General features: G+C 49.7%; 3 protein-coding genes and 1 non-coding gene across 6 annotated transcripts in view; 3 read left to right on the top strand and 1 right to left on the bottom strand.

The window, feature by feature from the left end:
- Positions 1-13,379: 13,379 nt before the first annotated feature.
- On the top strand, positions 13,380-53,064 carry IGDCC4 (immunoglobulin superfamily DCC subclass member 4). 2 transcript variants are annotated; one of them, XM_037502734.2, is made up of 20 exons: positions 13,380-13,667; positions 24,637-24,987; positions 25,712-25,853; positions 32,269-32,405; positions 33,723-33,863; positions 37,241-37,396; positions 37,978-38,391; positions 38,920-39,084; positions 39,633-39,770; positions 40,587-40,757; positions 41,708-41,944; positions 42,101-42,202; positions 44,005-44,188; positions 45,180-45,307; positions 46,500-46,670; positions 46,922-47,059; positions 47,820-47,925; positions 48,409-48,637; positions 49,373-49,534; positions 50,092-53,064. In XM_037502734.2, exons 1-20 carry the CDS (start codon positions 13,607-13,609, stop codon positions 50,500-50,502), a joined length of 3,744 nt encoding a protein of 1,247 aa, XP_037358631.1. In that variant the 5' UTR covers positions 13,380-13,606; the 3' UTR covers positions 50,503-53,064. The 2 variants fall into 2 exon arrangements, with proteins under 2 accessions (XP_037358631.1, XP_037358630.1); XM_037502733.1 differs by lacking the exon at positions 13,380-13,667 and adding an exon at positions 14,074-14,143.
- A 2,819-nt stretch (positions 53,065-55,883) lies between these two features.
- IGDCC3 (immunoglobulin superfamily DCC subclass member 3) lies at positions 55,884-102,004 on the top strand. The gene is made up of 14 exons (XM_037502732.2): positions 55,884-56,221; positions 58,460-58,765; positions 93,253-93,397; positions 93,732-93,862; positions 94,290-94,427; positions 95,686-95,844; positions 96,991-97,156; positions 97,481-97,728; positions 97,929-98,093; positions 98,362-98,553; positions 98,699-98,803; positions 99,301-99,439; positions 99,595-99,805; positions 100,074-102,004. The coding sequence occupies exons 1-14, from the start codon at positions 56,134-56,136 to the stop codon at positions 100,284-100,286; spliced, it is 2,406 nt and encodes an 801-aa protein (XP_037358629.1). The 5' UTR covers positions 55,884-56,133; the 3' UTR covers positions 100,287-102,004.
- Positions 102,005-122,413: 20,409 nt separating this feature from the next.
- Positions 122,414-122,529, bottom strand: LOC119239701 (U5 spliceosomal RNA). The gene has a single exon (XR_005123967.1). It is a non-coding gene; the product is annotated as a U5 spliceosomal RNA (small nuclear RNA).
- A 7,660-nt stretch (positions 122,530-130,189) lies between these two features.
- Positions 130,190-131,499, top strand: part of PARP16 (poly(ADP-ribose) polymerase family member 16) — a 21,335-nt gene continuing 20,025 nt past the window's right edge. For both annotated transcript variants that reach the window (XM_037502731.2, XM_037502730.2), the window contains exon 1: positions 130,190-130,363. In XM_037502731.2, the coding sequence (XP_037358628.1) occupies positions 130,190-130,363 (174 nt within the window). The remainder of the gene's footprint in view (positions 130,364-131,499) is intronic.

The raw sequence follows: 131,499 nt of genomic DNA, 5'->3' as shown, positions 1-131,499 counted from the left end.
AGGGTGACCTGGTGGTCCTGTCCTTGGGAAAGGGATTGAGTTTTAATCTTTGTGTATTTATACTGCATAATAGGCATTACACTTTTATTGTCTGTATATGTATTGATTTTCTTGTTTATGATATTTTCCCATTCCAAGATTTGTTTATTTTTTTTTTTTTGCAATGTTAAATTAAATTGATTTGGGTAACTTTTCTTCCCCAAGAAAGTATTTTCCCCATGACTTATGTATATCTCTGACTATTGAAGTGGGTTTTGTTTGTGGACTAGTTGGCCTCCAAGGATCTATCCTTATGTGCAAAGTAGAAATGGTATACAGTGGCTTTTAGACAGCTACTCATTTGAAATGTCTTGCCCATTAAGGTGTTCTTTAAAATAGCATCTCTTATTTTACCCAAACAAACCTTAAAGAACCTCCTGTACTCTTGAATTCACAGGTATTTTTCCTTTTGCATCTTGCCGCCTTTCTTATTTCATGGAATGCTTTTGTTCTTTTTCCCAGTTACCTAAATGCCGGTCTTCTTGGGGGTGGAAAGGGGGCTAAAGAGGGGGGACTGCTACAGTTGGGTACCTGAATGAATTCATTTGCAGAAAAATAGCTTGTCTAATTTTTTTTTATGTCAAGATGGAAAACATCATAGTCCTTTTAAGTAATCAATAGACCCTGTCTATGGGTAACAACTTAAAAAAAAAAAAGACAGAAGTATATAAAAGTAGTAACAGTTATGGTGAGAACCAGACAGCAGTAGATTAAACATCAAATGGGAATTTTGCAGGCTTGATAAATGGTGCACTTGAGCAAACATCAATAAGCAGAGTTGCTTGTGCATTGCTGATCAGTGGGTCTCAAAATCTAAGATTCATCTGGGATGCTTTAAAAGAAATGCAGAATCTGATCTTCACTCTTAGAAATTTGAATTCAGTTGATAGGAAAGGGAGACCAGTAATCTGCAATTCTAATAGATTTTGTAGGTGATTCTAAAGCAAGTCCTTGTGGGCTACTTTAAGAAACTATTTTATAGAGAATGAAGTTGGATTAAGAAAATAATAGGTGATTTTTACATTGGGCTGATTATTAAGAACCTAAAACAATTGTCAAGAAAGCTGCTCATTTATAACTATTGGCAACTTCTCACTCTGAAAGAAGAAGGTATTATTAACTGTATCTTCCCTTTGTCTGAAGATTCATTTTCCAATGAAGGTTTTTCCTTCTGTGCCATTCCTGGCTTGCTTCCAAAGCCTCATACATGTGGATGAAGTCACAGTGCATATGTTACCTTTTGAAAGAATGAGAGAGATATAGGTATTGATGCTTTCTTTACTATTTCTTTTATTCCTTACAGAAGGTGTATCCCACCTCTCTGTAATAGTATTCCCTCTTTAGGTAGAATTATTCCTATAAGACTTCTCATAATTATAGAATCATAAAAATTTTCAGCTATTATATCTTTGATATAATCTAATGTTCTCATTTATTAAGGGAAGAACCTACATATAGAAAGAGGAAGAAATATAGCCACATAGCCAGTTAGTGTTCACATGGTACTGGACTCCATCCAGATGTCCTGACTCATGGTAGTTAAATGATATGTAGAAAAGGCAAATTTTTAAAAAGTATTTATTAATATATTCCTATGAAACATTTTAAAAATAACATAAAATGGTTAATTTTTCCATTCTAAAGTAAATGCTAAGCATGCTTATTAATGAAGCAGTACTTCTAATTAGTATATGACATTCTGAAGTTAATTACACTAGAAACCCTAAGTTATTACACTAAATGTGTCTTCCTTGTTTGGTTGAGGTTTTGGGGATTGGGGTAAAATACTTGTTTAGGCCTAGGGGCCCAACTTACAGCTATTTGGAATAAAAAAGAGATACAACTGTCTAAGATACGTAAAGTGAAGGTCCATTCCCAGCAGACATAAAGGAATTAAGAAGACCTCCCTGACTCCCATCTTCCCAACCCCACCCAGCCTCTCCTCTCCATCTTGCAGCCTAAATATGGAGACATGTTTATGCAAAGTGCTGACTCTTGTTCTTATTTTGTCAAGAGACAGCTCTAGGTAATCAGTTCAGAAGTGTCCCCCACAGAGAAAGAAAAGTAGTGTTTGTATGTTTGTTTTTAAATAACCCAAATACAAATTTATGTTGTATTCCGCACAATTGGAGTTCGGGTCTTTAATTTTAGAACATAAAAGTGCCTGCTGTTTTAAGCATTGACTTGTATAAATGGATTTGCATGTCTCACTCCAGTAAGTTTATGGGTTTTCTCATTTTCAGCTACCTGGCTTTTAATCATGTAAAGTGGAACATTATTAGTTTTGTTGCATTTTATTACCATTTCTTTGTTGCAATAAAGATGCTGCTAAAATTAGTTGATGTAAATGTTCCTTTTTTTCCCCATTTCCTATTTGTACAGTCTTGCCTTGATTATTGGCAACTGTGGGGTGATTAATAGCCATGAACAAGGTCATGCTCTTACAGTGAAGAATAGAAACTGCATCGTTTCTAATGTGGCATTTCTAGTATAAACATGAACTAAAAATGCATCCAGACCCAAAGGGAGGTGAGCAGAGAACTGCAGGTGGGCATTCCTGCTGGTATAACCGGCAGTTGGTGCTACAAAGCAGGTGGTACTTGGAGCCAGTGATTAGCACATCCTCCCTGGGCAGCTGGTACTCCTTGGAAATGCCACTTGGATCTGTGAGAGTGGTTTCTGCACACTCCCCAGGCAATTTCAAGGAAGTTAAGTGTAATACTTCTTTTCAGAGGTGTCTTTGACAATTCTCTGGTCTTTTAAAACTTTATTAGGAAAGAGTAGGGGAGAAGCAGATGAACCCCTCTAAAATGATTAAATTTGGGTTCATAGCTGATAATGCTAGAATAGACAATCTGTATTCTGTAACCCTCTGAAGTGTGCAAAACAGGGAAAAGCACTTTGGCTTTATCAGATTCTCAAAGGGATAATGAATAATAACTCAACAGAAGAACCACTGCTATATCAGGTCTTAAGCCTTTAGTTTGTGTACAAAAATTATTAAAAATAATCTGTAAACAGGGTAATACTGTAGGCCGCTATTTCTTAGTCTTTTTCATAGAAGACATTTGTGTAACACTCTGGGATAAACTGAAGCACCCTGGGTCAGCCTGTTAAGGCTACTTGCCATCAGAAGAGACTGGCCAGGCCCACCCAAGTGCTAAAGAGATTAGTACCCCAGCATGCCTATCATATATTTATGGCACTCTAGTTGGGTTTGACTTTTATAGACTAACTTGGTCTCTTTGATTCAGTCTGGATGTAACACTAACCATCAGCTTTCAACCTGGCCATAAGTATTGTGCAAAGACTGCAGACTTCTCCCTGGCTCTAGGGTTCCAGTCCTCTCCAGAACCAGATCAGAGCAAGTACTATGGCTGTTAGTCCTTTGGACTTACCTTTAGCCTAACCTTATCCACTGAGTGGTTATCATTGATCCTTCAGTGCTTTGGGGAAGAGCAGAATTGAAAATAGCTGTCATGCAAGAATCTCATAACCATAATTTTACTTCGGGTTTGGAATTAGCAGCATTTACATGTTTATCTATCTGTAGATCTGGTGCCACCCTAGAAGAGGCTGAACTCCTATTGAGATGGATTTTAGATGGGCTTTAGCTCTGACATAGGCAATGAGATTGCTGAGTCTGCTCTGTACTCTTCTCTGAAAGACCTCTTATATTGACTCCCAGACTTGAGTTCTTGAAATAGAAGTTTGAGGAAACAATTACTCAGGATGGTTGTCTTTAGCCAGTTCCAGGAGGCCCCTTCTCCTTCATCTCCACTGGAACATTCTGCAGAAGTGGTTTGGTTCTGCTCACAGGTGACAGTTCTTTGCAGTAAGGTCCACTCTCGAGGAGGTTCTGGAAACCACACTACTGTTCTGAAAACTGAACTCTCCATGTTGTTTGGTTTCTGGAAGTATAAATGGTTATAGTGGCATCCCTAAGGGTGCATGTGAACACTACAGCGTAGCTCAATTTGGCACTTCAAAATGTCTTGCCTCACCAGTTAATTGTTTTGAATTGTCTCAACTGTCCATTTCTCCTCATTCCTTCTGCAGCTTATGCCTCAGTCTAAGCCCCGTAATGTCACGTTGGGTAACTGCAGCAGCTCTCTAGCCTGAGTTGGAAGTGAAGAATCTCAAGTGACTTCAGAGAAGCAGTTCTCCATTTTCATTCAGCAAATATTTAGTAACAGTCACGTGCCAGGCCTGTGTTAGACCGTGAGGACGCAAAGATGAAGAGCCCTCAACAGATTCTCAGAACCAACTTCACTTCCCACCTCACTAGCACAGCCAGCTGGACACTGCTACTTTCTTCAGTCCGGTTTACATTTAGGGTTGTTATTGATAGATGAACCCCTACCACCGCCTTTTTCTATTTTCCGGTAAAGCGCAATAAATTTTCACTCTCCTGCTCTGGTTTCTAACCTCACTTTTCTCACCCAGACTCTTCACGTACACACAAGCATCCTGAGGATTTTCTTTTTCAATTAGTAGAACATGTGCTTTGAGATTACACCCAGGCTCTTTTTGGAACCTTGGAACAGAGCTTATGTGGGAATCTCCCCACCTAAGACAGGTGATAAGACAATATGGCACCAGCTTTGGCATTGAAGCCTGGCTTCCTCTCTGCTGTTTCCTAGCTTTCTGGGCTTGGTCATTCATTCTTACCCTGGGCCTTACACATCCTCAGCTTCCATATCCTTGGGTGTGAAATAGGAATCAAAACAGAACCTTCCTCAGTGGGTTGTTACAAGGATTAAATTTGTTTCTTGGGACTCCCTGGTGGTGCAAGGGGTTAAGATGCAACCTATGAAGCTGTCAGCAGCCACTGCAGCACGAGTTTGATCCCCAGCCAGGGAGCAACCCACATGGCGCAGCAGACCTCTCCTGACTCCCTGCTGCTCCCCTCAGCAGTGTACTTCAGTCAGTCTGCCTGTTCTGTTCCCCACTCTGTCTCTGGTGAATCCTCTCACCCCCACACATCTGGCCTGTAACCCAGTTCTTGTATACATAAATAAATAAATCTTTTAAAAAATATATTTGTTTCTTAAGCCATTTGGTGCCTGGCATGCAATAAAATGTTCAGTAAAGGTTATCTGAGATTTGACAGTTTTATTCATACTGTTTGCCAATGGTCTTGTTTCTCCTGCTAGATTACAGACTGTAAGAGTAGGCACTATATTACACTTGGTTAATTCTCCCCATCATACCTATAATAGAGTCAGATATGTAAGAATTGTGTGTTAGACACATGAGTACCAAAAACTTTTCAAAGGAAAAAAATACATTGACCTCCCTCACTTAGGGTTGTCTCATTGGTAGAAGTTCCTAAGCCCCATCCACCAACTCACTTGCAAGATTACAACAATAATAATAATAATTCTCCCTATTTTTAAGCTTTTAGGATGCCTTTATCTTTGCAGTTCTTATTCATTTGTCCACCACTGAGCCTTTGGGTCTGGAGGAGTGGTATGTCTCAGCACTGGTTGCTGTCATAATCACCTGGGGAGCTTAAAAAAAAAATGCTGGTGTCTTGAGTCCCTCCTAGGATAACTTCTGTCAACATGGGGTTGGGGAGGAGCTCTGCCATCTCTTAATTTAAAAAAAAAAAAAACTGCTCCCTAGGTGATCCTATTGTGCAATTACAGTCAAGAATTTCTGAGGTAGACCAGTGGAAGAATGTATTCACAGGAATGTTAGAATAGCGTCTTAGAAATCATCTAATTTAGGGCCTCCCCTGGTGGTGCAGCGGTTGAGCGTTGGGCTGCAAAGCTGCCCGCTGACTCTGCAGCGCTGGCTCAATCCCCGGCCACCGGCGAGGGTCCCACATGGGGAGGGTCCCACATGGCGAGCAGACCTCTCCTGCTGCCCGCTGCTCCCCTCAGCAGTGTATTTCGTCAGTCTGCCTGTTCTATTCCCCGCTCTGGCTCTGGTGAACTTTCTCACTCTCCCACGCTTCTGACTGTACCCAGTGCTTGTATAAATAAATCTTTAAAAAAAAAAAAAAAAGAAGATATCATCTCATTTACTGCTTTACTTTACAGATGAGAAGCTGAGGTCCAGAGCCAGGAAGCTATCATATGGTAGCTATCCAGCAGCTCCAAGAAAGTTGACACTTGAACTCAGGTCTTCTAGCTCTGTATTCTACCTCCCAGACCAAAGGTCTCCCAAACCAAGCTCTGCAGAGGAATTTGCTGAAGAGGAAACCAAAGATGGTCCTGGCAGAGGTGGAGACAGTGGAGGAAACCCCTGGGTTCCAGCCCCCCCAAACTTCCTCCAGAGCAGATTAGTTTTCTACAGATGAGGAAATTTGAGACCCGGAGTATGGCTGGCAGGTGGCAGAGCTGGTACCAAGTCAGGTCAACTAACTCCCTGAGGTATAGAGGGTCAATTCCCCAAAAGCACAAAACTAGTTGGTAGCTGAGCAAGGACATTAGACTGCAATTTCTAGGACTCCTCCTAAATTTCCTAAAATCTAAGATAAGACTGTTTACAAGATCTTGAGATAAGAAATATAAAAATGTGAAGAAGAATGTTCCTTAGAATCAATGAAATACGGTATCTGCCTGCTTTCTTGAGTTTTTTCGGGGACTGAGCTCATGCTGAGCTCAGAAAGCATGTACTGGGTGGGTCTTGGATATGACTCTCCTTGAACTTGCCCAGAGAAAGAAGTGGGGGCATGGGAAAGAATAGAGAACTTGGAATCTGATAGACTTGGGTTCAAGTCCAGCAGTCATGCTCTTGAGCAAATCCTTTGTTTCTCTAAACTTGGACTCGAGTGAAGTTCTTTTTTTTTTTTTTAAAGATGTATTTATTTATGCATACAAGAGCTGGGGTACAGGCCAGAGGCACGGGGGTGAGAAGATTCACCAGAGACAGAGTAGGGAACAGAACAGGCAGATTGACTGCTGAGGGGAGCAGTGGGCGAAACAGGAGAGGTCTGCTGCGCCATGTGGGTCACCTCCCTGGCAGGGATCAAAATCATGCTGCAGTGGCTGCAGAGGCCTCAGAGTACCAATGCTTAACCCCTTGCGCCACCAGGGAGGCCCTCGAGTGCCGTTCTAACACTGCCTTTGCAGATTCAGATAAGACCCAAGTGCTGAGTCCAGGCTGGCATGGTATGGGGACTTGGAAGTGAGCTGGGAAGTTGAAGTTGGCCCTCCTGCCATCCCCTTTCTTCCAAGGAATGCAAGGCTACCAGTGGGAACAGTCTGCTTTCCAGAACCTGAGCTGTCAGGCCCAGGCCCTTCTCCCAGGGCAGAAGATAGATGTTGGGTGGGGAGCATTACTCAACTCCAGGGATCTTGGGAGAACAGCAGATTCTGAGTAAGGAGGGTAGGTACAGAAGCTTCCCATGGCAGTGACGGCACTCAGAGACTTCCCACCTGCCTGACCCAAGGGCTTATCTCCCACATCACATATTGGTTTGGATAAAGAATCATTGACTGTAAAGAGCTTGTTAGGGGTGATATGTTTTATCTGTGAGTAGATGATACATATCCCTTTGAATACCATTTACATCGTGAGCATGCCAGCACTTACAAACTTTCCTTAGGACAGCAACGTGTTCAATTTGATCTTCACAATAAGCTAGAAGATGTGAAAGAGTATTATAATTCCTCCCCGCACCATCTGAGAAAAATTAGAACTCAGAGAGGTTGGGTGCCTTGCCTAAGATCACAGTGCAGAGAGGAATGCTCATCCTGGTTTCACTCAACCATTAGTAAGCAACAGGAATTGAGCAGCTGCCATGGGCCTATTCCAAGGGATCCAGGGATCTGGGGGGAGAGAGGAGCCAGACACATTTTTTCAAAGGGTTCTCAATCCAGAAGTGGAAACGCACATGCAAACAGAAGAGGATCAGCACAAAGAGATATGTTAGGTTCTATGGGAGCCCCTAGAAGGCAAAGCCATTAGAAATGTGGGGCTTTGTCCCGGAGAACCTGTTGTCCAGTCACCTTCTGAATCACTGAATCACTTCCTACTGTGTGACTTTAGGCAAGGAACCTGCCCTCCTCCCTCCTCTATAACTTAAAGCTAATAATGGTAGCACTGCACGGAGTTGCTGTGAGCTTTGATATGAGAACATGTATGCCCACAGCACTCAACAAACATGAGCTGTTAGTTTCTCTGGGCAATAAAAAAGGATGGACAGGGAAGCCTGCACAAAGGAGGTGGCACTTGGATTAGGTATTAAGGAGTAAGTTTCCCCAACTGGGAGGAAGTCATTCCAGGCAAAGAAAACACTCATTACACCTGTGTGTTTGGGGAGGGGGAGAATGATAGGAAAAGGAGGGAGTGCTAGGGAAGGAAATGTGAGGGACCTTGAATCATGGGGCAGGGTGACCTTGAGCAAAGGTGGGTGTGAAGGAGCAATGGTTCCAGCGGAGACTGGCTGTCAAGTACAGCAAAGTGGTGAGGGGAACGAGGCAAACGGAACAATGTTGAGGGAATGTTTCAGAGGAAGGGACAGTTCCGGGCAGGAGGGTGCCCACTTGAACAAGACAGAGACCTGCATCACCCTTTCTTTTCAGGTTGTAAAACAAATCTCTGAATAACATGTTTGCAATGTTACTGGTTTTTTTTTTTTTTTTTTTTTTTTAAGATTTATTTACTGATGTATACAAGAACTGGGATACAGGCCAGAGGCAGAGTGGGGAACAGAACAGGCAAATTGAGTGAAATACACTGCTGAGGGGACCAGTGGGTGAGTCAGGAGAGGTCTGCTGCGCCATGTGTGTAGCTCCGTGGCTGGGGATCGAACTTGTGCTGCAGTGGCTGAGGATAGCTTCACAGTGCTATGTCTTAACCCTTTGTGCCACCAGGGAGGCCCCCAATTAGTGTATTTACGTATTATCTAGTGACAGCCCACTACTAAAGATCAGAACTTAGCTGCTTTCCCTCCATTTCCACCACACAAACTTTCTATTCCCCTCATCTTTTCAATATAGTTCTGCTGTAGTGTTACTGAGACCAATATTCAGTGTTAACATCATCCTGACTCTGTAAATGTATTCAGAGATGAGTCATGTAATAAACTTTGAATCATTTTCATTCATGCAGAACTTTCTGTTTTAACAAGCAAATAATTATCTTTTTTAATCCCAAACTTGTCTATCTTTCCACTGATTTTTCTGTTTTGCCTAATTGTGAGTATTTCCAATGTTTTTCTGCAATATATTTCCATTGCCAAAATACAACATTTCAGATATTTAATGAGTTAAATAGACTTTGATTGACTAGTCTGAGAACATAGCTATCATTTGTAGGGTTAGTTATTTAGGGAAATATGTCCTAATTTCCACGCAAATAGTTTATAAATGTAATAAGCATGACTACCTGTATGATGCTATTTTTGCCCTCAAGGAGCTTCCAGTGTCATCTGAGACACAAGACTAAGATATATTAATTATGTAAGTAAAGAAACCGCTGTACAAGGCAGATAGAATCCAGTACCTACTGAGTGGTATAGACAGATTCGGGAGGACTAGATGGTCAAGGACTGGATGGTCACCTTTATTTTTTATTTTTATTTTTAAAGATGTATTTATTTATTTATACAAGCACTGGGTACAGTCAGAAGCACGGGAGGGTGAGAGAATTCACCAGAGCCAGAGCGGGGAGCAGAGCAGGCAGAGGGACCAAAGTACACTGCTGAGGGGAGCAGCGGGCGGCAGGAGAGGTCTGCGCGCCATGTGGGACCCTCCTCCTATGGCCGGGGAGCAGCCGGGGATCGAACTGGCGCTGCAGAGGCTGCGGGCAGCTTCGCAACCCAGCGCTCAACCGCTGCGCCACTGGGGAGGCCCCCCCTACAAGATTTATTTATTTATGCATACAAGAACTTGGAATATAGGCCAGAGGTGTGGGGGGTGAGAGGATTCACCAAAAACAGCCCGGGGAGCAGGTGAGACAGGAGAGGTCTGCTGCATCATGTGGATCATCACCCTGGCCGGGGATAGAACTTGTGCTGCAGTGGCTGGTGATAGCTTGATAGCACTGAGACTAAACCTGTGCACACCAGGGAGGCCCTGGGGACTAACATTAGGTTGAAATTTAAGGATATTATAGCATCAAAAATTGCTTTTGGGGGCCTCCCTGGTGGCACAAGGGGTTAAGATGCAACCTACAAACCTATCTGCAGCCACTGCAGCACGACTTTGATCCCCAGCCAGGGAGCTACCCACATGGCACAGCAGACCTCTCCTGACCCACCCACTGCTCCCCTCAGCAGTGTATTTCAGTCAATCTGCCTGTTCTGTTCCCCACTCTGTCTCTGGTGAATCCTCTCACCCCCCCCACACTCCTCTGGCCTGTACCCCAGTTCTTGTATGAATAAATAAATAAATCTTTAAAAAAATGCTTTCATGATATGATTGCATTTTGTGCAATATATTTTTAAATTTAAAAATTTTTAGCTTTCCTCTAAAGCGTGAAGTAAAAGATTTTAGGATCTATTGGGAAATACTTCCCCACAAATAACATGTTGTGAATGGTCTAATTTTTTCTTTTTTAAATTTTTTTGGTCTGCCTTTCTAATAAACAAACAGATAGAATATCATCAGATCTTATTTTTTTAAACATTGGCTTTGACTTGTTAGTGATTAATGACTTTGGATCAGAAGATTATAACATTCTGTTCTGATGAGGGTTCACTTGAGGCAAATTTGCAAAATTATCATTTTCTCCTCAGCATCAGATTTTTGTAGTTTTGCCATCAATGTTCCTCATACTTCCTGTCGTATATTTCTTGTGGGCCAACATGGCTATCAATTAAGTAATACAGAAATACCTGAGACTGACAATTATTTAAGCTTCTAATGGTAAACACCATGACAATAGAGGCCAACAATGCTCACTGGATCATCTTCATGGGCCCTCCATGCCTGCCACTCACAAACACCCCAGACACACTTGGAGGTAGTCCATAGTACCACTTGGAAGGGGAAATACAATATGTTATTGATTGATTTAAAAAAGAAAGAAACGTGCCATCTTCACTTTTTATGGTGCGATCTCTTTGGACCTCTTTGGAGAAATATGCTTCATACTTCAACCCTCTTATTTTTCTTTTTTCTTTTTAAAGATTTATTTATTTATGCATACAGAGCTGGGGTGCAGGCCAGAGGTGTGTGTGGGGGGGTGATAGGATTCACCAGAGACAGAGGGGGGAATAGAACAGGCAAATTGACCGAAGTAAACTGCTGAGGGGAGCAGCGGGCAAATCAGGAGAGGTCTGCTGTGACATGTGGGCAGCTTCCTGGCTGGGGATCGAACTCATGCTGCAGTGGCTGTGGACAGCTTCATAAGTTGCATCTTTAACCCTTGTGCCACCAGGGAGGCCCTGACGTTCATATTTTGGATGAGGGGACAATTATAAATAAAACAAGTAAAATATAGAACATGTCAGAAAGAAGGTGGTTAGGGAAAGTGGGCGAAGTTGTAAGGTTGGGGGCTGGGGGGACAAATTTCCAGACTTGCACTGGCTAGGTAAAGGCCTTGAGACTGAAGGGAAGCGGGCTGGCCAAGATCAAGTTACAGCAAGGAGGCTAGTGTGCAGGTGGTGGTAAACAAAAGGGAGGAGATAGGAGGTGAAATCAGAGAGGTGAAGTAGACATCCAGACCAGACAGGTGTTCTCATCGTAATAAGGCACTGGTGGGAAGAGTGGCGATTTCATTCACATTTTAACAAGATACTGTTTTTTTTTTTTTTTTTGGTGGGACCCTCGCCGGTGGCCGGGAATCGAACTGGCGCTGTAGAGGCTGCAGGCAGCCTCACAAACCAGTGCTGAACCACTGCGCCACCAGGGGAGGCCCCCAACAAGATGTTGCATTAAGAGGTGACAGTGCTTGGACCAAGGAGGCAGTGGGAAATGGAGCATGAAGGATGTGAAAGTGAAGAGTCAAAGAGGACTCCAATATTTTTTACCTGAGCAGCAGGATGAACTGAGATGGGGAAGACTGTGGGGGGAGCTGAATTAATAGGAAAGATCAGAGCTTAATTTTAATTTTGGACATGTTAAATTTGAAACGCCTATTAGACAACAAATGGAAATGCTGATGAGGAAGTTGGATACCCAAGTCTGGGGTTCAGGGTAGATGGTCCAAATCAGAGGTATAAACTTGGGCACCTTGAGTATAAAGATATTATTTAAAGCCTTGGTAATCAGATGCCATCACCAAAAGAAGCAAATGGGAGTTATGGGCTAAGTCAAATGTTCCTGATGGGCCTGACAATGAATGAACAAATGCTAGATCCTGTTAGATCTGCCGTAGTACAGGTGAGTCATAGGGTAAGTTAGGATAATCAGGTAGTTTTAGGGACATTGTAGGTGGGAACTTCAGGAGAGTTAAGGAAGGCTCCAGAGATAAGCACAACAAGAGGAATAAAGGAAAGGGCAACTGATTTTGATGGGAGATAGTCAAACACCCCAGGACTAAGGTCAACAGGACATTCCCAAGACTTAGTTCTGGGCACAGAGACATTTAGGCAGTGAGTGAGACCACTGAGAACTAACCAATCACAAAGAGACTGGTGGGGCTTTATAATCAGGGAATAATCAGGGAAAGAAGGTATATATTCCCAGAGACATGACTCCACTTTGGCTTCCTTGCCCCTCTTTAGCCTGGTTCCACCGGCCTGGGAGTCCCACTTTATTTCTGTTCCTTTTCTCCTCAATAAACTTTTTCTTTCTCTAAGCAAATCTGCATCTTCTCGCTGCTTGCCTGAGTGTCAGCAAAGTTCCTGCTGCAGCTTCGAGAGACACCAACCCATGGTGGTCTAGTGGCTGGGACTCAGCACTGCATCTGCAGCCTGGGATCCCTTCCTGGCTGGGAGACTAGGCCTGAAAACCTGTGATTTCGGTATCCCAGGTATTACTAACCAGCAACAGATATGTTAGGGGTCTGCTGGATACAGAGATAAATGGCTCTAAGTCCTAGAAACCACAGAGATACAGAGAACAACGGACCATGGCATCTTGTTCATGGAAGGAACCTGGAGAGGGTCATTTATTCTGTCCTCTTTTCATCCCACCTAATGATTCAATACCTGGCTTTGAAAAATATTTGTGGGATATTGAGGCAACCAGTCTGGCTAGGGCAGTTAGAGAAAGCTTAGGTGAAGAAGGAGTGGGAAGAGACCTTCTGGAGTCAGAAAACCAGGTCTGCATCTGTTGTTCCCTAGCCTCATGTCCTCAGGCAAGTGACTTCACCTCCTCAAGCCTCCGTTTCCCCGAGTGCAAATCAGCAGCAATCAAACTTTCCTTGTCCCTCCCAGGGTTGCAGAGTGACCCGGATGGGGCGTGGGGCTTGGGGTAGAGTAAATGCCCTGTTGGGGTTGATTACTGCAAGCGCAAGGGAAGGAGGCCAAAGGAAGCTCCAGGCTTGGAAAGGCAATGGACATGGGAGTGAGGAAAGAACTGCCGTGGATGGCCTCAGTGGGTCAGCTGGCGTACCTGGGTTGATGCGAAACCTAGATTGGAATGGACCGGGTTCAGGTGGTAAGATGGAGTCATCAGCAGAAGACCCAGACCTTGACTAAGCCTCCACTGAGGCTGGAACCGAGATGAAGGAGGCCCTGAGGCAACGCCAGGGAAAGGAACCGGAGACACCGAGGCAGCAACAGGGTGACTAAGGACAAACAAACCCAGAAACAAGCGAGCCAACAGGGGCCCCGGGAAGCCCAAGCAAAGGCGAGACACCGGGGAGCGGACCCCAGCGGAGCCGCGGACCCCAGCGGAGCCGAGTCCCCGCGCGGCAGCGCAGGGTCACGGCGCGGGCCCTGGGTCCCCGGCGGGGCCGGGTGGCCGCACCGGTCGGGCGCCCCCGCCCGGGCTGCTCGCCCAAGATGGCGATGGAGGGGCGGGCGAGGCGGCAGCAGCCCCGGCCCCGCGCCGGCCCCCGCTCGGGCCCGGGCCCCGAGGCCGCGCCCCCGCCCGCGGCGCCGCGCCTCCCCGGGCCACTGACGCCCGGCGCGCCCTCCCCCGGCGGCGGCTGCCGAGGCGCGGGGCGGCGGCGGCCCTGCCCGGCCCCATGGCGCGGGGGGACGCGGGCCGCGGCGGCGGGCTCCTCGCGCTGACCTTCTGCCTGCTGGCCGCGCGCGGTAAGGGCGAGCGCCGCGGCGGGGCGCGGGCGGCGGCGGGTGTGGGCGCGCCCGAGCCGGGCTGCGGGGCTGCGGGGCTGCGGGGCTGCGGGGCTGCGGGGCTGCGGGGCTGCGGGGCTGCGGGGCTGCGGGGCTGGGGCGGGCGTGCGCCCCGGGTCCCGGCGAGGGCGGGGGCCGCGGGGCGCGGGCTGCGCGCCCTCGTGCCGCGATGCCCGCGTTTGGGGGTCTGCGAGCTCCGGCCCGGGGGCGTTTGCGGCGCTACTTGTCCGCAGGGGGTGTGTGTCCTTGGTGTGCGGAGTCTGGAGTGAGTGAGCGAGTGTGTGTGTGTGTGTGAGTGTGTGAGTGAGTGTGCGCGCGCGGAGGCTGGGAGGAGGGCTTTTGCGGGCATACGTGTCCGCAGTGCGTGCCACGGTCGTGGCTGGCATCGCGGGGCCGTGGCTGCGGGGCTGGCGGCTTGCGGGGGGCGGGTTCTGCCATGCCCGCGCGTGTCTGCGGGTGGAGGATATGTGTGGAAGAGGAGGGGTGTGAGGGTGTGTATCTGCCCCTCCATTTGTGTCAGGAGCGTGTGTAATTGTGTTTACTGGGCTGAGCTAATATTTGGCCTTGGCTTTGGGGAGTGTCTTGCCCCTGGTGGGGGCGCAGAGCAGGGGATTCCAGATGAACTGGGGGTGGGGGTGGGGGTGGGGGTGATCAAAGACTCAACTTTGCTTAGTGGGTGTGGTCCCTGGAACTGGCTGGGGCTTTGGGGCGCTAGTGTTGCTCCCCCAAGCCCGAGGCCCGGAGTGGACTGGAGGACAGGGAGGAAACCAGTTGCTTTCGTAGACGTGTCCAACGTTCGCTCTTGGGATGGGACGCGTGTCACGCCTGCCCCAGCCCCCAGGAGATCAGGGGATCGCAGAGGAGGCCTCGGGGCCACCTCTGTGCGGGGTGGAGGTGGCGGTAAGTCAGAGTTGTCCACGCTGGAGAAAAGGTTGGGGATGGGGTTACGCAGTCCCAAGTCTGTAAACTTAGGGCTCCTTCTTCTACCCCCGACCCTCTCGCTTTCTGTCTGGTGTGCATTGGGGGGGGGGCAGCCCTTGGGGAAGGTAAGTTGTAGGGCTGGGAGGGGGATGGGCTGCCCGCTTTGTTCGCCTAGTTCTAGCCTTCCCTGCCGAGGGGGGAGCTGAGGATGTGTCCGGGGCGAATCGGGGAGGGACTTGGAAGTGGGGGTGGGGAGGGGGATTTCTCTCCAGCTGCTGCGGCTTTCCAGAGAGACTCAGCCAGGCCACGTGGGAGGGAGGCTGGGACGCAAGAAGGGGAAGGAGCCTCCGCCTGGCCGGCCCCAGCCCGTCTCCAGGAAACCCCAACAGCGGGTGGGAAAGTGCGAGAACTGCTCGGACCCTTCTCCTGAATGCGGACCTGGCTGGGGTCTGCCTGGAGCCTGGGTCCCAGTGGCGGCGCTAGGGGAATGAGCTCCCACCCCCCTGTCAGGTGAAGGGGGCGTGGACGTGCCACGAAGCCTCTGCCCGGTAGTTGGGCCGCCCTCTTCTGCTCTCTCAGGAGCTCCGGGAAGGAGCTCAGGTCAACCTATTCTGGTTGGGACTACACTAAGGCTTTATTGAATATGGGTGGGCCCCAGCGGTAAAGGGCTCAGTTTGCCTCAGAGACCTGGCCTCTCCCTACTCCAGAGTGCATAGGCAGGGCCCTAACTGGAGTTCCTCTGGTAGCAGTGTGCATGGCTGGAGCAAATCTTTTGAGTATGCAAAGCTCCACAGGCCAGCACCTAGGTCATTCATTCATGCACCAAATATTTACTGACCACCTCTGATAGGCTAGCATGTACCTGGAATATAGTAAATAAGGAGCCAGACCTGGTGTCTGGTGCAAAACTTCCAGTTTAGGGGTGGGGTAGAAGTGGGAGTGAGGACTTCAGATAGGCTAGAACCTGCCTTGGAATGGGAGGAGGGGCTCCTAAGCCAGTCTCGGAAGGACAGGAAAGGATTGGAACTCAATGTAGAGGTTGAGTTAGCCCTGTGAAGGAGACTGAAGATGGGGAAGGTTTTCTAGAAAGAACAGCCTATGCAAACTGTCAGAGGTGGCTTGGTTTAGAACATTACACAAAGGTAAATCTGGCTGGACTTTGGAGCACAAGGGCTGAGAATGGGGCAGCTTGGGGAAGGGTAGGCCAGTATCAAGATAAAAGGCTGAAGAGGGGCGCTGGATCTAGCTTCAGAAGAATCTGATAAACTCCACCAAGTTTTCTGGCCTGAGAGCCCTCATGAGCCTTTGGCAGGTTTTAAGATCAACTTTGCATCAGCCTGCTCCAGCTAGTGTGGAGAATTGATTGGGCGAGACTGGAAGCAGGAAGTTCCAGCTTCTTTGCAGGCTGTTGGAGTAATCCAGAAAAGATAGTGGCAACTAGTGTAGTGGCAGCTGGGATGGCAAGAGTAGCCAGGTTCTAGAAATATTTAGGAATTGGACTCAGTAAGACTAGAGGATGGATTGAGTTTGCAGGGGGTGAGGGAAGTCAAGTATAATAGACACCTCAGTAACCTCAGTGTGGCAGAATAAAGGACTGGTGTTGGGGTCAGGATAGTGACTGGTTAACCTTTTCTAGACTCTTAGGTGGTGAAATGCTGCTGTTCTCACCATATGTAAGAATGGGGCTCTTCCTTTCAACCAGTTATAATTTGGGGGGTGACAAAACCAAAGATCAGTAATAAGAAGGCTTTAAGAACATGATACTTGCTTTCTTTTCCTCTGGGAGGTCTCCCCTCCGTCACTTTCTCACCTCAGAGGCCCAAAGGCCCACCTCAGTCAGTTGGGGTGTTGGGATGGCTCTGTCTGAGAGTTAGGAGCCAGGTCAAACATAGTCTCTCTTAAACATGAATCTTAATCAGAGGTTAAAGAATCATCATTGATCCTGTTTGTGCTTTCAGGGCCCTATTAATGGCCCTATTCACACATTATGTGTAAATTAGCACTACCTTCCTCTTTCAGGTTAAACAGTCTCACAATTAGCATATCATGCAATGTCAGCACTGAAGGGAAATAATTTTAGCATGAGCCCATTTGACAGATGGGAAAACTATGTAACTTCCTAAAGTTACATGGATAGGGAGTGAGCTGGGGTTGGAACCAGTCTCCTGGCTCTTGAAGCAGCCACTTTCTCAGAATTTGGTACACACATACCCAAGATTAACCTCTGTGCGTTCCCGCCCCCTCACATAAGAAATGATCAACTTTGGGCTTGGCCCCTTAGTTGGTCTGTCTGAAATCTGGAATCCACCCTTCTCCACCCAGCCCCACCCTCCCTCTCCTGTTTGGCCTCCATGGTTTCAGAGGTACAGCAACCAGACTTGACACAGAATTCCAGATGCAGAACAGATGTCATTGCCAGGCAGGCCTGGGGGCTCCCAGCTTCCCAGGGTGGGGAGGAGGAGTAAGAACAGTTCTGATGTGGGAGGACCCCAGCCCTAGCCTGGTCAGAGGAGGATGATGAGAGCTGGGAGTGGGGGCTGCAGGGAGGAAAACCAGAGAGATGCCCTCTTTTGGCTGACATGCAGAAAAGTGGAATCCTTTTCTTCTGGACAGGTTGGGTGGCCAGCTACTTCTGCCAAACTGCTGAGACTGAGGCATCCTCTGGATTTGAGGGCTATGGGATCATTGTGGTCAGGAAAGCAGAGGTTCCATAAACTCTCACTTGGGTGCAGACCTGAGCTTGCAAACTGGTACAGATCTAAGCCTTCTGGAGGGTTTCATAAAGGCCTGTTGCATTGTCACATAGATTGGAGAACAGGGCTCCTGCAAGTGAGCAGAGCATGTGCACAGGGAGATAAAGGTGGAGACAGGAGAAAGACAATTTTCACCATAGGAACCACAGAACAGGAGAACAGATGAGGCAGCGCCCTCCCAAGCTGGGGCTGTTTAAATATAGAGCTTCTTTCAGTGTAGTTTGCTGTTCTGTCTGTGCCTTTTATTGGGCATCTCCTAGGAGTAAACACACTCTGCATAGATTATTTCCATCATCTCTGGCCCTGAAGGGAGTTACTACAACTTTCATAGATAAGGAAACAGGCTTGGAAAAGCATGTGGGGGCTCCGTGTCTTATCTTTTTGATTGTGTTTCCTCATGTCCATACAGCCAGTCATGGAGTATTTATTGAGTATCTACTATATGCCAGGCACTGTTTTAGGTAGTGGGGATTTAGAAAACGGACTAAGACATAACCTCAAGCTTGTTGCCTGGTTGGGGAGAAAGGCAGGTCAAAAATTGAGAGTGACAATTTTAGTGACCGAGGTCCCAGCATCCCATGAGGGCAGACGCAGGGAGCAGGAGCAGATGGAATAATGCATGGAAGCATTGTGCTCTCAGAGAACCAGAAGTGGTGTGGTCTGGTGGGGACAGAGGGGTCAGGGAACAGGAGGTAGGCAGGCAGTTGCACAGTGTGGCTTTGCTGTCAGTTTGGCTGAGGCTGAACCTCTCTCCTCAGGGGGTGCGGAGGAAGGGAGCGCTGGGCCTTCTCTGTGTCCCAGGCAACTGTCCCAAGCTCTCATTCCAGCTGTTGGTGGGAGGGGCTTAGTGTGTGGTAAGGGAGGTGGCCTGGGAGGGGGGAGGGCGGTTTCTGGAAGAAACTAATTTATACCCCCTGGGAAAGAACTGTGATGATGGTGTCATGGAGAATTGCCCCTAGAGAAGTTGTAAGCGTGAAATTTAGAAGTGACAGAACGCTGATGTTGTGGCAAGTTTTTGGCTTAATGAGGGAGCCATTTCAACTTTATTCCCCTCCCCCAATCACCCACTCCTTTCCTGAGAGTTCACTGAAAGATGGTGCCCAGGCCCTGGGGCTCAGCAGTGAATCTCCTTTCTGTCTGGCTTCTAATTGGCCTCACAAAATCTAATTTATCCTGTAAGTGGGTAAAATAATCTGTCAGAAAAAGGAGATTGAGAGATGGCCCCTGGGGTTCCCAAGCCTAGAAACTGTCTCCAGCAAGGTCTCACCCAGGAGCTGGAGGAAAAGAGATTGTGGGAGGAGGAAGCCCACCTCGAGGCAAAAGGCTGGTGGGTAGCAGTGTCCACTGAATACCTGTGCTATGACCGCAACAGTCCTGGCAGTAAGGGCCTGGAGAGGCAGACAGGGCAGTTAGATTGGGGGTGGCAGGAAGAGATGGTTCTGAGCCACTGGACAAACCAGGCTCACTCCACAGAGCATCACTTTTAGGAAAAGATTTTGTGGTGCAGAAACCACATTTATATTAAAACAAACATTGCTATGTAATGGAGCAGAATGCAGAATGTGCCAGAGGTTGAAAAATAAAAACATTTCGGGCAGTGAGCCTCCTGAGTGTGCTCTTCTCTGCTGCAGGGAGAATCTTGGTGAGAATGTTTGAGCAACGTAGAGACTCTTCATCTTCAAATTAGAAAAACTGAGGTTGAGAGGAGAAAAGTAGAGGACCCCCACCACACCCCCATTCCATCTGGGCAAGAGGAAGGGTGGGCAAGGGCCTACCAATGGCTATGTGATGTGAGACTTAGGACGAACTTCACTTGGGGAGGCGGGGCAGCTTCACAGAGGTGGGGGGCTGGCACCTGATCTGAACCCCTAAACATGCATGTCCTGGGAACAGAAGTTGTATTGGACACTGAGGCAAGTAGGACCTTCTTATTCGGGAGCAACTGAGTCTTCAATGCTGGGTGTATCACCAGAAGGTCAGAGAAGGACAGTTTCCCCAGAGTGTCTCCTGAGATAGGAGGCCCAGAGGGCCTCAGTTTCCCTATCTACCGAATGAGGCACCTCGGGCTTCACACACACTTCCACTAATGTGGGCCAGCTTGGGGGAGCCCTGTTGTTCTCTGAGGAGCACCCCAGTTCTCTCCACAATCTACATCCCTGTTTATTTCCCCTATTCTGCCTAGTTGGGTGCTGGGCTCCTTAGAGGGTGGGGAAGCCAGACATCTGCTGAGCCATGAATATTCAGGAAGGGAATTGGAGCCTCCTCTGGGTTCCCCAGCCAGTCGCCCTGCCCCTCTGGCCACAATCCTGCCCGCCAGAGCCCAGGCTGCTGACATACCCAGCAGCTGCTCAGCCCCAACTGTTCACATTGTTTGTTCAGCGCGGCAGGGGATTTTCCAATCCCCGGACATGCTTTGGGGGGCAGGGAGGCTGCCGGAGGGCTCAGGGATTCGTGTCATGTGGGCTTTTCTCCCCTGAAATTCAAACCGACTGCTCAGTGGCTGGAATAGGGCAATTGGAAGCCACTGGGCTGAGAGCCCGGCCTTGCCTTCCCCTACCCAGTGTTTGAATCATGGAATCTAGGGCCTCAGAGATAGAGGGGACTGCATGCTAAGAACAGTGATTAGCATTTGTACGACGGCCCTTTGCAATTTACAAAGTACCATTAAAGAAAGTCCTGTTCCACTGGGCTCTGGACTGGGGTTCCCATGTACATCATCTTGTTTAATCGGCACAGGCTTGTTAGCATCATTTTCATTTTATAGATGTAAAATGTGAAAACTGAATACCACAGAGTTTCAGAGGTTTGTCACACAGCTTTTAGGTGGAACAGCATGACTGAAACCTTGATCTTTGTCCAAGGTCAAATGCTCTTTCCACCACAGCACACGACCTGCAATGGTAGATGCCAGTGCAATTTCCTCAATTGGAATGGAAATTGGAGAAACATCTGAATTTGGAAAAGCACCCCAGAAATTATGCCACAGATTTGGAAGGGGGGCGGCGGCAAATCTGTTAGTAATATGTTGCATTGCAAGGTTCTTTTTTGCTAAAGAGATTAACTACTTAAAATATAATTTCATAGATGTAACTCAAAAAATAGACTGGAAACCCGGTGAGGGTAGGACCACCTTCTCCCTCACCCACTAGTAATGAGTTCACCAGTGCCGCTGGAGATGCCCAGGGCAGCCTTTCTGAGGGAGTAAGAAAGGCAGAGGCCTGGTTCAGGTCCATTCTGCCTGTCCCTTACATGGTGATGTCAGCACCCTGACTTCTGCCCTGCCCTCCTCATCTCAGCCAGTCCAGACTTTTCTTCCTCACTCAATCTTGTTCCTCTTTAGGGATGGTGACAGGGGTCCGGGGGACTCCCAGTTGTCATACATGTGTCCAGGTGTTGACGAATGTGGCAGGGACTGGGATGCATGTGTTCAGGTGTGGAAAGGTATCTACAGTTTTGTGTGTGATGATCTGTTTCTTTAGGAGTAGGTATGTCCAGTTCATTGAATAATTTTAAGATCATAGACCCATAGACATCTTTGATACAGCCAAGTAAACTAAGGCCCAGAAGGGGAAATGACTGGCCCTAGCTGTTACAGGGCAACCAGTGTGAAATGGGTTGGCCTGACTATGGGTCCTCAACGGTGCGCTTCAGAGGGACTTATAATGAGACTCAACTGCAGGTACACACAAAAGGGGTCATATAGGGTTTGTTTATAAAAAGAAAGAAAGAAAGAAAGAAAGAAAGAAAGAAAGAAGGAAGGAAGGAAGGAAGGAAGGAAGGAAGGAAGGAAGGAAGGAAGGAAGGAAGGAAGGAAGGAAGGAAGGAAGGAAAGAAAGAAAGAAAGAAAGAAAGAAAGAAAGAAAGAAAGAAAGAAAGAAAGAAAGAAAGAAAGAAAGAAAGAAAGAAAGAAATGCATAGCTTAAGGAGAAAGAGAGATAAATTGGTGAATGCGTCCTGTCAGTTCCGCTGAGCTGGGACCCCAATAGGATGCTGATTGCCGGGGAAAAAACCAAGGGTCCCCAAGACCCACATATCTGGTTATATACCAACCTTGGCTGCCTACCTCCACCCTCAGTTCCCAACAATACTCCCTTTGGCGGTGATGACACTATGGGATTTGTAGTCTTTGGTGTCTCGGATCTCTTTTGTCCTGGGTGGGGGTGGAGGGCCCATAAAACCTATTTGTGGAGTTTGTTCAAGACATCCTAGACTGTAACAGAGCTGGGTCTAGAACTGAGGGTCTCCTGATTCCATAACTATTGTGCTTTTTCTACATGTCCCAGACGGCTGTCAGTCCACACTGACCTTATCATGAGTATAGGCCATTGCCCTTACCTCTGTCCCAGGTTCGCTATCAAACAAACCACTCTACCTTGAAGCAAGAGTCAGGCCAGAGGATAAGAAGGGACCTTGGGCTACTGAGTTTTTGTGGAACAGGGAGACAGCAGTACAACCTTCTGGGAGAACCATTTATCTGTCAATAATGGTTACTGGACCTTGATGAAATGTTTGTTAAAATAATAGACATTGATCTTTGTGTGATTTTGCCCTTACCGTGGGATGCTGTTCCCTTCCTCCATTGTCCCTCTACTCTTCCCTTTGTGGCCAGGCGAGTGTTGGAACTGCTGGCTCTTCTGGGGCCCCTAAAGAGAAAAAAGCCCTGGTCTGGCTCACAGACTGGGTTCCGGCTCTGGTTCGGGAAATTAGCTGTAGGAAGAAGTCTTTGCTCTCTCTATATCACAAGTGGCAGCTAGCCAGTAGGGCTCTGGTCCCCCCAGTGCCTGAAATGAGCCAGGGGAGCCTCCTCTTAGACTTGTTTCGGCTCGAGCTTAGGCTGGCCCCGACCTGGGTGGTCACAGAGCACTCAGTTTTGCCCAGCAGGATCTGCTCACTGTATCCACTGTGGGACAGGAGAGGAAGTCTGACTTCTTTTTTATTTTTATTTTTTTTAAGATTTATTTATTTATTTATATAAGCACTGGGTACAGTCAGAAGTCCATTAGGGTAAGAGAATTCACCAGAGCCAGAGCGGGGAACAGAATAGACAGACAAATGAAATACACTGCTGAGGGGAGCAGTGGGCGGCAGGAGAGGTCTGTGCACCATGTGGGACCCTCACCGGTGGCTGGGGATCGAACCAGCGCTGCAGAGGCTGCGGGCAGCTTCACAACTCAGCACTCAACCACTGCACCGGGGAGGCCCCAGTCTGACTTCTTTTATCCCGGTGTTCACAAACCAGCTAGATCTTATTTTTTGTTTTGTTTATTCAAGATATTTATGTATTCAGGGCCTCCTTGGTGGCGCAAGGGGTTAAATATCAGCACTCTCTGGGCCTCCCTAGTGGTGCAGAGGTTGAGCGCTGAGTTGCGAAGCTGCCCGGCAGCCTGTGCGGTTCGATCCCTGGCTGCTCCCCGGCCACAGGAGGAGGGTCCCGCATGGGGAGCAGACCTCTCCTGTCTTGCCTGCTGCTCCCCTCAGCAGTGTACTTCGGTCCTTCTGCCTGCTCTGCTCCCCGCTCTGGCTCTGGTGAATTCTCTCACCCTCCCGTGCCTCTGACTGTACCCAGTGCTTGTATGAATAAATAAATAAATCTTTAAAAAAAAAAAATATCAGCACTCTGAAGCTCTCCACAGTCACTGCAGCATGAGTTTGAAACCCAGCCAGGGAGGTGACCCCCATGGCGCAGTAGACCTCTCCTGTCTTGCCTGCTGCTCCCCTTAGCAGTGTGTTTCAGTGAATCTGCCTGTTCTGTTTCCCACTCTGTCTCTGGTGAATCCTCTCACTGCCTCCTACACCCCAGCTCTTGTGTGCATGAATAAATAAATCTTTAAGAAAAAACAAGATATTTATGTATCCACAAACACATAGCACATTCTCACACAGCATGTTCTCACACTCACAATACATTTCCTGGATACAATATTTTTCAACCCTAGTGTATATTCTTCATTGGGTATCAGTGGTCAAGACAATTCCTAAGGTTCCAGGGGAGGGGATGACATTGCTGAACCCCTATTCTATCCCAGGCCAGGCTTGTGCTGTGCTCTTTTCTCACACACGTGTCCTCTCATTGACTGTCCACAATAGCCCTATGAGAAAGGAATCACAGTCTTTTTTTTATTGAGATATGATTCACATACCATAAAACTCACCGTTTAAAGTGTTGAAATAAGTGGTTTTCATATATTTCACAGGATGTGGAACCATCATCGCTATCTAATTCTAGAACATTTTTCTCTCCCAAAAAAGAAATCTCACGCTTCTTAACGATCACTCCTCCTTTTCCCCTCTTTCCGGTCCTTGGCAACCACGAATTTCCTTTTTGTCTCCATGGATTTGCCTACTCTGGTTGTATTATAGAAACATGTGGCATTTTGTATCTGGCTTCTTTCACTTAGCATAAAGTTTTCAGTGTTCACCCATGTCGGAAGGTACATCAGTACTTCATTCCTTTTGATGGCTAAGTAATATATCTATCCATTCATCAGGTGATGGGTATTTGGGTTGATTCTACTTTTTGCCTTTTATGAATAGTGTTACTATGAACTGTGTTTTCATGGATGAGGAAATTGAGCAGCGGGGGAGGGTGGGCAAGGAGAAGCACAGCGGTTTGGCCAAGGTCACAGTGAAGGGGAGTGCCAGGACCCAGAGGCAGGTCTCTCCATGAGACAACTTGTCCTACCCCATCATGTGCCCCTGCCCCGGCGGGGGGGCCTCAAGAGCTGGAGACTACCAGAGGTGGGAAGACACCCACTGATGGCCCATGCCACCTCTATGCAGGGGAGCTGCCTTTGCCCCAGGAGACGACGGTGGAGCTGAGCTGTGGAGCAGGGCCTCTGCGAGTGATCCTGGGCCCAGGGCAGGCGGCGGTGCTGGACTGTAGTCTGGGGGCTGCCACAGCCGGACCTCCCACCAGTGTGACATGGAGCAAGGATGGAGGCGCCCTGCCGGAGCACGACCACCTACGCCTGCTCCCCAATGGCTCCCTGTGGCTGTCCCAGCCACTAGCACCCAACGGCAGTGACAAGGCTGCCCCTGGAGCCCCGGAGGTCATTGAGGGCAACTATTCCTGCCTGGCCCACGGCCCCCTCGGAGTGGTGGCCAGCCAGGCCGCTGTGCTCAAGCTTGCCTGTAAGTGCCTACACTTGGGGGCTAATCTGAGACCTGGGAGACCTTGGGTGTGCGAAGTGGGATTTGAAGTTAGTTGCTTGCCTTAAGGCTTCTCTCTGGAGTCCACTCCTACTTTTCCTGTCTCCAGTACTGTTAGGTAGATCCCTTGCTGGTATTGTCTGCCTCATTGTTCTGTAGTCCCCCTGCTCCTCACGCCTTGTCTTTCTCTCTGAGTTTCTCTTGTCTTTCTCTTGGTGTCTTGAGTGGAGCTCTCCTCCAAGAAGCCTGCCAGAGAGGCTTGTGAGAGTCAGAAACACACAGGTGCCTGCCTCCCCAGGGACCTCCCCACCCCACAGCAGGTGGAGTACGGGGAGTCAAGCACCATTGTTCAGCTCACCCCTCGGAAGGCTCTCAGGAGGCACAGTCACAGGTCACCATGAGATAATTTTCATGCGTGTTACTCTAGTCTGACCACGATGTGCTCTTAGGCAGAGGGACTTGAATTCATTCTGCTGCTGCATCTGATCTGTAATTACCCCTTCACTTCCCTGTCTGCCTCTCTCCAACGGTCTCCTTTGGTCTGTATTTGCTCTGCTCGTGTTTCTATTCCTGTGTTTCTGTGTCTGTGTATCCACGCGTGCATGGCCTGCGTGTGTGTGTGTGAGGTGGTTCACTGTCCACGCTCACTGTCCATGTCTCTTTCCCACACCCTGTCCTTGCTTTGTCTCGCTGTCCTCATCCCCAGCACTGGCAGGCTTCTCTCTGCACCCGGAGTCTCAGACGGTGGAGGAGAATGGGACAGCTCGGTTTGAGTGCCACATTGAAGGGCTGCCAGCCCCTGTCATTACTTGGGAGAAGGACCAGGTGGCGGTGCCTGAGGAGCCTCGGTGAGTGCCCTGTAGGGTCTGGGGAGTGGGTCCCAGTGGGCAGGCCAGAGAGGGCTCTGGGGGATGCTCAAGAACTAGGATTCTTAGAGTTGGGGTGACTCCATTTGTTCAGACTGACTTGGGAGCCAACCACTGCCTGACTCTCCTCTCGCTTCTGGTTCAAAAGAGAAGTTAAACATGCTTCTCAAAAGAGAAGTTTTTGCTCTCTAGGAGGAAAGACTCCCACCATGCTGTGGAACTTGGAGAATAGTGGTGATAGGGTCCTTCCGAGCTAGTCCAACCACTTGCTGTTTGAGAAGGAGACTGAGGGCCAGAGAGGAGCTGTAGTTTAAGCAAGGCCACACGGTGAGTCATTGGGAAGAATATTTGTTGTTCATTCAGGGCCTGGAGGCTGCTGGGAGGGTTTTCTCTTTGTAGGGTTCCTCTCCAGTTTGCACCCTGGATGCATAACTGCCTCTCTCAGTTGCATCCAGTGGGGTACAGCATCTGATAAATGGGTTGTGGATGTTCTTGCTCTTTCACCTTCCTGTCTCCCTATAAAGGCAATGGGTAAGTGGAGAAATGCCAGGGAGGAGTTTCTAGGGTGGAAGAGAAGCAGAGGCTAGACCCCAGAGTTGATCCCTATTTTGGCCTCCTGGGTAGGTCCAGATGTCCACGCAGGACGAACAGGAGGCATGAGGCTCACGTATATCTGGGCCTATGTCTTGACCTTAAAGAGTCATTTCATGACTGCCACCCCCATGGATTCTTGCATCTTTGGAATGTGCCCCCAGTGGCCTTTCCCAGCCACTCTACAGTCCTCTCCCTATGTTTCTCTCGTGTAGTTGAGTTGACAGCTCACTCATTTTCTCCTGGGGGAGGTGGAGTTCCTTAGAACTCAGAAATACTGGTCTCCAGATCTCCCGGGCTTGAGACTAACCTGTCTGGAATGTGTTGAGTCGCCCCAGCTCCTCTGACTTTGGCCCATGTCTAGGTAGGGGTGAAGGTGTAGGAGAAAAACCACAGGACACATCCAGGCAACACTTGTGAGGGAGAAAGGCGAGAGGTCAAAATATAAGTGATCCTGTTGACTTTGGTGATCGGTGAGCCCTATTTGTCCTCAGCAAGTCACCTCTCACTCAGCTTCATCATTCCCATGTATAGATTAAAGGGGAAAAAAATGAAAGGGTTGGATTAAATCATAGTTTCCCAAAGTGTTCTCTTTATAACACATTACTTCCTAAAGATGCTTCTTGAAAAAAAGTGTTCCATGGTCAGATAAGGTGAGGAAACTGCCTGTAAATCTCCCTGGAATTGGCCAGGCCTCAGAAGCCCTGTGCAGGGGGCCGTGGAGCTGGGCACTGCCTAGACTCAGTTGCCTGGTGCCCCTCTGGGGGCAGCCCTGTTAACATCCCATGGGTGAGTGTTCTAGGGAGTGGACCACGGGGATGCTGGCCCAGCTGTACCTGTCCTGGCCCTTTAAATTCTATGCCTTTCTGAATGTGGGGCGTCTCACCATTATCTGGTAGGTACTTCCTGGAAGTTACATGAACACAGAAAAGATAAGCTGAATGAGAATCAGTGAAACCCCACTCCTGGGAGCCCCCAAATGAGGGGCGAGCAGAAGAATTGTCTGGGTTCAAAGTTACTACAAGGACTTCTTAGGGCAAGCTCACTCTGGGCCCAACATTGTGCTAAATAAGCCTTTTGCAAAATATATTTTCTCACTTACTCCTTCCCATCACCTTCAAGGTATTTCTTATTTTTCTCCTAGTTTGTGTTCCTAGTTGATGCATTTTTCAAATTCATGAAAACAAAAAAAAGAGGAAACAAGAATTATTCATTATCTATTCACCCAAGGAAAGCCCCTGTTAGTTTTGCTGTCTGTCCTTCTGGACTTTCCCCTCTATATATTTATAAATATTACTTTTAAAATTTTGGGTAATATATTGTACATGCTGAAGTTCTCTTTCAATAACCTTTTTATTCAAAGTAAAAGTAGGATTGTACTTTAGCTCTCACTTATTTTCACTTACACATAATGCACATCCTTACCTATGTCTGTACACATGGCTATGTCAGATGATATTACCTGGACTGTTAAGTAACAGAACTGAAGATCAGAGACAGAAGTAACTTGCCCCAAGTCACACTGTTAGTTCCCAGAATGCCAGGACCCAGGGCCCTAGCAAGGATGACACACACACTTCTCTGTGATTTAATGTTTGGGCACAGGGTCTGAAGAAGTTCCTGCTGCAGGTGGTCCGTGGCTCTGAGCCGAGAAGTTACTTCCCAATGTTCTCAGTGGTGAGGTGCTCTGGCCTCCCAGTATCTAGTTCAGGCATCATCCCGTGAAGCCACAGGCCTCTCCCAGAAGGCAGGAGCTGCCAGTTCCTGGACTCTGGAAGTGTTTGCCCCCAAGTCCTCTGAAAAGTGATCCTCTTCTATAAATAAGTCAGGCTCACATGTCCAGCACATTGTGTGGGGGGAATAAAGAAATGTCTAAAACAGCAACTTGATTATGTCCAAGGTATGTATTTTTACCCATGCTCAGATATAGCACATGTACAAATATGCTATTCATAAACGCAGCCCAGTGGTTTGAAAAAGACCATATGCCTTGGTGTGGGGTGTGCACATGTGCAGTTAATAAACACACTCTGTCAGGGTATATGTGCATATTTTTGGAACTGATGGTGAAGAGTAGATCCTGAGGCAGTTCCCTGTTCTCTATACTAATTTCTAATGATAGGAGATAATCTTCCTTCCATGGGAACCCGTGATCAATGAAAGCAATCTCAGGATTTCACAAAATCCCTTCATAATTTTGGCCATCCCAAAGCCATTCACTTGGTACATTTTCTTGAAGTTAGCTCTCTCTTTTGTTACTTTGACCCAACTAGAAAGGAACACTCAGTCAAATGGCCAACCGGCAACACTTACCATAAATAGAAGGTAACCATAAAAATAAATATGCAACCACTGAAATAAAAATGTGTATCTGGATCCACTTGAAGTCATTTCGTTATCACCATTCTCTCACACTTTTAAAATATGGCACTAATGGACTTAAATGCCATGGGGTCCCTCGTCTAGTCGTCTGCCCTGGGCATCCCCACTGTCCTTCATGCCTGTCAATCTCATGTGACCCTTTTCCCTGGGCAGATCTCTGAAGGGCTGGAGTGGGTGCTCCTGGCCTTCAGGAAATTCAGAGCAGCTGCGTCATTTTTTCCTGCATTCTTGAATGCCTGGGTCCAAGTGACCTTTTCAGGGTGGAGACAGCCGGCTTAAGCTCAGGCATGGAAAATCTTTTGCACAGAGGTGACTTTTCATTCTATGAGCAGCTATTTTGTTTTATTTGAAATTTGAATTAAATTTTAAATGATGAAATATACCAGAAAGGTACAGAAAGGGGGAAAATTGCCATCTACCAACTGAATATGGCTGTTGCCATTTTGAGTGTTCCCTCCTGGTCATTTTAAATGTAAGTATGTTTGTGCCTCTGTGTTTGGCTGTTGTGATTCATAGATCGTGTTTATGTCCATGAGCTCATGTGAACTTACAACACACTAAAAAATGCCAGGTGCCTTTGTGAAGTAGGCAGGACAAGAATTATGGAACCATTTTTCAGGTGAGACACCTGAGGCTCAGACATTTGAGGTGATGTGCTAAAACCACCAGTGGTGCAACCAGTTCTCTCCACACCACTGCTGCTTCTGTGTGGGGGCCCGGAGTTACACAGCAGTGTCCAAAGCTTTTCAATTTTTAAAAGTTTTAAATTTTCGAATGTGTAAATATTCACTGTAAAAGATGTTTTAGAGTTTCTGGGCTGGTGGACATGGAGAGATTTGGGGAGCAAATCTGCCCACTCTTTTCCCATACCTTGCCCTGCTTCTTTATCTTGCTGTTGGTTCATGTTGGGTTTTTTAGTATTCTTTGCAATACATCAGTGATCTAGTGAGTGAAAAACACTCTTTTAAAACACAGCAAATATGGGTGCCAAGTAACCCCACTCCCAGAGAAACCCCACAAATAATATATGTGAGCCTTACCCCTCTTAACATTTTTCTATGCCTGTCCTAACCTATCATTTATCTATTTTCCAAAAATAGAATTGCTTCATAAACACTGTTTTGTGACTCCCCCACACCAAACTAACCAATATAACTTGGACATCTTTCCAAGGACAGAGCTCCTTAAAACACATTTTAAAAGAAAAGAATTTTTATGAACACTGACAGCAGCCCCTCTTGTTTCTGTTGGCTGCAGCAACAGCACCACATCCAAGGAAACATATCACTCCTTCCTTCGTGCACTAATTAAACATACATGATTAAGGAAGTGGTACTTGTCAAAGGAGCTATCAGCTCTTGGGCACCCAGGGCACAATCTCCCTGGCAAGAGTGAGAACTTTGGGGTTAAGAAATGTGGGCAGCTCTGGCAGGCCCCCTGCACGCATGGTCAGCAGGCTAGACCCAGGGAGCAACCAGTTTTTGGATCTAGAACATATTAGCTGGAGGAAACCTAAATGGGTCTGGGGCCTTGTTTCCCAGGCAGGCCCTGCTGGTCTCCCCACACTTGTCCTTTCCCTTCAGTTTTCCATGGCAGAAGACTGGGACCTGGCCCAGGATTTTACTCCCAAGCACCCTTTGCCTCCTTGTCCCTTTGCCCACTCTGATGTGGGCAGCTGTGGGGTGAGGGTGAGACCCTGGGGCAGAGGAGGGTTTGCCTGTTGTACAAGGGAGGGAGGGAGGGATGTAGGTTTCTGGTTTTTCTCTAAGTATTTGGACCAGATTTCCAGGCCTCTGGCCAGAAGTCTCTCCCAACGCTAGTGAGCTAGCTCTTTTCCTGTGGTTAGATTTTCTAATGCCCCATTTTCCCACAAGCCAAGCGATCTTCACCAAATGCACAGCTGCCCCCTTCCCTCTCTGACCTTAGCCAAGCCTACAGCTAGGAGTTAGCACCATTTGCTCTATTGAGAAACTAGGACTCTCTACCTTGAGCTGTCCCTGCAAGGATAACGGCTGGAGGATTCAGCTCATTCACCCTCTGCTTGGGCCAGAGCGTGCTCTGCTGTCTAGCTCCATGGTCCTATGGGGAATTCTCCACCCTAGACTGCATTGTCTCTGGACCTTTCTAGCACAAGCAGCTTTCCTACCTTCTAATCAAGAGGGCAGAGAAGACACCCTCATCCATCGTGTCCCTCTTAAGGAATACATGTGTTAACTGAGGCTTGCTGGGGACTGCATTCCTTCCAGGGCATTCTCGGTCATCTAATGGCTGTTGAGACAAGGAGGGGGCAGGAACATGGAATTTGGCAACAGAAGGCCTGGGTTCAAGTTTTAACTGCACCAGTAGTGAGACCCTGGGAATATATCCTACTCCCTCAGAGTCTTGGTTTCGTCACCAACAAAATGGAAGTTGTGATCACCTCTAGCTCTTGGATTTCTTTTGTGAGATATCGAATGAAATAGTGTGAATAAAGGAATATTGGCAGTGGAGGGAGAGGTAATACAGATAAATGGTTTTAAAAATATATATAAATCTATAAATAAATATGTGTATATGTATATATGTATACAAATACGAAGGTATTTAATAATAAAGACTCTCACTGTGAGGATGTCCTCCCCAGAGACAAGCATCAGGGACATTCAATACAGACATGTAAGTGTCTCTATCTCTCTCTCTCTCACTGCCCCCCGCCCCCACAAACACACACACACACACTGTTCTGTACCAAACATATTTTGAAGATCATCCTACATCAGCACACATGGGCTACCTCCTTTTTAACAACTGCCTAACATTCCATTGTATGAACATACCCAAGCCAATTTAGCCAGTTATCACCCTCCAATGGATACTTGGGTTGTTTCCAGTCCTTTATTGTTACAAATAGTGCTGGAGTGACTGTCATTAAGAGTACATTGTGGGGCCTCCCCTGGTGGCGCAGTAGTTGAGCACTGGGTTGTGAAGCTGCCCGCAGCCTTTGCAGCGCCGGTTCGATCCCCGGCCGCCGGCGAGGGTCCCACAAAAAAAAAAAAAAAAAAAAAGAGTACATTGTGTACATTTATGAGAATATCTGTGGGACAGGGTCCTTGAAATGGCATTGCTATGTCAAAAGGCATATGCAGATCTAATGTGAAGATATCACCAGCTTGCCCTTGAAAGGGTGTATTGATTGGTATGGAGTGCCCTTCCTTCATCCACATAGGGGGGTTTTATTAAACTTTTTGACCTTTGCCAATCTGAGAGGTAAAAATGGTATCTTGCAGCTTTGACTTGCATATCTTTATTATGAGTGAGGTTTGACAGTGAACTGCTGTAGGTATTTCAGGCTGGAATGGGAGGTGGACCCAGGAAGGTTTAGGCAAGCCACTCTCCCTGTGGTGCTCCTGCCCACCTCACAGGTAACCCCTTCCCCATTCCCAAGATTCATCACTCTTCCCAACGGGGTCCTCCAGATCTTGGATGTTCAGGAGGGTGATGCAGGCTCCTACCGCTGCGTGGCCACCAACTCAGCCCACCAGCGCTTCAGCCAGGAGGCCGCACTCAGCGTGACTCACAGAGGTGAGGGGGCTGGTTGGGTGGGAGAAAACGGGGGGTTTCTGCCATCAACCCTCTCAGCAGTTAAAGGGGACTCAACAGGTCCAAATGGGTGTGGAGGGTATTAGTCCCATGGGACAGGTGAGGCTATGAAACCCCGAGAAAGCGAGACCATCCAGCAAGTCAAACAAAACTGGACTGGGAAGCCAAGGCTGGACCCCCAGTCTGGGGGCCCCCTCCTTCCCGCGTAGTCTCTGTTCCCCTGGGTTGGGTGGAGCGTCAAGGGCCATGGAAAGGAGTGGGGTGGTAAGGCACCTGAAGAGGGGTATGAGTGCCCTGAAGTCCTGGTCCTGCCCCTCTGTGTACCCCAAGGGGCTCCTGGCACAGGGGGATATTCCCCTTGCTATAGTGCACTGCAGGTCTGGCTCCCTGCCAGCTAGTGTGCTTGTCTTTTTCTCTGATTCTCGGAAAAGATCCTATCCCAGTGTGACAAAGTAGGAAGGGTAGAGCTTTGGGGTCAGAAAGACCTGGTTGGAATTCTGGCCTCTCCACTCACCATCTGTGTGACCCTGGGCTTGTTATCGAATGTCAGGTTCAGGGAGGTGGTGAGAATAGCTGATACGAATGGAAAGTGCCTGGCACATAGCCGGTGTGCAACAGATCTGACTTCAGGCCTCCCCCAGCTGGCCTCCCTTTGCCATGAAATCTCCCCTCACCTGGCTGCTCCCTTGTACCTCCCTCTTATCTCCTGCCCTGGGCAACCCCTTCACACACACCCACACTTAAGGGCTTACTTAGCTGATCAGCTGCTCAGCTTGGTGGGCTCTTTTTCCTGCACCCTGGGTCTCTGCCTCCACCTGCTGGACAAACCAGGTATTCGCCATACCCACCCACAGGGCCAGGGTGACACTGAGAACTTGGCAGCGTGCAGGGAGATGCCAAGGTGGCAGAAACTTGAACCCACCACTGCTACTTTCATGTGGGAGCCTGAGACCCTTTGGAGAAGGGACTTGCCTGTGGTCACACAGCATGTTGTTGGCAGTGATGGAACTAAACAATGATTATTGTCTCCCAATCCATACCCTGCTAGGCCTCTGCCTGGAGGGTTAAAGGAGGAAAGACTGGGGGTAGGTGTGTCATAGGCCAGGTTATTTTTCTCCTGGCTCCAAGAGAAAGAGCCCTGAGTTCGGATTCCAGCTCTGCTGAACTATGTCGCCACTGTCTGCCAGATGACATCCTGACTGCTCCTTGTCCCACCTGCCAGGTGACTGCTATCAGGTGAGGTACTGCAGGTGAAGACACCTAATGGTAAGGTTGCCTGCTGGCCTGCTCTTTCTCCAGGGTCCCTGGTGTCCACTCAGGGGCAGGATGTGGTCATCGTGGCAGCCCCAGAGAACACCACGGTGGTGTCTGGCCAGAGTGTGGTGATGGAGTGTGTGGCCTCGGCTGACCCCACCCCTTTTGTGTCCTGGGTCCGACAGGGTAAGTGGAGGGCATAAGAAATAAGAGGTGGCGAATCTCACCAAGTCAGGGAACTGTAAGTGTGATGACTCAATGGCCACTGACCCTTAGAGCGGTGGAACTCCTCTCCCAGGGCTGACTGTGGATGGGAAACCTGGACAAACTTAATCACCTGTTGGATAGCATGTTTCCTTTACCAAGCAAGCACTTTGCCTTCCCCTTAAAAACTTGTTATTGAAACCCTACTTGGGGTGGTCACTGGGCTGGTTCCCCATCTTCTTTCCCTCCTTCACAAGAGTTGCAAGCGAGTGTGTGCAAGCTGGGAAGGTGGCACACAGCAAGTCAGGTGGATCCAGGATCCCACAGCTGGTCTAACTACAGAGTTGCTTCTTGGTCTACCTCTCAGTCCTAGTATGCTGCTGCCTTTGTGTGCCTGGCTGCAGGCTGGGTACAATGAATAAAATCCCCAGATGAGACAGACAGGGACCCTGCCCTCTGAACTTGTGGTGTGGGTGAGGGAGATAAAAACAGCCATGATGAAGACTTCTATCAGATGGAGCTTTAGATAAGAAGGTCAATATTAAAGTCCTAATGCTATGAGGACTAAAGCATATCTGAATATTGACTATACTGACCACTGGATAAGGACTTTAATATTAAAGTTTACAATGTGCTTTTACATACATAATTTATTTGAACCTAACTCTGTGAAGGAAGAAAACACTTCATTCTGGATCCTATAATGTCTCATGGTCTAACTTTCACATATGAGGACACCAAAACAAACAAACAAAAAACAAACAGCCATGATGAGTGGTTTGACAGTATCAGGCAGCAAGTGATAAGTGGTCAAATGGGACTGCATCACAGGAGATGCTATCCGGGCAACGAGCGCACTAGGCCAGACCACCTTGCAGCCTACTTAGCACTCATACCCGTTCTCCTGCACTTCTTGGAGGGTTGTGGCCAGGACTATTATTCTCAGTGGGCAGATGAGGACACTGAGACTCAGAAGCAGGTGAAGAGGCAGCATCAAAACTTTAGAGCCTGTTCTCTTTCTGGTATTCCAGTCCATACAGGTCCTGTATGGAAAAAAAGCAAGGACTATTTTTGTTTCCATTCATCAATAAGAAGTGACTTGTTTCACCCAAGTTAATGGTGAAATAAGTCTTACTCCAGTTCTCTTTAGCCTTCTTTCCTGGATCAGGCTACTACCCTACCCTGCCTCTGTTTTATAAATTTGTATCTCGCATTCAAAAGTATGTAGTTTAAAGAAAAATAATAAATGGAATGGCTATATCTGCCACCGAGATGATGAGAACGAACAATGCTGATATCTTTGTGCTTCCTGATCTCCAAGGCCTCATTGCACCTGCAGCACTTACCTTGTTAGGGTGATGTTGGGGCCAGCAGAACCCTCATAATATTGGGACAAGGCTGTGGTGTCACCCAGAATATTATCAGTGATTATCTATTATCAGTGTTTCTAATCCTGACCATGCATCAGGGACTTTAAAACTGTAGTCTCCTTCCCTCATGCCTGGAGAACTGTGAGCTAGCATGACTCCCTGGTGGCCTAGGGATTAAGTCTCAACACTATCACTAAGGTCTGAGTTCAATCCTTGGCCAGGGAGCTAACCCACATGGTGCAATAGACCTCCTCTAACTCGCCCGCTGCTCCCCTCAGCAGTATATTTCAGTAAATCCACCTGTTCTGCTCCCCTCTCCCCTCTTTTTCTCTGGTGAATCCTCTCACCTCCCCACACCTCTGGCCTACAACAACAAAAAAAAAAGAATTGTGAGCTAGAAATCAAGTGTCCTCTGTCTTTGCTACTGAACGGTGGCCTTTGGAGCTACCACCTGGGCCCAGTTAAAAATGTAGAATCTGGGCCTACCTTGGGCTTCCACATCTGAAGGAGGTACCCTGCAATTCTATGATTAATATGCACAACAAGGATTTGAGAATTGCTATCCTACAGGATCCTGACATCTGTGGTTTGGAGAACTCACCTGGAGAAACTCTGCTCCTAGCACTTCTATTCAGACTGGAAAGAAAAAGATTGGAAAAGGACTTCATTCCTGACCCTAAGCATTGTTCCTTTTCCAGGAACTTACTCCACTAAGTCAGGGAAGGGGCAGGGCTTATTTTGTTTGATTTTATTTTGATTGCAAAAGTTGTACATGTTCATTGTAGAAAACTAGGGAAAAGCAGAAACAAAACATCCTACCACTCACAAAAATTGTTAACATATGACTGTGTTTTCTTCCAGATTTTTAAATGCACATGTACATTTTCCCCTGAAAAGGAGAGCATGCTGTATTTATAGTTCCAATTCTGTTTTCATTCAGCAGTATATCATATACATTTCCCCCATCTTCAAGAGTTTTTTTCAAAACCTGGTTTTTGAAAAATCTGCCCTTTCTAGTTGTCCATAGTTACAGTTAACACTAATACTGCAGTGATCAGCCCTGTTTCCATATCCCCAGGATGGGTGCCCACAAGTGGAATTCCTGGCTTCAAGGTCAAGGTGTGGTCCCTGAGGAGCCCCTTGAGAATTTACTCTTTCTCTAGTTTTGCAACTGGTTTTTTTTTTAAACTTTCCCAATTAACAGAAAATTAACATCTTTTGATGATTTGAGTTTCTTTGATGATGTGAAGTTGAGAACACTTTTTGTGTTCCTTGGCCATTTGCATTTTTTCTCTGGATTTTCCATTCATATCCACAAGGCAGGGCTTTTGAAATGGTTTTCACATGGAGATAAAAGTCTCTGCACACATTCAAATCTTCGTTTCTGGCCAGACCTTTCTAGTCATAAATTCTTTTTTAAAAAAATAAAAGATTTATTTATTTATGCATACAAGAGACAGAGTGGGGAACAGAACAGGCAGACTGACCAAAACACACCGCTGAGGGGAACAGCAGGCGCGACAGGTGAGGTCTGCTGCGCCACGTGGGTGTCTCCCTGGCCAGAGGCTGCAGATTGCTTCATAGTGCGGTGCTTAACCCCTTGCGCCACCAGGCAGGTCCCTCTAGTTATAAATTCTTCATTGTCTTATTGGCTGAGACTATAAGCAAGGTTGTGTCCTTTTTGAGAGAAATGAGTTTAATAATGTGCAGGAATAACTGACTAATGTACTCAGCACCTATTATGTGCCTACATTGTGCCAGGGGTTCTCAAAAACCTTATCTGTCCTACCCTCACGGCAGACCTTCCAGCTAGGGACTCTCCATTTCACAGATGGAGACACTGAGGCCCAGAGAGGGTCAGGGACTAGCAGGTGGCGGGATTGTTGTGTTCTCTTAACCAGCTCGTATAGTCCCTTTCCCTCCAGGGTGGGAGAGTGGATGGAGGGGCAGTCCTCAGGGCCCGCTCCAGCGCTGTGTCTCCTCCTCCAGATGGGAAGCCTATCGCCACGGATGTCATCGTCTTGGGCCGCACCAACTTGCTAATCTCCAGGGCACAGCCCCGGCATTCGGGTGTCTATGTCTGCAGGGCCAATAAGCCCCTTACACGCGACTTTGCCACCGCTGCGGCTGAGCTCCGAGTGCTGGGTGAGCAGGGTGACGGCTGAGGGTGTAGGTGTGAGGGAGACAGGATTGGGGCGGATTAACTGGGGCCAAGGGAAGACTAGGGAGAGAGAAGTGGGCAGGAGGGTATGTTAGACTGAGAGGTGATCCTGGAGTGTGAAAAGGGGATGGGGCTGCGTGGGTAGGGGATGTCAAGCTCACCAGGAGAATCCCTTTGTTAGGGAGCATCGAAGGTGACAGACTTGATAACTGGAAGAAAGGAGGTGGTGGAAAGAGATTGGAAGATGTACTAGGGGGAGTTGGGTCAGGGAGCAACTCTAGAAGGTAGAAGAGAAGGTAAATGAGGTGATGGGGTGAGGTACGGGAGGAGCTATTTGAGATATTTAGGGGAAGTCTGGGAACAATTCCGGGAGAGGAAGAGCATGGTCAGTGTGGGGCTGGGTTAAACCGGGGAGAGGGGTGTTGCGCTGCCCTGAGTATTAGGGGGGAGGCGGAGAAAGGTTAGAGCGCCTGGACGGGTGCGGTCGTCAGTGGGGATATTTGGGGTACGGGACAGAGCTCCTAGTGATCGGAGTACTAGCTCAGCGCCCCCTCTCCGCCCCCAGCGGCCCCTGCCATCTCGCAGGCGCCCGAGGCGCTGTCGCGGACGCGGGCGAGCACCGCGCGCTTCGTGTGCCGCGCGTCGGGGGAGCCGCGGCCCGCGCTGCGCTGGCTGCACGATGGGGCGCCGCTGAGGCCCAACGGGCGCGTCAAGGTGCAGGGCGGAGGTGGTAGTCTGGTCATCACGCAGATCGGCCTGCAGGACGCCGGCTACTACCAGTGTGTGGCCGAGAACCACGCGGGCACAGCGTGCGCCGCCGCCCCGCTGGCCGTCGTGGTGCGCGAGGGGCTGCCCAGCGCCCCCACGCGCGTCACGGCCACGCCGCTGAGCAGCTCCGCGGTCCTGGTGGCCTGGGAACGACCCGAACTTCACAGCGAGCAGATCATCGGCTTCTCTCTCCACTACCAGAAGGCACGGGGTAGGTCTGCTGGGGCCGGAGGCGCTGCAGCTAAGGCCCACCAGGGGGCGTCTCGGGAGGCACAGGTTGGAGGCTGAAGCGGGTCCTTTGGAGGTAGAGTGGGATGGGTAGGAGCCCCCGGAGAGAATTGAAGGGAGATGAGCTCATCTACCTTCAGACTTAGACAACAGTCTTCTGCCTGCAAAGTGTGTGGCACGTTTTCCTTTCAGCCAGTTTAAGAGAGGAGGAGGAAGATGCTTGTCCCAGGGAAAATGCCTTGGCATCCCTGGAGCCACATTTTAAACTGCTGCAGGAATAAATTCAGCTAGACGCCAGAAAGAACTTCCTAGGCAGTGGAAGAACTAATACAGTAGGACTAGAAGCCAGGGTAATTAATACTCTCCAGCTTAGCTTACCTGGTATATGATTCAGCTATAAATTATTTCAGAGCCTGGGACAATATGAAGGATCCCTAGACAGCCTTCAACTGACTAGGCCCTGGTGGTAGCCCTGTGACAATAGTCCTTTTGTCCCCTGTCACTGCAACAGGAATGGACAATGTGGAGTACCAGTTTGCAGTGAACAATGACACCACAGAGCTACAGGTTCGGGACCTGGAACCCAACACTGATTATGAGTTCTACGTGGTGGCCTACTCCCAGCTGGGGGCCAGCCGCACCTCCACCCCAGCGCTGGTCCACACACTGGATGATGGTAGGGCCTCTGAACCTGCAAGGGGCACCTTGGGGCCCAGAGAATTCCCTGGGGGTAGTGGCATTGCTTCTCTTTACTAGTGGGAGCTAAGGCACTTTTACCTGCCTTGTGTCATCTTTTGTTCCCTGTAAGGGGGTGGACAAGGGTTCTCCCCAGTTTATAGTCCGGGAAACTGAGGCCCAGAAAATGAGAGTGACTTGCCCAAGGTCAGTAGTACAATGGGACCCACACCCAAATCTTGAGATTCCCTGTATCCAATGACCCTTCTCTGGGACACACATGCACCCTCCAGTCAGGTAGGGGCCAGTGACATTAACCCATTGGTTGTGGGAGATTGTGCTCCAGACTTATTTCTGGCTTCAGGGTGGGAAGGATGTTCCCTCATCTCCAGCTTGGGGCTCTCCTGAGAGGCTCCCTTTCCTCCCTCAGATCCTGGTCCTGGGCCTACTTCTGACTTGCTGTGTGACCTGGGCAAGTCTCTGACCGCTCCTGGGCCTCACCTTCCACGTCGGTGGAGCAGAGCTCATGCTGATGTTCTTCTGTCTCAGTCCCCAGCGCAGCACCTCAGCTCTCCCTGTCCAGCCCCAACCCCTCGGACATCAGGGTGGCGTGGCTGCCCCTGCCTCCCAGCCTGAGCAATGGGCAGGTGGTGAAGTACAAGATAGAGTACGGTTTGGGAAAGGAAGGTAAGTGGGGGCAGGTGGAGGCTCCACCTGCTTGGGAATTAAACATGTGAAGGGTTGGTCATAGCAGAATAGGGGGACTCTGAGGAAATTAGGCAGGGTGGTGCTATAGGGAAAATGAGCCTGGAAAAGAGGTGTGGGCTAAGGGTAGGGATGGCAGGAGTGAAAAAGAAAGACAAAGAGGCTAACTCAAGACTGGGGGAGGCCAGAGTCTATCCCCACCTGCTCTGTAGGTGCAGTGCATAATCCTGTAGGCTCCCTAAGTTTCTTATCTGTGAAATGAGGCAGGTAGCTAGGTAACCTCTGGGTCCCTTCCAGCTCAAAAAATGTTAATAAATGAGTGATAGACAGGTAGAGGGTATGTTTGTGGTACTGGGGGAGATGGGGTATTGGGGAGGGTGTGTTAAGGTAGATGTTGGTAACCTGGGGTGTGGGTATGCTAGGGATAAAGAATTAGGAGAAGGCAAGTGGCTGGGAGAGGGGTAGGGTGAGGGTGAGAAGGGAGGAAAGGTGAGACTTGGGATGGTCATTGGGGCTCTGGAAGGTGGGCAGTGCCTGTTGACCTTCACGACCAACCCTCTGTGCCTGCACACTGCAGGGGCAGGGAGGAGGGGCGGCCATTGGCAGCTTGTGGAGAAGTGGGGAAAGCATGCCATAATCCTCTTCACTCTGAGCCAAGGCTGATGGCCTGTGTCAGCCGGGGTTGGAGGCCTCAAGCTCCCCTGGGCACTGAGAAACCAGGATCTGAGATGAAAGAGTTTGGTGTAGGGGAGTTGTTGAGGGTGGCCACCCAGCAGCTAGTCCTTTCTGTCCCAGCAGATCAGATTTTCTTCACCGAGGTGCCAGGAAACGAGACACAGCTTACGTTAAACTCGCTCCAGCCCAGCAAGGTATATCGAGTGCGAATCTCAGCTGGCACAGGGGCTGGCTACGGGGCCGCCTCACAATGGGTGCAGCACAGGACGCCCAGTGTGCACAACCAGAGCCACGGTATGGGGTCAGGGATGACAGGGTAGGGCAGTGTGTGGGTACATGTGTGCCTTTGGAACCCAGACCAAACCACCTCCTCTCAGAGACCGCCCATGGCTCCTCCCACAGGATGAGTACTAGAGGACAGGTGTAGAGGCTGGTCTTTTCACACATACTTAGGCTCAAATGTCCCTTCTATTTGCCATGTGACCTCAGACAAACCGTTCACAACTCTAAGGCTTCAGTTACTGCCAAGCATGAAGATTGATAATGCATTGCAAATGAAGTCTCCAGTACATAATAAGAAGTTGCTAAATAGCAGCTGCTTCCATTATTATGGTTGTATTTGGTTTTGTTGAGAGGCCCAATAGTAGAGTGGTTAAAGGCAGACAAAACCTGGTGCACATACTATCTCTGTGACCTTTGGCAAGTCACTTAACTTCTCTGAGCCTCCTTTTTCTTATCTGTAAAATCGGGATAATAGTGTTTTTATTATTTTATAAAGTTGTGAGAATGAAGTTAAAATACATGTATAAAATGCTTAGCATAGTGTCTGACACCTAGTAAGCCCCCCATGCTTTGACTCTAAGTAGAGTTCCCCACTCTAATGGCTCTATCCCTCCATCCCAGCCTCTACAAACACTGTGATCCCCGACTGCTGCCTTCCATAGAGTCCTTCAGGGGACCTAGAGAGCCCCACACTCTGCCCTTTGTTAACCTCTTTGCAAATGCCCTGAAGACATCCCTGCATTTGCAGAACTCTGGACCTGTACAATAATGACCCCAGGCCTGGCACTTAGGGTGGTGGGTGAGCGGTGATGCTTTGAGAGAAGGCTGACAAGAACATCACTCAGTGCTTCTTCCTGCTTTTTGTCTCTTCTTGCCTCTTCTTCCTCTTCATCCCTGGCCTTCTCCTCCTCTGATGCCCTATTCTTGTCTTTCTCCTTTGCATCCTGTTCCTCTGTCCCCAGTCCCTTTTGCCCCTGCAGAGTTGAAGGTACGGGCGAGGATGGAGTCCCTGGTCGTTTCCTGGCAGCCACCCCCTCATCCCGCCCAGATCTCTGGCTACAAACTGTACTGGCGGGAGGTGGGGGCTGAGGAGGAGGCTGATGGTGAAAGCCCCCCAGGGGGCCGTGGAGACCAGGCTTGGGATGTGGGGCCTGTCCGGCTCAAGAAGAAAGTGAAGCAGTATGAGCTGACCCAGCTAGGTGAGGAGGGCTGGGGGAAGGAGCAAGATGGACATAGCTTCAGCGGGGGGCTGGACAAGTTGGGTGCAGGAGTCGGAGATGGAGTCTTCTCTGGGGATGAGAGAGTGACCCCAGAGGCCCCACTAGCCAGTGAGTGACCCCTGTGACCTTCTGCAGTCCCCGGCCGGCTGTATGAGGTGAAGCTCGTGGCATTCAACAAGCATGAGGACGGCTATGCAGCAGTGTGGAAGGGCAAAACGGAGAAGGCCCCCATACCAGGTGAGGAACTGCGGAGGCGGGAGGAGGGCTCCATGGAGGCTTCTGTGTGCGGCTCCCTTTCCTTTTCTCTGGGCTGGTCCTGGTGATCAGGCCATCGGGTAGCCTCAGCCACCCCATTTTTCTAGGCCCAGGGTCCTCGTCCAGCTCCAAACAGCCTCTGTCATAGACAGAAAACTTGTGCCCTGCCTTTTAGTCTTGTCTTTTCATGATCTGTGAACTAATTTGTAAGGTTTGGACAGAGAGCAACCCTATGGTGGAAAGTGACTCCTGACCCTAAGTTTGACCTTTACATTTTGAAAACACACCCACCAAGGCCACACTCTCATCTTATCCCTGCACTCCAAGCAGGGAGAATCTGTTATGTGACTCTCAGGAAACTGAGGCTCAGGGAGGTGAAAAGACTTGTCCAAGTCACACAGAACCCAGGCTTGAGCCAGGACTCCCAGCTCCCAGGCAGGATCTTCCCACTCAGGGCCCTGTCCTGGTGTCATGGTGGCGCACCCCAATACTCCCTTACCCCTACTTCCCAGGCTCATTTCCACCATGGAAAGCATGTTAGTGGAAAGAAAACTCAACCTGGAGCCAAGAAACCTGGGCTCTAATTCCAGTTTGTTTGTTCAGCAAATTGTTTACTGAGTGTCTGCTATGAGCCAGCTTTGTTCTAGGAATTTAGTGTGAAGAACTGCACAAATAAGGCCCCTGCTCTCCTAGAGTTGGCATTTTATGTAATAAACATTACATTATGTAATAAACATTTATCATCCTATAGTACTTACCATATATATACACAGGTACATATATGCTGCATATATATTTCAGGCTGCTGTAACAAGAATATCATAGACTGGGGACTTAGGTAACTAACATTTGCTACCCACAGTTCTGGAGGTTGGGAAGTCAAGATCAAGGTGTCGGCAGAGTCAGTGTCTGCTGAGAGCCCACTTGCTCATTCATAAACCATAGATCATCTTTCTGTGTCCTTGTGGCAGAGAGAGGGCTGGAGAGGTCTCTTCTGCAAGGGTGCTGTTTATGAACTGAAAGTTTGTGTGCTCCCCCAATTCATATGTTGAAACCCTACCCTCTGATGTGATGCATGAGGAGGCAATTAGGATTAGTGCCCTTAGAAGAGTCACAAGCAAGCCTGCAACCCAGAAGAGGACCCTCACCAGGACTTGAATATGCTGGCACTTCACTCTCCAGACTGTGAGAAATGAATGTGTTGTCTATAAGCTACCCAGTCTGTGGTTCTTTGTTCTGGCAGCCTGAATGAACAAACACAGGCACTAATCCCATTCACGAGGGATCCACCGTATGTATATGAATTTTGGGGGGGACCCAAACATTCAGTGCATAACAATATGCCAGACACATTTCCATGTACTTTACAAATATCAAGTAATTTAATCATCATCTCGTAGCTACTCCCTGAGGCAGATATTTCTATTGGTTTCACTTACAGAATAGGAAATAAATGCATAGAAAGGTTAAGTAACTTCTTTGTGGTCACACAGCGAATCAGTGGCAGAGGTGGGATTTGAAGTGGGGCCGCCTGGCTCCGGAGTCTGTGCTCCTAATTGCCATGATTTGCTACTTCTCTCCAGTACATTCTTACATATTAGTGTTCCACAGTCCTCTCTATGTATGACCTTGGCAAAAATCACTTAAATTCTTTCCTCATCTGTGAGCAGGAGCAAAAGAAGGGAAAAGGAAGTGACTATAAACTGGGAACTTGAAACCACTTTACATGTTTAGGGAGGAGTGTCTTCCTCTCTTCTCCAATACTTTTCTTTTTCACCTTCCAGATCTACCCATCCAAAGGGGACCACCTTTGCCCCCTGCCCATGTCCACGCAGAATCCAACAGCTCCACATCCATTTGGCTTCGATGGAAAAAACCAGATTTCACCACAGTCAAGATTGTCAACTACACTGTGCGCTTCAGCCCCTGGGGTCTCAGAAATGCCTCCCTGGTCACCTATTACACCAGGTAGGGACTGGGCTGGTGCTGTAAAGGGGGAGGAAGGGTGGACAGGGTGGTGAGGGAGGCAGTGGGTGGTGGTGAGGAGAGACACCCTGGGATTCAGGAACAGTCCATGGTTCGCATGTCATATTGGGGGACACAGATGGAGAAGGGGAGGTCATTCAATCCCATCTCCTCAAAACACAACTTTGCACTTACCCCATTGGGAACATGATGCAGGACTGTCCTATTACTTCAACCTCAGAGGGCTCACAAGAAGAGACAGCCCGGCTGCTGTCCTGTGAGGGGCCCCAGTCAGATGGGGAGACAGAACCCCTGCCATGAGGAGTTGCTGCTTTATCAGAGAAAATATTACATAGATATAAATGGTTGCAGCAGATGAAAAATTAAATCAAGGAAAAGATGCATTAAAAATGGTTCTCTGGAGGCCTCCCTGGTGGCGCAAGGGGTTAAGTTTCAGCACTCTGAAACTTTCTGCAGCCACTGCAGCATGAGCTCGAGCCCCAGCCAGGGAGTTAAACTACATGGTGAGACAGACCTCTCCTGTCTCTCATACTGCTCCCCTCAGCAGTGCATTTCAGTAGATCTGCCTGTTCTGCTCCCTACTCTGTCTCTGGTGAATCCTCTCACCTCCTCCCCTCCCACCTCTGACCTACACCCCAGCATTTGTATGTGTAAATAAATGAAATAAATCTTTTTTTTTTTTTTGAAAGAAAATGTTCCCTGGGTAGAGAATGACTCAGATTAATCCAGAAAGGTTTCCTGGAGGATGGGGCATGGCTTAGAGACTGGACAGGGTGCACAGTTGACAAGACACCTTGGGAGCAATATATATTCAGACCTCTCTGTAGGTCTTCTGGGTGGTTTAGTGGCCTCCATGCCCAGGGGCAGATTCTCTTCCCCAGGTGGGATCTGGGGCTGGGGCAGGGGCTAGGGCAATAGATTAGAAGAGTGTGCCTGAGTACTAGTCATGGTTCTTCGGTTCTTCCCTCGGCAGCTCTGGAGAAGACATCCTCATTGGCGGACTGAAGCCATTCACCAAATATGAGTTTGCGATACAGTCACACGGTGTGGACATGGATGGGCCTTTCGGCTCAGTGGTGGAGCGCTCCACCCTGCCTGACCGTGAGTGTCCCTCTTATCACCAATCTGTCCTGCCCCAGCAACCCTGTTTTCTAAAACATCCCTCAGAGCCCCATTGTGACTGTCATTTGCTTTGCATTTCTTAACTACTTACGCATGCATAATAATGTAAGATTTAGAGGAATGACTTCTTTTAAGGGGCTATAGCAAGACCACCGTGATGGGGGAAGAGAGGCTAGGCAAGGGCAGGAGTCCTAGATTTTGTATTAGGGTCTCTGTCCTCTCCTTGACATTGCCAGGCCCTTCCCACCCTCATATGTCCTCATTCCTCAGAAGGGAGGAGAGGCCCATTTGCTCTGGAACCCTCTGGAAATGGCATTTCAAGACAAATGGACTTCTCTTTTCACAGCAGAGGCTCTTTGGTTCTGCAGCACCATGACCATTTCCCTTCTCACTAACAGAAGACCTTTGTCCCATGATCTGAAATAGAGATATATGTGAGGGTGAGAATAGAGGGTCCTCTGCTCTAATGAATTTCTTTTTTTTTTTTAGCTTTTTTTTTTTTAAGATTTATTTATTTATACAAGCACTGGGATACAGGCCAGAGGCACGGGAGGGTGAGAGAATTCACCAGAGACAGAGCAGGGAACAGAACAGGCAGAAAGACCGAAAGCACTGCTGAGGGGAGCAGTGGGCAAGACAGGAGAGGTCTGCTACGCCATGTGGGGATCGAACTTGTGCTGCAGTGGCTGGTGATAGCTTGATAGTGCCGTCTTTAACCCCTGCTCCACCAGGGATACTCTTTCAATAAGTATTTTTAAACACTGTTTACATTGAACTTTATTGTGGAATAGATGGCAACCTTAGTATGAGAATTTAAAATAAATGTAAATCTTCCCAAAAAATTTCAGTTCTGCTCCCAAGCCTCAGAATACCAGACAATTTCCTCAACTTTTGGAAGCATTGAGATGTGGAAATTTGAGGTGCTCTGCTCCCCTAATTGGGTGGAGCTGAGTAGGGAAGAGTTTCAGGGGGTGGATAGTGGTAAAGTTTTCTCCCTAACTGTTTTCTAGAAAGTCTCCAATTAGAGACCAGACCTCATTTTTTTTTTGTTTTGTTTTATCCAGTGAAAGAGGAAGAAGGGAGCCCATATCCTCACCCCTGTCTCCCAGTTGCCCTCAGATCTAGGGCTCCTGGTGACCCTGCCTCTCCCTGTGTCCTCCCCTGCACTCAGGACCCTCAACACCCCCATCTGACTTGCGCCTGAGCTCCCTGACACCGTCCACTGTTCGGCTGCACTGGTGCCCTCCCACAGAGCCCAATGGCGAGATCGTGGAGTATCTGATCCTGTACAGCAACAACCATACCCAACCCGAGCACCAGTGGACCCTGCTCACCACTGAGGGTGAGGGCTCCCACCCTGGGCATCCAAACAGGAACTTCCTCGGCCTCTCCAGTGGCTGGGTTTGTAGAGTGCTGCTGGTTGGTCCTAGGGGAGTCTAGGAGGAGTAGACAGAAGCCACTGCCCTAGTGGGAGGAGGAAGACTTTCTCAGTCCTATTTCCCAGCCCGTCCCCTTATCCCATTCCCCTCCACACACACACCGCGCCCCCCACCCAATCCACCACCCCTGCTCTGTCTGCTTCCCCCACCCCAGGAAACATCTTCAGTGTTGAGGTGCATGGCCTGGAGAGCGATACCAGGTACTTCTTCAAGATGGGGGCACGCACCGAGGTGGGGCCTGGACCCTTCTCTAGCCTACGAGATGTGATCACTCTGCAGGAAAAGCTCTCAGGTAGGAGGGCCAGAGGGAGGCAGATGTGGGGGCCATCCTGGGGTGACCTAGGGTCTCCAGAAACCCCTGGAGTTGACTTCTTACCTTGAAATCATCTCTTCCAAGACCTTGTCTCCAAGTCCAACTACTCTGTTATGGTTCTGGACAGTGGTCCCCCTGGTTCGGAGTAGAGGGGAATTTGAAGGGGGAAAGAGTATGGATCAGTGGCGATTCAGTGCAGAAGTCAGATTTATGGGAGACCAGTTTGGTTTGGAGACTAGTTTCTTCTCTGGGAGATTGCTATAATTGGAGGATTGGCTTGGTGACATGATGACCCTTGTGGGGTGGAAGTGGACAGCCAGACTATGTCATTTGTATGACTCAGTATAAATGAAATGTGGGGTCCCTTATTTAAAAATGAGGGTCAATTTTAACATGGTGACAGAAGAGCATTAAACTCTTAAATTAAAGTGTGGGCCCCTCTGAGTTAGGCCCCCTTCAATCTCACTTGCCACACACCCAAGAAACCCTGGTGGACAGGCAAGAGTGTCACTGAAAGGGTCAAGTTGATGGATCAGTATCACAACTTCCAGATGTCCAAGGGGGAGGACGGTCAGAGGAAGAAGCAGGGTGGAGCCTCCCTGCCTGGCATCTGAAGATTTCAGGTATCCAATGGGTGAGAGTCAGGCTAGTGGTCTTCTGAGGAAGCCACAAGAAGTCCTATCTATGAATCTCGGGCTTTTCCTGTCCTTGACCACTCTGTCCCCTCTCTCTCCCACAGACTCCTTGGATGTGCACTCAGTCACGGGCATCATAGTGGGTGTCTGCCTGGGCCTCCTCTGCCTCCTGGCCTGCATGTGTGCTGGCCTGCGCCGCAGCCCCCACAGGTGGGCGAGGGAACCCGTCTTGACCACAGAAAAGAGAGATTTCCAGAAGGGCTGCAGAGCTGAGAGAGAAAGGAGCCATGATTTGCCCCCACAGAGCTCCACTAAAATTAGGACTCTGGGATGAAGGGACTGGGGTGATGTTCTCATGAGTGTGGGGCAGGGTTTAGGGGAATCCCCAGCTTACCCCCCTCAGTGAGGGCAGGCATAAGTAAAGCTACTTTTCTCCCACTTCCTCTATAGCTGCCAGCACCTTAGAAGTGGGACCCCAATGTCCAGATGCCTGGAGCCAAGGGAGGAAGGCCCCCCTATGTAGGGTCATGGCTGTTTTAAAATGTTTCTCACTCATTGCACAGTCCAGAAGATCAAGTCCCAGAGATGGACAGAATCTACCCAGGAATATAGACTTGGCTAGACCCTTGCCCCCCTCCTCCACCTGACCCCTCACTCTGACCAACACTGCCTGTTGCCCATCTTCATTTCCAGGGAAACCCTCCCAGGACTGTCCTCCACGGCCACCGCTAGAAACCCTGCACTGTACTCCCGAGCCCGACTGGCTCCCCCTAACCCCCCAACTGCCCATGAACTGGAGTCCCTTGTGCACCCCCGTCCCCAAGAATGGTCCCCACCACCATCAGACATCGAGGACCGGGCTGAAGTGCACAGCCTCATGGGTGGTGGTGTTTCAGACTGCCGGGGTCACTCCAAGAGAAAGGTGAGTTTGGAGCTTGGGTAGATGAGCCCCACACTGCAGCTCATTCCCAAATAGGACAGCAGGGGGCACAAGAGCACAGCATGTGACCCTGTGAGAGAACCTCCCCTCCCCTCGCCTTCCCTGGCTAACTGCAGGAGAAAAGGGGCACTCTCTCCTTCCATGAAAGGGTTGGCAGGGCAGGGAAGCAGATGGGCCTCCGCCCCCTGGCAGAATGGGTCAGTCTAGTTGTTATGCCCCTGATGGGCAGCTGACTCAGGGGGATCAGAACACCCAAATCCTTCCGCCTGGGAGTTGGGGTGACCTCCAAGACCCAGTCCTCCCCATATAGGGAAAAGAGCCTGGTCAATTTGGCTGTAGTCAAATAAATTGGGACCCAGAGAAGGCAGAAGGCATGTTCCCCTCCCTATACCAGCAGGGTGGCTCATCTCACTCTGCCCCCGAGCAGTCCCCTCAAATCTGAGTCTTTCCTCAGCTTCTCGCTGCTTCTGTGGTGAAGGAGATCCTTTCTAACTTGGAAATCTCTGGGTCTTACCAGAACATCTGATATTAGGCTTTTCTGCAGGAGTCTTCACCATCCTCAAGTTCACCCCACACTCTTAGTCCATTTTGTGCTCCTCCCATAACCTTGCGGTGGGAGAGACCCAGGGGTCCTAGAGTCTAGCTCTACTACGTCCCTCTCTTCTGCTTCTTTCTCCCGCCAAGCCCTCAGTGCTCCCACTTCCTTTCCCTGTGCAGGTCTCCTGGACTCAGCCCGGTGGACCCACCTGGGCAGGTTCCTGGGCAGGCTGTGAGCTGCCCCAAGCAGGCCCCGTGCCCTCTCTGACCCGGGCCCTGCTGCCCCCTGCTGGAACTGGGCAGACACTGTTGCTTCAGGCTCTCGTGTATGACGCCATAAAGGTCAGTGTGCCGGGAGAAAGGGAGAGGAAAGGAGAGAAGGGTCCCCAAGCTTGTGAAAAGCAAGTAGTGAGTTCTCTGAGACCCCCGAAGGTCACTTCTCTGGGGATAGGTGTCTAACCAGCAGACCCTGGAACCTCTACAGGTGAGTGGGCGAAAAACAAGCCAGTTTTCTAGAGTCTGTTTCACCTGGTTTGGGAACAGTCCCCTCTCTACCCACACCTAAGTGGGCCACAACAGAATTACCGTGTACCCGCCGGTGGGCCTGGCCTGAGTGCATCCAGCCTTCTCTCCTGTTCACTGAGGCCCTGACTGTGTCCGCTGTGTCTGGAACTCGTGGGTGTGGGCAGATGGGCAGTGTTCCATTTCTTCCTGCCTTCTCAGGAGGCTGACCATCATCTCTCATAGGAGAGTCACTGCTTCCCGCCCCATCTCCCATGTGATTGACACTCTGGGGCCCCCAAGGGAGGGTTGGTCTCTCTGCACCCCAACTATGTTGGCCATTCTGATGGTCCATCTTAATGATGCTCACTTGTCTTTGTGTTATCTGCTCTGACTAGGGCAATGGGAGGAAGAAGCCGCCCCCAGCCTGCAGGAACCAGGTGGAGGCTGAAGTCATTGTCCACTCTGACTTTAGTGCCTCCAAAGGGAACCCTGACCTCCACGTCCAAGACCTGGAACCTGAGGAGACCCTGTGTTTGGATGCGCCTGAACTCACCTTGGGGGTTGTAGATCCAGGGCAAGGAGCAGACTGGCTGGACACAGAGCTGGGAGGGTGTGAGCAGGCAACTAATGGGCCAGATAGACTTACGTGCCTGCCAGAGGCAGCCAATGCTTCCTGCCCCTACCCGGACCTCCAGTCCAGTGAGGCTTTGGAGGAGGTCCCTGGAAATAGCTGCCAGCCAAAGGCCCCAAGCCCTCTAGGAGCCAGTCCAGGCCTGCCCAGAGCCCCAGTCTCCTCCTCTGCTTAGCTCTGTAGCGGGTGCAGTTGGGGCAGGCTGGTGTGGATCACAGGACATGACATGTGTGGCCACAAGTGCACACACATGTACCTGCAGATACTGAGCACCACCAAGCCATCCGGAGCCTTCTCGGGTGCTTTGGCTGGGGGAACAGGGAGAAATGGATTGATTCACTCCTCCCATACTCGACGCATGTGATATGTGAAAGACACATGAGGCACCGCTAAATGTGATATACGCACGTGTGAAGCACGAATATGTGCTGGTTGACGAACTGGGGACCTTGGTCCAGGCAATGGTCACCACGGCCTAACTGATCCTCCAGGTCAGGACAGTGTCCCAAAGTGGTCCGTCACCAGCCCTGAGGGCCCCGCACCTCCGCTGCCCAGCCTTTTATTACACTCTGAGAGTGTCTCCAATGCCCTGTCTGACAAAGACAGCCCCAGCCCATTTTCCTGTCTGGCTGGGCTGAGCGCGAGTAGGCTCTGAATGCCTGACATTTTAGCTGCATTGCCTCCGTCTCCCATGTCCCCACGGCCCAAGTCGAGAGGGTGACCCTGGCTCCCCTCGAAGCAACTCTGCATTTAATTTTGTAATTTGGGAAGTGCCTGGTCTTGAAATCTCTTTCTTTCCCTCCCCTTCACTGTTCTGTTGGTCTGTCTCCCAGCCTCCTTCCCTCCCAGTTCGATTCTAGTGTCCCATTCTGCTCCTCCTTGCTGATACTCTCCTTTCCTCTGTGCTTTGTGTCCTCCGTGAGTCTCTGCTGGCTCTCTCGCCTCTCCCAGACTGTGTCATGTGGCTGTCCTGCCTGGGCTGCAGCTCTGCATCCTCCCCTAACAACATGACTACCTCATGTCTGCTTCGAGGCCATAGCTGACTCCTGTGTCTGCCGTTCACTCACTCGCTGGTCATCCTCCTGTCCCCTCTTCTCTCTGTGCCTCCTCACGCCTCTCCCCAGGCAGACTGCCCAGGCCCAGTGCAGATGTGGGGAAGGCCTTCCAACTGCCCTGGTATCTTTCTCCCTGGGATCGAGATAGGTGAGTTCTCCTTGGAGTTGATGAATCCAAGTCACACAAGGGGATTTTTGAGACAGGGAGAGTGTGACCCAGAGGCTCAGGATAAAATTACTCCCTTTTCTGCAGGGAGGTGGGTTTGCTTGATGGTGGGGGTTAAGGTCCACCTTTCTTTCCAGTTGAAGCTAAAGGAGGGGCAAGGGTGGGAGTTAGTGTACCCCCAACCCAGCCCCAACAGCCCAGCCATTCCCCTCTATGTACCTTGAAGAAGTGGTAGAGTTGGTAGTGAGGGGGAATCTTATCCTCTGGGGTGCTGGAAGGGAGGTCTTTGCACAGGACAAAAGTGATTGGCTCCTTTCCTTTCGTTTTGTTTTTGCTTATTGAATCCTGAAGTCATTTTCTGCTGACCCACCACCCAGAGACAAGCTTGACTTCTATTTCCCGTGTGGAGGAAACAATGTCATTTGTTTGATTTTTGCACCTCAGCTTCTTAGAGAAGCCTAGAACAAGAGGTTTTTCCTCCCTAAGTGCATCTCTTGAACAGATTGGCACATCAAGGGTTAACTCTGGCTTCTGGGCCAAATTAGAAATAACCAGTCTATCTTTCCTAGGTTTTTTTTTTTTTTTTTTTCCTCTCTTTTAATGGTGAAATGCCTCTCAGTGGAGTTGCAGCTTCCTCAGACCCTTTCAGCATCTGTTTATTACACTCGGGTGTCACTCACGTTTGACATCCCGCACCTACATTTCCTCCCCCTCCCCCTCCTTCAGCCAGCTTATGATAACACTAAAGATTATTAATGTTGGTTTTGTATCTTGTTAAGGACAGAATTGTCACTTGTACTGTTTCTGTAGCATTCAGCCTTGCTGTGGCTAACACCACTGTCTATGTTTCATCATTGCTCTGAAGGTCAAAAGCCTCATTTTATTTTGCTGGTCTGATTTTTTTTTTTTCCAGGGGAAAAAAAGTGCCCTGAATAAAATGGCTGTTTTAACAGTAGGCTCTTAGCATTACACCACATAGTCATTTTTCATGTTCTTGTTTAACAGGCACTGAGGTTCTGGTTTAAATTAAATAGCTGCAAATGAGACAATTTATAACCCATTAGGTTGGGTGGAAAATTGTTTCTCAAAAGCAAATAAGTAATAAATCTGGTATCTGCCTATAACTCACAGTTGATAAGAAAGTGGCCATTACTCACTAGCATTATATATGATTTGGGCTCTGGGTAATTTGGAAGTGTTAGGTTTGTGTCTTTGTAGCAGTATTTTTATTAGAAAAGAGTCTATTGGCCTTTTACAGGGTATTAATTGCTTTTGTCACCCACCATTGATGCCTTATGTTTTTTGAGTCTCACTTAAAAACCTTCCTTTTCTTGATGCATGACAAGTGTAATCAATATGTGCTCATTTATTTGTCTGTATTTAGTTTATGCTATATTATTTAATTACTTTTCCAGCAGTTTTCTTTTTCTTACAAATATGATATTCTTTAGTGTTAAGCCAAGGCATTGATCATGTATCTGTCCCTATAATGAGTTAATAAACTATTTTCCAAAAATGTGAAATTCTCTTTTGGAACCAATGATTAGTCTTTCTGCCCTGGGGACTGTATTTCCTATCAGGACAGGAAGTGTTGATTTTTGAGGGCAGAGAGCAGGCAGTCATGGGGAAGAACTAAACCACCTTCCTCTCTCAATAGACACTAAGGAAAAGGATTTAAATCTAGTAAGGATGCCTTCTTGATAACACTCTTCTGGGCTCTCTGAGGATCTTTTTTCATCTGGGCACACAAGGGTACCCACGCACAGTGGAGTGCAAGGGAGGCATGAAGGAACAATTCTAGAGATTTGGGTTCTTCAATCTTCTGTGTAACTCTGGACATCAAAACTGCTCATGGCTGCATAGTCACACTTGTGGACACTGTGCCCACAAGCTTAGAATCACACATGTACAGGCACTTTCACCAAGATCCTGCGTCCCTTAACTCAAATATGGGTAGTGTCTCACACCCCACACCCATGGCAGGATCCCAGTTGGCAGCAGCTCTGATGAGATTTTTACAGAGCCTGGAACACACATACTTTTCTACTGGAAGGAACCAAGAGCCAGAGGCTGTCTTGCCCAGGACCACCCCCAAAGTGACTGGTGGGCCAGACCTGAGAGTTAATTGACAGATCACACAGAGAGATACTGCACATTTTGCATGCAGCAGAATAGCCATTATTTGCATATCACTCTCAGACCAAGGGTTGTGATAAAGAAGAATTAAACACTTGTCAAAATGAATTTAAAATGACAGCAACTCAGGATACCAATTTGACCTCTCTGGAGCCCAGGACAAGCCGTGAAAGCCCTATGGAAGGGAGTTCCAGGACTTTCCCTCCTTTTCCTATGGCCGGTAAGAGGCCCATCATCCCTGCCTTTCCTCACAATTAAATTTTTTTGGGGCCCTGGCATGCTTGTGTCCCTGATTCTGAATTTCTCCATTGCCTCCCACTTCTTATTTACCTCAAGTCCTGCCTCTCAGGCTCATCTTCCAATTGCTATTAAGGTGTAGGGAGTCCCTGGGATGCACAAACCCCACCAATTGTAAACTTTCCTGATTTTCAGAGAACTGAAATTCTTTAACTCTTCTGGTTAGTTTCATATATGGTTAAGACTCCTGATCTGGGGCCTCCCTAGTGACACAAGGGGTTAAGTCTCAGCACTATGAAGCTATCAGCAGCCACTGCAGCACTATTTCTTTTCTTTCTTTTTTTTTTTTTAAAGATTTATGTATTTATGCATATAAGAACTGGGGTACAGGCCAGAGGTGTGGATGGTGAGAGGATTCACCAGAGACAGAGTGGGGAACAGAACAGACAGACTGACTAAAATACACTGCTGAGGGGAGCTACAGGTCAGTCAGGAGAGATTTGCTGTGCCATGTGGGTTGCTCCCTGGCCAGGGATCCAACTTGTGCTGCAGTGGCTGCAGTCAGCTTCATAGGTTGCGTCTTAACCCATTGCACCACCAGGGAGGCCCTGCAGTACTATTTCTATCCCAGGCCAGGGAGCTGACCCACATGGCCCAGTGGGCCTCTCCTGTGTTCCCACCCCAACAGTGTATTTCAGTAGCTCCACCTGTTCTGTTCCCCACTCTGTCTCTGGTAAATCCCCTCACACACACACACACCCTCCGTACCTCTACCCTACACCCCAGTTCTTGTATACATAAATAAATAAATCAATCTTTAAGAAACAGACTCCTGATCTGAAGACCCTAGAATTAGTATGAAAACAGAGACTTAATTGACTTAATTTCTCTGCTATCCCAGTCTAACACCAGAGGAGCAAAGAGTGAGTGAGGCAGAAACTACCCCCTTTAAATCTCTTGCTCCTAGAATTTAGCAGATGTTAACCATCAACTACACGACTGGCTAGTCCATCGTGCTGGACCCAACCAATCATCGAATAGTGAGTGGCCAAGGTTCAAGATCTCCCAGAGCTGGCATAGGTATCTGTCTCCTCAAATACATGTGTCATCTTTTCTTCTTTAACATTCCTAGGTGGGACCCCCCGGTCTCCTTATATGAATTCTGACATGAAGCATTGAGTCTTCTTTGTGGCATAGAAACGTTACTGGGATTTTAACTTTCAGTGAGCTTCTCCAGTTAACCGGTCAGGGCCTGTGTCAGGACCAGCGGTGAGTAGAAGAGATATGATTATTTTATCTTTCAGATGAGCTCAGGGACTGCCTCGCTGTTTGGGCAGAACTGGGGTGTTCGAACCCGGGTTCCCTTAGCTTTCTCATTGTGCTCTTGAGTCTGTTCTCTCTGAACCCTGGAGGATGCTGCTGCCCTCCCACCCCTGCTACCTCCTATTCACCCAAGCGCCACAACTGTCCTGTCCAGAAAGGCCATTCTTGCATCTAAGCAGCCTATGGTTTGGGTGGAACGACTAGGAACCCAAAGAAAACAGAATCTTTGATAACTTTCTGCAGTTTTTAGGGAATTATCTCGAAAATATAGACTTGGACACGGTGGAGGAGGGCGCAGCAGAGTGGGTCAGAGCAAACCCCTCAGCTTTGCGTATTTCTCCACAGCTCGGACCCACTCCAGAGTCCGCTGGGCTGCGCTCCTCCAGGCCCCCAAGTCTGTGACTGGCCCGCAGGGAGGGGGCACGGGGCTGCAGCCCGGGACAGCGCCGGTCGCTCCAGTCACAGTTCAAAGCGCAGGGGGCGCGTCCGCCGCCCAGCCGGGAATGTCCGGCCGCTTAAAGCGCTCGCCGGCTCTTTTGTTCCCTACACCGGGCCTCCGGGGAGAGGGGGCTGGGGGAGGGGACCCGGAGGGGAGGAAGGGGGGCGACGCGCGGAGGGAGGAGGGCGGGGCGGGCGCGGGCGGTGCGAGTGAGGAGCGCGCACCCTGGGCGAGGCTGACAGATCGCCGGGGTGGGTGCAAGATGGCGCAAGCGGCGCTCCCCCTGCGCCCCCGGCGCTCCTGAGCCGGCATGTGGCCCAGCCCCCCGCCGCCCGGGCTCGGCCCCGGCCAGAGCCCCGGCCCCGGCCCCGGCGCCGGCCCCGCGGGACGCTGTGAGCCGCGAGAGGCCCCGGAGCCGCGCGTTGCCGAGCGGAGCGGACCGAGAGCCCCATGGCTGCTCCGCGCACCGCGCCCCCGCGCCGGCCACGGCTCCTGCTGCCGCTGCTGCTGCCGCTGCTGCTGCCGGCGCCGAGCGACGGTGAGCCGGGGCCCTCGCGACCCGGGAGGCTGCGCCCCGAGCCCCCCTGGAGCCAGGCGGGAGTAAGCGGGCGCGAGGGGCGGACCTGGGGAGCCCCGCGCGGACCTGCGAGCGGACCCCGAGCGGCGGGGACTTGCGGGAGAAAGGGGGCCGGGCGGGCTGGGGCGGAGCCCGGGAAGAGGGCACGGAGGCCGGGCTGCCGGGCGACCGGGGAGTATCACGACCCGCCACCCCCTGGGAAAGCCGGGCTCAGCCCGCGGAGGCTCCGACTCAGGGCAGGATCCGGTCCCTGGTCCGAGGGGCGAGGAGCGCGGCAAAGCTGCGGCCGGGCTGCTGGGCTAGAGTTGGGCGAGGAGGAAACGCGCCGGGGGAGCCCGCTGGGCTGAGTCCCTCCTAAGGTGGGTGAACTGGGGTGCGCGGAGCCGGGCAGCGCGCACCGAGGAGCCCAAGGCGGCCGAGGCAGGAGGCAGCAGACCCGGGGCGGAGGCCGGGACCCCGAGGCTGCGCGGGGCGGAGAGGGCGCGCCCTGGATTCGGAGCTGGGACTGGACTGGAGAGCGCAGGAGAGACGGGAGGGGGAGAAAGGTTTGCGAGGGCTGCGGCTGGTGAGGAGAACACCGGGAGAAGCCCGCGAGCTGAAGCCGGGAAAGGGAAGCCGGCGCGGGACGCAGGAACCGCGGGGATGCGCACGTGCCCGCCCTGCGCAGCGCGCAGCGGGGCGTCCCTGCCCGGCTCCGCCCGGGCTGCGGGCTCTCTGTCCCGAGCTCCGTCGCCGCTACCCGGTTCCCCCAGTGTAGTAAGGGATGCATCTAGCGGGCAAAGGCTGCAATCTAGTCCTTTACCCTCGCACCCCAAGTTCTCAGCAGACCCTCACCGGGGCGGTGTTTTCTCCTCAACCCGGTAGAAGCAAGGTAGCGCGTCCGCATCTAGGAGAAACTTCATGTACCCGCGGCGAGACTGGGTTGGGTTGGAAGCTGAGGCAACTGAAGCGCTGGGCGTGGGAAGTAGAGGTAGGAGTTTGAAGGGGTGAAAGTCTCAAATGTCTGAAAATATCGCCAGCGCTCTCCTTGCTCCCGCACTCACCGCCGCGCCTCCCCCAGCCTGTGAGGGCGCTGGTCTTTGGGGCGGGGCCAGCTCCGGGAATGCTAGGTCCCTGGAAATGTTGGGGGTACCTTGGGGTGAGGAGGGGTGGGGGTGTCGGGGGAGAGGCTTGTGGCCTCCCTTTCAAACTTGATGGGTTTATTTCTCCTGGAGTAAAGTTCTAGCTGGCCTGGTAAATTACTCATTGGAGAAGTTGGCGACTTGGCATCACGCCTGGGATTAGAGTCCTCGTGCTTCCTGTCAGGCTTCCCGGTTCCCTGATCACCCTCGTTTCCCTTTCCTTCCCTCTCTTCCAGCTCATTTTTGTTCTGCAAGAGCTTTAGGATTACTGCAGAGGTTCTAGGAACCTCCCTCTTCCTGAATTTTGGAAAATCTGCTTTGGCATTTGGTACCCCTCATCTCATCTCATGACAAAAGCAAAACCACCAAAGCCAGAGCATCCTAGGGGAGGGGCGGTGGGGCTGGGCCACAGCCTAGCCTGTGCTTGGATATTGGGCCTCCAAACCCTGCTCCCTGTCAGGCATCAGACCGGGCCTCTGCTGGTTTAGCCAGCAAAAGGAAGTAATCATTTATTACTCTCACATTATATTTGTTTAGAACTTTTAACTTTTCATAGTACCTTTGAGCCTGTTAATCATGTTCTGCAACCTGTATTGTTCCTGATTTAAACAGATGAGGACTGGAAAGTCAGGACAGGTGAACACGTTACCTAAATCCTCACCTTGAAAGTCTGTGGGGCTTCAGTGCTTAATCAGAGTGACCAGAAACTACAGAAGTGTGACCAGAAGTGGCAGAAACTGCAGTGAAATCAGTTTTGCTTTTGTAACCTGGCTTTGCAACTATTAACTCGGAGACGCTGGACACATTGCTTGACATCTCTCTGCTTCAGTTTCCTTATCTATAAAATAGCCAATGATACAAATAATATCTATCTCTCTGAGATGTTCTACTAAGAACTACTGATTCAGTAAAATACTACATGAGACAGCACTTTGTAATGCATGAACTTCTATATATACTAGGGACTCCTTTTAACATTACAGAAAGATGCACAGATCCAGGGCACCTGAACCCCTGTGTGTGTTCTTCCTGGCCACTCATTCCACACTAACCTCACCATCTCTCCTGCTCAATGCAGGTCTTGGCCACTCCCCTGAATTGGCATTTGCTGTGGAGCCAAGCGATGATGTTGTAGTCCCTGGGCAGCCTGTACTGCTAGGCTGCAGGGTGGAAGGGACCCCTCCAGTTCGAGTCACCTGGAGGAAAAACGGAGTGGAGCTGCTGGAGAGTACCCACTGCACCTTGCTGGCCAATGGGTCCTTGATGATCCGTCACTTTCGCCTGGATCTCGGCGGCAGCCCTTCAGATGAGGGCGACTATGAGTGCGTGGCTCAGAACCGCTTTGGACTGGTGGTCAGCCGGAAGGCTCGCATCCAGGCTGCAAGTAAGTTGACACCCCTTACTTCTTTCCTCCCGGGCTGAGGATCCAGGGTCAGCCTAGGTAGGGTTGGGGAAACAGACATGGTTCCATTTTAAGCAAACTTCTAGAGACTATTTTCTCAGCATGGGTTAGTTGAGAGGTACATTGTTTGTGGTGGTGGAATTATATCATACCCTCAGTTATCTGATTGGAATGTGATTTGACAAGAATGTAGCCAAACAGTGTTGGGGAGAGATGGAGAAAGAAGGAAGAGCTTTATCCAACTCTTGGATCAGTGTGTCTTAGTTTCCACAAATACTGTGAGCTTCCCAGACCACTGAGTATGAGTTTTAAGTTTAAGGATAACCAGCTGTCATATTTTATGGGTGATTTAGAAGAATTTTGAAAGGTAATTTTGACCATATGCAATTTTTAAGTTAATGCTGACTTTTAAACACTTTGAGTAGGGTAAAACCTCACTCTGTTAGTAACATTGCTCTGAAATTTGCCAACAGTTTGCTTTACAAAAGATATGGCAGAATAATTTCAGTTATTGCAATGATGACATTACTCCCACTCATCTATACTGATATGCTTTAAAAAAATCAGCTTAATTGAATTATAATTGACAGATAAAATCGTGAGATGTTTAAAATGGACATTGTGGTGGTTTTATATCTGGTGGGCTTTTTTGAATGGGAGAGAGTTGGTTAAGCAAGGTGTTTCAGCTCCAGTTGAGCTTCACTTGTGCTAATGAACCTCCAATTGTTGTGATAAAAGGATCGCTGTGGTTTACTGCTCTGTCCTGCAAAAATTCTGTTATTCTTTAATCTGTGCACACTGATGGGTGTGTGTTGCATAAATCAGAATAATCTATCTCCAGGTGGAAAGTGTGTCCCATCTATATCTTTATCCTGGGGGAGGGTACCCCTTAAAGAGCCTGCTTTAACTTTTCTAGGTAATAATTCTAGCTCACACTTATTAAGCACTTGCAGTGTGCTGGACATCTTGCCTGAGCACTTTACATGTGTGATCTCATTTAATCATCACAGCCACCCAGGGAGGTTGCAGTTATCCCCTTTTACAGATGAAAAAACTGAGACTCAGTGGGGTTCAGTGACATCCTAGCATGCAGAGGAGCAGGACTGCACTCTCCCTCTTACCTCCTGTGCATGCTGCCACCTCCCTAGTCTGACCGCTGACAAGTTTCTTCCTGGTTCTGAGAGCATGTGTACAGTTGCTCTGAATGGCTGGTGAGTGATGAATGTTCTGAGGCGGGAGCCCTCTCGTTGAGCTTAAGTTGCCCCTTTGTTCTACAGAAGGCTGGTCCAGGCCCCCATATGGAGCTTTCTGGGAGGCAGCCCTGGACCTTGAGACCAATCACTTATGGCTCAGCAACCCCTCCTTCCCCGGCCCTCCTGGCGGTGTGGGGGAGGCTGGTGCAGTCTCTGAGCAGATGGCTGGGTGTGAGGAAGACAAGCATGGACGCGGGATGGGGACCCAAGGATGATTTGCGGGTGGGAGAAATGAGCGTTCTCAGGAAGATGACCTCACGCCCTCCCTGGCCTGCGTTCTCTTGCTGGGGAATAGATGACCCTGGGTCTCCAGCCCACAGTTCTGGAGATAAATCCCAGGTATCTATGTTTAGGTAACTGCAAATGTGCCTTTCTATAAATGGTAATACCTTTAAGATCTGTGATGTCCTTAAACTCCTCATAGTGTATAAGAAATTGAACTGTGGGCTCTGACTGGGGAAAGGGCCAGTGGGTAAGGTCAGCCTGGTTAATCCTTTAGTTTCCTGGGGACAGCTGGGGGGGACTTGCTGGCAGTCTGATATGGCCTTTCTCCGCACACAGCTTGTGTCCTCATGGGGGAATGCTCGGATACCAAGCAACCGGGTGGCTGGATCCCTTTTTCTCACTTCACAGGCTGATGTCCCTAGAAACCTCCAAAGCTGATTAGCTGCCTGGGTTTTCTCCTTTGGTAATAACTCCCTGCCCACGTGCCCGCAGGCACTGCAGATGTTGTGTGACATGGGAGTGTGCCTTACTGAAAAGGTGTGAGAAACCCTCTGGAGCCCCCTACTTCTGCCTGTTCCACAGAGGCTGATGGGGAGGGGGCCTGCTAAGCACCCCTCACAGCCACAATCTCCCCAGTGGACTACTCTGCAAGGCAGACAGGGGCTCAGGTCTGGGTGGGGCCTGCTGTGCATCTGAATTCTCTATGGCTGGGAGTGACACCCTCTATCCTGCTGGGCTCTGATGCTGCTGTTGAACACTGGTCTAACCAGGGTGACTAAACTGCAGACTGGTTTCTTGGGGGCTTCATTCCCATGTGTCTCCCTTTTAGGATGGAGTGGCTCGGGATCCTAAGAGTGCTTGTTCTTCTAGCATATCTGATTTCACTGCCTTGTATATGCTTTCTAGTTTGGAGGCTGAAGATTGTTAACAATGAGACCCTGGACAAGTTAACATCTCCATGGCCCGGTCTACTCATTTGTGAACTGTGCATAGTCCTGCTTTGTGGGATGGTTGTGAGAACCAACACTCCCACACTTTGCCTGACACATAGGAGGCTCTCGGTACTTATTCATCATTTAAAGGCCATTTCACTGACATGGCCAGCAAAAGCAACCTGCCTGGATCACCTCCCGGGCCCTAGCTTTCTCCCTTACTGGGATCCAGTTAAGGAGTACTCCTGGGAAATCTATCAGGGGTGGAATTGTTGGAGCCCAAGTGCAACTTGTTCTGTTTGAACCCCTTTCTGGGAGGGCCTGGGAATTTTCGCGAGTTTCTGGGCATGAGTTGAAGCTGGACTGGGCTGTGAGATGCCCCCCTGCCATCCTTATGGAGGGGCTCCCAGGAAGATATGTGGGCTCCCTGACCCCATGGGGACTTGTGCATTGACTCACACCTGTTGAGGTCTGTGTGCCTGGATGACCCCAAAGAGAGGTGGGAACTCTGTAGGGAGGGGGAGGTGATTGGGGGATGCATTCCCAGCGCCCCTTAGGCAAAATCCTTTAGTCCCTGCCCCTACTTCCTGGCCTCAGTTTATGGCCTCAGGCCCTTGGGGAACTGGAGTGAGGAGATATATGATCTCGTGCAGGACTTCATGAACTTTATTGTGCCTGTGAATTACCTGGGTGTCTTGACACTACTCAGTTTTTGAATCAGTAGGTCTAGGCCAAGGCCTGGGGTTCTGCATGTCTAACAAGACTCAGGTGATGCTGATGGTGCTGGTCCACAGGTGCTAGAGAAATGACCACTCTCACATAAATTGCTGGTTAGGGGGGTCTGTGGGCAGCAGGGTGAAGACCAAACTCTTGGACTTCAGGGTCAAGGGTTCACTCACCAGGTGAGTTTGAACACTTGCTTTGTCACTCATTGATCATGTGTCCTTTGCAATAAACTTTTTTCTTTTTTAAAGATTTATTTATGCATACAAGAGCTGGGGTGCAGTCCAGAGGTATGGGGGGTGAGAGGATTCACGAGAGACAGAGTGGGAAGCAGCAGGTGAGACAGGAGAGGTCTGCTGCACCATGTGGGTTAGCTCCCTGGCTGGGGATCGAACTTGCGCTGCAGTGGTGGCTGATAACTTGACAGTGCTGAGACTTAACCCCTTGCGCCACCAGGGAGGCCTTGCAATAAACTTGAGCCTCAGTGTTCCCTATCTGAAGCAGTGGGCATAATCCTGTCAGCCTGTGGGGCTGTTGGAGGATTAAAAAAGGTGATAATTGTAAAGTACCTGGCTCAGGGAGTAGCATCAAGGAAGTGCTCATTAAGGGTTATTGTTATTAAGTTTATTGTTATTGGTACTGCTAGGTATTGACCACTAAATTAGGTTTTAGGCCAGCCTGTCAAAATTTTGGCAAAGTACTCAGTGAGCCAGGACTGGGTCCCCACCCAGTCTGAAGCCATCTTGGCTAGGCAGGCCTAGGGGTGGATATGAGAGTGAGTGGTAAATCCAAGATATGGGAACAACCTAAATGTCCTCTGATGGATAAATAAAGAAAATGTGGTACACACACACACATAAGTGCGCATGCACACATGAATATTATTGTGTCATAAAAAGAGAAGGAAATCCTCTCACTTGCAACAATACAGATAAATCTGGGGGATTTTTTAAAAAAATATTTTTATTTTTATTTATTTATTTATGCATACAAGAGCTGGGGTACAGGCCAGAGATGCAGGAGGTGAGAGGATCCACCAGAGACAGAGTGGGGAACAGAACAGGCAGACTGACTGAAATACACTGCTGAGGGGAGCAGTGGGTGAGTCAGGAGAGGTCTGCCTCACCATGTGGGTTCCTCCCTGGCTGGCCGGGGAATGAACTCCTGCTGCAGAGGCTGTGGATTGCTTCATAGTGCGGTGCTTAACCCCTTGCACCACGAGGGATGCCCAAATCTGGGGGATATTATACTAAGTGAAATAGAACTGGAAGTGAAAGACAAATACTGTACAGTATCACTTATATGTGGAATAATTAAAAAAAAAAAAAGACAGATAAGAAAGCTGATTTTCAGAGAATGGGCAAACGGATACCAGTTGGGTAGACTAGCCACTCTGTAGAACTCACACTGTGTGACCTTGGGCAAGTCACTAACCTCTCTGAGCCTCAGTTTCCTCATCTTTAAAATAAAGGAACTAATACTTACCAAGGAGGAGTGGTGTGCAGATCATCAATGATAGTGTGCATAAAGAACTTCACATGGTGTAGGTACAGAATATATGAAAAGTGTTCCCTGGGCCTCCCTGGTGGTCTAGGGGTTCCATCTCAGCGCTATCACCTCTAACGCCTGAGTTCCATCCCCAGCCAGAGAGCTGGCCCACATATGACGCAGCAGACCTCTCCTGTCTCGCCTGCTGCTCCCCTTAGCAGTATATTTTGTGGTAATTTTTTTTAAAGATTTATTTATATATGCGTACAAGAGCTGGGGTACAGGCCAGAGATGTGGGGGGTGAGAGGATCCACCAGAGACAGAGTGGGGAACAGAACAGGCAGACTGAATCACACTAGCAGTGTATTTTAGTAAAATCTGCCTTTTCTGGGCCTCCCTGGTGGTGCAGGGGTTAAAAACAGTGCTATCAAGTTATTGCCAGCCACTGCAGCAAGAATTTGATTCCCCAGCCTGCCCGGAGGTGACCCACAGGGCGCCTCAGATCTCTCTTGTCTCACCTGCTGCTCCCCTCAGCAGTGTATTTCAGTCAGTCTGCCTGTTCTGTTCCCCACTCTGTCTCTGGTGAATCCTCTCACACCCCCCACACTTCTGGTCTGCACCCCAGTTCTTGTATGCATATATAAATAAATCTTTAAAAAAATCTGCCTGTTCTGCTCCCCACTTTTTCTCTGGTGAAACCTCTCACCCCTTGCCCCCCAACACAAACCTCTGGCCTATACCCCAGTCCTTTTATGCAAAAATAAATCTTTAGGGACTCCCCTGGTGGCGCAGCGGTTGAGCGCTGGACTGCGAGGCTGCAGCCTCTGCAGCGCTGGTTCGTTCCCCGGCCGCCGGTGAGGGTCCCACAAAAAAAAAAAAAAAAAAAAATCTTTAAAAAAAGTTCCTTAATGTTGATTTAATTTTTAATTTAGTTAATTTGCATTTTAATAATATTCTTTAAATATCATTATTTTGGGGAAGTAAGAAAGGCAAAAAATGTGAAATTCTAAGCTCCCTTAATTGTGCTGGTTCTCTGGTGATCTAAGACACCTAGAAAGAGGCAGTGAGTCTAGTGAGGGGAGAAAAAGCCAGTTTTAGTGCCCTCCTGTCTCCACCTCAGCCAGTCACCTATTTCTTGGGCCCTGGATTATCCACATCTAAGGTGAATCTCAGCCTTAGGGAGGGCAGATTAACCAGCTGCTCTGGAATCCTCTTTCAGCTGCAGGAGCCATGGTCATGTGGATCTGGATATAGGGTCTCAGCAAAGCCATGTGTAACTAGGTCTGGGTGGGGTCTGGAGAACTATGGACTGGAACAACCAACTTGGGGGCCTCAGCATGTATAGGGAGCCCTGAAGTGTCTCTGAGTAGGGTAGTGGGTAGTGGAGGAAAGTGGCTCCTGGCACAGTAGCTGCTAACCCTGGAGCCCTTTGTCACCTGGAGGTTATATGCTCAGGCCTGGTGTGGGGAACCCAAGCTTTTCTCTCCTCCTTGAAGGGCAGCTCGGCTGAGGTATCCTTGAGGAAGTCTGACCCTACAACACACTCATCTGCCTACCTGTTAGGGCAAGAAGCAGGTGCTACAGCTGAAATGTCCTTGTGATGAGCAAGGCACCACACATAGGCTGCTTTCACGCCAGGGAGCTCACCTGTGTGTAGGCTGTGGACAGAGGTGCAATAGGTGGGGTTCAACCCCTAAGACCTGCCAGTCAGTACTCCACAGACTAACCCCTTCTGGCACTCCTGAGAAACTGTAAAGTGCAATGGAAAGTCTCTTGGCTGGACACCTAGAGCCATATGTGGCTCTGGGCAAGTCATTCACCATCCCTGGGCTTTGCTTTTCTCATGCCAAGTCGGGGTGGTTGGACAAAAGTTTCCTCTGCTCTAATAAGTCTTTGTCACTGTCCTCAGGATGCCTGCCCTTGCTGGGCCTTTTCTCAGTCTATTCCTGCCTCTTCTCATCTCTCACTCCTCATCTCATCCTTCCTCAAAGACCACTTAGCTTATGGTAATTTCTTCGTCCTCCTATGGGGGAGGTAGGAGGCATTCAGGCTCACCCTTCCTCTCTCTGATGGCCACTTGCATTGTTAAGTAACTGTTTTGTGCCTGGCTATGCCATCTGTCTCTCCCAACTAGATTTTAAGTTCCTGGAGGACTTCTTTTTTTCATTTGTATTTCTCTTGTGTCCTGCCTGTGGAGGTTGGTAAAAACTAAATGAACATGTGGTCCTCTGGGTCCAAAGCTCTGTCTCTCTTGTTTCTTTCTGCTTCTATTTTGCGCTCTGTCTCAGTCTGTCTCTCCCTGCCTGGTAATTGATAGCATAGCTCACAGGAACAGAAGCTTGTGAACAGGCAGGATCGGCAGGGGAATATAACACACTCAGGGCAGGATCATGGGGTGGCTGCTGTTGCTGTGTGTTTATCTCTGGAGGAACTGAGACTCTCTCTTTCTCGCCAGATGGGATGTGAATCAGAGACTAAATTGCTTCGTACCCCTCCATGCCTATGTTTTAGGGTCTCTGCTTCAGATTTTATTTCCTGGCTGGATGAGGCCTGTGTCCTCACATGCACTGGCCCCAACGATAGGGGGAGGGCCCCCTCGCTCTCACCCGCAGGACTTGAGTGTGGAAGTTGATCGCTTCTGGTTCCCACACCTTGGCTCCACTGTCGCAGGCAGCCAGCTGGCCCCTTGAACACAATGTGCAAATCTTCTCTGTTCCTGTTCCCGGCATTGTCCGTGGCCGGGTGCCTTGGCTGGGAATGTGGGCCGGTGAATAGGAGAGGCATTTGCAGCCTGCAAATGAAACAGGCCCCCCAGCCCCCCTTAACCCTCTGTCCCCTCTCCGCCCCCAGGGAGAAAGGACTTTTTCACTCCTGGCCTTCTTGTATTGCCTTTCCCTCTCCTCTCCAGAGTCCCTGCAGGCTCCTGTGTGTGTGTGTGTGTGTGTGTGTGTGTGTGTGTGTGTGTGTGTGTGAGAGAGAGAGAGAGAGAGAGAGAGAGAGACTTTTCACAGTAGCTTGAAGGCTGTTCTACACAGCCTTCAATAAAAGTGGAACGGAACAGAAGGGCACCCAGGAAAACCAAATAGCTCACTGCCGTCTTTGTTTAAACTGGACTGACTGATTCCAAAAATGTCTTCCTTGTGTAACTAATCTGTGGCACCCTAAGAGTCTCTGGCTATAGCCGTGTTGCAACAGGAATATAGAAATCAGTAGAGTGTGTGTGTGTGTGTGTGTGTGTGCACGTGCACCACACGGACCTCTGTGGGTACCTGAGCATACAGGTGTGTGTCTGAAGGATGTATATGGGGGCCCAGGGTTGGAGTCCAGCTCTCCCCTAAGGGTCTTCTTGTGGGATTCCTTCTCCCATTGAGCAGCGTGGCCAGGCTAGAGAGATCGAGTGGACAGGACTACTGCAGGGCAAGACGCAGGGGTAGATGATTTCATTAGGTCATGCAAGAGGCTGATAGCAGACAACTGAAGTGAGAGAGGAGGGAAGCGAGCCCTAGGTCACTGGTGGATGGGCACATGGGCGTGGTCGCAGCACCTCTGGAGTCTCAGCCATAGTTTTCTTGTTCATTAGACTGGTGCCAACAATCTGGCTGCAATCTGAGCCTGCTGGCCTGTGCTGCTCCATCCTCCCTAAAGGCCCATTCCATTTCTGGGCTTGCTCTCCTCTGTCCCTAACTTTGCTCATTTGTCCTAAGAAATGCTAGCCCTTTGTGACTGCTCTCACATGTAAGGGAAGAACAGAAGAGAGCGATCTCTATGGATGGGTGCAGCCCCTTGAGGAGGGGTAGCTGCATAGGTGATACTGGGATCCTAAAATGTTGAAAAGCAGAGGTCCAGCAAAAGAAAAAGTGGGAGGATCTCTGGGCCAGACCAGAGATCCCAAGGACATGCAGGGGAGGGGAATGGGGGCTTAGCAGAGGCCGGTCAACCTCCTGATTTAGGCAGAGGGAGGAAAATTTGATGCTTGCTTCCCAGCTTTCCCCACTAGACATTTCCATCTCTTCTTATGATCTTGGTCTTCTGTGCTTCAGCCTTTGATATACCTCCCCCAGAAATCCCCCTCCCCTGCTTTCCTGTGAGGCCACACTTAGCATCTTTGTCTTTATCATCCCCAGCCCCAGTTTCTCCTGCCCTGTCCTATCAACTGGCTTCCTTTCTCCACTCCTTTTTCTCTTTATTCTTTTGTCCTTCTTCCTGCCTCTTTCTACAACTATGGCAATTCCTGTGTCCACCATCCTCTGCTGTGCTTGAGGGAGAACCTCTGAGGAGCCAAAGTAGGTGAGTTCAGAGATAGGAAGAGGAAAGACTAAGAGGATAATGCTCAAAGAGGTCCCCAAAGAAAGGGGTCCATGCCCCCCCTCCAGCAGGTCAGAGGAGCCCTGGGGCATCTGTTCATGGAGAGCAATCTGAGAACTTGGCCCCTGCTTGGGGCCTGTCTCTGAGCCGGACACTGACCACAGTGGGTGGTGGGGGCAGCTCGGGGCTGCGCTCTGGAATGCTGGTGTTGGGTTGCAGTGCAGATGCGAGCAGTGATAATGGGCAGGAACTGGACTTTCTGGTCTGGCTGCTGCCCCCAAGGCCACTGGAATGTGAGGGGGGGACTAGCGGGAGGCCCTGGGGACTTGGGGTGGGCAGATGGAGACCAGACCACCTAAATGGAGAGGAGGGGGCAGACCACCAGGAGAGAGGACCAAGTTCTAGCCGTTTCACTGAGTTGCAGGCTGCAGCAAAAGAACCCTAGAATCTCAGCCCATTCAGGACTTTGGAGGTCTCCCAGCCCCAGGGTAGGATCACAGGCCTCATCCAGTGCTTTGGGAGAAACCAGAAATTCATGTGGCCCAACCTTCTCTTTTGACATTTTACAGGGTGGAAAACTGAGGCATCAGTGGGTACTCTGCCCAGGGCTGTGGTTGGTCCTCTAGCCGGGGCAGGTAAGAGAGCCAAGAGAGCCTGTTGAGTCCCTGCTTCTCACCTCCCCCTGCGACTCATGGGAAAGATAGGTATTTTTATATATTACCCCCCAGGCAGATTGACACACATACTGCTGCTTTTCTTGTGTCCTGCCCTGCCGATGCAGGCTGTCTATAGTCGTGGTTCTGAATGCAGGTGTCAAGCAGAAATGTGGGCTCCTGACATCTCTGGCATATTACAGAGGGCCTCTGCATTTCTAGAGCACCCTGGATGCTGAGCTTGTTATAGAACAGCCCCGATATTGAACGGGTTCCTGGCTGTGGTCCTCACCCGCGCGCTTACAAGGGACTTATGAATACTCCACTACAGGCACACACAAAAGGTTCATAAAAGGTTTATTTACAAGGGAAAAGGAAATAAGGAAAATGTACAACTCAGGGAGAAAATAGGGAAATAAAGTCTTTAATGCATCCTACCCGATCCGACGACCTGGAAACCCAAAGTCACTCAGAGTGGCCGGACGCTGCGAGCTGGCGGAGAGCCAAAAAATGGGGGATCCCCTCCAAAGCCCCCATGTCTGGCTTTATACCACACCTGGCTGCTTAACCCCACCCTCAGGTCCCAGCCACCTTCCCTTTGGTGGTGATGGGATTTGGAGTTCCCACTGTCTTTTGGCTTTGGTCTGGGGTGGGGGTGGAGTCCACAAAGCCTGTATGGAATTAGCTTTAGGACATCCTTTTCCCCTGACAAGAGGATTCACCAGAGACAGAGTAGGGAACCGAACAGGCAGATGTACTGAAATACACTGCTGAGGGGAGCAGTGGGCAAGCCAGGAGTGCTATGTGGGTCACCTGTGTTGCAGAGGCTGCGGATAGCTTCACATTGCTGTGCTTAACCCCTTGTGCCACCAGATAGGCCCTGAGCTGAGTAGTTTGAGAGCTACTTGTATGCCAGCACTTGGGGTGAACTAACTAGTAGTAACAGAATTAGTCCTAGTAATGTGGGGCTACACAGTCTTAAACCCTTTGTATTAATTTACTTGATCTCCACAACAATTCCATTAATAGGTTTTACTAGTCCTATTTTACAGATGGGTAAACAGAAGCCCAGCATGGTTAATTATCTTGCCCAAGGGTACTCAGTAAATAGGGAAGCTGAGATTTAAATCCAGCCCTAACCTAAGTGCAGTGGCCTGATTGTCCTTAGAGGGGCTACAGTCCCTGGAGAACATAATCAGCATTAATGACTCAGAAATAGAGTCAGGTACCTTGGGACATGCAGGGTGTGGGGGGGGAGGGGTGACGACGGTGTAGCGCCTTGACGGAAGTGGGACCCAGCCACTGTTGGGTGGGCCAGGCGGGGCTTCAGGCCCCCTACCCCCAGCTGCAGCTAGAGGCCCTTGGATAACCTGCAGCGACAATTAGGTTGAGATGCTCTGGGTGAAGACTGTCCTAGCTGTGATGCTGGGCAGCAGAAGGGTCCAGGTTCCAGGCAGGAAAAGAAGTTGGGAGGATGCTGGGGCTGGGGGTGGAGGTGGGCGTTGCTTCTTCCCACGGAGGAAAGACAAGTTCCCTTCCCCCCCGGGGGCCCCCTCAGCTCCCTTTCCCTTTCTTGTTTCCCGCATAATGACGCTGATTGCTCCACATCTGTCATAATTACTCTTTGTTTGAAAATTCAGAACAAATCACAGGAGAGGGACTGGTGTGGCTTGAGAAGGATCCTTCTCCCCAGGGGGCCTATGTGTGGGGGGCGGGGTAGCAGGGAAAAGCCATAATCAGCCCGGAGGAACCAGGCTGCTGATTGTCCTTGTGCTGTCCCCTTGCCTCAGCCATGACCACAGCCTCAGGGCCAGGTGGCCTAAGGCCTCATGGACTTACATGGCTCCCTTCCCAGGCCACAGTACCTGTCTGCTGTGGTGGCTGGGAGATTCTACCCCCACCACAACCTGAGGGAGGGGTCTGCATTGGGTCCCCTGTCCTTTTGGCCCTACTAAACAATGGGTCAGGCAGCAGGATGCATGATAATCTATGCAGTCCAGCAGGGAGGGGCAGGCTGTATTGGCTGAGACAGTTTAGGAGTCCAAGTACAGGGCAGGGGACCTTACTGGTAGGGGTGCGGGGCCGTTATATCTGGGTGGTGAGGGCTGAAACAGGAACTGAGATGGGTGCTTCCAAAGATTATCAAACCAGACGCTCTTGTGGACCCGATAGTGGTCCTGGAAGCTCAGTGCTTCTTCACACCCACTCTCCAATTTCCTGCCCCCACCCCCAACCTGAAGGTTTTGGAGGCTGATAATTCCGGGGGCAGGTGCCTTGTCCTTTGACCCTGACTACCATAAGCACCTTTCCAGGTCCCCCTCCCCACTCAGCTCCTTCCCACCTGGAATTATGCCTGCAAAGACTGCATACTTCCATGGGGAGAAATCAAGGACCACCTACAAGTCATCCCCAAACCCTACCTGATGTAAACCCCCACATGCTTTTGCCATGGAATGGTGGTGGGGCTACAGATACCATCAAGGAGCTGGAGCACGGTGAGATGTGACTAGACTTGCACCGAGGATTGGGTCTGGGTTCAAGCTTCCTCCCTAGTGTTGCTGGAGCTCCCATGTGTGGGAAATGGGAAGGGGCACTACTTGCCTGTCTTTAGGAGAGCGGCGGAGTGGGGTGCAGGCATTGTGGAGTATAGGGTTCTGTTACCTCTTCAGCAATCTGTTGCTGGGGGCCCTCTTTATTAGGTGTTTTTTTTTTAAGATTTATTTATTTATTTATACAAGCACCAGGTACAGTCAGAAGCATGGGAGGGTGAGAGGATTCACCAGAGCCAGAGCAGGCAGCAGAACAGGCAGACCGACGAAATACACTGCTGAGGGGAGCAGCGGGCGGCAGGAGACCCTTGACCAGTGGCCGAAAATCGAACCGGCGCTGCAGAGGCTGTGGACAGCACCGCTGCGCCACCTGGGCGGCCCTCTCTTTATTAGGTTTCAGTGAGCACTGGAGTCAGCAGGGTGAGGAGCTGGAGTAGTGCTGAGTCCTCGAGACAGGACCCCATAGAAGGTGCCTGGGCTTGGCTTGGGCCAAACACCTCCTCTTGTCCCACTGTTATTGACTGAGGGCCATGGGAGGAGCCTGGACTCCACTCAGGCGTCATCACACTAGCTTCTGTGGCCTCTGTGGCTCCCGCTTCCCTGAGAAGCTGTTTTTGAAATGGAAATATTCAACTTATATTTGTGTGACTTTGGAATCATTAGCTCACCTTCCTGGGCCTCGTACGTGGATGGAGGGAAGGGTCAGTTTCCTGGGGCCCATTTTCCACTTCTAAAATTCTGGGACAGGGCATCCCTCGTGGCGCAGTGGTTGAGCGCCGGGTTGCAAAGCTGCCCGCAGCCTCTGCAGCGCTGGTTTGATCCCTGGCCCCTGGGTGAGGGTCCCACATGGCGCACAGACCTCTCCTGCTGCCCACTACTCCCCTCGGCAGTGTATTTCGTCAGTCTGCCTGTTCTGCTCTCTGCTCTGTCTCTGGTGAATCCTCTCACCCCACACACCTCCGGCCTGTACCCCCATTCTTGTATGCATAAATCTTTTTAAAAAATTAAAAATAAAATAAAATTCTGGGACACTGACTGGATTTTTGTCTTGAGCACAGGGGCTCTCCCCACTTGTTTCCCCTCCCGGCTTCTTTCCAGGGTCACTCTAGCTCGCCCCTCCATCTCCCTCTGTCACGCCTATCTCCAGCCATCCTGGTATATTAAGAAAGGCCTCTTCCTTCAATGACATGTCAAAGTTTTGCAGAAAAACTCTCCTGTCTTTCTCACCATCTTTTGCTCCAACCCTGTCCCCCCACCCTGAGTGGCACCCTCCTAACTCCTGCCAGTTCATGACTCCAAAGGGACCATCGTGGCCCGTGGAACTTGCAGGTTGGAGTTTTGCTATGCGCTCTGGGGGTGGTGGAGAGGGAGGAGGGCAGCGAAGCTGACCCCCATGCAGCGACTCGCTGTCCTCAGGCCGAGTGTCCATGGGAAGAGCATGACTGGGGCAGTGCCGAGCTTTGAAAACCACCCTCTTCCTCACGCTCAGGGAAGGAGGGGTGTCCCCTACCCCAGCACAAAGCAAGCCTGCTTCTTCCTGAGGCAGCCAGATCCAGGCAGGGAGGCAGGTGGGCTGACCTGACCAGCGATGGGCAGGACAATCAGTGTGCATTCAATTAACTCCGCGCCACGCAGTCGCTTGACTGTTATGTCACTGAGCCCGGGGAGGGTCTGTGTGGTGTGAGCAAGAACGTGTGTGTACGTGTGAAGGCATGTGAGTGTGAGTATATGTTGTCTGTGAGTGTGCATGTGTTCTCACTTCCTGGACACAGTGCCTTGGGGGAACTACTCTCTGCGGCTGTCCTGGCCGGTGTGCATGGGAAGGGACGTTTTCACCTCATAACATGCGAACTCTCTCGCCAGCCCAGATCCTGGAACTGGTCTGGGGTTGGAAAATGGAGCAGGAGCGAGGAGGTCCTAGGTTCCCAGCTCCTTTCTTCCCCATTGGCTTGGGGTGCAGGCTAGGGACTTGTGGCAAGGGGCTAGCCAAGCTCGTCGGCAAATCTTTAAATAGGCGAGCTCCAGGAGGGCAAAGGAGTGGAGAGGGTCCTAGAAGGCTGGTAGGATGGAAGACTTGAACAGGGAAGTGGGCACATGGTGCCCTGACAGGTTTGGGGGTGCGCTCATGCTAGTGGCAAACAGGAATGGGGAAGGTGTTTCAGGTTTTGCTAATTCAACCTGAATCTACTCTGCCCTCACTCCCAGCTTACTGCCCGTGTGTCTCAGAACACTGTTGTGGAAACTGAGGCTTAGAGAGCCTGCCTTGGTCCCAGTCCTGGGTATACAGGGTAGGGCAGAAAGGGTCTGGATGCTCTTTCCAACATGCTGATTGGTCAAATGGGGTTTGGACGCTAACTTCAATGTCTGGACCTTAAAGAATTTAAACCCAGTATTTGACTTGTGATAAACAATTCTTGGATTTTTTTTCAGACATCTTCACATCTGATTCATTTTTTGCTCACCCCACTTTTGCTGCTGTTTCTTTTTTTTTCCTCTCCTTTTTTTCTCTTTTTTTTGTTTTAAGATTTATTTATTTGGGCCTCCCTGGTGGCGCAGCGGTTGAGCGCTGGGTTGCGAAGCTGCCCGCAGCCTCTGCAGCGCCGGTTCGATCCCCGGCTGCTCCCCGGCCACCGGAGGAGGATCCCACATGGCGCGCAGACCTCTCCTGCCGCCCGCTGCTCCCCTCAGCAGTGTACTTCAGTCCTTCTGCCTGTTCTGCTCCCCGCTCTGGCTCTGGTGGGTTCTCTCGCCCTCCCGCGCTTCTGACTGTACCCAGTGCTTGTATAAATAAATAAATAAATCTTCCAAAAAAAAAAATTAAAAAAAAAAAAAGATTTATTTATTTATGCAAGAACCGGGGTATAGGCCAGAGGCATGGGAGGGTGAGAGGATTCACCAGAGACAGAGCGGGGAACAGAACAGGCAGACTGATGAAATACACTTCTCGGGCGAGACAGGAGAGGTCTGCTTTGCCATGTGGGATTCTCGCCAGCCGGCTGGGATTGAACCCATGCTGCAGAGGGTGTGGACAGCTTCACAGTGCGGTGCTCAACCGTCTGCGCCACCAAGGAGGCCCCCACTTTTGCTTCTTATATATCCTGGCTTATATTGAACATTACCCTATTTCTGCACTAATTCCCTTCCCCTAATTTTTTGAAGTCTTTTAAAAATTATATTCCAGCTTTCTAGCACCTTAGAGAAACCCTGACTAATTTAGTTCCACTTGCAGATTGGATTAGAATATTCTTGATTCCATTAAGTCAGATCACCAATAATGATATTACATAGAATGAGCCTGCTTGATATTCCTGCCCTCCTGTGTTTCTGATTTGCTTCTCAAATCAGTCATTTTGCCATCAAACCGTGATAAAATCAAGATCATTGTAAGCAAGCTGTCATGACATTGATGGGATCAAGGCTTTGCTGAAATAAAACGATATAGCTTTTATTATAGCAACTCAAGAAGGACCCATTGGACTGTATGCCAAACTTTGCCTTTTCAGGGTAGGAGAGAATCAGGAGATACAGGCCATTCTGGTACAGTGAATATGTCATGCATCATATAGCAATGTTTTGGTCAGTGGCAGACCACCTATACATAGCCCAAGTGTGTGGTAGGCCACACCATCTAAGTTTGTATAATTACACTCTATGAAATTTGCACAGAAATCTCCTAGTGCATATATTTCTCAGATGCTATCCAGTCGTTAAGTGATACACGACTATTTGTATCTTGTCCCTCCCAGTGGTCTGCAAATTCCCTGAGGGGAGAGGCCTGCTCCTCTGTGCATCCGTCCTCAGTGCTGAGCAAGGGGCTTTGCCTGGAGTTGGTGCCTGGTGAGGGTGAGAGAATGGACAGCGTGGGTATGTGAAGTGCGAGGGTAGGAACACCTCCTGCCTGCAGTGGGTTACTCACCCTCTGGAGTGCAAGAGCCTGGGACTGGGGAAGGGCAGATAAAGTTCAAGGGCCAAAGCCTGGTTCCACTAAGCCATTCTCCAGATATTTCTGAGTCCCTACTGTCAGGAGCTGACAGTGGCCCTGCGCCTCTAACTGTACCCCAAGTACCCTATCCCAACCTCTTCGGGTCTGAAAAGGCACGCCCATCTCCCCATTCTGATTCCTTCCTTTAAAAAATCCTTCTTCCAAGGTCCCACTGATGGGCACTGCAGGGTGGAGAGGGATTTGATTAACCTCAGGTGCCAAGACTAAGTGCTGAGTAGGAAGAACCTGGACTGGTGAGTTCAGACCTCAGTCTACAGATGGCGACAGGTAGCCGTCACCTCGGGATAGGATATCCTTGCAGGCAAGGTGGAGATCCTGGGATCATCCCCAAAGGAGTTAACAGGGGAGGTTCTGTGCTGAGAAGCATCCCTCTGCCCTCCGGCTTCTTGTGCATCCTCTTTAGAAGGACTCTCCTTGCCTTGCATGACAATGTTTTGGTCAATGGCAGAGCACCTATATACAGAGGTCCCTATATATAGCTGAGGTATGTAGTAGGCTACACCATCTGCCTACCTTCCTGTTATCTTGAAAATTCATAACCGTGATAACAAAGCATTCAGTGACTGCATGTTGCTGTGGGAATGGATAAAGGGAGAAAACACACACATACACGTTATTATATCCTATCAAAATACCCACAGAGCATTATTTTTAAATTTATTTATGGTCTTAGTTTTGGGGAAAGAATAGATAAGAAATAGACTTTTTCAAAGCACCTTTTCAGTTAAGAGTATCAGTTCTCTAATTTGGACCAGGAAGCTCCTCTTGCTTTTTGAATAGAGGATCATTTTCCAATGTATAATGTATGTGGGGTTAAGATATTCAGGCACACTTGCTGAAATCTGGGCAAACCGCAAAGGCAGCATACAGTAACATAGAGTAACAATTATAGTTGTAGTTTCTGTTGGAATGGTCATTTAAATCTTATACTATGAAGCTGGCGGCTAGTATAGCATTAAAATTATCTTTGCTCTGCTACTAACTAGCTGTGGTTTCCCTAGTTTAAGGCCTTTTTTCCTCTAGATCGAGGGAGTTAGAGTCCTTTGGTCTGTGAAGGGTACTCAGAGGTTGGAGGGGAGGGTGAAGAAGGTGCCAGATAGGGAGGGCTTGGGCCTTCCACATCCACCCAGCCACAGCAGCTCTGTTTTTGTCGTTTGTTTGGTTTTGGAGTTGTCTAAATCAACTAACTAAGCAGACTGGCCTAGGCAGTGGGGAAGTTCAGCAACAGTTGTGGTGCCAAGTGGGCTTAAGATTCTAGAGCCTTAGGCAGAAGAAATACGACACTAAATTGAAGATTTAGAAGAGTTATGAAGAAAAACAGTATGATCATCATATCTGAGGTTATGACCAGAATTCGATTAAACCTTGATTCAGGACTGGGTCAGAAAAACAATAAGCTATGTTTAGATTTTTCCCCTCCCCTTTAAAAGCATGCTTTTTTATGTATCACTGTTACAAACTAGTGCTTAGTAATGTTAAATATGGATGGTCGATCAGAACAAGGAACAATTTTGGCTATTGTTCATATAATCTTTTTTTTAAAGATTTATTTATTTATGCATACAAGAACTGGGATGAGAGGATTCACCAGAGACAGAGCAGGGAACAGAACAGGCAGACTGACTGAAGTACACTGCTGAGGGGAGCAGCGGGCAAGTCAGGAGAGGTCTGCTGCGCCACGTGGGTAACCTCCCTGGTCGGGGATCGAACTCATGCTACAGTGGCTGTGGATAGAATCATAGGTTAACCCCTTGCGCCACCAGGGAGGCCCCTTGTTCATTTAATCTCTTAACAGTATTGTCAGTTTTTAAGTTTATTCTCAAATGAATGAATGGCTGGGTAGATGGATGGCCCTGTTTAAGAGTTTGTCTATGGGCTGCCCACAAAGGGCTTACAATCTAGTTGTGCCACGGACACTAGAAAAGATTGCAGCTTCAGAAAGATCTCTGCGATATGAATCGAAAAGTGGCTGCTGGTTCAGTTCAACAACTTACTGTTGATCTGAGCAACAGATGAGTCCTTTTTGTTATTTGATAAGCTGGATAGAATATTAGAACATATGTATAACATTCTTCCTTTAGGTAGAAATAACCTAAGAGTCCATCAGAAAGGATTAGGAAGTATGTGCTTCCAGGACATGTGGAACTGCAGGATATTAAAGCAGGTCAGTTCTCAAATCAGTAAATCTAAAAGAGCATCTCTCCTATATCTACCCGCCTCTGAGCTAAGCACTTCCAGCGACAGCAGAGATAAGGCGTTTCCTGATCTGGAAGGATGTAATCTCCACCTCCCTCCCCTCCACAAAACAACTGTATTCGGTGGTTTTGGTGACCAGAATGCAGCCGACACTGCACACAGAATCTGTTGGATGCATAAATATTGTGATGATCAGCTTTCTAGGCCGAGTCCCCTCATATTCTTATACATTAAAAAAAGTGACATGGGGGGCCTTCCTGGTGGCGCAAGGGGTTAAGCACCGCACTGTGAAGCAATTTGCAGCTTCTGCAGCACGAGTTCCATCCCTGGCCAGCCAGGGAGCAACCCACATGGCGCAGGCAGCAGATCTCTCCTGACTCCACCGCTGCTCCCCTCAGCAGTGTACTTCTGTTGATCTGCCTGTTCTGTTCCCCACTCTGTCTCTGGTGGATCCTCTTACCCCCCACACCTCTGGTCTGTACCGCAGCTCTTGTATGCATAAATAATTTTTTTTTTTTAAAGAGGCACGTATTTTATTTATTTGTTTGTTTATACATGCACTGGGTACAGTCAGAAGCACGGGAGGGTGAGAGAATTCACCAGAGCCAGAGCGGGGAGCAGAGCAGGCAGAAGGACCGAAGTACACTGCTGAGGGGAGCAGCGGGCGGCAGGAGAGGTCTGCACGCCATGTGGGACCCTCCTCCAGTGGCCGGGGAGCAGCCAGGGATTGAACCGGCGCCGCAGAGGCCGCGGGGAGCTTCGCAACCCAGCGCTCAACCGCTGCGCCACCGGGGAGGCCCAGTGACATGACTTGTACTAGCCTAGCTTTCTGATAATAGTTTCCACAGATAGGTGGTTGGGAACTCTAATCTTACCTATCAGCTCACCACTCTTCCTAGGTTGAAAATACTGGCCTCGGTGCTTCTGGTATTAAATCCAGATTCTGAGGCCTGGCTTTGCAGAACCCCTATAATTTGGACCTCCCTTTTCCAATCATTTCCCATCCCCCCCCCCACCTCACCCAACAATTTCTTTTCCAAGACTTTCCTCCTTTTCTCCACCTGGCTCCCAGCCCTTCTCTGAACTTCTCTGTTTCAGTTGGTGGCACAGTTGGCCACCGAGATGTAGAAATTCCCGATTCCTCCAATTATTTCATCTGTTCCCAACGAAGTCTAATTAGATGTTGACTGCAGGGCCGCGCCTGCTTTTCTGAATCCAAGACAGAACTGGGGGACCACAGTAAGGTGCCCCTAAGAACCTGCTGGTGGAGAAGCCTTGTTGAGGAGCCCAGAGCGTGTGTGTTGGGGCGCCCCGGGACAGTTGTGTGTCCGCCCACCTCCCACGGAAGGGGCAGTGGGTGCTTCCTTCCTCCCTGGAAAATGGAATTGCTGCCTCAGTTTCCCTTGCAGCGGCCGAGCGCGCCCGGGCCCGGGCCCAGCTGGGGAATGTGCGCCCTTGGGGGGAGGGGGTGGCGGGAAATGGTGCCTCGCTCGCCCCAGCGACATCAAACCCTCGTTTGGCGTGTGAGGACAATGGCTGTCTTATTTTCTCCATTCGCCGCGCACAATGCCGGATTCTCTCATTCACCCGCGGCGGTGCGAGCGAGGTAATTAGCCAGCGCCATTCAGCGCGGACACTATTGCTATGCGGGGGGGCGAGGACGCCCGCGTCGGCGGGGATTAGCCGCGGCCCGGGGTGTGCAGCTGCGGCCACTTCAAAGGGGCCCGGCGGCCCGGCCGGCTGTGGGAACCGGGCGCCGCCCGCGAGAGCCGCCCCGCGCCGGCCCCGGCCCTGCCGGGGCACCCGCCGGTGCTCGGGCCCGGCCGGCGCCCGCCGCCCTCCGCACCCGCAGGCCCCGCAGCTCCGGAGGCTCCTGTCGCCCCCCATCACACTCCCACTTTCATCAGCTCTCAAGTGCTTTTTTCTTTTGAGTCCCAGGAGTCAAAGGGCAAAGAGGGGAAGGGGGGGGGCAGGCGCGAGGGGGCTGGGAGCTTGACACCCGGCGCTGACCTCTGAGGAGTGGAGCAGATGGTCCCACTTACTCCTGCCGCCGAGCCAGCGGCTCTCAGGGCCTCCGGCTCCGGGCCCTGACCCCGCCCGCCTCCCGAATGCCTGCACTGGGGCCTCGCCGGGGCTGCGCTCCCACATGGCCCCCGCCGCCAGCGCCAGCGAGGCTGGGGACTGGACCTCCGAGGTCTGCTTCTGTGGATCCTGGAGCCTCAGGGAAGATCAGGGATCTCAAGAACCTGCCGAGCCAGGGCTTCCAACCCCGTCTAGGAATGAATATGAAATACCCTCTGGAGCTTTTAGAGAAATAGATTCCTAGGCAGCAGGCCAGGCCAAGGGGTCTGAATCTGGCAGCAGAGCTCAGGAATCTACATAGTTACCTAGGTTCTGAGCTTATTGGGTACACAGTCACGTTTGGGGGTGCCAACTTAGCACCTTCATTTTTATTAAAGAAGGTGAGTCCTCATATAGGAAGTGACTTGCCCAAGGGTAGATAACAGATACTGTGGCAGGCTAGGAACTTGGGTCAGAGAGAAAGTGGTGGGAAAAGACCCTGCAAAGCCATATGATTCTTAAAGTCAGCATTCAGAAAGCAGTTTGTGGGCCTCCCTGGTGGTGCAAGGCGTTAAGCACAGCACTATGAAGCAAACAGCAGACTCTGCAGCACCAGTTCTATCCCCGGCCGGCCAGGGAGCAATCCACATGGCGCAGCAGACCTCTCCTGCTCGCCTGCTGCTCCCCTCAGCAGTGTATTTCAGTCTGTTCTGTTCTCCACTCTGTCTCTGGTAAATCCTCTCACCCCCCAGCTGTACCCTGTACCCTGTACCCCAGCTCTTGTATGCATAAAGAAATAAATCTTTTTTAAAAAAACAACAGAAAACAGTTTGTGAGGAATTGCTTAGTATTTGTTCTAGGTACTGGAGGTAGAAAGGTAAATTAAATTAGGCTATGCTCTGCCCGTAGGAGTTGCAGAGAGTAGGTGGATTGATGCAGAAGCAGCTGACTTTAACACAGTCTGACAAGGGCCAAGAGAGAGGTACAAGACAACACATCAGAGGCAGGGATTAATTCTGTTACCTGTGGGGGATACAGAGAATGGGGGTGCTCCTAGAGAAAGGGACAAGAGTTTCAGGTGGAAGGGACAGTAGATGTAAAGGAATATTAGAGCAATTATGTGCAGGGAAGCCTTGTCTCCCATGATCAGAGTATAAACCATGTGAAGACACAATTAACTGGAATTTGAGGCTGGAAAGATGAAACAGAACCTAATAATGAAGACCTTAAATACTATCCCAAGGAGAATACCCTTGATTCAAGGAGGACCACCAAAAGTGTTTAATGAATACATTGAATATTCTGGAAATAATTGTGGATTCAGGATGAAGGAAGAAGAGGAAGGAGGGAAGAAGTAGGAAGGCTGGAGGGGGATTGTAGGGTGTATGAGTTAATCAGGCTTTTTGCGCCACTAGCCTCTGTGGCTATCACTTGTGGCCTTGATCGTGTTGATGCTGGAGGTATTTGGGAGCGTGGGCATGGGGCACAGTGACTTATGGTGGACACCTGGGGCATGGGTGTGGGCATGTGCAAGTATGCACACCTGAGCCTGGAGACCAGGAATATAAGGACAGCTACAGGAGGACGACGTGTGATTATAGGAGAGGTGAGACCACGAGAGAAAGCCAGAGAGAGCCCAGAAAAAGAGTAAAGATTTGTGGGGGGCTTGTCTGCCTGCCTCCCAGCGCCCCCTTCCTGGCCCATGCTGCTTCCTTGCATGTCAGCCTCCATGCCTGGTATGCCTGTGTACCTGGTTCCCTGAGAGAGCATTAAGGCCTGGAAAAATCCACCAAGGGCTCCAAGACTCTCCTTTATCCATCTGCCTGAATTGATAGTGAACCTTCCCTATGCTTGCTTGCACAACAGGAAGCTATTACAGAAATAGTTGACTGTGCCTACGCCAAGGCAATGGGATAAAATGGAAGGATAAAGCAGCATTTGGTGATCAGTTAGGTGTGGGAGACAGGGAGAAGTGAGGGATGGTGGCTCCTTGGTGATAGCTTGGGTATTTCATGTGTGGTGAGGCTGTAAGACACAGGAAGAGGTTAGGAGTGGGTTGGTGATTCCTTTGAATATATTGGAAAGCTTTTGAAACCCTCTACAGAAGATGGTTCCTAGGGCTTTAAGAGAATTCTGACAACTAGAAGGCAGCAATGGAGTTCTCCAAATAAGTCTGTTTCCAGGATTTGGCAGTCCCATACCAACCAAGAAACTCCATGATCCTTTCCTGGAATATAGGCCTCCCTCTTTCCCAGAACAGATAAAGCTTATTTATTCTGAGGTGTCCTTGGTGGTGGAAAGTTGTCCTCTGTTACGGTTCTGTGTTGAGCCACCAGAGGTCCTGTAGAGCCACGAGATATAAATGCATTGGATCAAGGTTCAAGAATAGGAGAAGCCCCATTCCTGGGTGGAAAGAGACCACTTTACTTAGTGTCATCCTAGAATCTTAATGTTGCTATTGGCCCTAGAGGTTATTTGTCTATTCTGCCCACTCCCATTTTATACATCAAAAAAAAAAAAAAATAGATTGGAACTGAAAGGTCAATAAGGGAGACTGTGACAGAGCCAGGTGTGATCCCAGGTTGCCTCTCCATTCCCTAACCCTGCCTATATTAGTCCCTTCAAATCCTAATATATGACTTTGGAAATTTGGGGGAAGTATCTGTTTTTGTTGAGTTGTCCCCATGGTCATGTGAAAGCAATTTACTTAATAGCTCCAGCCTGGGCCCCCTAACCAGACGCCCTTCCGGGAGGTGAGGGGGATCCGGTGTCTTGACCAGAAAGACGGAAGTGAAGGATGTTGTGGGCCTGGGCAGGTTTACATAAGGAAGATTGGTGACCCTGGCATGGGCGGAGACGTGCAGTCTGTGGAGAGGGGCTCTGCTGGGCCTGGACATTTTCAAGTCTAAGGCGGAGAGTGATTCCCAAGTCAATTCCCAGCCCCTGATCCTGTACCCCTGGCTGGTGCTTGGAAGCAGATGTGCCTCAAAGGCTGCAGCTGGCTGAGACTTTTTAACTGGTCCAAATCAGCTCCCCCATCTTCCAGAGGTAGAGACAGAGGCCCAGAGAAGTTAGTAAAAGGACTGACTCAGTCCTCCCATTAGCTCTTTCACCTCCCATGTCCCTTTACTGACCTCATGGAAGGCACTAGCATTTCAGAATGCTTTGTCCTACCCTCCAAAATCAGGAAAACACATCGCTCCTTTGTTCTGTAAGACCCAGCCAGGACAGGAGTAGCCCTGTGGGTCCTACCCTGGCAAGGCCTGCCCCCCAGGTTTGCGGGGTTGGAAGTGCTCTGGGAAAAGCTGTCCCGGGACAAGCATCTTGGTTGTTTTTTCACCTTTGTTAATAGAATTTAGGAAACATGTGTGGACTCAGCAATCACTAGTGGCATGATAACACCTCCATATCATGGTACTTTCTGCATTAGTCATGCTCTATGAAACTGCCCCAAACCCTGGAGGAGTACAATTAAACCGAAACCTGCTATGTCAAGGGTGTCTCTGAATATGAGTAGGCACAATGCTTGCATTGTGCTTGTACAATGCTTGTAAGGGCCTAGGATGTTGTGTATCTCTTTTTCTGTGTATGTCCATGGATAACATCAGCATGTTTGAGCATTATTTAAGTATGTGGGTCTTCCTCCATGCCCTTCCACCCCTACCCCCAGCCCCATTCCTAAGCTGTGATTCAGAGAAAGAGCTCTAGATTTGGAGTTAGACCACTCTAAAATTCAAATGCCTATTTTTAACATCACTAACTGGCTGTGTGACCTTGGACTAATTAGCTTAACCTCTCTCTGAGCCTCAGGAAGGCTAATAATCCCTACTGCTCAAAATTATTCTGATGTGATAACTAACTTTTGACTATGGAGGGCTTCTGCAGGTCTGCTTTTAGGGCCATACACCTGTGATGCTACCTAAGAGCCTGTTCCTGGGGCTTTCACCCTTCTGGCATTTCTTAGGAGCTTGTATAGAAATACGTAATGACAGAGCCTCTTGGATAGAGGGAATTTTGCCCCTAGAGTGCCGGCACATCCTCTCTGACACATCGTCAGATAGTCAGTAAATGCTTACAGCTGATTCTGTGGGTCTGCTGTGTATACAGAATTGTTTCCCAGCCCCCAAACCAGGACACCAGGACACATTCTCTGACTCACTACCTGATATGTGGAATGAAAACAAAGCAAACTATTTGAAATCCTTACTGCCTTTGAAAACCTAGTAGTGGGATGTTCATATGGAATGGGTGATGCTTCTTGATCTTTCCCCCTCTCTGAATGTATAAGGGACCGCCACTGAAGCAGTAGACATACCCACCTAGTGGAATGTCCAGTGTGCCACAGAAGGCCAGTGTGTGTCCACAGCACACATCCCCCCAGGCACACTGCACACCCCCCTCTGAAGGCTGGGGGTGCAGGGGGAGGAGCTCATGATTTGATCTGGAAGAACTGGAGACTCCCAATTATGGGGCTGTGTAATTAAAAGTAGTGCTTTGAGAGGCTTTATTCTCCTTGGGTTGTAAAAGCCCAGCCCTGAGGCCACAGAGAGCCCCAGATCACCTCCCCTGCAGCCATGCCTTCGGCCTTATAGTCCATTGGAATCAAAGATCAGGCCATAAAGGTTCGATACTCACCAGTCCTACAGCAGGCCAACAGCTGGATGCAGGGACTTTCCCTTGCTGAGTCCGCTCCCACTGTCCACCACCTCTTCCCCATTCAGGCCCCCATTTGTCAGAGGTGGCTGAGGGGAGGGAGGGGTGAGACATGGATTTATGGCTGCTGACTTGAAAGACAAAGTTGCCTTTTGTGTTAGAACTGGGGCCAGGGGAGTGGTGAGCTGGTGGTGGAGTAGGAGGGTGGAGGGAGGGGCTGGGTTCTGGGGGCCCAAAGCAGGGGATGAGAGGCCTGAGGAGGCAGAGGAAGCAGACAAAAGATCCCTAGGCTTCTCAGAGCAGGGTCACCAGGCAAAGGCCTAGATGAATCAATCACCCCAGCGAAGCCAAGTGAAGTCTCTGAGCCATTACAGTCTTCTGGGGCTGTTTGTATGTGCTGGACACTGTCTGCCCACTCCCCTCCAACATCCAAACCCCACACAGCCCTCTCCTCAAAACACGTGCTTTGGATTCAGAACCTTAATTCAACACTCAGATTTGATTTGGAGGCCCAGGAAAAGTCAACCCAGGTCTTCTAAGTTCATACCCCACTTCAAATGACCATAGTTTATTGATGTGGGGATTCTTCCCTAACAGCCAAAATAGGGCAAGGTGGGGATCCAGATAATGGGGACATGAGGACAGAGTGTTGAGGAGGGTTGGGGAGCAAATGCTGATGACAAGACCGATACCCCATGGGGGACTGTGGGCAAGTCACTAGCCTGTCCAAGACACGGGGTTCTCTGCTGTCACGTCCCTCTTTCTCGTAGGCATTTAGAGATAGTATATTTACAAGTGCTTTCAAGAGTTAAAGAGGCGTGTGAGGTGGACCTTGGCTGGCCCCCTGCCCCTCAGGGGCCACCCCGCCCCAGCTGTGCCCCGCTAGTGGCTCTGCCTGGTGGGTCTGGGTGGAGGCCTGAATTCAGCAGGTGTTTAACTACACCTCAGAGAGTCACATCCATCCCCCAGAATGAGCCTGGCCAATAAAGGCACGGGTTTATAGGCTTCATAAACATTTTACTAGAGAAATCAAGGCCTCAATTACCCAATGGCCTCTTCCAACTGACAGCTCGCCTGTTGGAGCCTCTGTGAAGCCCCCAGCAGAAGTAAGAGAGAAGAAAACCAGCTCTGGTTTCTACCTGCTGCCTCCTTCTCTCCCCCCACCCCCACCTCCACTAACCGGTTCATCATTCGGGCCTTGCAAATTCTCTTTACTCACTTGTTCAGAGGACTTGAGGCTCTTAGCCTCTCTGGGGAAGACAGCCGTCCCCTTGTGGAAGATAACCACCGCCACCCCCTGTCCCCCCAGCCCCACCATACGCTGCCATCACCTCTCCTTGCTCCCTTTTATAACTCAAGATTCTACTATTTTCCCTCAACAATAGCTAACAAGGATTTACTATTTGTCAAGGACAGTGCTAAGCACTTTGCAAACATATCTCATTGACTCCTTCAGGGCAGCAGCTGCGGCAAAATGAGCTTTTATGGTCCCTACTTTCTAAGTGACAAAACAGTTTCTGGGAGGTGAAATAACTTGCTCAAGGTCACGCAGCTAAGAGTAGTGGTGTGGAGGTTTGAACCCAGCTCTCTATGATTTCAGAGTTTGTACCTCTTGACTACAGCACTACCTCCAAAAGTTGGTAACAAATTTCCCCACTAGGAACAGAAATCTTGTCCTGTGAGGCCTGTCTTGCCATGCAGTGTGACAGCCCCAGGATGTGATCAAGTGTGGGCCTTGCCAACAGTCTCTGAGCCCATGTGGCCCAGTGGGAGGGAGCGGTCAGGGGCAAGGCTCACTGGTGAAGCTGGAGAGGTAAGGGTGGGCTCTCTGGTGAAGCAGCAAGAGAGAAGACAGCTTGGGCTCTGAGCTTTGGCCTGGATCTGGATCAGTGCTGTCCAGTAGAATTTTTCAGTAGAATTTCTTTTTTTTTTTCAGTAGAATTTCTTTTTTTTTTTTTTTTTCAGTAGAATTTCTTAACCAAGAAAATATTCTATTGGTGCTGTCCCATAATGTAGCCAGTGGCCACCAAACCTTTGAAATGTGGCTAGTGAGTCAGAGAGACTGAATTTTAAAATTTTATTTAATTTAAATGACCACAGGGGACACTCACTATAGCAGATGGCTGAAAACTGTGCAGAGTGCTCTGGTGCTACATAGCTCTGAGGGTTCCCTATGCCCAGGGTCTGTGGCCACTTGTGGATGCCACGTTGTAAGTGGCCTTGCTCATCCATAGTGTGGCTCCAGAAGGGTCTCCAGGCTCAAGGCTTCTGAATACCATTTCACATAATGAGTGCTTAAAGGCTTTTTTTTTTTAAGATTTATTTACTTATGCATACGAGAGCCGGGGTACAGGCCAGAGATGGGAGGTGTGTGTGTGAGGATTCACCAGAGACAGTAGGGAACAGAACAGGCAGACTGGCTGAAATACACTGCTGAGGGGAGCAGCAGACAAGACAGGAGAGGTCTGCCATACCATGTGGGTTGCTCCCTGGCCTGCAGGGGATCTAACTTGTGCTTTAGAGGCTGTGGATTGCTTCATAGTGCGGTGCTTAACCCCTTGCGCCACTAGGGAGGCCCAGGAGTAAAGGCATTTTTACCTCAGAAGTTGTATCTCAGGGAATGACCCAGAGCTCAAGTATTTGAAGAGCTATTATATGAGGAACAAAATTGTTTGTGTCGGGCCTCCCCGGTGGCGCAGCGGTCGCAAAGCTGCCGGCGACTCTGCGGCGCCGGTTCGAGTGGACCGGAGCCCACATGGCGTGCAGGTGACTGTAAATTTGTTCTGACTGTACCCAGTGCACATTTAAAAAAAAAAAAAAAAATCTTCTCCACTGCACTGGCCAGTGGAAGCCACACAGGTGACTTAAATTTGTCTAGTAGTCACATACATCCAAAAGAAACAGGTTTGAATTTTGACTTTACTTAATATAGCCAAAATATTATCATTCCACGTGTCATCATTATTTACACATTTTAATAAGATTTTTGCATGTTTTGGACTAAGTCTTTACAATCCAAAATGTTACCACTTCCATTTATAATCAATATTTAAAATTATTAATTATTATTATTAATTTTAAATAACTTTTACAATTTTTTATTGTGGCACAATACACAAAACAAAATTTGCCATCTTAATCATTTTTTATGCCAGAAGTTTATTTACAAACACGTCTACTATGTTGAGTTCAAGAGCCCAATATTTCAGAGTGACTTTTTCAAACGCTTCTCTTCATATTTGCTCTATGGATGAACTAAAATGCCCTTATTCCTTAAGTAGTTGGTGTCTTACTATAAAGAAAGGGGCAGGAGGGGACTCTGGTGGCACAAGGGGTTAAGTCTCAGCACTATGAAGCTATCCGCAGCCACCAGGGAGCTACCCACATGGCATAGCAGATATCTCCTGTCTCTCCCACTGCTCCCCTCAGCAGTGTATTTCAGTAGATCTGCCTGCTTGTTCTGCTCCCCACTTTGTCTATGATGAATCCTCTCACCACCCTCTCACCACCCCGACACCTCTGTCCTGCACCCCAGGTCTTGTATGCATAAATAAATAAAATAAATCTTTTTTTAAAAGGGGGGGCAGCAAATTCAGATCCAAAGCACAGTCATCATAATTAGAAACATCCACATTTTCTGCTGGAAATGGCGATTTCCTCCTGGGCCCTCCTCAGAGTGGTTTCTATGGGCCCCGGAGTTTGTGAACTCGGGTGCTCTATGGGGCACAGCACCGTCAGGAGCCCTTGAAGAACACAGACACCAAGGCGGAAGAAATGGCGGCACCCCACCCAACCCTTATTTCACAAACTTGTTCTTCTGTGTGCCTTGACCATCGTCCAGTGTGCAGCTCAGCGGCATTCAGTGCCTTCATATTACTGGACCACCACCTCCACTCTCCTGTCTAGAACTTCATCTTGCAAAAGTGAAACTATTCCCGTTACACATGCCAGTAAGTCCTCCTTTCCCTCCTTCCCAGCTCAACACCCAGCCTTCTACCTTCTGTCTCTGTGACTGGGACTGCTCTGGAGACCTCCTATAGGTGAAATCACACAATTTTGTCATTTTGTGACTGACTTATTTCACTTTACATGTGCCCAAAGTTCATTCATGTTGTCTCAGAATGTCCTTTTTAAGACTGAATAATATTTCATTAAATCTTATGCCACATTTTTTAATTTATCCGTTGATGGACTTGGGTTGTTTCCACCTGTTCCCTATCAGGAATAAGGCAGCGTGAACCTGGGTGTGCAAATATCTCTTCAAGATCCTTCTTTCAATTCTTTGCAGGTATATACCCAGAAGTGGAATAGCTGGATTGCTTGATAACTTTATTTTTATTTTTAACAATACTAGTTTTTCAAAAAATATTTATTCATGCATAGAAGAACTGGGGTGTAGGCCAGAGGTGAGGGGACGGTGAGAGGATACACCAGAGACAGAGTGGGAAGCAGAACAGATGGATTTGCCAAAACACATTGCTAAGGGGAGCAACAGGTGAGACAGAGGTCTGCTGTGCCGTGTGTGGGTTAGCTCCCTGGCTGGGGATTGAACTCATGCTGCGGTGGCTGGAGACCACTTCATAGTGCTGAGACTTTAACCCCTGCACCACCAGGGAGACCCAACTTTATTTTTAATTTTTTGAGGACCCTACTGTTTTTTATAGTGGCTGTACCATTTCACATTCCCACTAACAGTATATAGGGTTTTCATTTCTCCATGTGCTTGCCAGTGCTTGGTATCTTCTGTTGGTTTGGGTTTTAGTTTTTTGTTGTTTTTTTTTTTTTTTTTTTGGTGGGACCCTCGCCGGTGGCTGGGAATCGAACTGGCACTGCAGAGGCTGCGGGCAGCCTTGCAACCCAGCACTCAACCACTGCGCCACCAGGGGAGGCCCGGGTTTTAGTTTTTTGATAGTACCATCCTAAAGAGTGTGAGGTGATACTTCGTGGTTTTGCTTTGCATTTCTTGAATATTTATTATCTTTCTGCTCTATATGAGGTCTTTGACACTCAGTGCGAATATTACACTTATAGCCTATTTCAATTTGTCTAGTCACACTGCAAGTGCTCTAATATAGTTGAACACTATATTACAAAATAAGACTCTCAAGGGGAAAGTTGGGGGCAGTAGGTAGAAGCACATGGAATTTAGGCATGTCCTGGTGAAGACAAAAAACATTAGTGTTGCCCCAGCTGCCTATGGAAGGCCTAGGCGTCCAGGGTGTCCCTGTCCTTGGTTGGGATGGATAGAAGAAAGGGACTGGCTTTGGATGCCTTGGGAAGTGTCTGTAGTTCATGGTTGTTCCTTTTGAATGGCTGGGGGGGCGGGGAGCAGGAGGAAACTGTGCCTCTGGCTTCTGCAAAGGCTATGTTTTGAAATCCCAACATGCCTACTGATCTTTGTCATCACACACAGGACAGGAGTCTGGTTTTAGCCTAAGGGTGAGGGGGAGGCAGGGCTTGGGGGATGCTACCAGCTTCCTTCCCAGCACTTTGCTGCGACCCTTCACTGCCCCCCAGCGTTCCCCTGGAGCCTGCCTAATCAGATCCAGGCCTGACCTCACCAGAGGTCCTGGACCAGGAGGAAAGCCCCCCTCTCCTCCCTTCTAGATCTGCTCTCAGGAGACCCCTCCCCTTGGGTGATTTATAGGAGTGTCTGGGACTGTTTCCTGCCTGTTTCTGCTGCCTTCCATCCTGACGATTGCTGGGCTCTCTCTGCCTCTGTCTTTCCACAAGGCCAGGCTGTCCCCAAGGTGCAGGGAGTGACTGGGAGATTCCTTCACAGATTGCTTGGGGATAAAGGTGCTTCTCCCTCCCTTCTCCACAACTGCTGCCATGCAAGTCTTTGTCCTCCCTGTCTCTCTCCAGCTGGCACACCAGAAGGCCGTTGCTCAACCATTGCCCATTACCCTCTCCCATCACAAAGTTTGAAGTGAGGTTCCCAAAACTGTCCTTACAAGACCACAGGTGTCAGCAGGATATGAAGCATCAATAGCCCCAAACCAGAGAACCACCTTCAAGTCCACTGGTCATTGATACAATTCCTCCAGCACTGCCACAAACTGTAATGGTATATATATCATTTCCCATTATCCACATCATCTGGCATACTTGTATAGGGCTCAGGGCATTTAGAAATCCAGCACTCCATCCCACACATCCATGCTTACTCAGGAACCCGCTTCCCAGAGAGACACGATGAGGGACTCTGTGTCTTGCTAGTGCAAGCCAGGACAAAAGTAAGCCAAACATACCCTACCCTGAGAGATTGGGAGAGACCTAACTGGCCCCAAGAAACTTTCTCCCCTGACTTCGTAAAGAAAAAATATTATTAGGCCTCCCTGGTGGTGCAAGGGTGCAAGACACAACCTATGAAGCAATCCGCAGCCACTGCAGCATGAGTTCGATTCCTGGCCAGCCAGGGAGCAGCCCACATGGCGCAGCAGATCTCTCTTGTCTCGCCCACTGCTCCCCTCAGCAGTGTATTTCAGTCAGTCTGCCTGTTCTGTTCCCCACTCTGTCTCTGGTGAATCCTCTTACCACCCCACACCTCTGGCCTGTACCCCAGCTCTTGTATGCATAAATAAATAAATCTTAAAAAAAGAAAAAAGGAAAAATATTATTGCCTGTGAACTAGGAGTGAGTGGAAGAGTCCAAGAGACGCCAGCTGAGTATGCTCACTCAAAGACTGTGAGTCTGGACCAGGCCTTGTTTGTGAAGACTGCAGGGGTCACAGCAGTGAGGGCCCTGCTGAGCACCTGTTTGCTCCTTCATTTGCAAGTGAAAGGACTGGCACTGAGCCACTCCTGGTAGGGTCACCCCTGTGACACCTGAGAATATGCAGCGCTGACCTTAAAGATTGGGTAGGAGTGTGAGGAAGGGAGGTCCACACCTTCCTAAAGAGGACCACGGGACACCTTCTGTGGACCTGCAACATGGTGCCAACTCCCAACCAGTGAGAAGAGACCTGTCCAACTTGTAGTCTACTCCAGGATTATCTGCCCGTGGAGAGTGAAAAACTTGCTGGAGAGCTATGGGACATCCTGACAGAGGGCAGAGGCATGGGACTTCTGTTTCAGTGCCAGTAGAGTCACCAACTCAGTTTTCCTTTCATAAAATGAAGGTGTTGGCGGCTTTAGATGCACCTTTAAAGGCTGTTACCCTGCCAGTGAAGTGTTTGATACAGAGGTGCAGGAGGCATTACTCAATGGAGGTGAAATGTGGAGCCCTGGGTGGGAGGGGGTGCAGCTGCCGTCAAGTGCCCCAGGGGACCTTAGGAGCCCCTGTTTTATGCTGCCTGAACAGTATCCCCCCCCACCCCGGCTCCTTACCCGGGACCCCTTTCTGCTCTAGCCCTCATCTCCAGCAGCATGCTGGGCCCAGTTTTGTCAGTGCTTAGTTCTGACAGGGGAATGAGGAGTCCTGATGGTGAGGCAGACTTTTCTACATCGCCAGCACGCAGATAAGAAGCCGCCCTTTCCCTGGTCTCTTTCCTCAGGCCAGCTACTAGCTCTGAGTACCTCCAGGGATCCCAGAATGGGGGCTAGAAACACAAAAGGATTCGGTTCCTTAATGAGGAGGCATCTGTAGTCAGTGGAGCCATTAGTCCCCGCCCCGGGTCCCTGGGGGCTAGGGAGGGGCATGCTGCGAGCTCCTTTCCAGCTGGAGTGAGGTGGGGGCTGGCAGCTCCCAGCTCCTGAATGGGCAGAGCCTCAGGGGGCACTGACAGCCAACCTAGGAGCCTGGGTACCCTCTCCACCCCCCTAGATATGCAGTCTATCTTGCCCTCCTGGAGGTTGAGTCCTGGAGGCAGAAGAGAGGCCCCAATAGCAACTTGTCACCCTCCCTCAAGCCCCTGGGCTGACCTGCAGGCCCTTGGACAAACAGTCTTTGGCCTGAGACCAAGCAGGCTGACCTCAGGGTGCTCCCTGGAGATCCTCTCACCCAGCCTGATGGGGACACCAGCTGCAGCACTTGCCCCCACCTTCTGCCCCAACGTACACCTAAGTGGGTGTGCATGATTGATTACCTCCTCAGCACCAGAATCACCAGCCCCTATTCACGGCCTGCCGCGGACACTCCGGCCACATCACAGAGATAGCCACCACCTCCTGGCACACACACTTGTGCAAGTCGGAGCACACACCCATCAGCAGCACTCCCAGGAGACCTTGAGAGAGGAGGAGGAGGAGGCAGGCCGGGGGATTTTTATGCATGTTTATATTTAATGAACCACATGCAAATGAGATGGAGAACGTGCCACAAAAGAGTCTGCCCCTAGAGACTCCGGGAGGAAGGGCACAAAGACTTGGGCTTTGGGGCTGCCCTGGAGTCCAGAACAGGCCGGAGGGTTGAGTGGGCCTGAGACAGGTGTGCCCACCCACTCCAGGGAGCCAAGAGCAGGAGCTGGGACTGGCTCCAGCATCCCTGCTGCTGTGGGGGGAGAGCCCCTTCTGGGAGGGGACACTGTCCCGGTTGACGGAGTGCGGAGGGGAGGGGCTGCTGCCTGGACAGATGGTGAGCCGCCTTCCCACACTTGAAGCAAAGTGGATTTTAATGAAATCTGCAGCCCTGGTGCTGAAACTGGGAACTCTAGCAGGAGGGGCCCCTTTCCCAGGCCTTACAGGGGCATGCGGGTGGGTAGGAACATAATCAGGACTAAAATGATCTGGGGGTGCCCCTCTGTTCTTGCCTCTGCAGACCAGAGTTCAAGGGGCTAGTTCAGATCCCAAAAGGTAGAGAGGGGATCCCTGAATATTTATGACACATTGAAATGTAGATTGGTGGGCCTGACAGTCTTCTGAGAGGCTTGTCACCTTGGATGGATACATCACGCTTGCTTTTGGGGGTCCATTGAGAAGCTGCAGAATACCTGGGGTTGGGAGTGATGAGGGTGGGCAAGGATAAGTCACTGGGCGTCAGTAACCAGGTTCTAATTCTGGACTAATCATGTTCCTTTTTCTGGGCCTCAGGAGCCTCTTCTGTAAAAGAGACCCATACTCAGGCCTTGTGTACTTTCGGGGGAGCTTATAAAAAGAAATCCAAAAGCAGCTGAATAAGTGGGAGTCAGGCTTTCTTTGACTGGCCTTTGTAGGTCAGCTTTGGGGGAGCACTGCCTCCCAAGGAAACCCCTGACTGCCCAAGATTTCCTTCTTAGAGGCTTGTCAGCCTAGAATGTCTCCAGATTTCTTAGTGTCCCCACCCAGCCTACCACCTACCAGTAAGGGGGAGATGGTTCCCAAGGATAAGAGGCATGGGAGGCATGGGTGTATCCCTAGACTGCTGCCCTGCATCTGCCAGCGCCAGAAAAGCTCCCTGCTCCACACTAGGTGGGCCCAGTAGTCAGGTCGAGGCCCTGTGACCCGCCACCCGTCCCTTCCCTCCACACTTCAGCCTGTGCCTCTCCTATACATCTCCCTTTCTTTTTCTAGCCATGTCGGACTTCCACGTGCACCCCCAGGCCACCGTGGGCGAGGAGGGAGGTGTGGCCCGCTTCCAGTGCCAAATCCATGGGCTTCCCAAACCCCTGATCACGTGGGAGAAGAACAGAGTCCCCGTTGACACGGACAATGAGAGGTGAGCCACGTGTGGAGAAGACAGAGGCTGCTGGTGTCTGGACTTAGGAGAAGGACCGCCTGCCCGAAGCCCTGGACATGGAGCCATGGGCCCCTGAGACAGTGGCGTTTCTGCAGCTGGCTTGAGACTGGGGGGCTTCTGGGGCTCACGGGATCCAGTCCCAGCCGTCGATGGTGTGTGTTCTTTGCCAAGGCTGGAATGACGGTGTCTACCTGCAAGGGTCCCAGTGTGTCTGTGATGATGACGGTGACAGTGGGACAGATCCCAGGGCCCATCTGTGATTCTGAGTGACCCTGTGGCCCGTGGTGCCAGTGCTGAACTCTCCCCTCCGCAGGTACACATTGCTGCCCAAGGGGGTCCTGCAGATCACAGGACTTCGGGCTGAGGACAGCGGTGTCTTCCACTGTGTGGCCTCGAACATTGCCAGTGTCCGGGTCAGCCACGGGGCCAGGCTCACTGTGTCAGGTGAGGGTCTTTTGCTTGGCCTGATTCCACCTCCAGGCCGCCTCCTGCCTTCTCCCCACCCTCAAAGCAATCCCCTTTTAACTGACTCCTGGAGACTCATCAGCCAAGTGTGTACAGAGCAGTCTAAACACACAGTGCTGTGCTCCTTGTGGTGAGGGCTCAGGGGAATGTGAGGCTCGCTCCCTGTTGCTGTTCCACCTGGGAAAGCCATGCTCTGTCTGTTCCAGAACTGTCCCATTGCCGGAGGCTCTGTGGGGCTGGGAGCAGAGGGATGGATGCAAGGACAGGCCTGTCCCCCCCACATCTCCTCTCAGCCCACAGGACCTGTTGTCTGGGCTGGAGCTTGTTGCTACCATGTCTTGGGTTGAGGGCAGGATGAGGTGGTAGGAGGGTCCTCAGGAGAAGAAATGGGGTTTCTTCCTCCCAGGCTCAGGCTCTGGGGCCTACAAGGAGCCCATGATCCTCGTGGGGCCTGAGAACCTCACCCTGACGGTGCACCAGACCGCGGTCCTGGAGTGTGTCGCCACGGGCAACCCGCGCCCCATTGTGTCCTGGAGCCGCCTGGGTGAGCCTCCTCCTTCAGCCCCTGCTTCTCCCAGCCCTGTCCCACCCCCTGGGAGGGCCTGCTCTCACCCAGCTCTGTGGGGACTTTGAATCCTGTTTGTTCTCCATGGGGGTTCGTTCTCTTGGAGGCCTGGGGAAGGGGGGGGTGTTTCCCTCTTCTTGGCAAGACCAGGGAGGTCCACCTCTCCACGGCATTCTCCCTCCCCCTGTGTGGATGGCTTAGCTCCCTGGGATACCTCTGCTAGCCTGGCAGTCCTGCAGAGATCCCCTCCTCCACACTGCCCTCATCCGGAGCGTGGGCCCCCAGAACCCCTCTCTCTGTAGCTCTCTGTGCCCCGGTCTCTTTCCCTTCCTGTGCATCCCTGCCCTCTATACCCTGGACATACTCCCGGGCTGTGCAATCCCAAACCCCTCCAAATCTCAGCCGGTGTCAAATCCTCACTCTGCACCCACCCCCGCCCCCGAGTCTCTAGCCTGGCCCCCTAAATCCCCAGCCTAAATCCCTAGGCAGCTGAAGGAGAGAAATGAAAGGGTGCAGATGGGCCCACATTGTCTGGGTGGAAAGGTCACCGGGGGAAGGAGAGTCTGGAGGCGATGGGGTGGGGTCCACATTCACAGGGAGACTGCACCACATTGTAGCAGCTGAGTGATGGGGAAGGAGGGGGCAGCAGGCGGGATAATGGAGTAGATTTCACCACTTCAGGGACTGAATGGAGAGCTGTCTCCTTGCATTCTGACTGTGCTAATCTGATCCTGGACCGGGGGTGGCGGGGAGGCCTGTCTCTGGGAGAGGCTGGGAAGAGTGGCCTCAGCATGAGGAGAAGCCCATAGGCACTGCAAGGACCATCTGGCCCAGCTTTTCCCGAAGCCTGATCTGCAGAGGGGGAGGAAAGACATGGGGGTCTAACAAGTTTGGGAAACAGCTCGCCTGGTCCTGTTGCTATGGGACTTCTCCAAACTAATGGATGCTGGAACGGATGGAGGGAGTGGAGAGGATCTTTAACCATGGACTGTTTTCACGAGAGACAAACTAGTTTGGGAAATGTCCACCTAACTAAACCCCTCACTTTCCTGACTGGGAAACTGAGGGGAAGGGATTAGAGGACCCCAGTGAGTCCACAACAATGCTAGGGCCAGGACCCTCGTCTATGCTGCTGCTGGTTGTAGAGTCAATGATTGGGGCTGTCTGGGAGATCAGTGATACATCCGGGATGTTCCTCTATGCCCACCTCCCTGAACTCCATTCTTGCCCTCCTCAGATGGCCGTCCCATCGGAGTGGAAGGCATCCAGGTGCTGGGCACCGGGAACCTTATCATCTCAGACGTGACTGTCCAGCATTCCGGAGTCTATGTCTGTGCCGCCAACAGACCTGGCACCCGGGTTCGGAGAACAGCGCAGGGCCGCCTGGTGGTGCAGGGTACAGACCTTCCCCTTGCAGAGGGAGGGAAGGGGCTTTTGCAGGGCCTCCTCCCCCTGTCCCATTCCTTACCCCATAACATCCATGGCCCACCCTGGGGGCCGTCCTCTTACCCAGTTCCTATTTTCACCCTAACCCTGTCCCCTGCCCCTCCCCTGCCACCCAGGGACAACTGTCTTCTTCTCCGCCCATGTATATGCTGACAGTGGGAGAACATTCTTTTAGTCCTGTGTGCCCCTCCAGGTGCCAGCATCCATGCTATCCACCCCCATACCCTCCATCCACCCCAGTCATTTCCACTTTTTTGTCTCAGCTGGTCTCCCCAGCCTGCATCTCTGACACATGTCCCTCCCCCCATGAGCTGTTTGCATTCACACGTGTGGCACTTCCACGCTCACACCTGCCTGCCAGCGCTCAGCGTGTGTCATTTTCACACTCTCACACCCCAGCGCCCGCCTCCACTCCCGCGTGTGTGAGGCAGTTCTGTCCATCCCCCTGCTCTGGGGGCTCAACTGTCCCCATAAACCTTACCTGCCTTGCCATTTGCAAGGGCCTCCTGTGCTTGTTCCCTCCTGGAGCGCTGGGCCAGGGTGGGAGGGGGGAACTAGCAACTTAAATGCCCGTTTGTTTAGCATTCCATGTGCCGTTCATCTGTCCAAATGAAAGTGATGGAGCATTTCATTTCTCGGGTCTTAATGGAGACTTGAAGCTGGGGATTGGAGGAGAGTGGAATTGAATGTAGGGGTGGAGGGGGCCTGTACTGAGGGCTCATCCATCTCCCCGTCATTACCTCCTTGGAGGTGCAGCCAAATCTATTAGCACATTTATTTATTTAACAATTTCCTGAACAGGGAGCTCAGCTTGATTGCTTTCGGATACAAATGTCAGTCTTTTAAACAGTCATTAAAATGGAGTCCTCTCTTGGGTCTGCCTCTCTGGGGCAGAGGGAGTGGGACCTGCCACTCCCTGGGGACCCTGCTAGTGTAAAGGGTGGGCCGCCCCCCCCCCCAAGGAATCTCCCAGGAGTGGATGAACCCACCCAGTCGCCTGCAGACCTTATGATTCCCCTTTCCTGGCAGCTGTGTCCTCCCTCTTCACTTGACCCTCACAACTCTCCCTGCTTCTCTGTGCCCACCTCACCCCCAGCCCCAGCAGAGTTTGTCCAGCACCCCCAGTCCATCTCCAGGCCAGCTGGGACCACAGCCATGTTCACCTGCCAAGCCCAGGGTGAGCCGCCCCCTCACGTCACGTGGTTGAAGAATGGCCAGGTGCTGGGGCCAGGAGGCCACGTAAGACTCAAGAATAACAACAGGCACGTGCATGAGTGTGAGTGTGTATGTCTGTGTGTGTGTGGTATACTGGGGTGAGACCGGGAAAAGAGGCAGGAAGGGGGGCTGGGGACAGATGGCTTGAGCAGGCAGTGTGCCTCCTAGCAGGGAGGAACACCAAATTGGGAGTCTGGACACTTGGGTTTGCATCCCAGGCCTGCCGCTAACTTGCTGAGAAACCTCAAATAAATCTCTTGGCTTCTGGAGGGGATTAAGTTTCTCCAGCTCTCAAATGGGGTGATTTGGCCAACCTCTAGGGCTACCCTGGGAGAGGAGAAGAGAATCTGAGGCTCTCCCTCCCTCTGTAGCACCCTGACCATTTCTGGAATTGGCCCTGAAGACGAGGCCATCTACCAATGTGTGGCCGAGAACAGTGCCGGCTCCTCACAGGCCAGTGCCAGGCTGACGGTGCTGTGGGCCGAGGGGTTGCCTGGACCCCCCCTGAATGTACAGGCAGTCTCTGTGTCATCCACTGAGGTCCGCGTGTCCTGGAACGAGCCCCTGGTCAACACCAAGGAGATCATCGGCTATGTCCTGCACATTAGGAAGGCTGCCGGTAGGTGGGGCCGGGAGGGCCAGGCTGTCTCTACAGCCCCTCCCTCTTGTTTGCTGCTTCTCCTCCCTTTCAATCCTGTATGTCTGTCTCCACCTTCCATTCCTTCTCCCTCCCCTGCATCCTGGCTGCCCTCATTTCACCAGTGCTGGTAGGGCTCCTCATGCCCCTTACTCTTCCTGACCAACCCGCTACCTCCCCAGACCCTCTGGAGCTGGAGTATCAGGAAGCAGTTAGCAAGAGCACCTTTCAGCACCTGGTGAGCGACCTTGAACCCTCCACTGTCTACAGCTTCTACATCAAGGCCTACACTCCAAGAGGGGCCAGCTCAGCCTCTACCCCTACAATTGCCAGCACCCTAGGAGAAGGTGAGGCCTGGATGGAGAGTACAGGGTATTAGAGCTTGTTCTGGTTAAGCATGGCACAGAGGGCCTGGCCTGAGGCTAAGTGGTGGCTGGGTCTAGAGGAAGGGGTGTCCTTTGCTAATTCACGTAAAGTTGTGGTTTGAGCCAGCTGAGGTTCTGGATCAGAGGCCAAAGAACTGTCAGGCTTGGGTGTTCTGGGTCACAGGAAGAAGGTGGGAAGGTAGAGAGTCAAGAGACACCTCACATCTTGGCCTCCTCTGTCTGCCTGCAGCCCCTGCCCCACCCCCACTGTCAGTGAGGGTCCTGGGCAGCTCCTCCCTGCAGCTGCTGTGGGAGCCCTGGCCCCGGCTGGCCCAGCATGAGGGTGGCTTCAAGCTGTTCTACCGCCCAGCAAGCAAGGCTTCCTTCACTGGCCCCATTCTGCTGCCTGGAACTGTCTCTTCCTACAACCTCAGCCAGCTCGGTGAGGTGGACACGGCGCTGGGCTTCAGAGGCTGGGCAGGGGTGTGGTGCATGGGGCCAGGAGGTGGCGTGCAGGAACCACCTCTATTTTCCTGCCAGAAAGGAATGGGTGGAACAGTCATTCAGCAACCATGCCTTTCCTCCAGACCCCACCGCAGTGTACGAGGTGAAGCTGCTTGCCTACAACCAGCATGGGGACGGCAATGCCACGGTCCGCTTTGTGTCTTTGAGGGGGGCATCTGAGAGGACAGGTATGGATTGGGTGTGTAGTGTGGGGCTAACAACTGACACCCTGGAAGGGAGGCCAAGAGCTGAGAGTAGAGGGGAACAGGCACTCAGAGAAGATAGGGGTGTGGCACATTGCAAAGAACCCTTCAGAACATAGGTATAGACCCCAGTTTGAATTGTTGCTGTGCAAGGTCCTAGCTGTGTGGCCTCAGGCAAGTAATTTGACCTCTCTGAGCTCCTTAATAGAACAACAGGGATACTAGCTATTTTACAGTTCTTGGCAAGAATGAAATGGTCCATGTAAAGTGTTTTTCCCAGGATCTGGCAAAAAGTTAGTGTTTGATAACAGGCAAAAAGAACCAGAAAGTTGGTGGAGGGGTTCTGTAGGCAGAAGCAAAGGTTATGTGCACTTGGGGTGGGAGCACCTGAGAGAGAAGGTGTTCCCAGAGAATGGGTGTCTGGGGTTGCTTCAGGCCGGGAAGGCTACAGCCCCCCACTTGCCCCTCTCCCCCACTCCCAGCCCTGAGCCCACCATGTGACTGCCGGAAGGAAGAAGCCACCAACCAGACATCCACCACAGGCATTGTCATTGGCATCCACATTGGGGTCACCTGCATCATCTTCTGTGTCCTCTTCCTCCTGTTTGGCCAAAGGGGCAGGTGAGTCCTGGGCCAGGAAGAGGGGGCTGGCTGGCATGGGTGGGAAGGCCTGGAGAAGGAGAGGTGGCAGGGAAAGGAATTTGGGGCTCACTGTATCTTTCCTTTTGTTCTCACTCCCTCCCATATCTCCCTTCAAATCATGGCTCATCCCCCAGGGTCCTCTTGTGTAAGGATGTAGAAAACCAGCTCTCCCCTCCTCAGGGCCCCCGGAGCCAGAGGGACCCTGGCTTTCTGGCACTGAATGGGGTGGGGCGGGGAGAACGGGGCCGAGATGAGAAACACGTGGACATGAAGGAGCTGGAGCAGTTGTTTCCCACTGCTGGGACAGCAGAGCAGCCAGAACCCAGATCTCACGCCAGATCCACGGTGAGTGCAAACCTCTTTGTTCAGGCTCTAGTCACCACCCAATCCTGCCCTCCCTTCGCCTCGGTCCAGACCTTGGTCGTTGGCCAAACACTAGACCTTCTCTAGGCAAACGTAGCTGGCGTGCTTCTCTCTGTGCCCCTGAAGCTGTCAGAGACCTGGAGACCCTGAACCCCAAGTGGGTCGGACCCAGATCCTGCCCATCCGGCTGGAGCCCGAGGACCTCTGGCCCTCATGCTGATACCTGTGTTATCCACCCTTTCCTCCGCAGGACCCTGTCCAGTGTGAGGAGACCCAGCTCTCGATGCTGCCAGTCCAGGGGATCGACCTTCTGGAGGAGATGACCTCGGAGGTCAGGGTCCCCTGTGCAGGCCCCGCGGCTGCCCTGCCACCCCAGGATATAGGTCCCAGCCTCCTCGTTGAAGGACAGGCCCCCCAGCTCTCCGCTGCACCAGCTGCCCAGCCAGATGACTCGGGACAGTAGCCAGTGTCTGGCTGGCATTGGAGGGGGGGCAGTACCCCATTCTCAGGTCAAAGGCAGGATTTCCCCTGTTATGTGAGTTTCAGATGGGGCCTTCCCAGTATTTCCTTCCCAACAACCCCTCAGGTTGTCAAGATCTAAAGACACCTTGTCAGGGTACCAACCCCCTTAAGGACCTCGGGGGGGGGGGCTACAAGAGCCCCTTCTTTAAAAACAAGCAAAACTTAAAATATTCCCCCCCCTCCAAAAAAGAGAGAGAGGAAGGTGAATTAGATTCCAAAAATATGCCCCTGTTATGACTGGGCCCCTGACACTGTCACCCTGCACCAACCTTGTTTTCTCAGGATGGATTTTGCTGTTTTGGCGCTCAGCACCTACCTCAGCCGGAATGAATGTCTTTGGGGGAGTGGGCCGTAGTCTCAGCCCCTACCCCACAGAGCCCTGATGCACTCCTACCTCAAGTCCCTTTGTGGGCACCTCCTCCTCCTCCCCACATTGTTGTCCAGAGGTTAAAAAAAAAAAAAAAAAAAAAAAAAAAGCACTTCCCCATTTCCAGGTGTGAAAGGAAATGTCTACCTCAAGGCTCACTGGCTCTTTGGGCCTGTGTTGTGTCACTGGACCTCCCTCCTGGCTCCTCTGCCTGCTGCCCGCAGCCTTCCCGTCAGTCTCCAGAGAGGAGGCCAGAGGCTAAGTCACCAAGGGTGGGCCTCTTGGGGCCTACAGAAATAAAGATGGAATTGGTCAAAGAAAATGACAAAAAGCCAAAAATGAGAGGAAACTGTTCCCTGGAGTATAATTGGTTGCTCCAAACCAGCCACCCCCTAGCATGCTGCCGGTGTTCGTCCAGTCTCTTGGACCCTCTCAGGCAACTCGTGCTGGCTGGGATCCCAACCCCCCTCTCTCCACCTGGGCTTGGGAGGGTGGGATGTTCCCCCCGAAGCCTGCCTCGGGTCCCGCCCAGACACAGAGCCCCTGGAGCAGGCTGGTCCCAGAATGTACTGTGTGTGTGATGTTGTGTGTGTGTGTGGGTGGGGGGATGGGTGGGGAGGCGGTCCAGCAGAGGTCCCCCCACCCTCTGTGCCATGGGACCCCCCCCAGCCTGACCCCTCTCCTGGACAGTGAATTGGGCACTGTCGTAGATATGATCGGAAGCTATTTTTATACAAGGTTTGTTTAGGGGTTTATGTTCTTGTGATTTCTTGTTTCTCTTTTCTGTTGTGTTGTCCTTTGAAATACTTAGTTAAGAGGGAAAAAAAAAAAACCAAGGAAACAAATACCTATTTTTGGTTATACTCAGAAACATTTTTTTAAATAGCAGAAAGAAAACTTTTTTTTAAAGGAAAAAAAGTGTATTCCTTAAGTATGAGATTAGAACATAAATTCCCTGACCCCCAACCCTCTAGGGACTCCCCGCCTCAAAATTTAGTTAATTAGTTGAAAAGTAGAATGTGTGGTGTTTTCCTAGAAAGTCGTGTCCATGTGGACCCGGGGGAGGGCGGCCTGCCCTTCTCTCAAATGATGGGCCCACGCCAAGGGCTCGTCAAAGCTCCTAGGCCGTGCCCCCTCTGTCCCTGCAGCAGCTTCTCTGCACCCTCTTCATCCTGGAACCCCCTCTCCGCTGAGAAGGTGGGTCTGGGGGAGGTGGGGTGGGGGCCCCCTGGCCTGACATGGCCTGGCTTTTGTCACACTCTACTCATTTTGACTGAATAAAAGTCTTGTTGCCAAAGTGAACCTCAAGTTTCTCGGAAATTGTGTCAGGTCCTGGGGGGGGGGGGGTGGGAATGCTGGGTTTGTAGCGGCGGCTAGGGTGGCGGGCTCTCCCAGGGTCAGAGCCCGCATGAGCCCTGTGTACCACCTACGGGAGCCACGTGGGCCAGGTCCTCTCCACAGATCGGGAGCTTCTGGGGTGCTCTCAACCTCCCCGGGAGGTCATCCTCCTCCCCACTGTGCGGATAATGAAGCTGAGAAAGGACAAGCGAGATGAAGGAAATGCCCAAAACCTCACAGCCAGTTATGGCAGCATCAGAGCTTGCATCCAGGCCAGCCTGATGGTTCCAGGGTCTCATTTCAACCGTTGCTCTGTGCCTCCTTAGCTAGCACTAGTGAGGGATCCGAGGCCAGAACGTCTGCTCTGTGATGACAGCCTACTGGTGCTGAGCCGGGTGCTGGGCAGCTGCGTACTGTTCATGCCAATGAGGAGGGACTATTTTCTTCCACAGCCTAAAGCTAAGGAAACTGGAACTCTGACTCGTGACTTTTCCCAGACCACACACCCAGAACCCCTGGCCAGGCCCACTCATTCCTCCCTGTCCTCTCCTCAATCCAGATTCCTGACTGGAGCTGCCAAGGCTTGGGCTAGGCCAAGAAAAACTTGACTTAAAGAGCTGTGCTGACAAAGATCTGGAGGGCTCAGTGGGCCTCAAGCTCAGTGAGCGACAACACGGTACTGCAATTATTAGGAAGCCAATGTCCCTTCTGCTGCTAAAATGGAAAGCCAGGGTAGCTCTCTAGGAGTACAGGGCAAAGCTCTATACCCATGCAGCAGGACCATGGGTTCCCTGGCTGTGGCTAGGGGCGTGAGGGGATCTCTCTGGGGGTGCTCCACTCTCCCTGCTGTTTCACCCAGGGTAGCTCCACTTGTATTTGACTTATATATCAGACTCTTCATGAGATCTCATTTGTACACAGGATTATGCTCCTGAAAGAATGTTTGAGACCCCCTGGGCAGCCTCTTGAGGAAGAGACCTATGGGGTGATTGGGTTGAGGGCAGCTTGGAAATGGCGATGGTGCTGTGGATGTTGAGCTGGTGCTGCAGCCCAGAGAAGGAGAAGCCTGAGGCTGCCCATCCTGAGTCTCTGGGGCAAGTGGTTGAATCAGCCCCAATACAGGAATTCTTCAACAACTCTAGTCATGCCAAGGCTGCCTGGGGGAGGTAGCGGGTGTGTCATCTGTTCAAACAGACCCTATAAAGGGACAGGAAAGTAGACTAGGTCATCTCCAGTGCCCCACCCCCTTGCAAGACTCCATGATGCTAGTATCACCGCAGGGAGGTGTTGGGAAATGTTTAGAAACCACCGAAGATGATGCATGTAGATGTATGTAAATTGTATGCAGATTACACGCAAATATGGGCAGGGCTTGTTTCTAACAAGGCCCTAAGCTGAAATAACATAGAGGGAGAAGCAGGTTCCCACATCCTCTGTGGGTCTCATTCCCATTATTTTTTTTTTTTTAAAGATTTATTTATTTATACAAGCACTGGGTGCAGTCAGAAGCGCGGGAGGGTGAGAGAATTCACCAGAGCCAGAGCGGGGAGCAGAGCAGGCAAAAGGACCGAAGTACACTGCTGAGGGGAGCAGCGGGCGGCAGGAGAGGTCTGCACGCCATGCGGGACCCTCTTCCGGTGTCCGGGGAGCAGCCGGGGATTGAACTGGCGCTGCAGAGGCTGCGGGCAGCTTCGCAACCCAGCGCTCAACCGCTGCGCCACCGGGGAGGCCCTCATTCCCATTATTACTGAAGATCGGTCTTGGGTTCCAGTGCTGAAGCTACAGGATGGGAGCACCAGGCCCCTGTGAACTCTGGAAAGGAGTTTCTCTGCTGGCTCCCTCTCCTCATGCATTGAAGGGTGAGCATTGATGGGTGCAAGCCTGAGGTCCCCACCCAAACAGAAGGTAGACCTCAGGATGACAGAGCTGAGACAGAACCCTTCATGAGATGGAAATGGCCGCTGAGGTCTTCTGAGGAGCATGAGAACCCAAAGGAGGGAAGAGGGAGAAGAATAGGGTGGGGCAGGGTGAACACAGAGGGCAGGTGGGCTATTACCTGAGACTGGGGCTGGGCCAGGGAGGGGGTCACGCTGTCTGTGACACAGGTGAATCTGGGTTGGGAATAGGAGAAGGCAGTAGAGGCAAGCAAGGGCCCTGTTGCGAGCTCTAGGTGGAGACTGCAGTCAGAGTGGAAGCACTGAGCCATGCCCCTCCCTCTAAGAGGTGTTATAGGGACTGGCTGGCACCAGTGGCTCCCCAGCGCCACCCTCACCAGTCACCTAGAGGACTGAGAGTGGAATAGGGCCCAGGTGACTGAGAAGAAGGGCTGGTCCTTGTTCCTGGACTCAAGAGTGTGCATGCTGGAGCACCCAAGGACTCGGGGCCCTGCTGATCACCCCATGCCATGGACCCACCGCCACAATGCAGGGCTAGCCTGGTTGTCACTCCAAGATGCCCACAGCTTGGGCCTGCTCTTCTTTTCCCACCTCCTCCACCTTTCCTCTTTCCTCTCCTCTTTCTCCAGACCACTCACCAGCCCAACTCTGAGGCTCCTTCTCTGAAGGCACATGGTATCCCATGCAGTTCAGGCCTGACTTTTACCTCCTGACCTCATCAGCTGGCTCCCCAATACCTGCTTAGTATGGAGTGATTCATGCAGGAATAGGAGGTCTAGCTGGAATGCTGGGGACACTCACAGAGCCACAAAGAAGAAATCTTTTAATCCGTTCCTTGACTAGAATGGTACTGTCTTGGGTTAAGCACTGGGGCAGTTTTGTGCCAGGGAGCTGATCCACATGGCGAAGCAAACCTCTTCTGTCTTTCCTACTGCTCCCCTCGGCAGTTTATTTTAGTGGATCAGCCTGTTCTGCTCCCCACTCTGTCTCTGGTGAACCCTCTCACCCCTGCTCCTCTGGCCTACACCCCAGTTCTTGTATGCATAACTAAATAAAAAGAAATCTTTAAAAAATAGATAAAAAGTGGAAGCAACCCAAATGTTCATCAGCTGATGAATGGATAAATCATGTAGTATTTAATTTAGCAACAAAATGAAATTTGAAAATATTATGCTAATTGAAAGACGCCAGCGCAAAGGACCATGTAGCATATGATTCCATTTATGTGAAATGTCCAGAATAGAAAACTCTATAAAGCAGAAAGCAGACTAGTGGTTGCCCAGGAGTGAGAAGTCAGGGAAGTGAGAAGCAGCGGCTAGTGGGTGATGAAAGTTTTTTAAATTTGGGCCTCCCTGCTGAAGCACCGTGAAGCTATCTGCAGCCTCTGCAGTATGAGTTTGATCCCCAGCAAGGGAGCTACCCACATGGCGCAGCAGACCTCTCCTGACTCACCTGCTGCTCCTCTCAGCAGTGTATTTCAGTCAATCCACCTGTTCTGTTCCCCACTCTGTCTCTGGTGAATCTTCTCACCCCCCACACCTCTGGCCTACACCCCAGTTCTTGTACGCATAAATAAATAAATCTTTTTTAAAAAGTTTTAAATTGGGCTTCCCCGGTGGCGCAGCGGTTGAGCGCGGGGTTGCGAAGCTGCCCGCAGCCTCTGCAGTGCCGGTTCGATCCCCGGCTGCTCCCCGGCCACCAGAGGAGGGTCCCACATGGTGCGCAGACCTCTCCTGCCGCCCGCTGCTCCCCTCAGCAGTGTACTGCGGTCCTTCTGCCTGTTCTGCATCCTGCTCTGACTCTGGTGAATTCTCTCACCCTCCCGCGCTTCTGACTGTACCCAGTGCTTGTATGAATAAATAAATAAATAAATCTTAAAAAAAATTTTGGAAAAAAAAAGTGTATCTTTAAAAAAAAAAAAAGTTTTAAATTTGATGGTGGTGATGATTGCATATCTCTGTGAGTACGCTGAAAACCACTGAATTGCATACTTGAATGGATGAATTACATCTTGATAAAGCTGTCATTTTTTTAAAAGTTGCTGAGAAGACTTAATGAATTCAGAACACATGAAGTTTGAAGCTTAAGTGTTCAAACGATCCCATGTTATAGGCAGAGAAACTGGGGCGGGCAGGGCAAAGTGACCTACAGTGGAGAGGCCCTGGTGGCAGCGTGAAGAAGAAAGTGAGCTTGAAGGAGATCTCTGCCTGGCTAAGGTGGAGAGGAGGGACCCTCATGCCTAGCATCCAGCCTGGCAGCTGTGTGCCCCTGCGCCGACTGTGGCTGGAGGGGTTTGCTGCCACCCTGTGGAGGCAACAAGGAAGGCGGCCTCTCTACCCACTTCTAGCAGTCAGACGTGCTCCGCGGAAATAAAGGCACAGAACCAGATCGCAGGGAGCTGACAGCGCTGACTTTAGATAAATACAACTGTAATCTCCCCAAATAGTTCCTTGGATGGGTACCAGCAACAAGCTGTTGAAACAGAAGATGTGATTCACAGAAATCCAAGATTAAGGAAGGCTGGAAGAAGTGTAGAAAATGGGGAAAGGCATCTAAAACAGGAGGTGCAGAGCCAGCAGAGGCTTAGGTGGGAAAGTGCATGGCCGTGTCACCATGCAGCCAGGAGGCTATCGCTGCATGGAGCCTGGCATTTCATAGATAAATGTGTATGTATAAATAAATGGATATGGATATGGATAATGTATATGGATGAATGATTACTAGATTCGCAGAGCCCAGCATTTTGCAGTGCTGATGTGTCTGGGGAAACTATTACATGGTTTTCTGGGTGGAAATAGAACCTGCAAGAGGGTCAAATAGCCCAAAACCTCCTCGGGAAGGAAAAGGGCCTCCTGGAGTCCTCTGACACCGTGTCAGGACTACTTGTGACGTTTTATTTTGTTAAAGATTTATTTATTCATGTGTACAAGAGCTGGGCTACAGGCCAGAGGTGGTGGTGGTGGTGGGAGAGGATTCACCAGAGACAGAGCGGGGAACAGAACAGGCAGACTGACTGAAATACACTGCTGAGGGGAGCAGCGGGTGAGACAGGAGAGGTCTGCTGCGCCACGTGGGTAGCTCCCTTGCTGGCCATGGAACTCATGCTGCAGTGGTTGCAGACAGCTTCATAGTGCTGCGACTTAACCCCTGCGCCTCCAGGGAGGCCCTTATGGTGTTTTATAGGACACTTCCACATTGCCTTGTCTGAGTCTTCTCACACGCTTTTACATAGCGCATTGGACTGCGTTTACTGTCATTCTCCCATTTAGCAGATGAGGAAGCTGGAGCCCAGAGAAGCACGGTGGTGGAGCAACTTGCTCTAAGCCAACATTGTCTGCTGACTTGTTATTTGTGGATTGAGAAGGAGGCAGGGAATATTTGGGGGCTAGGGGAGGGAATGGCCTAAGCTGACTTAAATGAAGATGTTCTTTTTGGAAATTGAGGTGAGAACCAGGAATATCAGACCCTGGAGTAGGAGGGTTGAGGAAGCTAGACATACCCTAAAATACAGGTCAGATCAGGAACATGCGGTGGCTCCTCCCTCTCCCAGAGCCCCAAGGCCATCATCCTGACATTCAAAGGCCCCTCACAGGAGGCAGCATCGCCCCAGGTGGAGAGCATGGGCTTCGGTTTGTAATCCCTACTCAGTCGCTGACCAGCCCTGTGACTCAGATGATGTCCTTTAACCTCTGGTGCCTTGTTTGCTCCCAGGGTAAACTATAAATGAGGACAGCACCTACATCCTAGGTGGTGGGTAGTAGGCAAGTCTGTTATTAAAGCACTCAGGATGTGCTTGCTATCACTACTACTATTTATATAAAACTATAAAATACATTGAAGAAAATAGGCAAAAAATTCTGCAACTTTGGCTTCAATAATGTCCTTGGTGATTCATCTCCAGCAGCAAGAGAAGCAGAAGCAGATATAAACAAATAGAACTACAGCAAACTAAAAAGCTTCTGCCCAGTGAAAGAAACTATCCACAAAAAAAAAAAAAAAGACACCCTACTGAATAGGGGAAAATATTTGCCAATAACACATTGACAAAAAACTGACGTCCAAAATATATAAAGAACTGGGCCTTCCCAGTGGCTCAGCAGGTGCAGTGCTGTGGGGCTCTCCTCAACCTCTGCGGCACAGGTTCAATTCCCGGCCAGTAAGGGAGCTACCCACATGGTGCAGCAGACCTCTCCCGTCTCGCCTGCTCTTCCCCTCAGCAGTGCTTTCGGTCTGTCTGCCTATTTTCCTCCCCACTCTGTCTCTGGTGAGTCCTCTCATCCTCCCACGCTTCTGGCCTCTACCCCAGCTATTGTAGAAATTAAATAAATTTTATATATATATATAAATAAAATACATAAAGAACTGGTGCAACTCAGCATAAGAAACAAGGCCCCATTCCCAAAAGGGGCAGAGGAGCCAAACAGACACTTCCCCCAAAGAAGGCACATGCATGGGCCTCCCCGCTGGCGCAGCGCTGGGTTGAGCGCTGAGTTGCGAAGCTGCCCGCGGCCTCTGCGGCGCTGGTTCCATCCCCGGCTGCTCCCCGGCCACCAGAGGAGGGTCCCACATGGCGCGCAGACCTCTCCTGCCGCCCGCTGCTCCCCTCAGCAGTGTACTTCGGTCCTTCTGCCTGCTCTGCTCCCCGCTCTGGCTCTGGTGAATTCTCTCGCCCTCCCGCGCTTCTGACTGTACCCAGTGCTTGTATAAATAAATAAATAAATAAAAATTAATCTTAAAAAAAATATATATATATAAAAAACATTTAAAAAAAAAAAAAGGCACATGCAGGCCAACAGGCAGGTGAAAATGCTCATTGTCGCTTATCATCAGGGAAATGCAGGCCTAAACCATGGTGAGAGGCCACCGCACACCTGTGAGAATGGCCCACATCACAAAGACCAGAAACAAGTGTTGGCAAGGATGTGAAGAATAAGGAATGGAGACTAGTCCAGCCCCTATGGAAAACAGTATGGAGGTTTCTCAAAATACTGAAAATAGATCTAACATATGATCCAGCAATTCCACGCTTAGGTATATGCCTGAGGAATATAAAACACTGTGCTCACTGCAGCCCTGTTTACAATAGCTAAGTTATGGAAACAACCAAAGTGTCCAAGGACAGAGGAGTAGATGAAAAAATGTGGTACACACACACTGGAATACTACTCAGCAATTCAAAAGAATATGAGCTCCTGCCATTTGCAACAACGTGGACGGAAGCGGAGAGGATCATGCTAAGTGAAATAAGTCAGAAGGAGAAAGACAAATACCAGATGGTATAACTTGTACGTGGAATACAGAGAAACATAACAAAGGATCAGTCATCACCAAACAAATAATTAAACTCTTAATACATGACTATAAAATTGAGGCAGCCAGAGGGGGAGTGTAGTCAGGTGGGAATGGAGGAAGGAAGGGGCCCAATGGAATATGATGGAGGCTCGTTGGGGCATTGGTGGTTGGTAAAAGTCTACGTTTGTAGGGGTTTGAGCCTATAATCCCCAGAACAGCTACAGACATAAACCTACTTTACCTCAATGAACATAATCTGGAGAGGAAGAAAAAAGAACTATTACTTTCTGTAGCATCATATGCACAATATACCTGTCCGTCTGTCTGTCTGTCTTCCCTGCGCCATCATCAAGTTTCCTAAAGAGAGGCATGGCGTCTGATCTCTATGACTCACTAGTGTTGCTGTGGAGAAGCACTGAATACACAATAAATGTTTTTGGAAAGAAAGCAGGAGAGCAAAGAGGGAGGGAGGGAAGGAGGGAGAGAAGAAAAGATGAAGAGAAAGCAGAAGAGAGATGAAAGGTAAGCTAGCGAGGAAGCCAAGAGAGACTTCCATTTACCTTCTAATAACTTCAGAGAAAAGAGCTTACAGACTGGAGACTTTGGATAATTTGCAACTCTTCCCTGGGTCTTATTTATTCCTGGACTTGATGCATTGAATCAGACTTTCAAAACCTCAAAGTGGCTCTGAACTTGATATTTAGCCCCTCTGAAGCTCAATTTCCTCATCTGTAATAGAGATAATAATGGTACTTATCTAATTGGGTTGTTCTGAGGATGAAACGAGAAAATGACGGGGAAATCCTTGGCCCCCGGTCCACAGTAAGCACTGGGTAAATGCTATGTGTTATGGGGGTGATGGTTTGGTGATTCTAAGAATTCCAAACCTGTGGGAATAAAGGACAACACGCTGCTGGGGGAGGAGGGGCTTCCTCAGCCCAAAAGCCTCCTATTGTCCTGGAGTCCAGCCAGTGGCCACATAGAGTGCACAGTGTTTTCTTTGGGGCCTGCCACCCACCCTTCCCCCAACAAGAGACACAATAAAGACTCCTGATGACTTGATTAAAGGAAGTGGATACACAATTAATTTCAATTTTAGATCTACCTCCCTCCCCCACACCTTTCAAAGAGAATCGCACATCCTATTCCAATTTACACACTGCACCAACATGGAATTTTCCAGTGAGTTCTGTAGCCTTTGAAGTGACCAGACCAGACTATTGATTTATTTCCAACTAACCTCTCTCTTTGAACCCAGAAGGGTCAAGGTTAATTATATAATAAAACACACTGTGCCCAGCTGCCCCCTCTGAGGGTGCAGGGAGCCACCCCCCTCTTCTGAGATGGCCAGCGGTGGATCGTATTTCTGATCCTTTTGCTGCATTCATTTCCTTCATCAGGGCCCATTAAGAAGAAGAAAAAAACCCAACCCCCTCATTTCCTCCCTGAGAGATAAATTTTAATTTGCTGGAAACCCACAAAGGGGTTCTCAGCCGTGTTTCCAAGCTGCACCCTGAGCTTGAAAAATCTTGCATGGAGCACCTATTGTGGGGCTGACTGGGAACCGAGATAGGGGCAGAGGGGGGAGACGAAGGGGTGTCGATACCACCCCCTAGTGCCCTGAGCCTGCGTCTCAGAGGACAAAGCCCCCTAAGGGCCCATTCTGTGATGCTCCCAGCACAGCAGGCTCTGGACTCCATGAAGCATTGCTGCTGGCTGAAGCCCCTGAGCAGCACTTCTCACGCCAGCGCCCGTCTGCGCTAGGCCTCTAAGGCTACACGATGTGGCCACTATTGAAATCACACTTTCCGGAATGACAAAACAGGCCTTGAGTGGCAACAAAACTAGTTCCAGTTATCACAAGTAGCAAGTGGGAGGGCCGGGATTTGAACCCAAGCTTTCGTTGTAGTGAAATCACGGATTCTCTACCCGTGCATCCTCCTACCCCAGAAAAACGGTGTTGCAAATGCTCTATTTCCATAATTAAAAGAAAAAAGAGAGACAGAGAGAGAAAGATTCAAAACTGTTATTCAATAAATGTCCATTGTCAACATTGTCCCAATAATGTCCTCCCAGCTGTGGTGCGTGTTTCCAATCAGGAGGCAATAATCTTTTCGCTCTAGGTTTTCTTGTCTCTACACCCTCCCCTGAAGGGACCAGTCCAGCTGTCCTACAGAGGAACCCATGGTGTGGATTTGTCTCAGATTTCTCCTTGACTGAAAAGATAATGTCTTTGGCATGAATAGTTCACAGGTACCCTTTTTACGTGTCACATCTGGAAGCCCAGATTGTTTTTCGTGAGGGACGCAGGATTTTCAGCTCAAAGGCCAACGCCTGTTCACGGTCTCCCTAGGGCCTCCCCCCAGGAAGGAGTGAAGGGCTCTGCAGCGGGGCCACCCTTGGCATCAGCCATGGAGGAACACGCCCCCTAGGGGTCCTCCAACCCCGCAGACCCAGTCTAGAACCTAGGGAGGAGGCCCGCCCATGCCAGCTGAGCAGTTGGAACATTCCCATGTTTGCATCAAGTCTCAGCCTCCCTCAGCTTTCAGGACTGCAGGGAAGAATCAGATCTCCCTCTGACAGGGGGAAAGGATGTCCTGAGCAAACTCCATACAGGCTTTGTGGACTCCACGCCCCAGGCACTGGGAACTACAACTCCCATGATCACCAAAGGGACGGTCACGAGGACCTGGGGGCGGAGTTAAGCAACTGGGCTCTGGGTTGGGGTATTTAACTGGCTGTGTGGCCTAGGAGTTGCGGGCTTGGCCGCGAGGAGTGCTAGGTTTTTGCCAGCTCGGGGGGGTCATCGGGATTCCAGGTCAGCGGAACCGGTAGGACGCATTTCCGAACTTACCTCCCTCTTTCTGTCCCGGAGTTATTCATTTCCCCATCTGCCCTTCCCTTGTAAATAAGCCTTTTATCAACCTTTGTGTATGTCTGCAGTTTAGCATTAAGAAGTCCCCTTTTGGGCCTCCCCAGTGGCGCAGCGGTTGAGCACTGGGTTGCGAAGCTGCCCGCGGCCTCTGCGGCGCCGGTTCGATCCCCGGCTGCTCCCCGGCCACCTGAGGAGGGTCCCACATGGCGCGCAGACCTCTCCTGCCGCCCGCTGCTCCCCTCAGCAGTGTACTTCGGTCCTTCTGCCTGCTCTGCTCCCCGCTCTGGCTCTGGTGAATTCTCTCGCCCTCCCGCGCTTCTGACTGTACCCAGTGCATGTATAAACAAAACAAACAAACAAACCAGCAAACAAATAAATAAAGCATGCCTCTATAAAAAAAAAAAAAAAAAAAAGAAGTCCCCTTTAAGCGCGCGGGTGAGGACCCACAGTCAGGCAAACCATTTTCTATTGGGGTTTGCCCTGTAACACCGCCTCTCCATAACCCTCAGTTTCTGGCAGGTTTGGAGCTGGTCACCATGCATTAGAGGTCCCTGTGGAGCAACATCCAGGGCCCAGCCCAGTGCCCACCACAGAATGTTCTCCATACATATTTATTAAGTAGGTTGTAACCCAAATAAAACTGGTGGGTTTTGTGGGCACTCTCAGTTTATAGTTGAAAGAAAAGTTCAACATCCAGGAACAAATCAAAAAGCTGTTTGTAGGCCTCCCTGGTGGTGCAAGGGGTTAAGTCTCAGCATTATGAAGCTGTCCGCAGCCACTGTGGCATGAGTTCGATCCCCGGGCCAGCCAGGGAGCTACCCACCTCTCCTGATTCACCCGCTGCTCCCCTCAGCAGTGTATTTGAGTAGATCCGCCTGTTCTGCCCCCACTCTGTTTCTGGTGAATCCTCTCACATATACAGCCCTCCCCCGCCCCCCACCCTTGTATTCCAGTTCTTGTATGCATAAATTAAAAAATCTTTTTTTTTTTTTAAAGAAAATCAGTCTACTGTCTCTAAGCTCAGTGCACCCAGAGGGGTGACACGTCCCTGCTGGCAGGCTGCCCCATATCCAGTGTCACAGACAGACCCTAGAAATGGTAGCTGGTGATGTAGGGCAGACAGGTAGACAGGTTCTCAGCTTCAGGGGGCTGGTGGCACGCAACTTGGGATAAGTGTGTTTGTGTGTGTGCGTGCCCTGTGAATGTGCGGGCGCGTGAGCATGCTCGGTGAGTGTACCTTTGCATGGGTGCACACTGTGAGTGTAGGTGCTTGCACACACAAGGTTTTGCATATCTCTGTGCACATGTACATTGAGTGCATGTGTTTGTGCAAGTGCATGTGTGTGTGTGGGGGGGGCATGCACCAGCATGGCCTGCTTGACCTCCTTGGTGTGACTGTGTAGCCTTGCTGTGGCCTTGCTGCATCTTACATCCCCTCAGGGAGCAATGTCTCAGGGGGCCTCCAGGGACCAGCTGCCTAACTGAAATCAGAGGCGGTTCTGATCACAAGCAGGGCTGTCTGTTTCTGTCACCCTCTTATCTCAACTCCCCTGAGACCAGAGTTAACATCAGAAAATGTTAGAGCCTGGAAGGAAATTTGGAGGTTATCTAACTTGTCCCTCACAGGGAGACCAGGCTCCAGAAGGAGTACTCAGAGTGAGAGGAGGCTTCCTCTCCAGTTAGCTGGGGCAAGAACCCCCATCTCTCCACTCACGTTCATGCTCTAGCCACAACCCCACTCCTTGGACTTCTGTCTGCTCCACAGTCTGCGAGTAATATGTTCAGGGGTCCCCAGGCCAGGGCTGCTGAGCACTGGAGAAGGTGTTCCCAGAGTGGGGAGTTACTTCAATACACCCACACCATGCCCTCCCCCTGCCCCCACCTCCCTGGCTGGCTTCAGTCCGCTCTCTGCTAGCACTCTGGAATCATTCTGATCGAAATTCTGGTTGGTGCTCCAATATGCTTTCAGTTAATTACAATGTGAAATGAATACATTCTGACTTGATAAATGCACCAGGCAAAACTCTTTCAAAATGTGGAATTCATGAGAAAAAATAATAAATTGTGACTTTGGTGAAAGTCTTAGGAATGTCAGTGGAATGAGTGACTGAAGGTTCAGAATACAATGGGAGTCCTCAGAGAGGTTTTGGTTTCTTCATCAAAAGAAAGGGTCAGAGAGTCCCTTGTGCCACCTCAGGAGGTAAATTATCTTTGGAAAAAAATGAAGACTTTTCTATAACAAGGGAGGGGAGCTGCCCTGGTGGTGCAAGGGGTTAAGTAGCAGCACAATGAAGCTATCAGCAGCCACTGCAGCACATGTTAGACTGCAGCCAGGGAGCTACCCACAGGCGCAGCAGACCTCTCCTGACTTGCCCGCTGCTCCCCTCAGCAGCATATTTCAGTAGATCCACCTGTTCTGCTCCCCACTCTGTCTCTGGTGAATCCTCTCACCCCCCACACCTCTGGTCTGCACCCCGGTTCTTGTATGCATAAATAAATAAAATAAATCTTTTTTAAAAAGTAGGGGGGAAGGACTCTCCAACAACCCAAATCTTCTGGAAGAGGGGGTAATTAGAATTCCTATGTGTTCAGGAGCCCATCCTGGGGCTACCTTTAACAAGGATGGATGGGAACAGGATCTTGGGGGTTGAGTGGGAGAGGGATTGTAATGGGGTGATCCCCAGGAAAAGGGACGGTTCCAGGTTGCCTGCCCCACCTAAGGTAGGGTGAAGTTGAGCAGGGAGGGGAAGAAGCTGGAGAAGAGACTGGAGAAGGAAGGAAGCAGAATGGAGCCAGAAGGAGACCTGGAGGAGGCACGTGGAGCAGAGAGACACGTGAAGAAGCTGCACTTGCCTCTTGGTTGTGGACTGGGTGACACAGATGTGAGTGAGACCGTGGGGAGGTGACAGTGGCAGCTTTTATCTTGGTTTTGATTTTGCTCTTTTCCTCCCAGACTTGTCTGACTGTTTCTTACCTTTTCTGTGGGTCCTGGCCTGAAGGTGCTTTTAAACTTGTGGCAGGCTTTCAGGCCCTGCTTGGGTGGGCTTTTACCCATGAGGGGATGGGTAACTTTGGGTGCTAGATTTAGAACTATATTCTTTGTCTTTTCTGTATTTTCCCCTAATTTTATTAAAGTTCCTTTTCATTAAAGGTCTTATATGTTTTGTGTTGATGCGGCGGTTGGCAGGACCTATTTAGAGCAGGCAGGTTTAGGGGTTTTGGGGTGCCCCTCTTCCTGCCCTGTAACAGATTTAGGGCCAGAAACAGTCAGACAAATCTGGGAGGAAAAGAGCAAAATCAAAACCAAGATAAAAGCTGCCATTGTCACCTCCCCACAGGTCTCTCACCCACATCTGTGTCACCCAATCCAGGACCAAGAGGCAAGCGCAGCTTCTTCACGTGTCTCTCTGCTCCACTTGCCTCCTCCAGGTCTCCTTCCGGCTCTCCATGCTGCTCCCCTCCTTGTTCAGCTTCTTCCCCTCCCTGCTCAGCTCTAGCCTCCTTGGGGGGGGGGGGCACGGGAGCCGGTAGGAAACCTGGAACCTCCCCTTTTCCTGGGGACCAATGTTACTGGGTGACTCTGAAAGGAGAAGCCACTGGCACTGCTGATGTGGGATCCCAGGGAGGGAGCAGGGAGGCTCTGGGCTGAGGTGACACCCCCACCTCAACAGTGCTGAATCAGACCCTTAGGAAACCAGCAAGTGCCCAGGTCTGTTTTCTGGGTTCTGCTACAGGCTGATCTCCAGGGAAGGATCACTTTACCACCACCACTCCACCACCAAAAAGAAGCAGTGTCGCAGAGTTGAGGTCCCCTTTCTTAGCACAGTGGCAGCCAGAGCACCAGCCACACTGTGGCTATAGGGAGAGGCTGGACAGTGGGGCTTTGTGTGGAAGCCACAGGTTACCCCAGGCCTGCAAAGCAAAGGCCATGTGTGTGAAGTGTGTGTGTGAGCTTGTGCTGGGTTCTTGTCTTATTTGCTTTCCCTCTTTCTAGAGCAGGTCACACCTGTTACAGAATGAAAACCTAGGGGTGGGGAGATGAGACACTAAAACCTCCGTGAAGGGAGAATGGAGCTATAAACTCCTCACATTATGATACTGCCAAGCTGTGGTAATGACGTCAGTAGCCTCAGAGCCTTGCTGTGTACTTGAAAATGGAACAGCTCCAGCTGAAACTCAATGTAAAATACTGACCACACTCTGGTTTTTGTAAAAACGTAAAAAAAAAACCTCCCTGGAAACATAACCACGTGCTTGAGTGACATAACAGAGGTAGCACAGCATTTTAGATACATAAATCTGTGAAGCGTGTTTTTTAAATACACTGCAATTAAGAATAAAACTACTATCTATAATCTCGTAAATTAGTTAAAACTAAAAACTATATTGTCTGATATTGAAACACCAAAATCAGCCTTGTCAGAACAAGGCTTCAAAAAATTGGGGTTAAGTCTCAGCTATAAATTCTCTCCACGATAAGCCCTTCTAAAAAGGCGGGGAAATTAAAGGTGTGGAGAGAAAGCAGTGTATGCCCGATCATGGGCCAGGCTCCCGCCTGGGGTGAAAAGAACTCCTAATTCTCTGATGGTGGCTAATTACCACCAACGTTCAATAAGTGAAAAAACTTTTTCAGACTACTTTTCAAATGAAATTCTAACTTGCAGAAAATATAAATGTAATAATTTTTAAAATTTTGCATTTTAAAGCGTGTAGTGAGTGCAGTGCACTGTGGGTATGCAAATAAGCCGCGTCAGCGCCGTTTGGATTCGGAAAGCTCTCTGCAGTGTCGCGGTGCGTCCTGTCGCCAGTAGGGGGCGTGGCGGGATTGGCGCGCTGAGCGCCGCCCAGACCCGGGACTCGGACTTCAGGTGTGGTGTTTTTGTACATTTGAGTTTGACTTCTTTTACGTAAAGACTCTGCTGCTGAATTGGAAAATAAAAATTTAGCAATACAGTGGCCGATACAACATTCAGGACTGAGATGCGTTCTTTCGGCGGGGAGTGAGGGGGTGAAAGGGAAGAACACAAGGAGTTTTAAAAGTTGGGTGCGTTTCTTATTCTTTTTTTCTTTTTTTCCTCATTTTTAAATTTCATATATTTTATATAATTATTACATCATTTTTCATTTTTGCACAATGTATGCATTTTTATTTTGGTTCTATTCCCCATGCAATTCCACCCCCCTTATTTTTGCACACAACACTAATGATAAAGTGTTACAGGGCAGGGAGAGGGGCAGCCCAAAGCCCGCAAACCTGCCTATTCTAAATGGTTTTGCCATACGTCGCATCAACACAAATCGTATGAGACTTTAATGGGAAGGAACTTTAATACTACTAGGAAACAATACAGGAAAGGCAAAGAATCTAGTTTCTAAATCAAGCACCCAAAGTTACCCGTCCCCTCGTGGGTAAAAGTCCACCCAAGCAGGATTGGCCCAGAGCAAGGCCTCGAAGCCTGCCACAGGTCTGAAGCATCTCCCAGTGGGGACCCACAGCAAAGGGTCAGAAGCAACCAGACAAGCCCGGAAGGAAAAGAGCAAAATCAAAATCAAGATAACCGCCATTGTCACCTCCCCACGGGTCTCTCACCCACATCTGTGTCACCCAGTCCACAACCAAAAGGCAAGCGCAGTTTCTTCATGTGTCTCTCGGCTCCATGTGCCTCCTCCAGGTCTCCTTCTGGATCTTCATCCTGCTTCCTTCCTTCCTCAGTCTCCTCTGCAGCTTCTTCTCTCCCTGCTCAGCTCCACCCTCCATTTGGGTGGGGCAGGAAACCTGGAAACACCCCCTTTTCTGGGGACCACCCTGTTATGATTCCCCCTTTGAACTTTTATTCCACTGTATCTATGGTGGCACAGATCTCAGGGTGTAGTCTTAGGAGACAGTCTTTTTTCAGGGTTACAATGTGTGTAAGAGAAGCAATAATTAGTCAGCAGCATTGTCCATGAATGTCCAGTATGACAGTTTTCTGTTACTGGAAAATAGTCCATTATCCAAGCCAAAAGAAAAAAAAATCTGGAGCATTAGCTAAAACAAGACAGCAAATATATCAAAATCACAGGAAAAAAAACTTAAAATGGTTCAACTTATGTAAAACACAAATTTTCTCAACCTTGATCCCAAACTTTTTTAACAGCGTAGCAAAAGTTTGCAGACTAAATTTACTTTTAAACCATTTTACCTACTTTTGCATAAAATCACAGGGCAGAATAACTAAACAGCAATTTTTTGCTGGCTTTGTTGGAATACTCCATACAGGATCAGAGCAAACAGTTGGCATCCGGTCGATGTAGGCTTCAGGAACAAAGTTGGTCTCATCAGACTCCACCTGGGCTTTCCTCTTTTCGAGGGTACCAGGACTTTTTCATTGGCCGGGTTGTCCAGTCCTGCCAATGGAGGCAAGCTTCCTCACCTTCTTTGGCGGTCTCTGGAACCCTTACGAACAAAGCAAACACGTTCTCCTCTTCTTGGTTCAGCTCTGCTTCAACTTTCTGGAAGAACTCCGTGCAAAGCTACACGATCAAACTCATGTCCAATTTTTTTTAGTTTAAGCAAACAAAATCCCTATGGAAGTTATGCAAAAACAGACTCTGAGGTAAGTAGTAAAATATACTACCACTATTTTTATGCTGTGTTGGTATCAAGGGGAGAGAAAATGCAAACACAGGTTAGCTTTGCTGGAAAAAAAAAAAATTGCAACCTTGCTGCAGATCCTGGTCACCAAAACAAGAAAACTTTGTGGATTCAGAACAAAATGCAAAAAGACTACCAGTATTATGTCACAGAAAACTTAGTAAATATCAGGTGTATTCAGTCCTGTGTAGGAAATTTGTACTTTCAACAGTTCCATCAATAGAGAACTTGTTTTTTTATTACATAAGTTCAACCAATTTTAAGATTTTTTTTCCCTGTGATTTTCATGTATTTGCTGTCTTGTTTTAGCTAATGCTCCAGATTTTTTTTTCTTTTGGCTTGGATAATGGACTATTTTCCAGTAACAGAAAACTGTCATACTGGACATTCATGGACAATGCTGCTGACTAATTGTTGCTTCTCTTACACACATTGTAACCCTGAAAAAAGACTGTCTCCTAAGACTACACCCTGAGAGCTGTGCCACCATAGATACAGTGGAATAAAAGTTCAAAGGGGGAATTATAACAGGGTTGTCCCCAGGAAAGGGGGAGGTTCCAGGTTTCCTGCCCCACCCAAATGGAGGGTGGCGCTGAGCAGGGAGAGAAGAAGCTGCAGAGGAGACTGGGGAAGGAAGCAGGATGGAGCCAGAAGGAGACCTGGAGGAGGCGATTGGAGCCGAGAGACACGTGAAGAAACTGCGCTTGTCTTTTGGTCGTGGACTGGGTGACACAGATGTGGGTGAGACCCGTGGGGAGGTGACAATGGCAGCTTTTATCTTGATGTTGATTTTGCTCTTTTCCTTCCGGGCTTGTCTGGTTGCTTCTGACCCTTTTCAGTGGGTCCCCACTGGAAGATGCTTTAGACTTGTGGCAGGCTTTGGGGCTTTTCTCTGGGCCAGTCCCAGTTGGATGGACTTTTACCCACGAGGGATTGGGTAACTTTGGGTGCTTGATTTAGAAACTAGATTCTTTGCCTTTCCTGTATTGTTTTCTAATTGTATTAAAGTTCCTTTCCATTAAAGTCTCATGTTTTGTGTTGATGCGGCGGATGGCAGAACCGGTTTAGAATAGGCAGGTTTGCGGGGTTTGGACTTCCCGTCTCCCTGGCCGGTAACAAAAGGACTGATCACAAAAATCTACAGAGCTGCTGAGACTCAACAAAAACAAAGTAAATAATCCAGTCAAAAAATGGGCAGAAGAGCTAAAAATGAACTTCTCCAAAGAGGAAATGCAAATGGCCCACAGGCATATGAAAAAATGTTCAGCGCTTCTCATTCTGGGTTGGCGTGGTGGGCGCGCGGGTGTTCTGCTTGTAACCGTGCACCTCCTCTCCTCCGGGCTGTATATTCCTGAAATTCTGCATTTTTGTCTGCTCTTGAGGAAAACTCCTGATATGTCCAATTTCAAATGAGAGCTTGGCGCTGGGGCTCAGGTTTCCTGCCTCACCTGAGACTACCGTGGGGGTGAAATCTTGTGTAACAACCTGGAGCCTCAGTCTCCCCATCCTGTGCCTCTAAAACGTGACCGAACAACCTTGTATGCTCACTGAACAACCTTGGAAAAGGAAACAGCTTTTTTCTTTCCCTAGCCACTTTTGTAAATAAATATTCGGTTTCCCAACTTTGACACTATCTTTCAACTGGCACTTTTTTTTTTTTAATTTTTGCTGATTCCTTTGCTAACAAGTCAATCATGCTTGACATATATTCGACTTAAATGTGTGTAATACATTTTAAAACCAGCTTTAGTAGACATGCTTCACTTGCCATACAATTTACTCACTTAAAAGCTACAATTAAATGGTTTTTAGTCTATTCACAGAATTGTGGAATCATCACCACAGTTTGATTATAGAACATTTGTCATCCCCTGTCCCACCCCCACGTCCCCCTAAAAAAACCCACTTTGTACTCATTGACTCTTACTCCTCATGCCCGCATCTCCCAGTCTCTGGCAACCTCGAATCTACTTTTCTATCTTTAAAGTGTTTTTCCGCACATTTCGTGTACGTGGAAGCACACCACCTGTGGGCCTTTGTGACTGCTTCCTTCACTTAGGTAATGTTTGCAAAGTTCATCCACGCATACTATTTGTTTCAATATCCTTTTGCAAGCTTTCTTTATTTCACAGGGTAAGAAGTCAGAGACTAGTGGCAATGCTAAGTTCCCATCTTGTGGTACAAGTTATTTCTTGTATTAAATAGTGTTGAGCTACATTAATTTCAATCATCCTTTTCTATTTGTTTTGTCTGGCTTCCAGGGGCCACAGCTACAGGTCTGATCTAGGAAGGAAACCTAACCCTTTCAAATTTTGCAGTGGACACTTCCCGTGGGAGGCGCACTGGGCCTGGATCTCAGCTCTTGTCCCCAGATTTATAGATTTTCTGGGCCCTTTGCTCGCTTCTGTTGCAGCCTCTATACTGGCCACCAGGGGGCGCTGCTTCCCCTTAGTGCTCAGTTCCGGCCGCCAGGCCCGCCTGTTAAGGTCAGGGAGTCCAATATTTTTGCTCTCATCCCTCGTGAAGAAGTTTGCAGTTATGTTCCGCTTGCACACCGTGAAGACCAAATGTACTGTTTTCATAACTTATGGTATCGTAAGTTTATTTTTTTAATGAATTTTTTTATTTATACAAGCGCTGGGTACAGTCAGAAGCGCGGGAGGGTGAGAGAATTCACCAGAGCCAGAGCGGGGAGCAGAGCAGGCGGAAGGACCGGAGTACACTGCTGAGGGGAGCAGCGGACGGCAGGAGAGGTTTGCGCGCCAGGTATCTTATAAACACATGCAAAGTATGCATACTTTGGGCATTGTAAATATTGATACTCCCAGCTTACATCACTTTGAAATGTAATTGAGCTAAAGTAAATACACAAAAAATTAAAAATTAATTTTTTGCATACTTCTTTCTTCTTTTTTTAAAGATGTATTTGTTTATGCATACAAGAAGTGGGGTGCAGGCCAGAGGTGTGTATGGAGCGGGGCCTGAGAGGATTCACCAGAGACAGAGTGGGGACCAGAACAGGCAGACTGGCTGAAATACACTGCTTGAGGGGAGCAGCGGGTGAGGCAGGAGAGGTCTGCTGTGCTTTGTGGGCTGCTCCCTGGCCGGGGATCGAACTTGTGCTGCAGAGGCTGCGGTTAGCTTCATAGGTTGCGTCTTAACCCCTTGCGCCACCAGGGAGGCCCTTCATTTACTTTTGTATCTAGTCTAACAGTAATTATGGTAACTAGTATCTTCTTAAAAAAAAAAAAAAAAGTCCTAACCAAGATATTAATCCTTGAACTGGCCTCTTATGTGTAGCTCCTTACAGTAAATTGAAATAAAACGGCAACGTGCGTTACTAAATTGCATAATATCGTATTAAACATAAGTTTGCGTGGAAAAAGACAGCATACACAGGGCAGCGAATGGTTGCACTTACATGCCGTTTTTAAAATCAGCAAAGTTAGGACTAAAACCACTTGGCTTTTAAGTGCAGGATAATCTCACCCAGAGATTAGATGACGAAAGAAATGGTAAAATACCCGCTACTCAGGAAATAACAAATATTCACAAAACCACTTGCAAGAACAGTAACACAGCAAGCGCTACAAAGAAGACACACAGGAAAGCCACACAAGCAAACCAAAAGCACAACAATAATTTCTAACATTAAACACCACAAAGTAGCCTTGCCGAAGCAAGACCTCAAAAAATTGGGTAAAGACTCAGAATTGTTCCTCTCCACGGAAATCTTTAGTAAAAGGCGAAAGATTTATACGATCTGAAGAGAAACCAGAGTATGCCTACTGCCGGGCCATAACTCATTTATCAGGCATCTGTAACTCCTAATGCACTAATGGTGGCTACTTATTCCACGAGTTACTGCCTGAAGAAGCTTATCCAGGAAATTCTGATAATAATATTCTCACACTTAGGGAAGTCTGATGAGAAAGAACTATTTTTTACTTGAAAATATTTGTACTATTTGCAGTGTATTATGGGTATGCAGATGAGCCCGGAATACCCGCCCTTTGTTCGGCGGAAACAACTTAATATTCAAACCGTGCTCTGGGGCCACCCTTGAAGGTGCCAGGGCGTCTTGGCTGCCCGCGATCTAAACTCCTTCCTGGTCAGCTGGAGAAATTCAGGTCTCACCTGCGCGTGCACTGCGGCTTTGAGCATGATTGCTTTCAAGTAAAGGAGTTTTCTGATTGTGGGAGCGGGGCATTAAAACAAAATTCAGGATTGTGGTTAGCCCTTTGTAGGGAGTAAGGGGTGTGATAGGGCAGGGCCCACAGAGGGCTTCAGGGTGTTGGCAGTGTCCTTTTTCTCAAACCGGAAGAGAGGCAAAGGAGTTTCATTTTAGTAATTTTAAAATTATATTCATAGATCATGCACTATATAGCATATTCATGAACATTGTAAAGCTTCCCCTTCTTTGAGGTCACTTTTACCTGTAAGTGTAGTTCTATGGTTTTACCATAATTTAAAAAAAATTACAATTATTTCTAATACCTTATAGTTGCTGTGGCTACTATAGATTTTTTTTTTTTTTATTTTATAGAGGCATGTTTATTTATTTATTTATTTGTTTGTTTGTTTGTTTTGTTTACACATGCACTGGGTACAGCCAGAAGCGCGGGAGGGTGAGAGAATTCACCAGAGCCAGAGCGGGGAGCAGAGCAGGCAGAAGGACCGAAGTACACTGCTGAGGGGAGCAGCGGGCGGCAGGAGAGGTCTGCGCGCCATGTGGGACCCTCCTCTGGTGGCCGGGGAGCAGCCGGGGATCAAACCAGCGCCGTACTATAGATTTTTAAAATTCCAATTCATAATTGTATAACTTATTGCTGGTATATAGTAATGCAGTTGAGTTTTACCTGAATGCTCTTGCATTCAGCGATCTTAAACTCTTTAGTTCTAATAGATTTAGTGTAGATTCTACTGTTACTCGAAAGTGGGTATCTTTGTCTTTTTTCCTCTACAAGTCTTATGTTTTTTATTATTATTTCTTGTTTTACTTAGCTGGTTGGGAACTCTGATAGAGACTTTGAATTGCAGTGTTCCTAGCGAGTATCTTTTTCTTATTCTGATCATAGATTATATTGGACCACCAGGGAGAAGTTCGAGGAAGGCAGGTGGGGCTAAGGGTCTATGCAGTTGCCTAGAGCTCTGTGCTCAGAAGGCCCTCACTCTGCTGTCACCTTTATGAAATTCTTTTTTTAATTTTTTAATTGTTTTTAAAGACTTATTTACTTACGCATACAAGAATTGGGGTGTAAGCCAGAAGTGGGGAGAGGGGTGTGAGAGGCTTCACCAGAGACAGAGTGGGGAGCAGAGCAGGCAATCTACCGAAATACACTGCTGAGGGGAAAATCAGGCGGGACAGAAGAGGTGTGCTGTACCATGTGGATCAGCTCCCTGCCTGGGGATTTAACTCATGCTGCAGTGGCTGGCGATAGCTTAATAGTGCTGAGATTTGAACCCCTGCACCACAACGGAGCCCCCAAAATAGGCAAATTCTTGAATACTCAAGTTATAAAAACTGACTTAAGAAGAATAAACAATCTGAATAGACCTGTAACTAGAGGAGAGATTAAATTAGTAAAAAAAAAAACAAAAACAAAAACAAAAAAACAAAACAAACAAACCCGAAAACTAGCCACAAAGAAAAAGCCAGGCTCACCTAGCTGAATTCCTGTTGAATTCTACAAATATTTAAAGATGAATTAATACTAATTCTTCACCAAAAATAGAAAAGGAGCAAACACTTCTTAACTCATTCTAAGAGACCAGTATTGCCATGAAATAAAACTAGACAAAGACACCACAAGAAAACTACAGACCAATGTCTTTAGGAATGTGAATGCAAAAACCCTCAACAAAATACTAGTAAACCAAATGTAGCAACGTACAAAAAGAATCAAATACCATTAATATGTAGGAATTATCCTAGGAATTAAAGGTTGACCATTTGAAAATCAATTAATGGAATACACCATATGAAAAGAATAAAAATCACAAGGCCATCCCAACGGATGCAGAAAAGCATTCGATAAAATCTAACACTCTTGCTTCATAAAAACACTCAACAAAATAGAAATAGAAGTGAACTTACTGTCCCTCACAAAGGGCATATCTGGAAAACCCACAGCTAACATCATACTGAAGAAAGCATCCAAATGACAAAATAATTATGCTGTCACCACTTCTATTCATCACTATACTGGAGGTTCTAGCCAGGGCTATTTGGTAAGAAAAATAAGCATCTGGTTTGGAAAGAAAAAAGTAAAACTATCCCTATTCGTAGATGACATTAGCTAGTATTTAGAAAACCTTAAAAATTACAAAAAATGGGACCTCCCTGGTAGCACAAGGGGTTAAAGTGTCTATGAAACTATCAGCAGCCACTGCAGCATGAGTTCGATCCCTAGCTGGCCAGGGAGCTAATCCACATGGCACAGCAGACCACTCCACTCTCGCCTCCTGCTCCCCTCAGCAGTGTATTTCAGTCAATCTGCCTGTTCTGCTCCCTTCTCTGTCTATGGTGAATCCTCACACTCCAGCACCTCTGACCCACACCCCAGCTCTTGTGTGCATAAATAAATAAAATAAATCTTGAAAAAATTACCAAAAAAGATTGCAACTAATAAACAAGTTCTGTAAGTTTGCAGGATATGAGATTAATATACAAAAAAAAAAAAAAACTGTATTTCTATAAGGGCGTTATGAACAATCACTTCCACTGATGATAGCATGAAAAAGAATGAAATAATTAGGAATAAATGTAACTAAATACATATAAAACTTATACTCAGAAAACTATTCACATGAAATTGCAAGGAACCCATAATAGCCAATACAATTTAGAAAAAGAACCAAGTAGAACTCAGTTTTTATTTTTTTTTTACTTTTATTTTTTGTAAGAACTCAATTTTATTTTCAAAACTTACTACAAAGAAATGATAATCAAGATAGATCAATAGATAGAATTGAGATTCCAGAAATAAAGCCCGTGTCTGATCAATAGTTTTCCAACAAGAGTGCTGAGACCATTCAATATGGGGAAAGGATCATCTTTGCAATAATGCAAAAAATCATCTCAAGTAGATCAAAGGTATACAAGTAGGAGCTAAAACTGTCAAACTCTTAGACACAAGTATGGTGGTGGAGAGAAATCTTTCTGATCTTGGGTTTGACTGTGGATTCTTAGTTATGCCACCAAAAAGCACCAGCAAAAAAAGAAAAATAGATAAATTGGATTTTCTCAAATCAAAAAATTTTGCTTCACTGGTACCCTCAAGAAAGTGAAGGACAGGGCCTCCCTGGTGGCGCAAGGGGTTAAGCACCGCACTATGAAACAATCCACAGCCTCTGCAGCACAAGTTCAATCCCCTGGCTGACCAGGGAGAAACCCACATGGCGAGGCAGACCTCTCCTGTCTTGCTCGCTTCTCCCCTCAGTAGTGTATTTCAGTCACTCTGCCTGTTCTGTTCCCCACTATGTCTCTGGTGAATCCTCTCACCCCCCACATCTCTGGCCTGTACCCCAGCTCTTTTATGCATAAATAAATAAATGTTAAAAATAAAGAAAGTGAAGGACAATCCACAGGATGTGAGAAGATATTTACAACTCATATCTGATAAGGGAACGATATTAGAAGATACAAAGAATTCTTACAACTCTAGGGAAAAAAATAACAGTTTTAAAATGGACTCATAAACATCATTATGATGATTATAAGTAAGCTTTAATATAAAAGAGGGCAAATGACCTGAATCGATACTTCTCTGAGAAGATATGCAAATGTCCAAAGAGCACATGAAGAGATGTTCCATGTCAGCCATCAGGGAAATACAAATCAAAACCCCATGGATATAATATACACTTCACACCCTCCAGCATGCGTAGAATAAAACAGTCAAAATAAGTGCTGTCCAGTATGTGAAGAAATCAGAACCCTCTTCGACTGCTGGTGGGAATGTAACATGCAGCCATTTTTGAAGACCTGCAATTCCTTATTCAATTAAACATGTAATTACCATATGACTCAGCAGTTACACTCCCAAGTATATATACCCAGGAGAAATGAAAATATATGTCCCCTACAAAAGTGTGTACATGAATGTTTATAGCCAACAGCACTATACCATACATATTTATAGCCAAACAATACATACTCAAAATAGCCAAAAGGTAGATACAACCTGAAGCCAATCATTGAGGAGTGAATAACAAATGTGGTGTATCTATACAGTGGAATATTATTCAGCCATAAAGGGAATGAAGTATTGATACGTGCACAACATGGATGAAACCTGTAAACATTATATTAGTTGACAGAACAAGTCACAAAAAGACCATGTGTCATATGACTCCATTTATATGAAATGTCCAGACTAGATATATCTGAAGAGACAGAAAGCAGATTAGTAGTTGCTCATGGGAAGGGCAAATGCAGGTGGAAACATAGGGCAGTGATAGCAAATTGTATAGGGTTTCTTTTTTAAATTTTTAAAAAGATTTATTTATTTATTTGTGCATACAAGAGCTGGGGTGCAGGCCAGAGATGGAGGGGTGAGAGGATCACCAAAGTGGGGAGCAGAACAGGCAGATCTACTAAATACACTGCTGAGGGGAGCAGTGGGCGAGACAGGAGAGGTCTGTTGCTTGGTGTGGGTAGCTCCCTGGCCAGGGATCAAACTCGTGCTGCAGTGGCTGCGGACAGCTTCACAATGCTGAGACTTAACCCCTTGCGCCACCAGAGAGGCCCTAGGGTTTCTTTCAGATGTGATGAAATGTTTTAAAATTGACAGTATTATGGTTGCACATATCTGAATATACTAAAAACTATTAAGGTGTACATTTCAAATGGGTGAGTTGTATGATATATGGATTATACCTTAATTAAACTGTTTTAGAAAGTGGAAACAACACAATGGCAAGGAACTAGATAAGGCAGCTCGCTCTGTAGAGCACCTAGACCCTGAGGGTTGCAATCTCAGAGGTAGTTCTACACTTACTGGTACATGGGCATTACCACTACAGTTCTCATTGCATATGTGAGAAAATATATTCAGACAAGCAGATTTCATGTATTCATACAACAGACATTACTGAGGCTAAGGAGGGAACTTGTTTTAGGGCTTCACAGTGGAGAAGAGGTGGAACGAGGGGTAGTTCTCAGGTCTCCTGCCCTCTGCTGCCAGCCCTGCCTTCTTAGCATGAGGTTCAGTAGCCATGTTAGAGTTTCTGGTGACCAGGCGGCCCCCAGGATTTGGGGTGCTATCCGGGCCTTGTCTGATGCCATAAGGTTCTTACACACTTTTTTTTTTTTTTTTTTTTGGCATTTTTGGACCAGTCCAGGCCTCACAGCAAACAGAGGTTTTCTGTGGACTCCCAGGAGAAGCCAGCACCCGTTGCTCGGCCTAGGAAGCTCTGCAGTATCTGGGGTCTGGTCTTGTTCTTCCTCCCAAAGTCATACATACAATACAATCCATTTACTACATGGTCTTTTGTGACCTGTTCTGTCAATTAGTGTAATGTATTCAGGGTTCACCCCTGTCATGCATGTATCAGTACTTCATTCCTTTTTATGGCTGAATAATATTCCCCTGTAGAGTGGACACTTCTCTGAACCATGGTCCACTTCAGGATGGATGCAGGAAGGGAAGTTGCTCCCTCAGAGCATCCTGAGGCTGGGTGTGTGGGCAGGCTTTTTAGAGGCTTCTTGGACTAGGAATTCAGTAATAACCTGTGTTTAGATTTCCTTGTGACCAGGAGTCCAAACTGCGGTGTTTCCTCTAACTGGAGTTGTGTCTAGTCTCTTCCTTCCTGCAGAGTTAGGTCCGCGCTCCTCTTTACCTGGCTCCCTGGCTCCCTATGCTCCCTGTCAGAGCATGCCCCAAGAAGGATCTAGTGTTAGGGGGGAAAGGATGTCCTAAAGCTAATTCCATACAGGCTTTGTGGACTCCACCCCCACCCCAGGCCAAAGCCAAAGACACTGGGAACTCCAAATCCCATCACCACCAAAGGGAAGGTGGCTGGGACCCGAGGGTGGGGTTAAGCAGCCAAGTGAGTATAAAGACAGACACGTGGGCTTTGGGGTGGGGGGTTTCCCCATTTTGGCTCTTCACCAGCTCGCAGCGTCCGGCCAGCTCTGAGAGTGCCTTTGGGTTTCCAGGTCGGCGGATCGGGTAGGACGCATTAAAGACTTTATTTCCCTATTTTCTCCCTGAGTTGTACATTTTCCTTATTTCCTTTTCCCTTGTAAATAAACCTCTTATGAACCTTTTGTGTGTGCCTGTAGTGGAGTATTCATAAGTCCCTTTTAAGCGCGCGGGTTCAATATCGGGGCTGCCCTATAACACTAGGAACATCTTAGCTGAGAGGTCAGACACTAGCCATGCAGAGAATTCCGGGAGCTGAAAAGCAGAGGAAGGTTCTTTAGGTTTTCAGACGACCTGGGAGTGAACTTCAGCATCTCGTCAGGCTGAGTGGGAACCTGGCGAGCAGTGCAGCACTCTGAGCTGTTTCCTTGGGTGTTGAAAGGTTCTGCACAGCCAGCTTGGGAGGGAAACGGCCCAAGCGGGAGGCAACCGGTAGCAGGATCTCCCTAGGCGAGAAGAGCAGGCTCAGCCCACCGAGCCGGGACAAAGGCAAGTCCAAGGGCGGGTCACCAAGGGCGCCCGTGCCATTTTCCGCGGCGGGCTTCGGTGCGCCCGGGGCGCAGGGGCGCGGGCGGCTCCGCCCCGGCCGCGCGCTGGGAAGCCGGGGACCTCTCGGGTCGCGCGGGCGGGCGCGGCCTCCGGGGCGGGGGGTGGGGGGCGGGCGCCGGGGCGGCGCGGGGCGGGGCGGGGCGGGGCGCGAGCCGCGGGCAGCCGGCGGCGGAGAGGGAGGTAGGCCTGGGCGCGCGGCCGGCGCGGGGCCCTCCGGCGGGCAGGGCGCGGCGGGCGGACGTGCCCGGCTGGCTGGAAGCAGGCGGCGCCGCGGGCCGCGGGCCGCGGGGAGGGCGCCGGGGCTCCGGCAGCGACACCCGGAGGCCGTTCAGGAGCGCGCCGGCCGCACCGCAGCCTGGCCCGGCGCTGGCGGGGAGCCCCACCCGCCGTCCCCCGGGGGCGCCCCGCGTCCCGGACCCCTGAGGAGGACACGTGTCAGCACGTTCCCGCCGTTGTCGTCCCGTCCCCTGTCATAGCCCCGCCCCAGGCCCGGCCCCCCACCTGTCCTGACCTGTGCCCCGGGCAGGGTCCCCTTCTAGAGCCGTCGGTCTCCGCCCCCAGCAGCCGGCGCCCCGGCCCAGAACCCCGCAGGAGACGCTCGAGCCCGCGGCCGCACCCCTGTCATCTCGCCCTCTGCCCAGCTCCGCCCCGGACGGGAGCCCGGTCCCCTCCGACCCCCGGTCCCCGGGGCCAGCGCCCCCGCTCCCCACCGGCGCGCCCTCCCCGGCGACGGGCCGCGGCCTGGGATGCAGCCGGCAGCCAGGGCGGCCGTCAGGGAGGCGGCGGGCCGCGACGTGCTGGCCGCGGACCTGCGGTGCAGCCTCTTCGCCTCGGCCCTGCAGAGCTACAAGCGCGACTCTGTGCTGCGGCCTTTTCCCGCGTCCTATGCCCACCGCGACTGCAAGGACTTTGAGGCCCTGGTGAGTGTGCTCCGATGCCGCCCCCGCCCCGCGCCGGCCCGGGCCACGTGGCCCGCGGAACCGGCGTTTGTAAACATACCAGGCCCCAGACTTGCACCCCCAGCCGGGCCTCGGGAAGGTGTCCACGCACCCAAAACACTCCCCACACCCCAGTGTCTTCCAGGACTGTTTTCTCGTGTTGAAGACAAGCGATTCCCAGGAGTGAAGTAAGGAATAGTGGTGTGAGCCCCCCCCAATTTTCTTTTAGCATGGCCAGCGGTAGCTGTTGATTTGCAGCAACTGATTCTGCTAAATAGGGAGTTGTCTGTCCCTTTGCAAATAATTAAAGACCCAAAGTCACCAAGTCACCTGGACCTCCATCTTCAAGTTCTGTATGAACACGACTTTTCTAGGTCGTGTATAGTACGTATATGAACAGTCATTTTTCTGATGATTCATAAGGCACTTAATTTCTGGCAGAGTTCACCCAGGGGTCAGCTTTCTGGATAACAGTTATCTTTGCAATCCAAATATTTGGAATTACCTAGAAAACTATAATTTACTGAGACCAAAATAGCCTACAATTATTGAATAAATTGAATTAATCGTCAAATATTTTTCCTAAAAGAAAGCTCAGGGCCTGGTTGTCTTCATTGGTAAGTTCTACCAATTACTGAAATAAGTAATACCAGTTTTACATGAACTATTCCAGAGTATTGAGAAAGTGGCTAGTATAACCCAGAATCTGAATCTGATAAAGATGATACAAAAAAGAAAATTACAGATCTATATCATTCTTGAGTATAAATGTCAAAATCCTCTATAAAATATTAGGATCTGAAGCTAGCAATGTATAAAAAAAAAAGAGTAATTCCTCATTAACAGGATGAGTTTATCCCAGGAATGCAAAATTAATTCAACATTAGAAAATCATTAATGTTAAAAAAAATCATTAATGTTATGAGCCACATTAACAGATTAAAGGAAACATTCAGAATCAATATGCTTAGAATTATCTCTGATGAGGTGGTCACTGTTAGGTTCTCTCTTTGCTATCACTTTCAGGAAGCTGAGGGGCAAAGGCTCAGCCCCTTGACCTCCCCCACCTGGCCCACTGCATTCTAATTGAGGGGAGCTTAGGTCTTGACCACTGTGCC

Source organism: Talpa occidentalis, unplaced genomic scaffold (assembly GCF_014898055.3).
Source record: "Talpa occidentalis isolate TD23 unplaced genomic scaffold, MPIMG_talOcc4v2.1 talOcc4.11, whole genome shotgun sequence".
NCBI classification, from domain to species: domain Eukaryota; kingdom Metazoa; phylum Chordata; class Mammalia; order Eulipotyphla; family Talpidae; genus Talpa; species Talpa occidentalis.
Note: the sequence above shows the minus strand (reverse complement) of the source record. Positions and strands in the feature narration are given on the sequence as shown.

Bases quoted from the DNA above. Each gene is read 5' to 3' on its own strand.
- IGDCC4 (XM_037502733.1), top strand. From the start codon at position 14,074: ATGGCGCGGGGGGACGCGGGCCGCGGCGGCGGGCTCCTCGCGCTGACC. The intron at 40,758-41,707 runs GTATGGGGTCAG...CTCTGTCCCCAG, and splicing joins TGTGCACAACCAGAGCCACG to TCCCTTTTGCCCCTGCAGAG. The intron at 49,535-50,091 runs GTCAGTGTGCCG...TGCTCTGACTAG, and splicing joins TCGTGTATGACGCCATAAAG to GGCAATGGGAGGAAGAAGCC.
- IGDCC3 (XM_037502732.2), top strand. From the start codon at position 56,134: ATGGCTGCTCCGCGCACCGCGCCCCCGCGCCGGCCACGGCTCCTGCTG. The intron at 58,766-93,252 runs GTAAGTTGACAC...TTCTTTTTCTAG, and splicing joins GGCTCGCATCCAGGCTGCAA to CCATGTCGGACTTCCACGTG. The intron at 98,804-99,300 runs GTATGGATTGGG...CCCCACTCCCAG, and splicing joins GGGGGCATCTGAGAGGACAG to CCCTGAGCCCACCATGTGAC.